The sequence below is a fragment of the Lepisosteus platostomus genome, unplaced genomic scaffold (genome assembly GCF_059453375.1).
Source record: "Lepisosteus platostomus isolate fLepPlt1 unplaced genomic scaffold, fLepPlt1.hap1 Scaffold_118_H1, whole genome shotgun sequence".
NCBI lineage: Eukaryota > Metazoa > Chordata > Actinopteri > Semionotiformes > Lepisosteidae > Lepisosteus > Lepisosteus platostomus.
Window position 1 is genome coordinate 1,661 of NW_028291499.1, and position 141,663 is coordinate 143,323.

At 45.4% G+C, this 141,663-nt stretch overlaps 3 protein-coding genes, 1 long non-coding RNA gene, 21 other non-coding genes and 2 pseudogenes across 30 annotated transcripts in view; 8 read left to right on the forward strand and 19 right to left on the reverse strand.

The window, feature by feature from the left end:
• The first annotated feature begins 2,441 nt into the window (after positions 1-2,441).
• On the forward strand, positions 2,442-2,560 carry LOC148637513 (5S ribosomal RNA). The gene has a single exon (XR_015931344.1). It is a non-coding gene; the product is annotated as a 5S ribosomal RNA (ribosomal RNA).
• A 6,004-nt stretch (positions 2,561-8,564) lies between these two features.
• trnap-cgg (transfer RNA proline (anticodon CGG)) lies at positions 8,565-8,636 on the reverse strand. Its single transcript has one exon. It is a non-coding gene; the product is annotated as a tRNA-Pro (tRNA).
• A 2,117-nt stretch (positions 8,637-10,753) lies between these two features.
• trnap-cgg (transfer RNA proline (anticodon CGG)) lies at positions 10,754-10,825 on the reverse strand. The gene has a single exon. It is a non-coding gene; the product is annotated as a tRNA-Pro (tRNA).
• A 2,114-nt stretch (positions 10,826-12,939) lies between these two features.
• On the reverse strand, positions 12,940-13,011 carry trnap-cgg (transfer RNA proline (anticodon CGG)). The gene has a single exon. It is a non-coding gene; the product is annotated as a tRNA-Pro (tRNA).
• Positions 13,012-15,127: 2,116 nt separating this feature from the next.
• On the reverse strand, positions 15,128-15,199 carry trnap-cgg (transfer RNA proline (anticodon CGG)). Its single transcript has one exon. It is a non-coding gene; the product is annotated as a tRNA-Pro (tRNA).
• Positions 15,200-17,314: 2,115 nt separating this feature from the next.
• Positions 17,315-17,386, reverse strand: trnap-agg (transfer RNA proline (anticodon AGG)). The gene has a single exon. It is a non-coding gene; the product is annotated as a tRNA-Pro (tRNA).
• Positions 17,387-32,643: 15,257 nt separating this feature from the next.
• Positions 32,644-32,725, reverse strand: trnal-uag (transfer RNA leucine (anticodon UAG)). Its single transcript has one exon. It is a non-coding gene; the product is annotated as a tRNA-Leu (tRNA).
• Positions 32,726-36,343: 3,618 nt separating this feature from the next.
• Positions 36,344-36,431, reverse strand: trnay-gua (transfer RNA tyrosine (anticodon GUA)). Its single transcript is given in 2 exon segments — positions 36,344-36,379; positions 36,395-36,431. It is a non-coding gene; the product is annotated as a tRNA-Tyr (tRNA).
• Positions 36,432-37,184: 753 nt separating this feature from the next.
• On the forward strand, positions 37,185-37,497 carry LOC148637521 (histone H4-like). Its single transcript, XM_088623426.1, has one exon. It carries the CDS (start codon positions 37,186-37,188, stop codon positions 37,495-37,497), a length of 312 nt encoding a protein of 103 aa, XP_088479552.1. The 5' UTR covers position 37,185.
• A 306-nt stretch (positions 37,498-37,803) lies between these two features.
• LOC148637522 (U7 small nuclear RNA) lies at positions 37,804-37,861 on the reverse strand. The gene has a single exon (XR_015931345.1). It is a non-coding gene; the product is annotated as a U7 small nuclear RNA (small nuclear RNA).
• A 9,918-nt stretch (positions 37,862-47,779) lies between these two features.
• Positions 47,780-47,852, reverse strand: trnaf-gaa (transfer RNA phenylalanine (anticodon GAA)). Its single transcript has one exon. It is a non-coding gene; the product is annotated as a tRNA-Phe (tRNA).
• A 1,024-nt stretch (positions 47,853-48,876) lies between these two features.
• On the forward strand, positions 48,877-48,948 carry trnad-guc (transfer RNA aspartic acid (anticodon GUC)). Its single transcript has one exon. It is a non-coding gene; the product is annotated as a tRNA-Asp (tRNA).
• A 1,388-nt stretch (positions 48,949-50,336) lies between these two features.
• On the forward strand, positions 50,337-50,408 carry trnah-gug (transfer RNA histidin (anticodon GUG)). The gene has a single exon. It is a non-coding gene; the product is annotated as a tRNA-His (tRNA).
• Positions 50,409-51,163: 755 nt separating this feature from the next.
• trnaf-gaa (transfer RNA phenylalanine (anticodon GAA)) lies at positions 51,164-51,236 on the reverse strand. Its single transcript has one exon. It is a non-coding gene; the product is annotated as a tRNA-Phe (tRNA).
• Positions 51,237-52,260: 1,024 nt separating this feature from the next.
• trnad-guc (transfer RNA aspartic acid (anticodon GUC)) lies at positions 52,261-52,332 on the forward strand. Its single transcript has one exon. It is a non-coding gene; the product is annotated as a tRNA-Asp (tRNA).
• Positions 52,333-54,364: 2,032 nt separating this feature from the next.
• trnav-aac (transfer RNA valine (anticodon AAC)) lies at positions 54,365-54,437 on the reverse strand. Its single transcript has one exon. It is a non-coding gene; the product is annotated as a tRNA-Val (tRNA).
• A 109-nt stretch (positions 54,438-54,546) lies between these two features.
• On the reverse strand, positions 54,547-54,619 carry trnaf-gaa (transfer RNA phenylalanine (anticodon GAA)). Its single transcript has one exon. It is a non-coding gene; the product is annotated as a tRNA-Phe (tRNA).
• A 10,760-nt stretch (positions 54,620-65,379) lies between these two features.
• trnad-guc (transfer RNA aspartic acid (anticodon GUC)) lies at positions 65,380-65,451 on the forward strand. The gene has a single exon. It is a non-coding gene; the product is annotated as a tRNA-Asp (tRNA).
• A 621-nt stretch (positions 65,452-66,072) lies between these two features.
• trnav-cac (transfer RNA valine (anticodon CAC)) lies at positions 66,073-66,145 on the reverse strand. Its single transcript has one exon. It is a non-coding gene; the product is annotated as a tRNA-Val (tRNA).
• A 694-nt stretch (positions 66,146-66,839) lies between these two features.
• trnah-gug (transfer RNA histidin (anticodon GUG)) lies at positions 66,840-66,911 on the forward strand. Its single transcript has one exon. It is a non-coding gene; the product is annotated as a tRNA-His (tRNA).
• A 574-nt stretch (positions 66,912-67,485) lies between these two features.
• On the reverse strand, positions 67,486-67,558 carry trnav-aac (transfer RNA valine (anticodon AAC)). Its single transcript has one exon. It is a non-coding gene; the product is annotated as a tRNA-Val (tRNA).
• Positions 67,559-67,667: 109 nt separating this feature from the next.
• Positions 67,668-67,740, reverse strand: trnaf-gaa (transfer RNA phenylalanine (anticodon GAA)). Its single transcript has one exon. It is a non-coding gene; the product is annotated as a tRNA-Phe (tRNA).
• A 1,745-nt stretch (positions 67,741-69,485) lies between these two features.
• On the reverse strand, positions 69,486-69,604 carry LOC148637535 (5S ribosomal RNA; annotated as a pseudogene).
• Positions 69,605-70,126: 522 nt separating this feature from the next.
• Positions 70,127-70,245, reverse strand: LOC148637536 (5S ribosomal RNA; annotated as a pseudogene).
• Positions 70,246-90,527: 20,282 nt separating this feature from the next.
• LOC148637537 (E3 ubiquitin-protein ligase TRIM39-like) lies at positions 90,528-101,686 on the reverse strand. Of its 6 annotated transcripts, XM_088623428.1 has the most exons (8): positions 101,051-101,686; positions 97,647-97,742; positions 97,268-97,501; positions 96,980-97,139; positions 96,054-96,113; positions 94,692-94,724; positions 94,392-94,418; positions 90,528-91,382 (listed from the first exon to the last, which is right to left on the reverse strand). In XM_088623428.1, exons 1-8 carry the CDS (start codon positions 101,639-101,641, stop codon positions 90,835-90,837), a joined length of 1,749 nt encoding a protein of 582 aa, XP_088479554.1. In that variant the 5' UTR covers positions 101,642-101,686; the 3' UTR covers positions 90,528-90,834. The 6 variants fall into 6 exon arrangements, with proteins under 6 accessions (XP_088479554.1, XP_088479559.1, XP_088479556.1 ...); XM_088623433.1 differs by lacking the exon at positions 97,268-97,501; XM_088623430.1 differs by lacking the exon at positions 96,054-96,113.
• Positions 101,687-117,200: 15,514 nt separating this feature from the next.
• On the forward strand, positions 117,201-130,679 carry LOC148637538 (E3 ubiquitin-protein ligase TRIM39-like). Its single transcript, XM_088623427.1, has 8 exons — positions 117,201-117,864; positions 120,173-120,268; positions 120,414-120,647; positions 120,774-120,933; positions 121,444-121,503; positions 122,388-122,420; positions 122,651-122,677; positions 126,344-130,679. Exons 1-8 carry the CDS (start codon positions 117,274-117,276, stop codon positions 126,889-126,891), a joined length of 1,749 nt encoding a protein of 582 aa, XP_088479553.1. The 5' UTR covers positions 117,201-117,273; the 3' UTR covers positions 126,892-130,679.
• An 8,826-nt stretch (positions 130,680-139,505) lies between these two features.
• LOC148637539 (uncharacterized) overlaps positions 139,506-141,663 on the reverse strand; it is a 2,621-nt gene continuing 463 nt past the window's right edge. The window contains exons 1-3 of the long non-coding RNA XR_015931343.1: positions 141,460-141,663; positions 139,932-140,090; positions 139,506-139,738 (exon numbers count right to left, since the gene is read on the reverse strand). The exon at positions 141,460-141,663 is cut by the window's right edge and continues 463 nt beyond it. This is a non-coding gene — a long non-coding RNA (uncharacterized LOC148637539). The remainder of the gene's footprint in view (positions 139,739-139,931; positions 140,091-141,459) is intronic.

Here is a 141,663-nt window from a genome sequence, read left to right on the forward strand (position 1 = left end):
TAAATGTCCCTGTTTGCCACAGGTCTTGCAGCATTTCACAGTGCAGGACAATGCCAGGTGTCCCACAGCACCACAGCGCTGACACACCTTTGGTTGTCCCACATAAAAAACATAGCCATTGCAGGTGCCCAGCCGGATTGTAGAGGGCAGGTGCCTTAAGCCTCCATTTACATTGTCCGGTAGCAAACGAACCTCGAATTTCCTTGCCTCCTGTTTTTATACTGTCAACATCTCTAACCTCAGTTCCATGGTGGACGGTGCAGTACTGGTTAAGCCAGGTTTGAATGTCCTCCGTCTTTGCCAGATTCGAGAACATAACAACATGCACTGTTTTCCTCTCTCTCTGTGTCAGAGGCTGCAAGTTGATCTTCTCAAGGGCAGGAACTTTCCCTCTTTTTGCCTCAAACACATCCACACATCGTTCAAACAGAGAATAGGTAGCAAAAACAACCTCAAATGCTTTCTGACCTGGGAGAGCGAAGATGAAATCCAAGTGCCGAGGTTCAAAGCCAAGTTCCTTCTGCAACACTTTTCTACTGAACTGCATGCGATCCATGAAGAGGTCATCCAAAACCTCAAAACGCACAGCATTCTTGCGGGATCCAAAAGTTGCCATTTCGTAAACTGCAAAACAAACACTGCTTCCACAAAACAAGCAAACAATCCAACTACTCCACCTACAGGATGATCAAGGTATCTCCACTGCCAGGTAAGTATAAGTTATATAAGGCCCTGCAAGCGGCCCGGACCCACAGCACAAAGTGCGCAGCCTAGCCCAGCTCCTCGCCCCGCACGCCACTGCCTCCTGCTGGGCCCACTCTTTCGCACACTCACACGCCACACTAACACTCAAAAGGGTGGGCAAAACGAGAAAACGAGCACGCCGTTTCCTACACATCTGCAGTCGCCAATGCGCATTCGCTGCATGTCCCGGGATGCAATTCGGCCTCATTTGCATAACACCAGACCCACAAATCGCTACGCAGGCTCGCATCGTGCGCCTGCCACGCACCGAACAAACACTGGAGCCTTTTCAGCAATTTCCAAAAAATGGGCCTGCTCGCCTGCCCACAAGGCTCCGTCTCTTACCCGCTCTCCAGAGCCTGCTGCCTTCTGTGCTGTTCTCTCGGCACCACTGCAGCGCACACAACACGCTCCGCCGCAGGGAAGGCTCGCTCCGTGTGCACACGTCCTTTCAATGCCAGTTCAACAAGTGCTCCGCATTAGCGGCGTCAGGGCTCCGGCGTGTCACACCTCACCTCACCTCGCACAGCCCCCTCTTCGAATGTCTGGCGCTGGGCATGCCCCACTCTCCTCCACCTTATCTTATCGCGTGTGACCACCGACAATGGCCACAATGTCGGGGAATGGCACCTGTAAAGTGTTAATTGGGGCACAGGAACAGCCCGTCTCGTCCTGGGGGCCGGCTTCAAAGACAATAAAGCAAACACAGCGTGGCGGGGGAAGAAGACGACACGACACATGCAGGTACATTCAGCTCCGGCGGGAACGAGTCATTTGTCGGTCTTTTCAAGTGCTGGGAGCCGAGTAATCCTTCGCTTGTATCGTTTCTCCCCTGTGACTAGATCTCACCCTGCGACTCTCGACTGGGCTCACCCACGGCAGCCCAGCAGGTGTGAGCCTAGCCGGCACCCGGATGGGAGATTCCCCCCGGAAAAGCTCAGGTTGCTGCTGCTCCTGCAAGAGGTGTGACTGGGACCAGTAGGGAGCGCTCACCCTGCGGTTTGTGTGGCTTTCTTATGCCCCAGCATCCTGATGGCGACCCTCCTTGGCCATTAAGAAATCCCAGGGCGTCTCTCAAAAAGAGCCGCCGGGGGTGTCACTCTGGTGTTAGTGTTCCCCTTTACCAATCAGTCGGGGTCTCCTCCTAATCCCCGTCTCATATGTAACAATCAATGACGAGGCCCCCCTGTCCCGCGATATTGTATTTGTCCCCTGGCCGCTGGCTGGCGCCGTGAGATTTAGTACTCGCGCAAGAGAGCGCGAACGCGGTCCCCTGCCCCCCACAAAGTGTGCGCTCCAGGTTCCCTCTCGGGGCTCTGCAACACAGCGGAAAGGCAGCGAGAAGGAGCCTCTTGCTCTGACGCCGCAAGGCCACAAGAGGGCGGAGGCGCAGAGCGCCCGGCCGACATGTTGGACTGGTGTGCTTTATGTGCTGAAATAAACACGCGACAGCCCAGAAATGTTTTGAGTGCTGTGCACTGGAGGTTTTTGTCTTGTGAAGACTTGCCTTGTTCTCCTCCAGTGCGGGACAAGCCAACACAAGGGAGCACATTCGCCAACATCCAGGTATGCAATGTGATTTGGAAAGCAGCTCCTTTCCAAAGAGTTGCACACGAACGATCCTTCAGTCCCGCTCGGGGGGCACGGAGCCCCAGCCACACACAGCTTCAAGTAGCGAGTCAGGCACCATAGCTTTCGCTTGTGGCCACACCACCCTGAATGTGCCCGATCTCGTCTGATCTCTGAAACTAAACAGGGATGGGCCTGGTTAGTACTTGGATGGGAGACCGCCTGGGAATACCAGGTGCTGTAAGCTTTTAAGCGCAGGAGGCGCCCTATCCCCGCTCGCTCGCTCATTCCCCTGTTCACACGTGCAGTGCGGCTTGTCCGTCTGTTTATTTGTCAGCTTTGGCGAGACACGGGTGCTTGTGTATTAGCGTGAGCGTTTTTTATTCTGATCATGAACAGTTTTACAAGTCCGCAAAGGATCGAGGAAAGGTTTATCGCCAGCTGAAAAGAGACACAGCGCTTCGGCTGTGGAGACTTGTTCGGCTGGCGTTCGGGGAGTCGCGTTTTTCAGAATTGTATTGAGATCGTTTTCCACAGAGCTCAGATGTCAAAGCACAGCAGCAGCTCTCCACAGCGATCCTCTATAGCGCCCTTTCAGCTCCGTCCTCATTGGAAGCAAGAGTGAAAAGCTGAAGTGAAATAGAGCGGGGACGAAGGCAGTGAAGAGAGAGAACGTGGGAAGAAGAGAAAAACGCAAGGGAAAAAAACCAGCGTCGTAAAAGAGGTGACGGAGCTGTCCTCTCTATAAGAAGGAGAAGAAGAAGAGGATTTGTTTGTCTTTAGTAAGACTTTGTTTTTTGTGAATTTTTGTGTTTTTTTTGGTGTTTTTTGTTTTTGATTTTTGAAGCCCTCCCCTTCAGCCTAGCTCTGTTTGGGGAGGGGAGAGACTTTTGGTTTTTTTTTTGTTGCTTTTTTGTTGCTTTCTGAGTCCTGTTTGTGTTTTAATGGAAGGAAAAAACATGGAGGCAGAGAATGTTATTGTAGTGGAGGAGGAGAGTGGTGTAGGAAAGAGAAGGATGAGGAATTCGGACCGACCCCCCCGGCGGCTTTTTGCAAGGGCGCATACTGTTGTGGTGGATGTGAGCGGCGTGGAGAAACCGTCTGCGGGTGCTATTATCGCAGCTGTGCACGGCGTCTGTGGGGAGGGCTCTCTTTTTGCCTGCCACCCCCGGACGCCAAAAGAGTTTGAACTGACTCTGGACTCAAAGGAACATGCAGACGCGGTGGCTGTGGGGCTGGATGTGCAGGGCACACCCTGCTACTGCCGCTGGCTGGAGCGGAAGGAGGTAGTGGTGTCCTTCCTCCATTTCCCGGCATATATCTCAAACGAGACTATCAAGGAGAAGCTGAGTAGCTGGGGGGTGAGAGTGATTTCGGACATCAGGATGCGCCACTACCCTGGGACCACCATTGCTGATGGCATGAGGTTTGTTCGGATTCGCTTTCCCGAGCATGTACAGATGCAGCCATTCAAAATGGGTGAGGTATTTCGCGGCATACCCCGGTGGGCGTGTCGCGGTATCACGCGGTATCACGCAGTTCACGTGTGTCACGTGACTAACTATCCGGCGTCGCCTTGTAAAACCGCCAGGGGGAGCTTAACCTCTCATGTACAGCATTTGAGCCTTTAATTTTGAACTGTGTATTACAGCATGTTAATCATCAGTCATTAAAATGTTGGTATATTTTATGAAAGCAAGATTGCTCAGTTGGACAAAAGTACACAACCTACCTTTATCAGAAATATATATGCATCAAAGCCTTTACTGAAGATATTACTAATAGTATTAATAATGGATGACCTTGGACAAGCTGTATACTCAAAGTATAATTTCTTTAGCACATTTGTACAAGCACTTGGAATCTGTCCAAGCCATACTTTGTCAGGCATTTTGTTTTACTTCAACGGGCATAAAAACTTCCTTGCTTTTAACAGGGCGTTTCATAATTTCTAACTACGAAAATGATTTAAAATGCGACACCTATCATGAAAAGAAAAAAATACACACCAGTATTCCATTTCTCCCTAAACATTGTAAGCTTCGAAGTCTTTAACTAACGTGATACCGGAGTCAACAAGCATACTTTTAGAATTTGATTAAAAGGGAATATAATATGGAATCGCGTATCTCAAGAAATTAATAACGATATAATTATATTCATGTTGCAAAAGAACTGCAACGGACATAAAAACTCCCTTGCATGGTTTCATTACGACCAGAATCGGTCTTGAGATATTTTTAACTTGATTTACAGTTTTTGAGAGGTATGTCTTAACACCGATACTACAGTGCTTAAGTACTGCTCACGTTTATGTTTCTAGGTTTATATTATGCATTTCATACGGTCAAATTACTTTTGAGCAACTAATAAGAAGCGCGAAACGGTATGCGTTTTACTTTCGTTTTGTGCTGGAACCCGTGGATTGATTAGAGATATCAAGTACATACAAGTCATTTTTTAAATGTTGTAGTTCGTCTTGAAAAAATGTTACGAGTACATCATCTATCAACAATCACACAGGTTCTGTTTCCATATTGCGGATTTTGGTTAGGTATTATCAAATCCGATGGCGCTGTTAGTTTACTGAGTCCCATGTCACATGGTCTGTGATTGAAACCTGTAAAACTGGTTTAATTCATCACAGCCAGCACTCTTCAGGTGTGAGGGTCAAGGGGACAAGGGGATCGTGAGCTGTGTCTAGGTGAATGGTTCCCTCACGAGCTTCTTTCCAGTGACCTTGCCTGGGGGCACCGCCACCTCGTTGATCTACCAATATGCTGACGACACCAGACTGACGTTGGCGGAGATCTCGGCCATTTTAGAGGTGGTGCAGGCCTACTGCGCTGCCTCGGGCGCCAAGGTAAACTTGGAGAAGTCTGAGGTCATGCCGGTGGGGAGGGCAGACCTTGCCCCGCTCTTCGGCTACCCTTTCAGGGTTGAGACGGGTCACCTGAAGGTCCTTGGCGTCTACATTAACGCTGATGAGCAGGCCACTGGGCTTCTCCTGTGGAAGGAGAAGCTCATTAAGATGAGGGCCAATTAAATCGGTGGAGACACAGGTCCCTGACCCTAAAGGGAAGGGTCCTGCTCGTTAACACACTGTGCCTGTCCCTCTTGTGGTACCCATTGTCTGTGATGCCTCTTCCTGAACGGGTAGAGAATGAGATTAGGCAACTGGTGGTTGGATTCGTGTGGGAGGGGAAGCCTCCGCGGGTCACTCATGACATCCTTATTGGGGAAATCTCCAGGGGTGGGCTGAAGCTGTGTGATGTAGGCCTGAAGCTGAAAAGCTTTAGGCTGAAAGTAGTGAAGAAGTTCCTTGACCTGGATAATGTCAGCATTTGGAAGATTGGTATGGCAAGCTACCTCGAGACTTGCGGGGGCTTGGGGCAGGAGACCCTCCTGGTGAGGCTCACTCCGGGGTTGATAAAACATCTGCCCTCCTTTTACAGGGAGGTCCTGCTGGCGAGGGGGTAGTTCATGTCCCAGCATGTCTCCTACACGCCGGAGACCCGGGCCCAGCTTCTGGAACAGGCTCTGTTCCTCAACCCCCTGCTGGTGTCTCGATGGAACAGGCAGCTCTACGGGGCTGGCATATCCAAGGTCAAGGATCTTCTTTATGAAGTAAAGGACGGATTTCTGCCCACCCAGGCTATTGTCGACGCTGTGCGAGAGGTCGACGACGAGCTGCCTGTCAGTAAGATCCGTCAGGATTACGAGCAGCTCAAACTCGGTCTCCCGGACAGTTGGCTGGAGAAGCTCCATCTACAAGACGGGGCAGCAGGCCCGGGCTGGCCGGAGCTGAGGGTGAAGTGGGGGGACCGTGGGGTGGACCTCCTGGGGTGCACCACCAGCATGTTCTACAGGCTGATGATGGCGAAACGCTTCAGAGTGCCGGTCTCAGAGGTGTTCTGGGGTAAGATCTTCCCCCAGCTCGAGCCAGGGCGTACTTGATGGTTCTGCTGGATTGTCTGTTTCGCTCTGTTCGAGGAGCTGTTCTTGACGGGGTGCCCTAGAAAGAGCTGTTCCTCTTTGGGTACCGCGGGTCTGAGGGGGGGGGGGGTTAATGCCATTTTAGTGAACCTCCTCCTCAGCCTAACGAGGACAGCTGTCTGGGAGAGGAGGAACCTCATGATGTACAATGGCCTGAAGCCAGACCTTGTCAGGCTGTACATTGCCAGGGTGAAGGGCTGCTTCTCTTTCGGCCTGGACTACTGCAGGGCTGAAAGGCAGATGGCCGACTTTCGCAGGATCTTCTTAAACAATAACATCTTTGTGGACCTGCGGGAGGAAGGCTTGTACTTCCGGCTCTGAGATGGGGGTGTCTTTGAACAAAAGACACACACGGCTCCACCCTTTTCCACCCCTGAATAGAATTGGACAGTTGAATAGCATTTAATTCACATCGAATAGCATTGGTCCCTGACTAGCATTGGTGAAGCTCAGCAGTGGGCCACTGGGCACAATTTCCCACCGTTTCCATAGTGTAGTGGTTATCACGTTAGCCTCACACGTGCAATGTCCCCAGTTCAAAACAGAGCAGCTTTTTTTGTTGCCACGCACACTGTTTGGGGATTCGCCTATGCGCTGTGATCGAACAGACCCACTCACCTCTTAGTGTGGCGGGATCTGCACAGTGCATGTCGCAGCGCTTTCTGCTTTCACTTCAATGTGCCTCCTGATGTCGAGTCGTGTGCTGTGCAGAGGCTCTGAAAGCGAGAGCAATGAAAAGGTGCACAGTGCTGTGAAAGAAAACACAGAGAAGTGAAAGGCAGTCCTTTCTCTAAGACGGGGGTAAAGTTAGCTTGAAGTTCGAAAACGATTTTGGCACGCCTGTAGTGCTTTCGGGAAATCTCTTAGAGTTACAAAAACACTTGCTTTGTGTATAAAATGCATTGTGAATGCTTTCTCAGCCTTCACTTTGTCATTTTTATGACTTTTTTTTACCACGCTCAAATATTGTTTTGTCCATATCTTCACAATGGAAGCACAGAACGTCTTCAAACCAAATGCATTTAAAAGACCACAACTTCTGGAAATTTCCACATTCTCTACATCAAACTTTCAGTGAGCTAATTTAGTTTTTCATTGATGCATAATTATGCACTAACTGGAACCCGGGGGACCGCTGTGTGCACATGTTCACAATGCGAGAAATACTGTTCAATACGGCTTAATGCGAAAAACCCGTATATTACCTTAGGAAGCAGAACAGTGCAGTCTCCAATTACCCAGACTGTAAGATGACAAGATGAGTTGATGAAAAGAGCACAAAAGTTCAGCTCGTACAATAGGCAACGAAGGTCCCAGCGTCGTCATCGCACTTGAAAGGACTGCCTTGCAGACCAAGGGCAGTGGGCAGTGCCCGGTAAGAGGGGCAGAGGCGGTAAGACATGATGCCGAGAAGCATGAACCAAGGGGGATGAGCTCAAATGGTAGAGCGCTCGCTTAGCATGCGAGAGGTAGCGGGATTGATGCCCGCATCCTCCAGGTCTGAGTTTAGAGCTCCAGGAGCCTGGTGCTCTCATTTAGCCTCTGTGACTTCTGACAGGTGCTCCTCCGTTGCGGAGAGAATGTCCTTCAATTGTCAAGCGTTGAAGGGCCACACCTCCTTCCCAACCTCAGTCTGCACTGAGTGCGTCTCCGGCATTTTCTCGTCCAATTTGTCAGCTTAGCAAGTGAAAAGTATATCCGAGTGAAAACAGTGCTGATAATACTCTCAGGAATTGTTAGAAGACGTGCTTTTGATCATCGATTGCTTAACAATCACATTCGTTCGACTTTAGCAATCAAGCTCGTAGTTTTCCTTCAAATCTTGAAAGCTCTCAGTGAGAACATCATAGGCTGCAGGACGCCCCGTAACTTGATTACTTCAACAGAAAGAAGAGCAGACAGCTCCACAAATATGCGAGGCGCATAGAGCGCAAGGCGAGCCGCACACGTTTCAGTGGCTGAGAGAGGGCAGTTTTTGCTTCTGCATTTCCCAAGTAAGGACGCATGACAACAAGCGATCGCGGTGCTCATCTACGACATAGTGGTGATGAGTTTTCAGTACGTGTTCTTCTGAACGAGCAATGAGGTTGCCGCCTCGGACAGCTGACTGCACGCTCTCATTGTGCCACGTGATGAGAATTCACCAGGCTCGTTCAGTCATTAGTCACATTCCATCGTTTGCCATAAGCAGACGCTGCGAAGTGATGTGGATATCAGTTCCCAGTCTTGTGGAAGAGGAGGAAAAGAGCACACAAGGGCTCGTCCGGGAGTTGAACCCGGGACCTCTCGCACCCGAAGCGAGAATCATACCACTAGACCAACGAGCCACAGCAGCACTTTCCATTTCAATCTGTCAGCGAGCTTGAGGATGGGGGAGAGGCGTCATTCGCTCGTCCAGTCAGACCTTCATCAATAAGTCAAGAAAGCCGCAATTACACGACTGCCTTGTAGACGAAGGGAAGTGAACTGTGCCCGGTAAGAGGGGAACAAGCGGCACTAGGTGACGCCGAGGCATAAGCCCCAGCGAGGGGGGTTGGTTTGTATGGTACAGCGCTTGCTTTGCATGTGGGAAGTAGCAGGATCAATTCCCGCATCCTCCAGGTGTGTGCTTAGAGCTTGATGTGCCAAAAGGTGTCCTTTAGCCTGTGGTCACGCCTTGCATGGAGAGCATCGTGCAGCTGTCAAGCGTTTCGCAGCCACACCCCCTTTTCATCTTCTCTCTGGCTTAAGCGTCTCCGCCACTCTCTCTTGACATTTCATGTCAGCTTGTCAGAAGTCCGAGTGACATTTTTAATGGCTGAGTGAGGGCACGATGCTGAAGCAGAGAGGCCACTTCAGCCAGAGAGACTTGTGCTAGGTGAGATCTGAAAGACGGACTCACAACAGAAACAGACCAAAAATGTATGGGTGAGATCAAAAGGCAAATGCAACATTCAGCAGAGGGCGTCTAAAGATTAGGGAACGGGCGACTGAAATCCATGTGAGGCAAACTTTCCAGTGTGTGTCCTGCAGCTGGGTTTGTTGGTGTAATTGGTAGTGCGTCAGTCTTGTCATCTGAAGGGCCTGAGTTTGATCCTCACACGGGGCAGGGCTGCTTCCTCTCTTGCTCTTTTCAAACACTTGCGGCAAATTTTTGCTCATAACCACGTCTGGAATGCGTGACCTTTACATGGGCGAGAAGCAACGCCGCATCCCTTTTCTAAAGAACATTCACATTCAGAAATAAGTCAAGAAATTTGCCATTACTTTCGCTCGCACTGCTGTCAGCCTGCCCATGTTGACCAAAGAAAGATTCACTCGGCGTCAACATGACAGAACAGCGATCACTTGAAAACAATGTTCCACACTCCGTAAGCAAGAACTTCAGTGTTTGCAGTCACCCGATATGCCGATAGTCAAAGGAGCGCAAAACACGAAGCGTCAAAAGACAAGATGAGTTGATGGAAAGAGCGTTGAATTGATGAGCACAAAAGTTCAGCTCGTACAATAGGCAACGAAGGTCCCAGCGTCGTCATCGCACTTGAAAGGACTGCCTTGCAGACCAAGGGCAGTGGGCGGTGCCCGGTAAGAGGGGCAGAGGCGGTAAGACATGATGCCAAGAAGCATGAATTGAGGGGGATGAGCTTAAATGGTAGAGCGCTCGCTTAGTATGCGAGAGGTAGCGGGATTGATGCCCGCATCCTCCAGGTCTGAGTTTAGAGCTCCAGGAGCCTGGTGCTCTCATTTAGCCTCTGTGACTTCTGACAGGTGCTCCTCAGTTGCAGAGAGAATGTCCTTCAATTGTCAAGCGTTGAAGGGCCACACCTCCTTCCCAACCTCAGTCTGCACTGAGTGCGTCTCCGGCATTTTCTCGTCCAATTTGTCAGCTTAGCAAGTGAAAAGTATATCCGAGTGAAAACAGTGCTGATAATACTCTCAGGAATAGTTAGAAGACGTGCTTTTGATCATCGATTGCTTAACAATCACATTCGTTCGACTTGAGCAATCAAGCTCGTAGTTTTCCTTCAAATCTTGAAAGCTCTCAGTGAGAACATCATAGGCTGCAGGACGCCCCGTAACTTGATTACTTCAACAGAAAGAAGAGCAGACAGCTCCACAAATATGCGAGGCGCAGAGAGCGCAAGGCGAGCCGCACACGTTTCGGTGGCTGAGAGAGGGCAGTTTTTGCTTCTGCATTTCCCAAGTAAGGACGCATGACAACAAGCGATCGCGGTGCTCATCTACGACATAGTGGTGATGAGTTTTCAGTACGTGTTCTTTTGAACGAGCAATGAAGTTGCCGCCTCGGACAGCTGACTGCACGCTCTCATTGTGCCACGTGATGAGAATTCACCAGGCTCGTTCAGTCATTAGTCACATTCCATCGTTTGCCATAAGCAGACGCTGCGAAGTGATGTGGATATCAGTTCCCAGTCTTGTGGAAGAGGAGGAAAAGAGCACACAAGGGCTCGTCCGGGAGTTGAACCCGGGACCTCTAGCACCCGAAGCGAGAATCATACCACTAGACCAACGAGCCACAGCAACACTTTCCATTTCAATCTGTCGCGAGCTTGAGGATGGGGGAGAGGCGTCATTCGCTCGTCCAGTCAGACCTTCATCAATAAGTCAAGAAAGCCGCAATTACACGACTGCCTTGTAGACGAAGGGCAGTGAACTGTGCCCGGTAAGAGGGGAACAAGCGGCACTAGGTGACGCCGAGGCATAAGCCCCAGTGAGGGGGGTTGGTTTGTATGGTACAGCGTTTGCTTTGCATGTGGGAGGTAGCAGACTCAATTCCCGCATCCTCCAGGTGTGTGCTTAGAGCTTGATGTGCCAAAAGGTGTCCTTTAGCCTGTGGTCACGCCTTGCAGGGAGAGCATCGTGCAGCTGTCAAGCGTTTCGCAGCCACGCCCCCTTTTCATCTTCTCTCTGGCTTAAGCGTCTCCGCCACTCTCTCTTGACATTTCATGTCAGCTTGTCAGAAGTCCGAGTGACAATTTTAATGGCTGAGTGAGGGCACGATGCTGAAGCAGAGAGGCCACTTCAGCCAGAGAGACTTGTGCTAGGTGAGATCTGAAAGACGGACTCACAACAGAAACAGACCAAAAATGTATGGGTGAGATCAAAAGGCAAATGCAACATTCAGCAGAGGGCGTCTAAAGATTAGGGAACGGGCTACTGAAATCCATGTGAGGCAAACTTTCCGGTGTGTGTCCTGCACCTGGGTTTGTTGTCGTAATTGGTAGTGCGTCAGTCTCGTCATCTGAAGGGCCTGAGTTTGATCCTCACACGGGGCAGGGCTGCTTCCTCTCTTGCTCTTTTCAAACACTTGCGGCAACTGTTCGCTCATAACCACGTCTGGAATGCGTGACCTTTACACGGGCGAGAAGCAACGCCGCATCCCTTTTCTAAAGAACATTTACATTCAGAAATAAGTCAAGAAATTTGCCATTACTTTCGCTCGCAATGCTGTCAGCCTGCCCATGTTGCGAAAGAAAGATTCACTCGGCGTCAACATGACAGAACAGCGATCACTTGAAAACAATGTTCCACACTCCGTAAGCAAGAACTTCAGTGTTTGCAGTCACCCGATATGCCGATAGTCAAAGGAGCGCAAAACACGAAGCGTCAAAAGACAAGATGAGTTGATGGAAAGAGCGTTGAATTGATGAGCACAAAAGTTCAGCTCGTACAATAGGCAACGAAGGTCCCAGCGTCGTCATCGCACTTGAAAGGACTGCCTTGCAGACCAAGGGCAGTGGGCGGTGCCCGGTAAGAGGGGCAGAGGCGGTAAGACATGATACCAAGAAGCATGAATTGAGGGGGATGAGCTTAAATGGTAGAGCGCTCGCTTAGCATGCCAGAGGTAGCAGGATTGATGCCCGCATCCTCCAGGTCTGAGTTTAGAGCTCCAGGAGCCTGGTGCTCTCATTTAGCCTCTGTGACTTCTGACAGGTGCTCCTCCGTTGCGGAGAGAATGTCCTTCAATTGTCAAGCGTTGAAGGGCCACACCTCCTTCCCAACCTCAGTCTGCACTGAGTGCGTCTCCGGCATTTCTCGTCCAATTTGTCAGCTTAGCAAGTGAAAAGTATATCCGAGTGAAAACAGTGCTGATAATACTCTCAGGAATTGTTAGAAGACGTGCATTTGATCATCGATTGCTTAACAATCACATTCGTTCGACTTGAGCAATCAAGCTAGTAGTTTTCCTTCAAATCTTGAAAGCTCTCAGTGAGAACATCATAGGCTGCAGGACGCCCCGTAACTTGATTACTTCAACAGAAAGAAGAGCAGACAGCTCCACAAATATGCGAGGCGCAGAGAGCGCAAGGCGAGCCGCACACGTTTCGGTGGCTGAGAGAGGGCAGTTTTTGCTTCTGCATTTCCCAAGTAAGGACGCATGACAACAAGCGATCGCGGTGCTCATCTACGACATAGTGGTGATGAGTTTTCAGTACGTGTTCTTTTGAACGAGCAATGAGGTTGCCGCCTCGGACAGCTGACTGCACGCTCTCATTGTGCCACGTGATGAGAATTCACCAGGCTCGTTCAGTCATTAGTCACATTCCATTGTTTGCCATAAGCAGACGCTGCGAAGTGATGTGGATATCAGTTCCCAGTCTTGTGGAAGAGGAGGAAAGGAGCACACAAGGGCTCGTCGGGGAGTTGAACCCGGGACCTCTCACACCCGAAGCGAGAATCATACCACTAGACCAACGAGCCACAGCAGCACTTTCCATTTCAATCTGTCGCGAGCTTGAGGATGGGGGAGAGGCGTCATTCGCTCGTCCAGTCAGACCTTCATCAATAAGTCAAGAAAGCCGCAATTACACGACTGCCTTGTAGACGAAGGGCAGTGAACTGTGCCCGGTAAGAGGGGAACAAGCGGCACTAGGTGACGCCGAGGCATAAGCCCCAGCGAGGGGGGTTGGTTTGTATGGTACAGCGTTTGCTTTTTATGTGGGAGGTAGCAGGATCAATTCCCGCATCCTCCAGGTGTGTGCTTAGAGCTTGATGTGCCAAAAGGTGTCCTTTAGCCTGTGGTCACGCCTTGCAGGGAGAGCATCGTGCAGCTGTCAAGCGTTTCGCAGCCACGCCCCCTTTTCATCTTCTCTCTGGCTTAAGCGTCTCCGCCACTCTCTCTTGACATTTCATGTCAGCTTGTCAGAAGTCCGAGTGACAATTTTAATGGCTGAGTGAGGGCACGATGCTGAAGCAGAGAGGCCACTTCAGCCAGAGAGACTTGTGCTAGGTGAGATCTGAAAGACGGACTCACAACAGAAACAGACCAAAAATGTATGGGTGAGATCAAAAGGCAAATGCAACATTCAGCAGAGGGCGTCTAAAGATTAGGGAACGGGCGACTGAAATCCATGTGAGGCAAACTTTCCGGTGTGTGTCCTGCACCTGGGTTTGTTGGCGTAATTGGTAATGCGTCAGTCTCGTCATCTGAAGGGCCTGAGTTTGATCCTGACACGGGGCAGGGCTGCTTCCTCTCTTGCTCTTTTCAAACACTTGCGGCAACTGTTCGCTCATAACCACGTCTGGAATGCGTGACCTTTACATGGGCGAGAAGCAACGCCGCATCCCTTTTCTAAAGAACATTCACATTCAGAAATAAGTCAAGAAATTTGCCATTACTTTCGCTCGCACTGCTGTCAGCCTGCCCATGTTGACCAAAGAAAGATTCACTCGGCGTCAACATGACAGAACAGCGATCACTTGAAAACAATGTTCCACACTCCGTAAGCAAGAACTTCAGTGTTTGCAGTCACCCGATATGCCGATAGTCAAAGGAGCGCAAAACACGAAGCGTCAAAAGACAAGATGAGTTGATGGAAAGAGCGTTGAATTGATGAGCACAAAAGTTCAGCTCGTACAATAGGCAACGAAGATCCCAGCGTCGTCATCGCACTTGAAAGGACTGCCTTGCAGACCAAGGGCAGTGGGCGGTGCCCGGTAAGAGGGGCAGAGGCGGTAAGACATGATGCCGAGAAGCATGAAGCGAGGAGGATGAGCTCAAATGGTAGAGCGCTCGCTTAGCATGCCAGAGGTAGCGGGATTGATGCCCGCATCCTCCAGGTCTGAGTTTAGAGCTCCAGGAGCCTGGTGCTCTCATTTAGCCTCTGTGACTTCTGACAGGTGCTCCTCCGTTGCGGAGAGAATGTCCTTCAATTGTCAAGCGTTGAAGGGCCACACCTCCTTCCCAACCTCAGTCTGCACTGAGTGCGTCTCCGGCATTTTCTCGTCCAATTTGTCAGCTTAGCAAGTGAAAAGTATATCAGAGTGAAAACAGTGCTGATAATACTCTCAGGAATTGTTAGAAGACGTGCTTTTGATCATCGATTACTTAACAATCACATTCGTTCGACTTGAGCAATCAAGCTCGTAGTTTTCCTTCAAATCTTGAAAGCTCTCAGTGAGAACATCATAGGCTGCAGGACGCCCCGTAACTTGATTACTTCAACAGAAAGAAGAGCAGACAGCTCCACAAATATGCGAGGCGCAGAGAGCGCAAGGCGAGCCGCACACGTTTCGGTGGCTGAGAGAGGGCAGTTTTTGCTTCTGCATTTCCCAAGTAAGGACGCATGACGACAAGCGATCGCGGTGCTCATCTACGACATAGTGGTGATGAGTTTTCAGTACGTGTTCTTTTGAACGAGCAATGAGGTTGCCGCCTCGGACAGCTGACTGCACGCTCTCATTGTGCCACGTGATGAGAATTCACCAGGCTCGTTCAGTCATTAGTCACATTCCATCGTTTGCCATAAGCAGACGCTGCGAAGTGATGTGGATATCAGTTCCCAGTCTTGTGGAAGAGGAGGAAAAGAGCACACAAGGGCTCGTCCGGGAGTTGAACCCGGGACCTCTCGCACCCGAAGCGAGAATCATACCACTAGACCAACGAGCCACAGCAGCACTTTCCATTTCAATCTGTCGTGAGCTTGAGGATGGGGGAGAGGCGTCATTCGCTCGTCCAGTCAGACCTTCATCAATAAGTCAAGAAAGCCGCAATTACACGACTGCCTTGTAGACGAAGGGCAGTGAACTGTGCCCGGTAAGAGGGGAACAAGCGGCACTAGGTGACGCCGAGGCATAAGCCCCAGCGAGGGGGGTTGGTTTGTATGGTACAGCATTTGCTTTTTATGTGGGAGGTAGCAGGATCAATTCCCGCATCCTCCAGGTGTGTGCTTAGAGCTTGATGTGCCAAAAGGTGTCCTTTAGCCTGTGGTCACGCCTTGCAGGGAGAGCATCGTGCAGCTGTCAAGCGTTTCGCAGCCACGCCCCCTTTTCATCTTCTCTCTGGCTTAAGCGTCTCCGCCACTCTCTCTTGACATTTCATGTCAGCTTGTCAGAAGTCCGAGTGACAATTTTAATGGCTGAGTGAGGGCACGATGCTGAAGCAGAGAGGCCACTTCAGCCAGAGAGACTTGTGCTAGGTGAGATCTGAAAGACGGACTCACAACAGAAACAGACCAAAAATGTATGGGTGAGATCAAAAGGCAAATGCAACATTCAGCAGAGGGCGTCTAAAGATTAGGGAACGGGCGACTGAAATCCATGTGAGGCAAACTTTCCGGTGTGTGTCCTGCAGCTGGGTTTGTTGGCGTAATTGGTAGTGCGTCAGTCTCGTCATCTGAAGGGCCTGAGTTTGATCCTCACACGGGGCAGGGCTGCTTCCTCTCTTGCTCTTTTCAAACACTTGCGGCAACTGTTCGCTCATAACCACGTCTGGAATGCGTGACCTTTACACGGGCGAGAAGCAACGCCGCATCCCTTTTCTAAAGAACATTCACATTCAGAAATAAGTCAAGAAATTTGCCACTACTTTCGCTCGCACTGCTGTCAGCCTGCCCATGTTGCCAAAGAAAGATTCACTCGGCGTCAACATGACAGAACAGCGATCACTTGAAAACAATGTTCCACACTCCGTAAGCAAGAACTTCAGTGTTTGCAGTCACCCGATATGCCGATAGTCAAAGGAGCGCAAAACACGAAGCGTCAAAAGACAAGATGAGTTGATGGAAAGAGCGTTGAATTGATGAGCACAAAAGTTCAGCTCGTACAATAGGCAACGAAGGTCCCAGCGTCGTCATCGCACTTGAAAGGACTGCCTTGCAGACCAAGGGCAGTGGGCGGTGCCCGGTAAGAGGGGCAGAGGCGGTAAGACATGATGCCAAGAAGCATGAATTGAGGGGGATGAGCTTAAATGGTAGAGCGCTCGCTTAGCATGCGAGAGGTAGCGGGATTGATGCCCGCATCCTCCAGGTCTGAGTTTAGAGCTCCAGGAGCCTGGTGCTCTCATTTAGCCTCTGTGACTTCTGACAGGTGCTCCTCCGTTGCGGAGAGAATGTCCTTCAATTGTCAAGCGTTGAAGGGCCACACCTCCTTCCCAACCTCAGTCTGCACTGAGTGCGTCTCTGGCATTTTCTCGTCCAATTTGTCAGCTTAGCAAGTGAAAAGTATATCCGAGTGAAAACAGTGCTGATAATACTCTCAGGAATTGTTAGAAGACGTGCTTTTGATCATCGATTGCTTAACAATCACATTCGTTCGACTTGAGCAATCAAGCTCGTAGTTTTCCTTCAAATCTTGAAAGCTCTCAGTGAGAACATCATATGCTGCAAGACGCCCCGTAACTTGATTACTTCAACAGAAAGAAGAGCAGACAGCTCCACAAATATGCGAGGCGCAGAGAGCGCAAGGCGAGCCGCACACGTTTCGGTGGCTGAGAGAGGGCAGTTTTTGCTTCTGCATTTCCCAAGTAAGGACGCATGACAACAAGCGATCGCGGTGCTCATCTACGACATAGTGGTGATGAGTTTTCAGTACGTGTTCTTTTGAAAGAGCAATGAGGTTGCCGCCTCGGACAGCTGACTGCACACTCTCATTGTGCCACATGATGAGAATTCACCAGGCTCGTTCAGTCATTAGTCACATTCCATCGTTTGTCATAAGCAGACGCTGCGAAGTGATGTGGATATCAGTTCCCAGTCTTGTGGAAGAGGAGGAAAGGTGCACACAAGGGCTCGTCCGGGAGTTGAACCCGGGACCTCTCGCACCCTAAGCGAGAATCATACCACTAGACCAACGAGCCACAGCAGCACTTTCCATTTCAATCTGTCAGTGAGCTTGAGGATGGGGGAGAGGCGTCATTCGCTCGTCCAGTCAGACCTTCATCAATAAGTCAAGAAAGCCGCAATTACACGACTGCCTTGCAGACGAAGGGCAGTGAACTGTGCCCGGTAAGAGGGGAACAAGCGGCACTAGGTGACGCCGAGGCATAAGCCCCAGCGAGGGGGGTTGGCTTGTATGGTACAGCCCTTGCTTTGCATGTGGGAGGTAGCAGGATCAATTCCCGCATCCTCCAGGTGTGTGCTTAGAGCTTGATGAGCATCGTGCAGCTGTCAAGCGTTTCGCTGCCACGCCCCCTTTTCATCTTCTCTCTGGCTTAAGCGTCTCCGCCACTCTCTCTTGACATTTCATGTCAGCTTGTCAGAAGTCCGAGTGACATTTTTAATGGCTGAGTGAGGGCACGATGCTGAAGCAGAGAGGCCACTTCAGCCAGAGAGACTTATGCTAGGTGAGATCTGAAAGACGGACTCGCAACAGAAACAGACCAAAAATGTATCGGTGAGATCAAAAGGCAAATGCAACATTCAGCAGAGGGCGTCTAAAGATTAGGGAACGGGCGACTGAAATCCATGTGAGGCAAACTTTCCGGTGTGTGTCCTGTAGCTGGGCTTGTTGGCGTAATTGGTAGTGCGTCAGTCTCGTCCTCTGAAGGGCCTGAGTTTGATCCTCACACGGGGCAGGGCTGCTTCCTCTCTTGCTCTTTTCAAACACTTGCGGCAACTGTTCGCTCATAACCACGTCTGGAATGCGTGACCTTTACACGGGCGAGAAGCAATGCCGCATCCCTTTTCTAAAGAACATTCACATTCAGAAATAAGTCAAGAAATTTGCCATATCTTTCGCTCGCACTGCTGTCAGCCTGCCCATGTTGCCAAGCAAAGATTCACTCGGCGTCACCATGACAGAACAGCGATCACTTGAAAACAATGTTCCACACTCCGTAAGCAAGAACTTCAGTGTTTGCAGTCACCCGATATGCCAATAGTCAAAGGAGCGCAAAACACGAAGCGTCAAAAGACAAGATGAGTTGATGGAAAGAGCGTTGAATTGATGAGCACAAAAGTTCAGCTCGTACAAAAGGCAACGAAGGTCTAGGCGTTGTCATCGCATTTGAAAGGACTGCCTTGCAGACTAAGGGCAGTGGGAGGTTGCTGTTTTGAGACGGAGGCATTGGGATGGTGGGCCGAGATCTATTCTTCTTAAGGATTTCTTCATCGTGAAAGATCGGTCCACAGGTCATCCAACGAACTCAGGGAATCATGTGCTACTGAAGGGAGTGAAGTGCTGAAACACATGACATGCCCCCTTGATCTCACATGCACAATTCTGCTGCAATATACACAGCTACCGTCCACACCACCCAGTGGGGCTTCAGCAGAATCTGCTACGCCACCTGTAATTACATATCCAGCTGCACACATATACATGGCCCTTCTGTCCTTTTCAGGATCTCAAAAAAAAGCATAGCGTGGTTTTCCTGCCACATGATTGACCTCATCTCCCTCAGAATGTGCCCCGCCACATTCATTGCTGAAGCAGGACGGAGGCTAACGGACATGTCAGAACAGTGAGGTTCAACGATCTCTCCAAAATATTGTGGTTGTAGTGGAAGAGATATGTTTTAAATTGTACCTTGGTATTTCAAACTCTCTCTAGAATGTTATCCATTTCTATTTTATTTTGACAGGAACTGTTAAAAGGCTAATGACACTAGATGAAAAGAGAAGAAAGAAAACACAACGTTTCAGCTGTGGAGCCTTCTTCAGGTGTGAGGGCTCCACGGCTGAAATGTTGTGTTTTCTTTCTTTTCTTTTAAGCATGGAATAGACCTATTACTTGTTCCTTTGCAGCCTACACATGGTGATGCAGCTCCCCACCTGAACTGCTAATGATACTAGATGCCTGGTAGTTTGTGGTACTTGGTTATTGTCTTATGTTTGCTCAAACTGCATATATGTTGTAGCAGCGAGGCTTATTAATAAGAAAGAATTAAGTGTTCTGAGCCTTCCCAAATGAGGCCCCATCTCTGTTCATCTCTGTGGTGCAGCCACAGAGAAACTATTCATGCAGGCTGATTTAAGGTTTCCTTTGATAAGGGACAGCTCCCAAAGGGGGATGCACTTAGCTAAGCCTGGCTATCATGATCAATGGTCATCCATTGGCGCCTATCTGTCTAGGGAGTGCCAGATGGACATCTGGACTGCATTCCTAGGTGTCAGGAGTAAATGACTCATATCTCACCTTGATCAACCAATCAGGGACTGGTAGGGCCAAGTAACCCACGTGGGACTCTGATGCCCATGGAACTTTCACCAATCAACGAGCTGAAGTTCCTCCAGGTAAAAACAAGAAACACAGAGAGCCTGTAGTAAGATTCAGGAGAATTCTGTGGACTTTTCTAAAGGGAATTCAAAGGAGAATTCCAGGGCAGGACGGCCCAGGAGCAGAAGGCTCCCAAGGGCAGGACATTCTCACAGAGCGCCTCCTGACCATCCTGAGACTCAGCCCAGACAACCACGGAACGGCCAGTGTGTCCGAGTGCCAGAACTTTCCTTTGTTCTAAGAGTCTAGAGCGGAGGTTGCCAGAGAGTAACCAGAGGATCCACCCAAGGTTAGCACCAGTAGCAGGCCTCGTGAACAGGTTGGAACTGTGGACAGCTGAATCACTATTCAGAACTAGCGCTTCATCAGGAACGAACTGGTCTTCTTCCTGACTTGCTGGGACCCACAGTCATCTTTTCTCCTGTGCGCAAACTTTGCTAGTTAAAGCCAACACTAACTAGCCGGTCAGTGAGCATCAGCAGCGCACCGTCGCAAGCCGCACAGCACAGCCTGGCACCGAGCCAGAGAGCGCGGATTGGACAGCAACAGCCTGCAACTGTTTCTTTGAGTCCGCAGGATATCTGAATCCCCAGAGATTGGATGAGTATTCAACTTCACTGCATTACTGCTCGAGAATTCAATTGTTATCCCAACCAGTTGATATCAATTTAATTCCTAAGAGTTATGTACTTGTTTTGAGTATCTAATGTAGAAGTTATAACCAAGTTCATTTACGAAACGGTCTAAATGAATGATATATTGAACGTATGTCCTTTTGATATGTGTAACACTTTGTATCTGATTGAATATATACCTTTTGTATTCTGATAACCCTCTCGATAAGATCTGTTAGGTTTATATGCATATTCTATGTATTAATAAATGTATCCTCGTGTATTAGTACCTGTGTGTGTGCGTTGTTTGAGTTATGTCGCATGGTTGGATTCTAAAGCCATCAAAAGAATCAATTTTGTGATTTACTGCTACAATTAATAATTGTCCCAGTAAATGCCCAAACCCTACAGAACTGGTGCCTTCAGAAAGCACACTACAGTGTGATTGCATATTTTTGTGTATTTTCATATGTCAATATTTAATTCACTCACATTCCTGTATGATTGGAAGGAAGGCAGATTGGATTTGGCACAGGACGCCTGCTCATATATGTTGATCTTTGTTGGGCTGGAAAAACAATGATAAAAAGTGAAAAAAGCTCTCCCCAACATTTCCCTTCTCTTGGCCATGGTTACACTGCCCTTTCTTTCCTTCTTTTGTCCTTCTACAAAGATTCCAGGGCTCTTTATCCACCATAATATCAGAAGCCAAAAATAACCATCTAATGTGTAAACAGCATTTGTAATGTTGGTAGCTGGAAGAGGTTAAGTATGTTTGCAAGACCTAGTTGATTACACCACAGACTTACCTTGTTTTTTTTTCTCTTTTAAAGGCTGTGCTGGACTGTACCACTATCATAGAAGATTTTTTTCAAGACACATCGCAGTTCCATAGTAGAATTTATCAATAGTAGAATTCCATAGGACATTATTTATCAACATCTAACATTACCCAGTGTGAGACTCTGCCAGTAAACCTCAGAGCATTGAGTTCTCCACTGGTGAAGATGGCTTTCTGAAGTCATGAAATCCACTGCTGGGATGCCTGAGAGACAGTGATTGAATCCTGTCTGGAATTAGGCTCTCTGTTAGTGTTGATCTGTGGGAATTATGTGGTAAAAAGGGAAAACTCCTTTACTTTAGTCACTTTGAAAGTTCAAATGTACAGATCTTCAGAAACCCCAGTCTGAAGGATGAAGCAGGTTCTGCTCAAGGAGTTGCCTACGTTTTGCTCCATTCAATCCAAGCAGATAGTCCAACATTTGCCTTCTCTTGGCCATGATTACACTGCCCTTTCTTTCATCTTTGTACTTCTACAAAGATTTCAGGACTCTTAATCCACCATAATATCAGAAGCCAAAATTAACCTTCTAACATGTACAAATCATTTGCGATGAAAGGAGGTGGAAGGGTTTAAGAATGTTTGTAAGACCTGGTTGATTACCACACATAGACATACTTTGTTGTCAGTTTTTTTTCTCTTTGAAAGGCTATAGGAGGGGTGTGATGGACTGTACCACTATCATAGAAGATGTTTTTCTTCTAAGGACACTTCTGTAGCGGCAAGGCATATTTAAAATACAGGAATTAAGTTTGCTGCTCCCTTGCCAGTCCCTCTCTCCCTCATCTCAGTGCAGCTGGATACAGAGAGGCCATTCCATCTGGTTCACATTTAAGGTGTTTTTCTAGCTGATAGAGTTTCCTGATAAGGAACAGCTCCCAAGGCTGAGATTCACCAGCCACCCTAATAAGTGGTCATCTCTGGCGCCTTACTGTCTGGGAGATTCCATGGGAGAGGTTCATCCCAAGTTTTACAACCCTAAGGTCAGAGGTCACTGTTACTCATCCTCCACCTCAATCAGCCAATCAGGAACTGGTAAGGCAGGGTAACCCCACGTGGGTCTCGAATGCCCGCGGAACTTTAAGCCACTGAACTACCGTAGTTCCTCCAGATAAAACAGGCAGCACGATGCCCAGAAGGTGCCCCTCCAGGACGTTCTCAGACTCAGCTCGGACAATCACGTGACGGCCAGTGTGTCCGAGTGCCAGGACTTAACTTTGTTTTAAGAGTCGAGAACGGAGGTTGCCCACGCATAACCAAAGGATCCGCCCGAGGTTAGCCCAGCAGCAAGCCCCGTGAACCACGGGTACTCCACCTTCAAAGCTCGCCTGATCAACGAGTGAACTACGGTTGGAACTGTCGACAGCTGAATCTCAGGATTCAGGACTAGCGCTACATCGGGAACAAACTAGTCTTCTTCCCATCTAAAGAGTGTGATTGGCTTGGACCCGTAGTCACTTTCCATGTGCACAAGCTCTGCTAGTTTCAGCCAACACTAACTAGCCGGTCTTCAAAGAGCATCAGCAGCGCATCGCAGCAGGAATCTCTCCCTCCTCTCCTTCTCACCAGCCGCACCGGCCACTGCCTGGCACCGAGCCAGAGAGTGCCGATTGCACACAACAACAGCCTGCCACTGCTTCTTTGTGTCTGCGGGAGATCTGAATCCACACAGATCGGATGAGTATTCAACATTCTGCATTACAGCTCGAGAATTCAATTGTTACCTCAACCACAATTGATATCAATCTAATACCTATGAGTGATGTACTTGCTTTTGAGTATCTAGTGTAGAAGTTGTAATCCCAGTTCATTTACGAAACAGTCTAAATGAATGGTATACTGAATGTATGTCCCTCTTGGTTTGGAACTCTTCATGATTTAATATATACCTTTTGTATTCTGCTAACCCACACTCTTAAGATATGTTATGTTTATATGCACATTTTATGTATTAATAAGTGTATTAGTATCTGTGTGTGAGCGTTAATGAGTTAACCCGCAAAGTCGGTTTTCTAATAGCCATCAAAGAATCATTTTGTGACTTACTGCTACAATAAATAATTGTCCCAGTAAATACACAAAACCCCTACACACGCATGGAAACCAATATTTACCTGCTACTCCAGAATGCAGCAGAGAACAGTTGGACAGAAGGTTAGTATCTGTCGATACTGCATCACAGAAGTCAGTCTCTTCCCCCTCATTATGCAGGCTGACTTGTTCACGATGAACTGTCCTCCAGTGACAGTCAGCTGCAATCACTGACTCAGACATGGTGTTGATACACTGAGGGCACTTTGGCTGATTTGGTTAACATGCTTTCCTCTTAAACAGGAGATGCTTAAATCCCAGCAGTGCTTTTCTTCCTGTCTTGTCTTACAAAATGTATCACTATGGATGATTACGTACAGCTTGATTTTGTTTAACGCAAGTTTTCATTTTCTTTCTGGAACAACTTGCTTTTCATGAAATTCATACAGCTTGTTAAAGATGAAATACAAATCTTGCCTTGTATATCGCAGGCTGGTAAGAAAAAAGCATTATTTTCTTTTTTTTAAGCTTGCAAATGGAGAAAAGGACACACGTGAGTCTCTGTTAATTAAAAGGTAAGTGGTTTGAGCCCACCCAGAAATGCACTTCTCATTATTGCAATGTAAACCTCATCTCTACTTATTCGGATTTCTTAGCAAAACCTTAACCCACTTGATATTTGCAAGAAATGTGAATGTTTTTGTTAAACAATTAAGTATGTAAGTCAATATCACTGGGAATGGCCAATAATGACCAACATTCAAGGACATCATATTCAGCCAAGGACTTTGACCTTCGAACGGCTAGCAGAAGAATTCATTTATGCTCTCGATGCATCCTTAGTTAGAATATTTAAAATTACGACACAGATTTGTTGGAGAACTTGACAAGCAAAAAAGACAGTTGGACAGCATGATTATGCTAGGACTGTACATTTGTATTTTAATACTTTTGTATATTTATCTTAATTGTAATATACATGTAACCATAAATGCTGTTCTATGTAAATACATTTTGTTGTATTTTATCATATTTTAGCTGAGGGCACAAGGGGGTCTATTATACCTTCCGAAACTTCCAAGACAACTATAACAGAGGCTCATATTTTAATATAATTTGCTTTAAAAGAAAACCACAATTTGTACGATATCATCCCTCAATATCGACGTTCAAATGAATGATTTAAAGAAGCAACAGCGATAGGAGAGTACATTGATTTTGGACCAATGTTTGAATCTGAACAATCCTTCCTCCTGGAAAGAAGAAAAAACAGGTATGTTTTGAGTCATGATGATGCTCTTCTGGATTAAAAAAAAAAAACAGTGCAAATTTGTTTCGGATGTATTTTGGATAAAATTATAACTGTCATCGAAGAGAAATTTGATCAGTTGAATGCAGTCGAATCTTTTGACATTTTATATGATGACAGGACGTACATTTAGGACTCAGTACCGATAACGCTGCTGATATTGATGGAGTAGAAATTAAGTGTATTGGCAATTTTATCTGAGGCAAGAAGTACTAGAACACCTCCTATAAAAATGTTAGGATTCAGAGCAAGAAATATTTTTCCACCTCACCCAATGGTATTGCATTAACGAGGCTGAAGCTGGCTTCTTATTCGCCAGCTTCTTCTTCTGCCTTAAATGCTGCTGCTGTGTTGTTATGCCGCCTTTCGCCTGTAGATGGCTCTTTACAGTAATTTTTAAAAGTACTAATCAGGATGGATTACTGTATTTATCCTCAGTAAATGGGAATATGTAAGTAGTGACTATCCAAATAACATTTTTGTGTGAAACACATTTCAGAAAATTGTAAACCAATTTTCAAAACTCACAATAACACAAACACAATAAGTAAATAAGACAAAGGCAAAACATAAGTTCACAGGCACTTTCTGCATATTTACCACGACCTTGCCTTCTGATCATAAAAAGTCTTAAAATCTTGCATTTTACAAGAACTTTTTAATATAAATGGGACATTTAGAACATGGCATATGAGAATATATGGTTAACCGAGGATGAGCAACGGGTGATGGCACTTCCTGCTTCTTGCTATAAACCTACCCCCTGGTTATAAAAACATCTAAAAATTCTGACACTGAGGTGTGAGAGACAATGGAACAGACTATCAAAATCCTGAACTTTAGGAAATTTTTCAAATATGACCCTGTGAACATGGCATGTCCCTCCTTCCTCATTACCAAAACATCTCAATGTTCCAACACTATGTACATTGGTAATTACAACACTTCACTGTTGCATTTCTGAGTTGTGACATTGTGAACATGGCATGTTAAAGTATATAGAAACTCTAGATCAGAACAGGCTTAATGCAATTCATAGTGATTTATCATTTTCTGACTTTCTAAATGAAAAAAAAAATTCGGTGATTATGACACTTCGGTATGACATAAAATATGCTCCAATGATAGAATAAATAATCATGGAAAAAATACCCACAGTGGACATTCATAGTTGTGATTATAGGAATGTTAAATATCAGGTGAGTAGCTGCGTCAGCATGCGTAGGCTGCAAAGGAACAAGTAAAGGGTTATTCCATGCTGAAAAGAGAAGAAAGGAAACACGACGTGTTGGCCATGGAGCCTTCTTCAGGTGTTAGAAAGACAGGGCAGTATGCACAGATAATTTTCTTTTTATCTTTGCTTACTGCAGTTTATTTTTGATGACAACATCAAAGACATTAAGGAATTCTTACGGCTAACAGCTCCACATCAACTTCCTTTTATAACTAACCTCATCAGATCTCTCAACTGCACTCTTCCAGTTTCTCACTTCAGAGAAGGATAAAAAACTCAATCATCCTCTACAGAGAAAAACCATCAACACCCCTACCACCTCCACCAATCCGAACCTTGTTGTTACTATACCCTCTGACCTTTCCCTTTCACCCCTTTGCCCCTCAGCTAACATATTTTAATATTACAACACAATTAAAATAGATTGTACAGTATTTACAGTTTAAAATTAAGGTAAATATGTCCAAATATCAAAATCCAACTGCACAGTGCTAACAAAACAATGCTTGTCAAGTTCTCAAACAAATCTGCATTGTATTTTTAAAATATTTCAGCAGAGGATGTGACGGGAGTATAAATGACGATTCAACGATCATTTTTCTTGGGTGAATATGGTTTTCTGGGGAGTTGCGATGTTGGGCATTATTGGACATTTTTGACAAGTGTTGAACAGTCACATTTCCTACAAATATTAAAATGGCTATGGTTTAGCTGAGAAATCCAATCGACCTATGTGAAAACAATGTTTACATCACAGAAGAAACCCATCCCTGGGTGGACTTGAACCACCAACCTTTCGGTTAATAGCTAAACACGCTAACTGATTGCGCCACAGAGACTGACTGGTGGAGTCTCTTCTCGAATCAAAAAAAAAAAATCTCTTACCGTTTATTTTGCCAGCCGGTAATATTTCTTCTGCACTGATAACCAAGAACTGAATTTCATGTTTCACAAGCTGTGTGAATTTCATCAAAAACAAGTTTTCCAGAAAGGAAATGAACACATGCTTTTAACGAAATCAAGCCCTTTGTGATTGCCCGAAATGATACGTTCTGTACTACAAGATAGGAAGAAATACACGGCTGGGATTCAAACCGCAGTTCTTTTCTTTAATAAAGATGCACTTTAACCAACTAGGCTACGGTGACAGGACAACCTTCACCTTTTACAGCCGCTTGGACACACCGCTCTGAGACATCTGCGTTCAGAAAGCGCTGAACCTGCTCTCAGAGCAAATTGCCTCTTTTACATACAGTAGCAGCCCCGACACTGAGAAACGAAGAGAACTGGCTTTTATCCGGCATTTTTCATGTCCAATGCGTTTGACATCTCCCAAGGGCGACAGAGTTCTTTTGCAACACTATTTCTTCTTCTTTTTTATTTCTGTACGCTTTGATAAAAAAACGAGAAATCGTGCAAGGGAAAAATGTCTTTTTTTTCATAGAGAAAACGTGCACCAGGAAATGTTGTGTTGAGAAGAGGTGATTTAACATGATACGTGACCTAATTTATCGGAGTAAATGCTCACCCACCAAGGTCTGGAGAAGTTGGAGAGTCTGGTGGATGTAATAATTATACGGTGTTGTGGAAGAAAACAGTCTTTCTTTGAATTCTCAATCAATCGGAATTCCAGTGCGAAACATAAACCCTTTGTCTGATTTAAAGAAATAATATTTTAAAAATCATAAAAAATCGGAAAACACATGTTTCTCACTTTGAAATTTTAGACGGGGCGGTATATTACTAGTAGCGACGCTGAGCACACTATGGGGGAATCCCGGTTATGTGAAATACCAGCAGTTTAATAAATAACGCATCTGATTTTGAATCATAAGATTGTAGGTTCGACTTCTACCTGGCTCGTGTAAATTTTATTCAAGCTCCTCAGTAATAGATGTCTATTATGTAATGAACCGCACCTAAAAGCAAACATTGGGTCTGTTTCCTTTGTTTTCCAGCATGAAATAGCAAATCGTTACAAAAAGTACCTGCTATGTCCAATAGCGGTTTTTTTTTTCAAATTACATTTTCAGGCTTCAGACACTTTTTAATAAAACAAAAGTGTCCGGAAACTCCCTAACTTTCAGGTTTGCTTGAACCTGTATTAAAAGAAGTTATTTGAAACTTCCGGGATTCCATTCTCTGATGTAGCTCTCTCTTAAGACGGATGTGATGTTTCGCAGATGTGAACTGTGCCTTCTCTCTTGTGTTCAAGGGTATTCGCTGTGTGAGATCCTAACTGTATGTCCAGTAGGGCTCTATTTTGTTTAGATTATCTATGTGGTGTACAGATAGAACTCAACTACATGGTGTGAATTCCGTGTTTAGGACGAGCAGAACCTGAAAAACGAAAAGCAGACCTCAATGTGATTTGAACATGCAGCCTTCTGATCTGGAGTCAGATATGCTACCTTTGCGCCACGGCTATCAGCACCTTTGAATTTCCCAAAGGAGACAAATCAACTTCACAAAAAAAAATCTCCTGTGAAGAGCGCCGCTCTTCCGAAGAGAGTCTCTTCATCCCAGACCACATTTTATTCTTCCTGCGCAGCTCTTGTGCAGGTGTTGTTCTCAATTACAGATCCAGGAACACTGATTTTTTTTCCCTATTTTTTTAACTTAAGTACCCCATGGTGCAACGGTAGCACGTCTGACTCTAAATCCCCAAGTTCATTTTCAAAGTATATCGGAGTCAACTGATACTGATCAGGTTCTGCTGCTACTGAACCCGCAGTCTTCACCTTAAAGTTCAATTCCCCAAGCCTTTTGACCTTATATGTCCATCCCTTCTCGTCAAAACTCGTATTTTCACAGAGTACCCTTCAGAAATCGCAGTATAGAATGAAAAAACTCCAGTAGATCTCGGCCGCTGTTGGTGATTTTCCTTTAAAAATAAATGAATCTCTGGAAATTTTACGGAGTGTATCACTTTCACTGAGACCGAGAAGTGTTAAGCTGTACATGAGTCTTTGTGGTTCGGTTGTTAACCAAAAGGGTGGTGGTTTGAGCCCTCCCAGGGACACTATGAGCCTTTTAATGTACACACCCGTCTCACTTTATCTCCACGGCCGGTCTTGTACCGCAATCAAATACAGAGCCCGTAGGAGGCAGTAAGCTCGCATATATAGCTCACTGTGTATATAATGAAGAAGTAGAGGTTAGTTTCTCATCTGCGCGTTACAGAGCCTTACGCAACTCGTACTGTACCAATAGCTAGGGTTTGATCCCTGCACGGGCTATTAGTTGAAAAGCCATTGTAAATGACGTGTAAGAGATTTATAGATACTGTAGATCAGTGGTTCTCAAACTGTGGTACGCGTACCGGCAGTGGTACGTGGAGTGCCACCAGGTGGTACGCCAAATGACCCTGGAACTGTGTAGTGTGCACTGAAAAATCGGGACGGGTTTTCATATTTTGTATTTTAATACGTGTCGAATACGCAGCCTACGTACTACGATACAGTGCATGCTAATACTTCAGTGGACACAAGAGATACTCTGTAATTCTATACCACTCTATAGGAATGCGTGCTACGGATGCAAGTGACCAATTGTATTTAAAAAAAGCTATTGTATCTCCAGCAAATAGGGAGAAAGGAGAATGTGCGTGATTTTGGAACAATGCCAACATTGTAAACACAGGAATGCATAGAAATACGTGCTACGAACGCAGGCAATCTTGTGAGCACACGAAAGAGTGATAACAGAAAAATATTTAAGAACTGTTCGAATTTGAGAAAAATACACCAAGCGTCTCTGTGTTTCGCTCCCATGCGCATGAAATAAAAACTTTAAATACGGAAATAAAAACAGAAACGCGGAAAAATGCAAGCTTGCGGATTGCTAAAGCAGGTAAGCTACACTATTTTTGAAGAACCTTATTTACCGTTGGCAAAAGAGCTGACACGTATTATGTGTGGAGAAAAAGCTGCTAAACAGCTCGACCTGCTGCCCCCCTCCCCCTGAAAGACACAGTCTTTCATAGAATTATTGAAATGAAGGATTATATCAAAAGTACACTGATAGAGCGCGTTAAGATGAGCAGATGTTTTTCACTGCAATTAGATGAGTCTGTAGTCGATTTGGCCAATTTGCTCGTTTACGTTAGATACGAGTTTGAGGGTATGTCCCATGAAGACTTTCTGTTCTGTAAACCGCTACCAACAGGAACTACAGGAGAGCACATATTTCAGCTTCTGAATGAATTTTTCGAAGAGAATGGCCTCGACTTGATAAAATGCGTCTGAGTTTGTACAGACAGTGCTAGAGCAATGACAAGCCGACATAACGGTGCAGTTGCACGAATTAGAGAGGTTGCTCCAGAAATTAATGTACGCATTACAACATCCACCGCGAGACCTTTGCCGTCAAGAAAATGCCTGACGATTTAATATCTGTTAGACTCTGTTGTGAATTGTATCAAGGCTCGAAAAATTAATTCACATCTCCTTTGCTCAACTAAATAGGCTCACCCCTCTCACTGAAATGGTGCTTTTTTATTAGTTGTTGTTAATGTTTTTTTTCTGTAAAATACTTTGAGAAGCCACCTTTAAAGGCGCTATATCAAATAAAGTTCATTATTATAATATTTATTTCTGGGGTTCCTATGAGATGATGACTTGTAGGTGGTACTTGGATGCTTTGGTTGGATTAGGGGTGGTACTTGGTCCAAAAAGTTTGAGAACCACTGCTGTAGATACTTTATTGATCCCATGAGGGAAATTAATAAAGCTTATCCAGCTAGCTTTTATGTTTCACACTAAATTGCGATCTTGAAACCAAAATAATTAGAAATATGGAACACAACCGTTGTTCTCCAAGAAGGAAAGCTGTTTAACACTGACGTCACTCCTTTTTATTTAACCCAGATTGTGAAGACAACTCCACCCTATCAAAGGTAATTGTTGCACAAAAGTTGGAAAGCACACTCTGAATCCATCTGTACTGTATATTTGATTTCCGCGATCCGTTCAAGGCTGCTTGGTGCTTCGCAAGCAAGTCATTTCAGGGAAGAAACTCAGTTTAGAGAACTACTGGTGCATTTTCACTCATTGAATTTGATCTTTGTACTCTCTTTTCATTCTCAGCTATAATATTTCAAAATTACAGTTCGGATTTGTTGGAAAACTTCACAGGCATTATTAAGTTAGGACTGTACAATTGTATTTTAATATCTTGGTATATTTACCTTCATTTTAATATGGATGTAACCATAAATGTTGTACTTTTGTCGTACATTTTAACTGAGGACGCACGACGACTATTATACCTTGTGATACATGCAAGACATCTGTAAACGAAGATGTAATTACAGTCAAATTGGCAATTAACAGAAAACCACAATTGTATAATATTATTTCTCTATGTCGATGATCAGTTGAAGGATTTGAAGAAACTATATATTATTCCTCGATATCGATGATCAGTTGAAGGATTTGAAGAAACAGCAGCGATAGCAGGTGATTTTGGTTTTGAACCCATCTTTACACCTCAATAATCCATTTGTCCTCGAAAAAAGAAAAGACAGGCATGTTTTGAGTCTCATAATGATCATCTTCTCGATCCAAAGAAACATATAAAGTTGATTCCTTCCGTAGTATTTGGGATTTTCTTACGAAGATCTCACGAAGTATTGCCAGGATCTATATTTAGCGTTCGGTAGTGATAACACTGCTGATATTGATTGAGTAGAAATCTATGATGTATTGACAACTTTATCTGAAGCGAGAAGTCCTAGAACGCTACCTATGAAGTGTTAGGATTCATACCAAGATATACTTTTTGTTTTCAACCCAAAATGCTGCTATTGCATTAATCATTATATGAACTATACCAGTTTTGGTAGCTTCTCTGCATGATTTTTCAAAACTGAAACTAATTACAAAATTATTTAAGATCAACCATGACAAAAAATTATAAATCAGGACTAATATTAATATCAACTGATGTTACTACAGAAAAAAAGATTTAACTGAAATATTAATAAGACTATTTGTGATTATGTCACTTCTCTGCTTCAAGGTCAATATAAGACTCTGAAAGTAGTAAAGCAAAACTGAACTCAAAATCATATTAGGAATTCTGAGCGATATCTCCATACAGGTAATCCAACAGAACGTTGAAATATTTGAATATCATCTCTCTGTATATTGCGCTGCTTTTAACCTAGAGTAAAACTATTGGATTGAAGGAATGCTAACCGCTGGGTTAAAATGTATAGTTGTTATTTGGAGAAATCTGTAAACTCGTGATCTTATATGTTTTAAAAGACAGCACAGGAAAAAACAGTGCTGATTATTTTCCGGAGACGGAGCACTGATGACCTATCTGAGCTAATCGATAAAACCCACCCAGTGGATACTCTAGCAGAACATCAAAGAACATTCACCTTTGTATCCAAAGAAACCACAGGAACAACATCAGGTAGCACAATCAATTCCCCTTTTAAATCTTTCCTGTAAGGTATGCTATGTGAATTCATGAAGTTAATCCTCTGATCTCTTTTGAGCACGAACAAAGTATTTCTGATGGAGCGCTCTGTTCAAAGATAAGCTATTACCCCTGCCAACGATTCGGCGTGAAGAATTAAAAGTTTCACAGACAAAAGCAGCTCACCACCACAGCCAATATTGAATGTACTGTACTTGCCGGTACACTATCATGTGCACTGCCTCAAAAGTGATCTTGGCAGATGTTGTTCCCTACATAAAGCTGAACATGCCAAAGAGAATTTTTGTTGAGAAAACAAAATATTTTTTCTGCCTTGATGTTTAGCCTGTCTTTTAGAAAGTCTATCTCTAAACACCTCCTGCAGCCTAACAAAAAGCACTTTTACTGGTCGTATTGCAGGTCTTAAAACACTAACATTTGGCAGCGGTGGGATTCAAACCCACGCCCCCAGAGAGACTGGAGCCTAAATCCAGCGCCTTAGACCACTCGGCCACACTACCTTCCTCCATGTCTGTCTTCCTCACATTCCTGGCTTGGACTGGGGGGCTTCAGCTCTTGTCGTCCGATGATATCATGACATGTGGAAGTGACTGCAACTTTATCTTCCGAGATGCTTTCAATAGCACAAATGCTACTTTCACCGGCACAAACATAGCAATAACGAAAGAGGTGGGTTTCATCCTTTGTGCTGTTTGTAGGGGCGCAACTCTACGTCGATCTACTGACTTGAAGAGCAAAAATCAAAATCCTCTGCTATTACTGTTGCTTTTTTCATAGTTTCTTTAAATCCTTCATTTGAACATAGATTTTGAAGGATATTGATGATAATACCACATAAATTGTGGTTTTCTTGTGATCGCCAATTTTTTTCAAATACCAGCCTTTTTTACAGTTCCTTGCGTGTTTCACAAGGTATAATAGCCCCCCTCGCATCCTCAGCTAACATATTTTAAAATTACAATAGATTATACAGCATGCATGTTTTCATTTATATTAAAATTAAAGTAAATATACCAGAATACATACAGTGCTAACCCAATAATTCTTGTCAGGTTCTCCAACAAATCTGCGTTGTTATTTTAACATGTTTCAGCTGAGGGTGCAACAGGAGTATAAATGAATTTTCCCGCCAGCCGTTCAAAGACCAAATTCCATGAGTGAACATTATTTTTTCAGAAGTTGCCGGTATTGGACTTTGCCGGTGGTAATGAATTATATCCACAACTGTTGTAGTAGTTCCTTCTTGAAATTCGACACGTGCAAAGCACTCGTAATATCATAGGTGTTAAAGTTCGCTGAGTCTATTTGAGTCATGGTGTGTATCCCTGCCTATCATTGGGAGACGGGTAGCTTTTTTACACTCAGATTCCAATCTTCAATGCTTTGTGTGAGAGCTTACATAACTTTCATTTTCTCACATTTTCTGACGACTGTTCCAAAGGGGCACCCTGTCAATTCCGAATACTTTTCAAAAATCTGCCAGCATGTTTGATTATTGTCATTTCATTTCGAAAAAGTTCAATATTGATCATAACTAAAGAAAATAATGATCACGAACAAAAAAGGGATAAAGATGCGAGTCGATCTTGAATCACAGCTGGGTGACACAGTCTTCTGTTCTGATATGGTTGTACGAGAAACAGGAGGAATCGCCAATCTCCTATAGAGCATGAGTTGAATCAGGAGTGAGACATTTCGTATACTCGTGCATATGTCAACGCCTGACCTACATCGTAAAACTAACATTAAGTTGTCAGAGACATTCATTTATATACAAACAAGAGACAGACCAAGTAATAATTCTACATTAGTTCAGGTGGGTAAACCTGAACTAACTAACTAACTAATAAGCCTATTAATAATTCTACATTAACATGTCCTACACTGATCAGACTAATTGACATGGTCTGATTCAGAGCCTGTGCAGTTCGTGCTAATTACAACAAGGACAGTTCTGAACCCTCATCACCGAACTGAGCACAAGTTCAGCTGTTCTCCAGTTTTGTAACGCATGGTTTTTCATTGCAATTGAGTTCAGAGCTGGAGCTGAACTCCAGACAGTACAGTGTTTTGGGTAAGTTGTTGAAATTCGCATGAGGCTGCAGACAACTTACCTAAAGTGTGTTCTATAGCTTTCAGGTGGAGTTCATTTATATAAAAGAATGTAAGTGGTATAAACGAAACAAGCCAGACGGCAGTCCAACCTACAGTATAATTTTCTGATGGAAGTCCTGACGCGTTATTCATTACGCCACTGACCCTGCTATTGTAGTGCTAAAATAAAACACGTTTTCTACATTTATATCTGTTTAAAAATCACTATCTAAAAAAGACAAAGGGTTTGTGTGTCGCGCTAAAATTCCGCTTCATTTCGAATGCAAATTAAAACCATTTTGTTCCAAGAAATCATAAATTTGTCACATCCTTCATACTACTAATAAGTATACGAATAAATACTCGGAAGAAGCCGCTCAGGTATTAGAGAGATTTAAAATCGGATCGGAGGATTTAGAGTCCAGACTGCAAACCAACAGCTGACACAGGTCTTTTATAGAACCGTTTTGATTTCCTCTACTTTTTCCCCGTGACGTCATTGTCCTGCTCACAGCCGAGCCCGACACACGTCTGGTTTCTGTCGCTGGGTGCATACCCTGCGGTCCATGCGGGTCCTAATACCCCAGTACAATGACGGGGACACTAAACTGTAAACAGGTGCCGTCCTTCGGCTGAGACGTAAAACCGAGGTCCTGTGATCATTCAGGAGAATGGTGGTGGTGGAGGGGAGTCCCCATTACCTGTAAAGCGCATTGAGTGGAGTATCCAGAACAGCGCTATATAAGTGTAAGCAATAATGATGATGATGATAATTATTATTATTATAATGTAAAATGCAATAAAAAAAATCAAACTTTGATTCAAAATAGATTAATGTAAAAACTGATAAAGCTAATGCTTTTTTCAGGGCTATATCTACTTTTTTTAAAAAAAGCGAAGTCTGTCGCGATTGTGAGAGTTAGAGAATGTGTTCCAGCGGGTGCCTTCATATCATGAGCGTCAGTCTCGCCCGTAGCTGCGAGAAGGTTAAAAGCGCACAAGTGATCTGTAGACGATGTTCGGGGAAGAGCTAATTCTGTTTTCAGCACAGGGAGTGAGAATGAGCTCAGCCCGGCTCCCAGCAGAATCCATTCTGGTTTGGTTACTGTTAGACTGTGCGTCTGAGGCTCTTTGGATCGCAACGTAAAAAAAACAATTGCTCACATCGTGTGACTTCCACGACAGGAAGGAAAGATATCACTTTAAAAAATCAGAACTGAAGATTTGGATCCTGGGCCTCAACTTAAAAATAAACAGAGTTTAACGACAGGAAATTGATTCCAGTTGTCAGATCACGTATACGCATACCTTAGCTTTGTGCAACAACCTGAAACTTTCAGGTACCATAAATAATATTATTGCTAAACATATGCCATTCTAATCTGCAAGCGACCAGAATATAGAATACGAATTTTTGTGCTTTGGAAGCGCTGGCCTACCTGTATCAAAATATCAGATTGTGTTTCTGCAACATTTCGTGCACAGTACGCCATTTTATCTAAAACAGTCACAACGAGGGCTTTACATGCAGTCTGGGGTATTTTCCCCTTTTATATTTTTGCCACTTTATATCGAACCTGTTATACTCCCAGAAGTGCACAGTAGCTTGTACTTAATAAAAATGTACAATTCACCGCTGGTATAAACAGATGTGTGCCGTGTTTGCCTTTGTAAGCATTTGTTTAAAAAATAAGTTCACAATATGATAAAAACACAGAAAGCACAAACTTTATAATACAACGATACAAAATCAATACCAAATCATTATGCCAATTAAGTAACTATCCTTTGAAAACAGAGAACACCTTTATATCTACAAAAAACTTGACATTTGTATGTATTTTTGAATTACAAAGCAGACAGTGTAGTCCCTTAATTCAAAGATCAGATCTTGGCCAAAACAAGACAATCAGACGTGGGCTGAATTCGGAACAGGAGCCTTTGCTTAGTCGATTATTGAGCTTTTGATCAATGTCTGAATAAAACGTTTTTAACTCTTTGATTAAATTACATGAAAAGCACCTTCCTTCAAGCCGGAATCGAACCAGCGACCTAAGGATTCCCTGTTGACTCCGCTACAGTCCTCCGCTCTACCAACTGAGCTATCGAAGGAATGCTGTGGCATTGCTTTCTGGCACATACTGCCCAATGAAGTAAAATGTGAAATGGGTGATTTAAATCCCACTTCGACATCAAGTTTCCAACTCGTTTCCTTAGTCTCATTTACCTTGAATTTAAGCCACGAACCAGGATTCTACTGTATAAACTTCCAGGGATATTACAAAATGTTTGATGGGGCATCAATCATTCCAGGCGGAAATTGATTCCTTTTTTTTCTCGAGGGATCATATTAAACATTTCATTAGTCTTGAGAGGAGGATCACCATGAGACACAAAACAAACAGTTTCTTTCTGTCTTTATTAGAAAGTAGCGTTTGTGCTACATTAATAATATTTTCGTGGAAATAAAGAAGTTGTAAATTTTAAAAATTTATATTTGAATCGAAATGTGGTTTTGAGTTAAATATTAGCGTGTTCATGTAATTAGTTTGTGTTTGTCATTAATATATATATATATTGCCATGTTACTAGAATTTGTAACTGAAGTTTACTAGTTGTGTTTTTTATAATGATTAGACATTTGAATACAATATTGTATATAATGTATACTTTGAACTACATATTGTTAAGGTGTGAATAATTGTATATTTTAAGAATACATTTCTAAAACAAATCATTGGCTTTATTTACTAGTTTCTACACCTATAAAAATCTTTCTTTGATGTATAATAGACATCAAAGAAAGATGTCTATTATACATCAAAGATGAGCAGTGTGTGTCGTGTTCACAGCTGATAACTAGAAGATGTCTGGAAGAGGCAAAGGCGGAAAGGGACTCGGGAAAGGAGGCGCTAAGCGTCACCATAAGGTTCTCCGTGACAACATCCAGGGAATCACCAAGCCCGCCATCCGCCGCCTGGCTCGCCGTGGGGGAGTGAAGCGGATCTCCGGGCTGATCTACGAGGAGACCCACGGGGTGCTGAAGGTGTTCCTGGAGAACGTCATCCGTGACGCCGTCACCTACACCGAGCAAGCCAAGAGGAAGACTGTCACCGCCATGGACGTGGTGTACGCGCTGAAGCGCCAGGGCCGGACCCTGTACGGCTTCGGAGGCTAAACAGGAGAGGAGCTTCACTACCGGACCCTGACGTATAAACCCAATTGACCCAGTGACATTTGTCACTGCTGAGGTTGCTTTATGGGTCTATTTTCTATACTGTGCTGATCAATTGGAAATCAAATTGCAAAAAAGACCCGTTCCCACACCTAAGGTCAAATATTAGGAATCAAAACTGCTTGAGTGTATGGAAGCACACAGCTTTATCAAGATTTCCAAGTGCAAGATCTTTTTATTCATAAAAGACCCTATTTATGTTGTATGAGAAATATTAATATTAATACAGAATCTTTTTTCACCAAATAAATGGGCTTCCTGACTTCTGAAAGCCTTCTAGACAAATACTAAAAGAGCAAAAATTCCATTTGGTAAATGAAATGAAAACACATTCCCTACCAAACCTTGAGTACAGGCCATTCAGGATGATAATACAAAACCATTTATAATTCAACAAATAAAACCTGTCAACTGGTAATCACCACTTATCATAATAAAATAAGTAGCAATACACAGTAGGGGACTCTTGGGTGCAAGTTAAATCCATGCAAGAAGGGGGTTTAGTGTTGTATTTCCAAATCAGATATGCAAATGAGAGATCTGGCCCAGCCAATCTCAAAGCTCCCTTGGTCTGGAATGGAGCTGCTCCCCTCTTCTAGTTATTCACACTGGAGTTAGGTTACATATTAGCACATTTCATCTAACAGTTGCTGCAGAAACAAAAATGTAAACAAATGACCTGGACTGTGACCACACCTATTAGAATGTAGTTCAACAGATAACTTGTAAACCATGTCATAAGATTTTTTTTGTTCTACAAAATATACTTTATTCCGCAAAAAAAACATCTCAAAAGGAACATCTCACACATATTAACACTCCATGTAATAAAAAACAACGGCGTAACGGAGATTGATTGTCCGTTATCAATCTTTGCAAGGGGAGGCGGATTTGCGCAATTAAGAGAGTCCCTCCAAACCTACCACTCGCTATTGTCCTTTAATCCCTGTATAGGGCCCAAAGTCCTTTCCAGCGCTCCCTCGCCGTGGGGAAGCCCCATTTGGCGACTAGGCGCTTCGTCCTCCTCCTGAGGTCCGATGGGCTCCCGCAGCGCCCGACAGCGGTTGCAGTAGAAGATGCAGTCGAGTTTCAGGGGGAAATGTGGGACATCTCGACCCCCTTCCTCGACCAGCTGACACATCCGGTTTCTCGTGATGTACTCGTACTTGCCGCCCCAGACAAAGCCGAAGATCATCCCTTGCAGCGCTCGTCTGAGTCTGGCCGGCAGCGGGTACACCACCGCCAGGTAAACCAAAGCCAGCAGGATGTCTGCTTTCAACACCATCACTTTCCCTGTGTAGGACAGCTACCGCGTTTTCCACAGACCCAGCTTCGCGTTCACCTTGGCGATCCTCTTGGTCCAGTTGTTGGTCTCGTTGTCCTGGCTCTGGAAGGAAACCCCCAGTATTTTGAGGGGCTCCGTGCAGAGCTTGAGACCCTCCGGCGCTGTCGTCCTGTGCTTCCAGGGCCCGAAGAACTTCAGTTTTCTCTTTCGGCGGTTGAGTTTCGACCCCGAGGCTCTGGAGTATTGCTCCATGACCTGCAGGGCCCTCCTCAACCCCCTGTCCGACCTCAGGATCAGCATCATGTCGTCAGCGAACTGGGAGATCTTCAGGGTTTCCCCCGCGCCTCCCGGTATCTCCAGGCCGTCGATGACAGGGTCCCGTCTCACCGTCTCTGCTAAGGGCTCTTGAAGAGCAGGTAGATGATGCCCTCCCTCATGGTGTCTCCCCCGGCGGAAGATCTCCTGCGCCACTTCCACCAGATCTGCCGCCAGGGTGTCCCAGAGTTCCTTTGGGAGTCCATCCGGCCCCGGCACCTTGCTATTCTCCATGGACAAGAGCGCCGCCTTCAGCTCCTCGGCCGCGATCGGACCCTCCAAGTCCTCCCTCACCTCCTCCGGTACTCGTGCCTTCAGCTCCTCCAGAAAAGCATCGCCTGCCTCCACCTCCGTCTGCTTTTCTGAAAAGAGCTCCGTGTAGAAAGCGGTGGCCGCTTCTACCTTGTCGCTCTCGTCCAGCACTTCCTCTCCATCTCCTCGTCTCAGGCCGTGGATCACCCTCTTTTTCTGGGCTCCTCGGACCTGATTGAGTTTGCGGAGCCTCTCCTTCAGGTCCCGTGCCCGGGCTGAATTGAAGGCTCCTCCCCCGTTAGCCGAGCTGTACTCCTCCTCTAGTTGTCTCTGGAGTCGTGTAGCTTCCTTCCTCTCCCTGGCCGCCTTCCATCTGCAGTACATTTGCGCCAGGGTTCGGGTCCTGTCCTTCACCGACTCCCACCATTCCACCATGGAGCTGTAGCCGTTTCTCAGATCGACCCAGCTTGTGTAGTCTTTACGGAACAGTGCCTTGAAGTCGTCTTCCTCCAGTATCTCCCGGTTCAGCTTCCAGTACCCACGACTGAATGCCGGCAGGTTGGTGTTAGCCATCACCGTCAAGCGCTCGTGGCTGGAATACCACTCCGGGGACACCGTCGCCGACTCCAGGGAGCAGGTCGTGTGCAGAAAGATGTAGTCCAGGCGGCTGCACACTCCCCGGGAGTTTTTCCATGTCGTTCTGGCGTCGTTAGGGCGGCACCGTCTGAAACCGTCTACCAGGGAGAACTGCTTGAGTAGCGACTCCAGCTCTGCCGAGCTAGCATCGCTCCCCTTCTCCCGGTCGACGTTGAAGTCCCCGCCAAGCACCACCTGTCTGTTGGTGGTGCAGCAGCTGGCCAGGTCAGCAAACACTTCCTTCCGGATAGAGGGTTCCGTCGGAGCATAGACGTTAATTGCTCTCAACTTCTGCCCCCTCCAGTCGATGTCTGCGACCAGGATCCGGCCCTGCACCACCGAGAAGGAGGAAACCAGCGTCATTTCTGGGTTTCCAAGGAGGATTCCCACTCCGGAAGAGTGGACCCCTCCTACGCTCCAGCATGATTCTCCCTTCGTCCATTCCCTGGAGAATGTCAGCTTGTCGCTTTCATCCTTCAGGTGGACCTCCTGTAAGAAACAAACTGAGAAAGACTTTGAGGCCAGATCATGAAAGCCTCCCCGTCTTTTCACCGGGTCTCTTAGCCCTCTCACGTTAGTTGTTAGAAAGATAAGTTTCACAATCATGATTAAACAAGTGAAAGTTGAACCTCCTCTCTTTGTGCTTACAGTGGAAAACTTGGGAGTCTACATCTGGGCACTGTTTAGCCTAGATGTAACTCCTCTCTTTGGGTGCTGGGGGGAATATGCTGGGCTCCCTCCAGGTCTCGCTGGGGACTGAAAGGTAAACATGCTGGACAGGTCCAGCCCTACCATCAGTCCCGGCTCCAGGGCGGCTTCAAAGTAATCCTCATCTTCCTCGAGGAAATTCTCCGCCACCGCTTCGGGAAGGCTTTTTTCTTTCCTTTCTCCAGGAGTTTCGGGGACCTGCAGTTGCTACTGGGCCTTGGGTGAGGGGGGCTCCACTTCCTGGGCTGCCTCTTCCTGTTGTTCCTGAGCCTCGGGGGAGGGGGGCTCCACTTCCTGGTCTGCCTCTTTCTGTTGTTCCTGGGCATCGGGGGAGGGGGTTCCGACTTCCTGGGCTGCCTCTTCCTGTTGTCCCTGGGCCTCGGGGGAGGGGGTTACCTCTTCCTGGGATGCCTCCTCCTGTTGTCCATGGGACTCGGGGGAGGGGGGTTCTGTTTCCTGGGCTGTCACTTCCTGTCATCTTTGGGCCTCGGAGGGGAGGGTTTCCTTTTCCTGGGCTGCCTCCTCCGGTTGTTCCTGGGCCTCGGGGGAAGAAAGTTCCGTTTCCTCTAGGACGAGGAAACGGTTCTCCCTTACCACTCTTTTCTTTTGTCCTTCCGAAGGTGGATCTGCCCTGCATCTCTTCTCCCGCTTTCTCTTTCCCTTCTTGCTGGGAGTTATGAGGGCCCTTCCTCCGGTCAGCCATTTTGTCCGTCGTCCTGGCGGCCATCTTGTGGCACTGGTGCGGCTGGGGGTGTGGCCTCGGCAGTTTCGGTTCTCTGCGGGGGAGGTGTTACCAGTTCCATTGGTACGTAAGGGTTGTATGTGAGGACTGTGATGGTCCTCTGGTTTGTCTTCCTCATAGGCTCAGGCCTGAAATTAGAGAAACCGGGATGCTTACCTTTTTCTCTGATCATTTTCGTTGCCTTTTCATATGAGGCGTCCGTGGCCATGTAGGCCTCCATGCATCTCTCTGCCTTGTTGTCTTGCAGGCAGTAGAGATCTCCGGCCACCAACTGCAGGATCCTTCTCAGGAAGGTAATGAAAAAGGATTTCACAGTTGGCATCGTCTCTGTTTTCTTAGTCCAGTGGAACCGGATCAGTGTCTTCTTGTCTGCCATCTGGAAAGGAGAAAAAAGAAAAAAGGAGAGAAAGAGAGAGAGCAAGGTCCTGTGGAGAGGAGGGTTTAGCTGCCCTCCTAAAGGAGCAGCAAGGGAGCCCTGGCCTTTGCCCTTGTGGGCAAAGCCCAGCTAGGTGCAGGCGCAGGAGGAGAGAGAGAGGGAGCGGATAGTGCTTCCGAGTCTCGAGGAAGAAAGTAAGCACCACGGGCAGGCCACGAGTATCTATTCCCAGCCAAGAGGCCAAGGAGGCAGAGAGAGAGAGAGGGAGAGGGAGCGTATAGCGCTTCCGAGTCTCGAGGAAGAAAGCAAGCACCGGGGGCAGGCCACGAGTACCTACTCCCAGCCAAGAGGCCAAGGAGGCGGAGCAAGAGAAAGGGGGAGGGGAGAGGAGAGAGCAGAGAGAGAGAACGTTGCTGCCGGATCCCACCCAGCTCAGCTGCTGCTTGGCCTTAACCCCCTAGTCTCAACCTAGGGCGATACCAGCTCAAGCACTCTTCAGGATCTTCGATCACCTTCTAGAACTTTGGAAAGACAGGAACTACGGGCATGCCACTTGAACTTGATCTTAGCCAAAAGCCCGATAAAATTGGATTCCAGCTCACTGGCCCTGCAAAACTTAGTTCAAGACTTTAAACTCTCAGACACATATAGATGTATATATCCCACAACAGCAGGATATACATGGTCAGGGAGGAATAGCAGCTCCAGAATTGACTATTGCTTTGTCTCAGAGAGAGTGAAAGTTTTTGGGGTCGCTCTTCAGCCTGTCTTCTTCTCAGATCATCAGGCTTTAGGGTGTAGAGTGGAACTCCAGGGCGGGACTGTCTTTGGCCCAGGCCTCTGGAAACTCAACACAAAGCTGCTAGAGAACGAGGGGGTAGTATCCCGCTACAAGGAGAAACTATCACAGTGGCTGTCCTTGCAGTGTCTGTACGGGTCAGTAGGAGAGTGGTGGGAGGAGGTGAAGGTGAGGACAAGGGCCTTTTTCATGGCTGAGGGAAGGAAGGCTGCTGCCAGACGGAGAGGAGTGCTAGCCAGGAAACAGAGGCAGCTGCAGCGTCTCTACACGAGACAGTGGCTTGGATGTGCTCGAGGATATCACCCTTTTAAAAAAGGACATCCGGAGCATAGCGGAAGAAAGTAGTCGAGGAGTGCTGTTAAGAAGCTGAGTGCAGTTCTCGGAAGAAAATGAGAAGTGTACTTGCTTCTTTTTCAGGAAAGTGGTAGGCTCCAAGTCTGTCATGGAAAGTGTAGTTGATGAGGAGGGAAGAGAGAGTACAGAGCTGAGTGCTATCCTCTCCTGCATCGAGGCCTTCTTGTCACGGACGTCCAAGGGGACTAACCGTGGGGAGCAGGAGGGCGGAAAAAGACCCATATGCGTAGCGGCGAGACGGGAAAAAGGCCCAGGCTCATTAGTGCAAAGAGTTCAGGAATGCCGTATAGAAACCTGTGCGCCCTGGTGCTAGGCGGGTCTCAGGACATCCGAACGTCAGTGCTGAGCGAGGACAGAGTGCAAGACCCTGAAATATTTAGCCCAAGGGAAAGAGAGGGACAGGAAGGACAGCAGACCAGAAACTAGGGACAGGACAGAGAATACCGCCCTCTGGCTGCAGAGGGCGTGACACTTCTACTCAAGACTGTACAACTCTACAGAGGTAAAGGATGAAGAAATTCATTTTTTTACCTCAAAGCTAGAAAATGTTTTGAGTGAAGAAGATAGGGAAGTACTTGAGGGGGATTTGACAGTAGAAGAGCTGAGAGGCTATGGAGAGCTTCAGAAGGGGAAAACTCCGGGTGCTGACAGGCTAAAGGGGTTTCTGCTTTTACTACTTGCACTAATTAAGGCAAAAAAAAAGCCAATCGATGTGAACGAACGGCACTTTACAGAGGAGTACTGCCTGACTGGATCGTTGATGAACAACAGAGGCCACTCCGACCTCTTCTCGGTTTTCTTCAATGACTTACTAAGGATCTTCTTCACATTCGACCATGCAGGGGAAGCCAGGTACACCAAAGCAAACGCATGAAAGTGCATTTCAAGCAGAGACCAGGAGGGACTTGTTTACACCGAGAGTGGGCGGAGAATGGAACAATGCGCCCAGCCCTGTTGCTGGAGCCGATTCTTGATGAGCTCTTGGGCTCACTAAGAGGCCCCCACTGGATGCTAATCTTTCTGTTGTTCTTGCAGGTCCTGCGCTGCTTTTGAGCCGACAGAGCTCGTCCTGGTCTGTCGGCACAGCCCAATTGCGAATGATCTGCTCCGTGTACAGAAGGAACGTGCGTTTGGTACAAGAGTGCATGAAGGCACCGGAAATACATTGGCAACAAATGACCGGTCGCTCAAGACCTCTGTGAAGTACAGGAGCGTGCAAAACGATGCTGTTTCCGCCCAGTCTCGAACCGGGGACTTTTCAGGTTTCAGCGTCACTTTAGGAAGGGGGTGCTGCAGAGAGGAACAGAGGGCTCCATGAAACAAAACGCTGAAACGAGAAAGGGAAGCGTCACTTTAGGAAGGGGGTGCTGCAGAGAGGAACAGAGGGCTCCATGAAACAAAACGCTGAAACCCGGGATCGAACCAGGGACCTTTAAATCTTCAGTCTAACACTCTCCACACCCACCTGCTCCAGCCTTCCTGTGTTGCGGCATGAGCGCACCAAGAGGAGCGGGAGAGTGTTGCAGGAACGTCACTCAGAAGGAAAGCCACCCAGGTGCGCCCTCTGAGCTCTGTCCAGCGCATCTTCCTCGCATGGACTCCTGCCTGCGACGGGCAGGAAACAATTAGCAAGAACAGAACGACACCCCATGGGTGTCTCATGACCGCACCTTAGGTTGTGACACGTGCAGGTGTGAGGGGTTGCCGGGCTACTTTGGAGCAGAGCTTGGGCGGAGGGGGGGCGGGAAAGCAGACAAAGAGGTGACACCTCAAGGTCTGCACGATCACAGCTCTCCGACGCCCCAGGCTTCCGCTCGATAAGCTACTGGACACACCCGCCCCTCCTCACACAGACCGTGGAAAAGCCCCCGAGTGGGAGGGCTCTCTCTTCCTCCCAGGAGCTCTTGGACACGACCCACAGACAGGGGGGGGGGGAGCTGCCGCCTGCAAACACGGCTCCAGGCAGGACTCCACTCCGCAGGAGCCGCAGAGCAGAGGAGATGGGGGCAGCTTAGCTCCTGTGCAGAGACCTGAGCTGTTGTTGCTGTGGATGCTGTCTTTTCTGTTCTCGGGGTAGGACATCAGGAAGCACATTGAAGCGCTGCGACATGCACTGTACAGATCCCGCCACTACTGGGCCCGATTTCCCCGGATCGAAACCGGGCTGAAACAGGCCTGTTTCGTTTGTTGCCACGCACACTGTTTGGGGATTCGCCTAGCGCTGTGATCGAAAAGACCCACTCACCTCTTAGTGTGGCGGGATCTGCACAGTGGATGTCGCAGCGCATCCTGCTTTCACTTCAATGCACGTCCTGATGTAACCCGGTCTCCCGCGTGACAGGTGGGGATACTCGCCACTATACTAACGAGGAAGACATCGCTCTCTGCTTAGTGTGCAAAACACTTACTTGCAGCATTGTGGGTGCTGTGGTTTAAATGCTATTGGTTTGTGAACAGAATACCCCTATCCCAGTGCATTGTGCCACATTAAATAAACGCACGAGAAAAAGAGATTCAGAACGCAAAGCTGTGTCAGTGTTCTGTGTAAAAAATCGGTTTGAACATCATGGGAGCTGTTTTTAATAAGCTGCTGAGTAAAGAATATTTTAATCTTCCTGCTGTCAGTAGTATTGTGCATATAGTTGACCCTTACCTGAATGAAAACAGGACGTAAAGAAAGGGTTTCAGAATTCAGACAAAGCTTTATTCGCGTGCTTACAGTCTGAGTAATTGGAGACTGCACTATTCTGTTGCCTATAGTCATATACGGGTTTTTCGCATGAAGCCGTATTGAACAGTATTTCTCGCGTTGTGATCTTGTGTATACAGCGGTCCCCCAGGTTCCAGTTAGTGCGTAATTACGCATCGATGAAAAACCGGAGGTTTAAAAAAAGATAATTAGCTCACTGATACTTTGATGTAGAGGCTGTGGAAACATCCACATGTCGTGGTCTTTAAAATGTATTTGGTTTGAAGGCGTTCTGTGCTTCCGTTGCGAAGATATGGAAAAAATAATATTCGTGATTGGTCAAAAAAATGTCATATAAACGAAAAAGTAAAGGCTGAGAAAGCATTCACAATGTATTTTATACACAAAGCAAGTATTCTCGCGATTCTAAGAGGTTTCGTGTAAACGCTACAGGCGTGCCAAAATCGTTTTCGAACTTCAAGCTAACTTTACTCCGGTGGACCTTTCGCGTGTGAGGCGAACGTGATAAGCACTACACTACGGAAACGGTGGTAAGACGTGCCCAGCGGCCCAGCGCTGAGCTTCGCCAATGCGATTCAGCTGCTTCCAGTGCCTTTATTGGAGTGCGCTGATGGACCGTGCTCTCTCTCCAGAGACCAGCACGCCTGTCATGGACGGAGCAGGAAAGGCGGCGCCACATTCTACAGCCCTCTCCACGCAATCGACGAAATCGGGCTACTGAAGTGGAGAAAATCGCCTCTCCAGAAAGTGCAAATATCATCTTGGAGACTATAAATCCTATTGCCGAAGGTCAGCCCTGTCTACCAGAGTAACCCTCCCACAGCGATGATCAGCTCGTCTCACACGCGAGAAGTTTCGGTTGGAAACAAGCGCCCCCTCTTCTCGCACGTTTTGCACGTTCGAGTAGTTTTAATGCGGCTCTTTCGTACACGGTGCTGATCTTTTGGAAAGCAGGAGGCAAAACCGAGTCGAACCGCCTGGGTGAAAACCAGGAACCCTAACCGCTAGACAATATGGCAGCGAACAACCATGCTGTTCCCGGCATCATGCAAGCAAACTACATAAATATGAGAAAACACGCAAGAGAGTTGTCACTCAGAGTGTCGAAGGGTCGATGTATACTGGGGCTCAGTTGAAATGCAACGTCAGGACTTTTCCGAATTATGTCACACGAAGAGAGCACAGCCCTTTCCGCCCTGCCGCGTGTGTCTCGGTAACTCGCTGTGATCGTATAGTGGTCAGTACTTTGCGTTGTGGCCGCAACAACCCCGGTTCGAATCCGGGTCACGACAGAATAGGGGCGTCTGCTTTTACTACTCGCACGAATGAAGGCAAAAAAAAGCCAATCGATGTGAACGAACGGCGCTTTACAGAGGAGTACTGCCTGACTGGATCGTTGATGAACGACAGAGGCCACTCCGACCTCTTCTCGGTTTTCTTCAATGACTTACTAAGGATCTTCTTCACATTCGCCCATGCAGGGGAAGCCAGTTACACCAAAGCAAACGCAGGAAAGTGCATTTCAAGCAGAGACCAGGAGGGACTTGTTTACACCGAGAGTGGGCGGAGAATGGAACAATGCGCCCAGCCCTGTTGCTGGAGCCGATTCTTGATGAGCTCTTGGGCTCACTAAGAGGCCCCCGATGGATGCTAATCTTTCTGTTGTTCTTGCAGGTCCTGCGCTGCTTTTGAGCCGACAGAGCTCGACCTGGTCTGTCGGCACAGCCCAATTGCAAATGATCGGCTCCGCGTACAGAAGGAACGTGCGTTTGGTACAAGAGTGCACGAAGGCACCGGAAATACATTGGGAACAAATGACCGGTCGCTCAAGACCTCTGTGAAGTACAGGAGCGTGCAAAACGAGGCTGTTGCCGCCCGGTCTCGAACCGGGGACCTTTCGCGTGTTAGGCGAACGTGATAGCCGCTACACTACGGAAACCTGTAGGGACTGCTGCTGGTGTCTCGCTTGCGTTTCGGGCTGAGAAAGGGACGCGTCACTTTAGGCAGGTGGCGCTGGAGAGAGGAACAAAGGGCGCGATGAAACAAAATGCCGAAACCCGGGATCGAACCAGGGACCTTTAGATCTTCAGTCTAACGCTCTCCCAACTGAGCTATTTCGGCAGTGCGCAAAGCCTACAGCCACCTGCTCCAGCCTTCCTGTGTTGTGGCATGAGCGCACCAAGAGTAGCGGGAGAGTGTTGCAGGAACGTCACTCAGAAGGAAAGCCACCCAGCTGCGCCCTCTGAGCTCTGTCCAGCGCATCTTCCTCGCATGGACTCCTGCCTGCGACGGGCAGGAAACAATTAGCAAGAACAGAACGACACCCCATGGGTGTCTCATGACCGCACCTTAGGTTGTGACACGTGCAGGTGTGAGGGGTTGCCGGGCTACTCTGGAGCAGAGCTTGGGCGGAGGGGGGGCGGGAAAGCAGACAAAGAGGTGACACCTCAAGGTCTGCACGATCACAGCTCTCCGCCGCCCCAGGCTTCCGCTCGATAAGCTACTGGACACACCCGCCCCTCCTCACACAGACCGTGGAAAAGCCCCCGAGTGGGAGGGCTCTCTCTTCCTCCCAGGAGCTCTTGGACATGACGCCCAGACAGGGCGCGGGGAGCCGCCGCCTGCAAACACGGCTCCAGGCAGGACTCCACTCCGCAGGAGCCGCAGAGCAGAGGAGATGAGGGCAGCTTAGCTCCTGTGCAGAGACCTGAGCTGTTGTTGCTGTGGATGCTGTCTTTTCTGCACTCGGGGTAGGAGTGAATGTTGAGTTGCCCTTAGAAATGAAGCAGAGCACTTCAACGGCACGGGTGTGTGTGTGTGTGCGCCCTGGTGATTCTGGGAGACAGATCGAACCTGGGCTAAAAGAGAGGGGGCTTAGCCCTCTTCCATTTGCTAGTTCAAAGTTATACAACCCCTTTGTATCTGCTAGGCGGCGCAGTCGTCGTGCACAAAGAACACTTTGAAAAGCGTCAAAGGCAAGTCATTCCGAGTTGGTCGTTTGTGTTTTCCGTTCAGACGCGAAATGCTGACATGATCTCTCGGCTCCTCGGTTGTCATTTCTGCTCCGTAAAGGGATCACAGCACGCGTCGGCTTCCATCATGCTGGGTCGGGACACGATGCCGGGGGTTGGAGAGAGCGATGTCTTCCTCGTTAGTATAGTGGCAAGTATCCCCGCCTGTCACGCGGGAGACCGGGGTTCGATTCCCCGACGGGGAGTAGCTTTTCTTTCACCTCCTTAGAGAAATGACTGCCTTTCACTTCTCTGTTTTCTTTCACAGCGTCGTGCACCTTTTCATTGCTCTCGCTTTCAGAGCCTCCGCACGGCAGTCGACTCGACATCAGGAAGCACATTGAAGTGAAAGCAGGAAGCGCTGCGACATGCACTGTGCAGATCCCGCCACACTAAGAGGTGAGTGGGTCTGTTCGATGCACAAAGAACGCTTTGAGAAGCGTCAAAGGCAAGTCATTCCGAGTTGGTCGTTTGTGTTTTCCGTTCAGACGCGAAATGCTGAAATGATCTCTCGGCTCCTCGGTTGTCATTTCTGCTCCGTAAAGGAATCACAGCACGCGTCGGCTTCCAGCATGCTGGGTCGGGACACGATGCCGGGGGTTGGCGAGAGCGATGTCTTCCTCGTTAGTATAGGACCTGTCACCTGTCCCCACCTGTCACGCGGGAGACTGGGGTACATCAGGACGCGCCTTGAAGTGAAAGCAGGATGCGCTGTGACATGCACTGTGCAGATCCCGCCACACTAAGAGGTGGGTCCAGTGGGTCTGTTCGATCACAGCGCTAGGCGAATCCCCAATCCCCTTTTGTGCCTGGCGACAAAAGATGTCTGTTCCCGCCCGGTTTCGAACCGGGGACCTTTCGCGTGTGAGGCGAACGTGATAACCACGACACTACGGAAACGGTGGTAAGACGTGCCCAGCGGCCCAGCGCTGAGCTTCGCCAATGCGATTTAGCTGCTTCCAGTGCCTTTATTGGAGTGAGCTGATGGACCGTGCTCTCTCTCCAGAGACCAGCACGCCTGTCATGGACGGAGCAGGAAAGGCGGCGCCACATTCTACAGCCCTCTCCACGCAATCGACGAAATCGGGCTACTGAAGTGGAGAAAATCGCCTCTCCAGAAAGTGCAAATATCATCTTGGAGACTATAAATCCTATTGCCGAAGGTCAGCCCTGTCTACCAGAGTAACCCTCCCACAGCGATGATCAGCTCGTCTCACACGCGAGAAGTTTCGGTTGGAAACAAGCGCCCCCTCTTCTCGCACGTTTTGCACGTTCGAGTAGTTTTAATGCGGCTCTTTCGTACACGGTGCTGATCTTTTGGAAAGCAGGAGGCAAAACCGAGTCGAACCGCCTGGGTGAAAACCAGGAACCCTAACCGCTAGACAATATGGCAGCGAACAACCATGCTGTTCCCGGCATCATGCAAGCAAACTACATAAATATGAGAAAACACGCAAGAGAGTTGTCACTCAGAGTGTCGAAGGGTCGATGTATACTGGGGCTCAGTTGAAATGCAACGTCAGGACTTTTCCGAATTATGTCACACGAAGAGAGCACAGCCCTTTCCACCCTGCCGCGTGTGTCTCGGTAACTCGCTGTGATCGTATAGTGGTCAGTACTTTGCGTTGTGGCCGCAACAACCCCGGTTCGAATCCGGGTCACGGCAGAATAGGGGCGTCTGCTTTTACTACTCGCACGAATGAAGGCAAAAAAAGCCAATCGACGTGAACGAACGGCGCTTTACAGAGGAGTACTGCCTGACTGGATCGTTGATGAACGACAGAGGCCACTCCGACCTCTTCTCGGTTTTCTTCAATGACTTACTAAGGATCTTCTTCACATTCGCCCATGCAGGGGAAGCCAGTTACACCAAAGCAAACGCAGGAAAGTGCATTTCAAGCAGAGACCAGGAGGGACTTGTTTACACCGAGAGTGGGCGGAGAATGGAACAATGCGCCCAGCCCTGTTGCTGGAGCCGATTCTTGATGAGCTCTTGGGCTCACTAAGAGGCCCCCGCTGGATGCTAATCTTTCTGTTGTTCTTGCAGGTCCTGCGCTGCTTTTGAGCCGACAGAGCTCGACCTGGTCTGTCGGCACAGCCCAATTGCAAATGATCGGCTCCGCGTACAGAAGGAACATGCGTTTGGTACAAGAGTGCACGAAGGCACCGGAAATACATTGGGAACAAATGACCGGTCGCTCAAGACCTCTGTGAAGTACAGGAGCGTGCAAAACGAGGCTGTTGTCGCCCGGTCTCGAACCGGGGACCTTTCGCGTGTTAGGCGAACGTGATAGCCGCTATACTACGGAAACCTGTAGGGACTGCTGCTGGTGTCTCGCTTGCGTTTCGGGCTGAGAAAGGGACGCGTCACTTTAGGCAGGTGGCGCTGGAGAGAGGAACAAAGGGCGCGATGAAACAAAATGCCGAAACCCGGGATCGAACCAGGGACCTTTAGACCTTCAGTCTAACGCTCTCCCAACTGAGCTATTTCGGCAGTGCGCAAAACCTACAGCCACCTGCTCCAGCCTTCCTGTGTTGTGGCATGAGCGCACCAAGAGTAGCGGGAGAGTGTTGCAGGAACGTCACTCAGAAGAAAAGCCACCCAGCTGCGCCCTCTGAGCTCTGTCCAGCGCATCTTCCTCGCATGGACTCCTTCCTGCGACGGGCAGGAAACAATTAGCAAGAACAGAACGACACCCCATGGGTGTCTCATGACCGCACCTTAGGTTGTGACACGTGCAGGTGTGAGGGGTTGCCGGGCTACTTTGGAGCAGAGCTTGGGCGGAGGGGGGGCGGGAAAGCAGACAAAGAGGTGACACCTCAAGGTCTGCACGATCACAGCTCTCCGCCGCCCCAGGCTTCCGCTCGATAAGCTACTGGACACACCCGCCCCTCCTCACACAGACCGTGGAAAAGCCCCCGAGTGGGAGGGCTCTCTCTTCCTCCCAGGAGCTCTTGGACACGACGCCCAGACAGGGCGCGGGGAGCCGCCGCCTGCAAACACGGCTCCAGGCAGGACTCCACTCCGCAGGAGCCGCAGAGCAGAGGAGATGAGGGCAGCTTAGCTCCTGTGCAGAGACCTGAGCTGTTGTTGCTGTGGATGCTGTCTTTTCTGCACTCGGGGTAGGAGTGAATGTTGAGTTGCCCTTAGAAATGAAGCAGAGCACTTCAACGGCACGGGTGTGTGTGTGTGTGCGCCCTGGTGATTCTGGGAGACAGATCGAACCTGGGCTAAAAGAGAGGGGGCTTAGCCCTCTTCCATTTGCTAGTTCAAAGTTGTACAACCCCTTTGTATCTGCTAGGCGGCGCAGTCGTCGTGCACAAAGAACACTTTGAAAAGCGTCAAAGGCAAGTCATTCCGAGTTGGTCGTTTGTGTTTTCCGTTCAGACGCGAAATGCTGACATGATCTCTCGGCTCCTCGGTTGTCATTTCTGCTCCGTAAAGGGATCACAGCACGCGTCGGCTTCCATCATGCTGGGTCGGGACACGATGCCGGGGGTTGGAGAGAGCGATGTCTTCCTCGTTAGTATAGTGGCAAGTATCCCCGCCTGTCACGCGGGAGACCGGGGTTCGATTCCCCGACGGGGAGTAGCTTTTCTTTCACCTCCTTAGAGAAATGAATGCCTTTCACTTCTCTGTTTTCTTTCACAGCGTCGTGCACCTTTTCATTGCTCTCGCTTTCAGAGCCTCCGCACGGCAGTCGACTCGACATCAGGAAGCACATTGAAGTGAAAGCAGGAAGCGCTGCGACATGCACTGTGCAGATCCCGCCACACTAAGAGGTGAGTGGGTCTGTTCGATGCACAAAGAACGCTTTGAGAAGCGTCAAAGGCAAGTCATTCCGAGTTGGTCGTTTGTGTTTTCCGTTCAGACGCGAAATGCTGAAATGATCTCTCGGCTCCTCGGTTGTCATTTCTGCTCCGTAAAGGAATCACAGCACGCGTCGGCTTCCAGCATGCTGGGTCGGGACACGATGCCGGGGGTTGGCGAGAGCGATGTCTTCCTCGTTAGTATAGGACCTGTCACCTGTCCCCACCTGTCACGCGGGAGACTGGGGTACATCAGGACGCGCCTTGAAGTGAAAGCAGGATGCGCTGTGACATGCACTGTGCAGATCCCGCCACACTAAGAGGTGGGTCCAGTGGGTCTGTTCGATCACAGCGCTAGGCGAATCCCCAATCCCCTTTTGTGCCTGGCGACAAAAGATGTCTGTTCCCGCCCGGTTTCGAACCGGGGACCTTTCGCGTGTGAGGCGAACGTGATAACCACGACACTACGGAAACGGTGGTAAGACGTGCCCAGCGGCCCAGCGCTGAGCTTCGCCAATGCGATTTAGCTGCTTCCAGTGCCTTTATTGGAGTGAGCTGATGGACCGTGCTCTCTCTCCAGAGACCAGCACGCCTGTCATGGACGGAGCAGGAAAGGCGGCGCCACATTCTACAGCCCTCTCCACGCAATCGACGAAATCGGGCTACTGAAGTGGAGAAAATCGCCTCTCCAGAAAGTGCAAATATAATCTTGGAGACTATAAATCCTATTGCCGAAGGTCAGCCCTGTCTACCAGAGTAACCCTCCCACAGCGATGATCAGCTCGTCTCACACGCGAGAAGTTTCGGTTGGAAACAAGCGCCCCCTCTTCTCGCACGTTTTGCACGTTCGAGTAGTTTTAATGCGGCTCTTTCGTACACGGTGCTGATCTTTTGGAAAGCAGGAGGCAAAACCGAGTCGAACCGCCTGGGTGAAAACCAGGAACCCTAACCGCTAGACAATATGGCAGCGAACAACCATGCTGTTCCCGGCATCATGCAAGCAAACTACATAAATATGAGAAAACACGCAAGAGAGTTGTCACTCAGAGTGTCGAAGGGTCGATGTATACTGGGGCTCAGTTGAAATGCAACGTCAGGACTTTTCCGAATTATGTCACACGAAGAGAGCACAGCCCTTTCCGCCCTGCCGCGTGTGTCTCGGTAACTCGCTGTGATCGTATAGTGGTCAGTACTTTGCGTTGTGGCTGCAACAACCCCGGTTCGAATCCGGGTCACGGCAGAATAGGGGCGTCTACTTTTACTACTCGCACGAATGAAGGCAAAAAAAGCCAATCGACGTGAACGAACGGCGCTTTACAGAGGAGTACTGCCTGACTGGATCGTTGATGAACGACAGAGGCCACTCCGACCTCTTCTCGGTTTTCTTCAATGACTTACTAAGGATCTTCTTCACATTCGCCCATGCAGGGGAAGCCAGTTACACCAAAGCAAACGCAGGAAAGTGCATTTCAAGCAGAGACCAGGAGGGATTTGTTTACACCGAGAGTGGGCGGAGAATGGAACAATGCGCCCAGCCCTGTTGCTGGAGCCGATTCTTGATGAGCTCTTGGGCTCACTAAGAGGCCCCCGCTGGATGCTAATCTTTCTGTTGTTCTTGCAGGTCCTGCGCTGCTTTTGAGCCGACAGAGCTCGACCTGGTCTGTCGGTACAGCCCAATTGCAAATGATCGCTCCGCGTACAGAAGGAACGTGCGTTTGGTACAAGAGTGCACGAAGGCACCGGAAATACATTGGGAACAAATGACCGGTCGCTCAAGACCTCTGTGAAGTACAGGAGCGTGCAAAACGAGGCTGTTTCCGCCCGGTCTCGAACCGGGGACCTTTCACGTGTTAGGCGAACGTGATAGCCGCTACACTACGGAAACCTGTAGGGACTGCTGCTGGTGTCTCGCTTGCGTTTCGGGCTGAGAAAGGGACGCGTCACTTTAGGCAGGTGGCGCTGGAGAGAGGAACAAAGGGCGCAATGAAACAAAATGCCGAAACCCGGGATCGAACCAGGGACCTTTAGATCTTCAGTCTAACGCTCTCCCAACTGAGCTATTTCGGCAGTGCACAAAGCCCACAGCCACCTGCTCCAGCCTTCCTGTGTTGTGGCATGAGCGCACCAAGAGTAGCGGGAGAGTGTTGCAGGAACGTCACTCAGAAGGAAAGCCACCCAGCTGCGCCCTCTGAGCTCTGTCCAGCGCATCTTCCTCGCATGGACTCCTGCCTGCGACGGGCAGGAAACAATTAGCAAGAACAGAACGACACCCCATGGGTGTCTCATGACCGCACCTTAGGTTGTGACACGTGCAGGTGTGAGGGGTTGCCGGGCTACTTTGGAGCAGAGCTTGGGCGGAGGGGGGGCGGGAAAGCAGACAAAGAGGTGACACCTCAAGGTCTGCACGATCACAGCTCTCCGCCGCCCCAGGCTTCCGCTCGATAAGCTACTGGACACACCCGCCCCTCCTCACACAGACCGTGGAAAAGCCCCCGAGTGGGAGGGCTCGCTCTTCCTCCCAGGAGCTCTTGGACACGACGCCCAGACAGGGCGCGGGGAGCCGCCGCCTGCAAACACGGCTCCAGGCAGGACTCCACTCCGCAGGAGCCGCAGAGCAGAGGAGATGAGGGCAGCTTAGCTTCTGTGCAGAGACCTGAGCTGTTGTTGCTGTGGATGCTGTCTTTTCTGCACTCGGGGTAGGAGTGAATGTTGAGTTGCCCTTAGAAATGAAGCAGAGCACTTCAACGGCACGGGTGTGTGTGTGTGTGCTCCCTGGTGATTCAAAGTTGTACAACCCATTTGTATCTGCTAGGCGGCGCAGTCGTCGTGCACAAAGAATGCTTTGAAAAGCGTCAAAGGCAAGTCATTCCGAGTTGGTCGTTTGCGTTTTCCGTTCAGACGCGAAATGCTGAAATGATCTCTCGGCTCCTCGGTTGTCATTTCTGCTCCGTAAAGGGATCACAGCACGCGTCGGCTTCCAGCATGCTGGGTCGGGACACGATGCCGGGGGTTGGAGAGAGCGATGTCTTCCTCCTTAGAATAGTGGCAAGTATCTCTCTTCCTCCCAGGAGCTCTTGGACACGGCGCACAGACAGGGCGCGGGGAGCCGCCGCCTGCAAACACGGCTCCAGGCAGGACTCCACTCCGCAGGAGCCGCAGAGCAGAGGAGATGAGGGCAGCTTAGCTCCTGTGCAGAGACCTGAGCTGTTGTTGCTGTGGATGCTGTCTTTTCTGCACTCGGGGTAGGAGTGAATGTTGAGTTGCCCTTAGAAATGAAGCATAGCACTTCAACGGCACGGGTGTGTGTGTGCGTGCGCCCTGGTGATTCCGGGAGACAGATCGAACCTGGGCTAAAAGAGAGGGGGCTTAGCCCTCTTCCATTTGCTAGTTCAAAGTTGTACAACCCATTTGTATCTTTGGTACAAGAGTGCATGAAGGCATTACTGCTCCCAACCAGTTGATATCAATTTAATTCGTAAGGGTTATGTACTCGTTTTGAGTATCTAATGTAGAAGTTGTAACAAGTTCAATTACGAAACGGTCTAAATGAATGATATACCGAACTTATGTCCTCTTGATATGTGTAACTCTTTGTAACTGAATGAATTTATATCTTTTGTATTCTGATAACCCTTACGATAAGATCTGTTAGGTTTGCATGCATATTTTATATCTTAATAAATGTATCCTCGTGTATTAGTACCTGTGTGTGCTTTGTTTGAGTTATATCGCATGGTTGGATTCTAATACCATTAAAAGAATCAATTTTGTGATTTATTGCTACAATTAATAATTGTCCCAGTAAATGCCCAAACCCCTACAGAACTGGTGCCTCGTGAGAGCACACTACAACAGTGTGTGATCTCCTCTCCCAGCCTGAGGAGCAGACAGCGAGCCTGTCTCTCAATAATACTAATAATACAGTGTGTGATTCCCTGCCCCAGCCAGAGGAACAGACAGTGAGCCTGTCTCTCAATAATAATAATACAGTGTGTGATCTCCTTTCCCAGCCTGGGAAACAGTGAGTCAGCCTCTCAATAATTATAATACAGTTTGATCTACTGTCCCAGTCTGAGGAACACACAGTGAGCCTGTCTCTCAATAATAATAATACAGTGTGTGACCTCCTGTCCCAGCTTGGGGGACAGTGAACCAGACTCTCAATAATAATAATACAGTGTGATCTACTGTCTCAGCCTGAGGAACAGTGAATTTATTTGTCAATAATAATAATACAGTGATCTCCTGTCCCAGCATGAGGAACAGTGAGCTTGTTTCTCAATAATAATAATACAGTATGATCTCCTGTCCCAGCCTGAGGAACAGACAGTGAACCTGTCTCTCAATAATAATACAGTGTGTCATCTCCTGTCCCGTGCCTGAGGAACAGTGAGCTTGTCTCTCAATATTAATAATACAGTCTGATCTCCTGTCCCAGCCTGAGGAACAGTGAGCCTGTCTCTAAATAATAATAATACAGTGTATGATCACCTGTTCCAGCCTGGGGAACAGACAGTAAGCCTCTCTCAATAATAATAATACAGTGTGTGATCTCCTTTCCCAACTTGAGGAACAGACAGGAGTGAGCCAGTTTCTCAATAATAATAAAGCAGATTATGATCTGCTGTCCCAGCCTAAGGAACAGTCAGGAAAGAGAAGGTCTTTCTATAATAATAATAATACAGTTTGTGATCTCCTGTCCCAGCCTGAGGAACAGACAGTGAGCATGTCTCTCAATAATAATAATACAGAGTGTGATCTCCTATCCCAGCCTGGGGAACACTGAGGCTGTCTCTCAATACTAATAATACAGTGTGTGATATCCTACCCTAACCTGAGGAACAGACAGTGAGCTTGTCTCTCAATATTAATAATACAGTCTGATCTCCTGTCCCAGCCTGAGGAACAGTGAGCCTGTCTCTAAATAATAATAATACAGTGTGTGATCACCTGTTCCAGCCTGGGGAACAGACAGTAAGCCTTTCTCAATAATAATAATACAGTATGTGATCTCCTGTCTTAGCCTGAGGAACAGACAGTGATCCTGTCTCTCAATAATAATAATCCAGTGTGGGATGTCCTGTCCCAGTCTGAGGAACAAACAGTGAGCATGTCTCTCAATAATAATAATATAGTGTGGGATCTCCTGTCCCAGCCTGGGGAACAGTGAGCCAGACTCTCAATAATAATACTAATATACTGTGATCTACTCTTCCAGCCTTAGGAACAGACAGTGAGCCTGTCTCTCAATAATAATAATACAGTGTTGGATCTCCTGTCCCAGCCTGGGGAACAGTGAGCCAGACTCTCAATAATAATAATAATAATAATACAGTGTGATCTTCTCTCCCAGCCTGGGGAAAAGACCGTGAGCCTATCTCACAATAATAATAATACAGTGTGTGATCTCCTGTCCCAGCCTGAGGAACAGACATTGAGCCTGTCTCAATAATAATACAGTGTGTGACCACCTGTCCCAGACTGAGGAAAAGACAGTGAGTTGTCTCTAAATAATAATAATACAGTGTGGGATCTCCTGTCCCAGCCTGGGGAACAGTGAGCCAGACTCTCAATAATAATAATAATAATACAGTGTGATCTACTGTCCCAGCCTGAGGAACAAACAGTGAGCATGTCTCTCAATAATAATAATATAGTGTGGGATCTCCTGTCCCAGCCTGGGGAACAGTGAGCCAGACTCTCAATAATAATACTAATATACTGTGATCTACTCTTCCAGCCTGAGGAACAGACAGTGAGCCTGTCTCAATAATAATACAGTGTGTGACCACCTGTCCCAGACTGAGGAAAAGACAGTGAGTTTGTCTCTAAATAATAATATTACAGTGTGGGATCTCCTGTCTCAGCCTGGGGAACAGTGAACCAGACTCTCAATAATAATAATAATAATAATACAGTGTGATCTACTGTCCCAGCCTGAGGAACAGACAGTGAGTTTGTCTCTCAATAATAATACAGTGTTATCTCCTGTCCCAGCCTGGGGAACAGACAGTGAGCCTGTCTCTCAATAATAATAATACAGTGTGTGAGCTCCTGACCCAGCCTGGGGAACATACAGTGAGCCTGTCTCTCTATAATAATAATTCAGTGTGGGATCTCCTGTCCAACTCTGAGGAACAGACAGTGAGCCTGTCTCTCAATAATAATAATACAGTTTGTGATCTCCTGTCCCAGCCTGAGGAACAGTGAGCCTGTCAATCAATAATAATACAGTATGTGATGTCCTGTCTCAGCTTGAGGAACAGAGAGTAAGCCTGTCTCTCAATAATAATAATTCAGTGTGGGATCTCCTGTCCCAGCCTGAGGAACAAACAGTGAGCCTGTCTTGAAATAATAATAATACAGTTTGGGATATCCTGTCACAGCCTGGGGAACAGTGAGCCAGACTCTCAATAATATTAATAATAATAATAATACAGTGTGATCTACTGTCCCAGCCTGAGGTACAGACAGTGAGCCTGTCTCTCAATAATAATATAGTGTGTGACCACCTGTCCCAGACTGAGGAAAAGACAGTGAGTCTGTCTCTCAATAATTATAATACAGTGTGTGACCTCCTGTCCCAGACTGAGGAAAAGACAGTGAGTCTGTCTCTCAATAATAATAATACAGTGTGGGATCTCCTGTCCCAGCCTCGGGAACAGTGAGCCAGACTCTCAATAATAATAATACAGTGTGATCTCCTGTCCCAGCCTGAGGGACAGTGAGCAGTCCTAATAGTTACCGCTTTCCTCATTTAGCTCAGCAGCTTTTATTTCGCCTGAAGCGCAAGCAACTTGTGAGAACAGGTTGGGTTTGCTGTGCTCAAACGGCTCGGCATCTTTGTGGCATAGCGCCGCAACGGTGTGTTTTCCTTCCTTCTCTTTTCAGCCCGGAAGAAACATTTTACTTGTTCCTTTTGTAGCCCATGCATGCCGACGCCTGTGTTGTGTTGTGGATTTTCTCCTTCTTGAATTAGTACTCCTCCTCCCTCTCTCTACCTACCTCTACCTCTCCCGCTCTCTACCTCTCCCTTTTCCCCTCCCTACCTCTCTCTCTCCCTCTCTCTACCTCTCCCTCTCTCCCTAACCCCCTCTCTCTCCACTTCTCTCCCTCTCCCTCGCCCTCCACCTCTCTCCCTCTCTCTACCTCTCTACCGCTCTACCTCTCTCTACCTCTCCCTACCCCTCTCTGCTCTCTCTCTCTCTCACTCTGGAGTTTATTTTCCAGACAGAAATCCAGCTCCGTCCCTCCTGTGTAAGATTGATGATGCAGGATGAGAGCCCCTAACCGAGAGCACTGCAGCGGCAGGTTCTGTGGTCTGTTTCAAATCCGCCCGCGATGAGACACCGAGGAGAAATGAAGAGCCCCAGTCGCGCTAGAAAATCACCCAGGAAAGAGACTTTCAATGTAGGAAAAAAAAGTCGTTAGTAACAGACATAATACGTTTATTTTGTTTTTTTAATCGCTGCAATGTGTGACTAAGCTCATACGACTAAGAGTTGCCCCCGTTGTCTAGATCTGGTAACCTGCTCGTCGCTGGTGGGCCAGATCGTGTCCCCCGTCACTATACTGGTGCATAAGGACCCACACAGACCACAGGGTGAGCACCCCCTGCTGGCCCCACAGAGAGGGAGAGGTAGAGCACCACAACCCAGACTCAACCACATCACAGCACAGATCAAACAGCAATATCTCACACACTGGGACACACACACACAAACACAACATAAACTGGAATGCTACAGAACCTTAAACAGACAATACACACTAGCTGAATATTTGACCAAAATAAAAAATAACAAACAGAAACAGACCCTGACGAAGTACAGGCTCAGTGACCACAACCTGGCCATAGAAACTGGGCGACACAGGCAGACCTGGCTGCCCAGAGAGGACAAGCTGTGCTCCCACTGCCAGCGGGGAGAAATAGAGACAGAGGTGCACTTCCTACTGCACTGTGACAGATACTCTGGGATTAGAGAAACATTCTTCCCGAAATTCAGAAATCTAATCCCAGAGTTCCCACACCTGCCAAAACCACAACAGGTCCCAATCCTACTGGGAGAGGGAGGAGGGAACTCAGTTGATCTGGCAGCCCAGTATGTGATCTCCTGTCACAGCCTGAGGAACAGTGAGTCTGTCTCCCAATAATGCTCCAGCCGCCTACAGTATATGTCAATATTTTATAATATGTCTTTGTTGTAAATGTCTGTAACATGTCTGTAGATTTTATTTTACTTCTATTTCTTGTTTTGTTCCATGTTAATTTTATTATTTTTATTTCCTTTGGCAACACTGATTGTACCCATCGGTCATGCTAATAAAGCACCTTGAATTGAAATAGAGGTAGGGAGAGAGGTAGGGAGGGGAAAAGGGAGAGGTAGGGAGAGAGGTAGAGAGAGGGAGAGGTAGAGGTAGGGAGAGAGAGGAGGAGTACAAATTCAAGCAGAAGCCTGTCGTATGGCCCTGACATCAATCCCTCAACTCTCTGCATAAAGCAGTGTCTTATGGCCATGACATCCCACCCCCACCACTCTCAGTGGAAAGCACTGTCGTAACCTACCTCCTCCGCTCTCTGCGAAAAGCAGTATCTTCAGGCCCTGACATCCCACCCCCGCCACTCTCTGCGTAAAGAAGAATCGTCAGGCCCTGACATCCCACCCCTGCCACTCTCTACGTAAAGAAGTGTCGTATGGCACTGACACCCACCCTTTCACTCTCTGCGTTAAGCTGTGTTGTCAGGCGCTGACATCCCACCCCCACCACTTTCTGTGTAAAGCAGTGTCATATGGCCCTGACATCCCAATCCCGCCACTCTCTGTGTAAAGCAGTGTCATATGGCCCTGACATCCCACCCCCACCACTCTCTGTGTAAAACACTGTCATAAGGACCTGACATCACACCCCCACCACTCTCTGCGGAAAGCACAGTCATATAGCCCTGACACCCACCCCTCCACTCTTTGAATAAAGCAGTGTCGTCTAGCCCTGACATCCCACCCCCGCCACTCTCTACGTAAAGAAGTGTCGTATGGCCCTGACATCCCACCCCCACCACTAACTGCGTAAAGTAGTATCGTCAGGCCCTGACATCACACTCCCGCCACTGTCTCCGTAAAGAAGTGTCGTATGGCGCTGACGCCCACCCCTCCACTCTCTGCGTTAAGCTGTGTTGTCAGGCCCTGACATCCCACACCCGCAACTCTCTGTGTAAAGCAGTGTCATATGGCCCTGACACCAATCCCTCCACTCTCTGTAAAAACCAGTGTCTTATGGCCCTGAAACCCTCCCCTCCACTCTCTACATAAAGCAGTGTCTTCAAGCCCTAACATCCCTTCCCCGCCACTCTCTGTGTAAAGCACTGTCATATACCCCTGACACCCACCCCTCCACTCTCTGCTTAAAGCAGTGTCGTTAAGCCCTGACATCCCACCCCCGCCACTCTCTACGTAAAGAAGTGTCGTATGGCCCTGACACCCACCCCTCCACACTCTGCGTTAAGCTGTGTTGTCAGGCCCTGACATCCCACCCCCGCCACTCTCTGTGTAAAGCACTGTTGTATGGCCCTGACATCACACCCCCACCACTCTCTGTGTAAAGAAATGTCGTATGGCCCTGACATCACACCCCCACCACTCTCTGCAGAAAGCAGTGTCGTCTAGCCCTGACATCCCACCCCCACCACTAACTGCATAAAGTAGTATCGTCAGGCCCTGACATCCCACCCCTGCCACTCCCTGCGTAAAGAAGTGTCGTCAGGCTCTGACATCCCACCTCATCCGCTCTATGCATAAAGCAGTGTCGTACAACCCTGACATCCCTCCCCCGCCACTCTCTGTGTAAAGCACTGTCGTATGGCCCTGACATCACACCCCCACCACTCTCTGCGTAAAGCACTGTCGTATAACCCTGAGACCCACCCCTCCACACTCTGCATAAAGCAGTGTCGTCAAGCCCTGACATCCCACCCCCGCCACTCTCTGCGTTAAGCTGTGTTGTCAGGCCCTGACATCCCACCCTCGCCACTCACTGTGTAAAGTAGTGTCGTATAGCCCTGAGACCCACCCCTCCACTCTCAGCATAATGCAGTCTCGTCAGCCCCTGACATCCCACCCTTATCACTCTCTGCGTAAAGCAGTATCGTCAGGCTGAAATCCCACCCCTGCCACTCTCTGCGTAAAGAAGTGTCGTATGGCCCTGACACCCACCCCTCCACTCTCAGCATTAAGCAGTGTTGTCAGGCCCTGACATCCTTTCCCCTCCACTCTCTGCGTAAAGCACTGTCGTATGGCCCTGAAATCCTGCCTCCTCTCCTCTCTGCGTAAACCACTGTCGTCAGCCTCTGACATCCCACCCTTGCCACTCTCTGGGTAAAGAATTGTCGTATGGCCCTGACACCCACCCCTCCACTCTCTGCATAAAGCAGTGTCTTACGGCCCTGACATCCCACCCCCTCCATTCTCTGCATAATGCAGTGTCGTCAGACCCTGACATCCCACCCTTGCCACTCTCTGGGTAAAGAATTGTCGTATGGCCCTGACACCCACCCCTCCACTCTCTGCATAAAGCAGTGTCTTACTGCCCTGACACCCACCCCTCCACTCTCTGCATAAAGCGGTGTCTTACTGGCCTGACATCCACACCCCTCCATTCTCTGCATAATGCAGTGTCGTCAGACCCTGACATCCCACCCTTGCCACTCTCTGGGTAAAGAATTGTCGTATGGCCCTGACACCCACCCCTCCACTCTCTGCATAAAGCAGTGTCTTACGGCCCTGACATCCCACCCCCTCCACTCTCTGCATAAAGTGGTGTCTTACTGCCCTGACATCCAACCCCTGCCACTCTCAGCGTAAAGCAGTATCGTCAGGCCCTAACATCCCACCCCTGCTAATTTCTGCGTAAAGCAGTATCGTCAGGACCTGACATTCCACCCCTGCCACTCTCTGCGTAAAGAAGTGTCGTATGGACCTGACACCCACCCCTCCACTCTCTGCATAAAGCAGTGTAGTCAAGCCCTGACATCCCACCCCCGCCACTCTCTGCGTAACGCGGTATCGTCAGGCCTTGACATCCCACCCCCGCCACTCTCTGCATAAAGCAGTGTCTTACGGCCCTGACATCCCAACCCCTCCACTTTCTGCATAAAGTGGTGTCTTACTGCCCTGACATCCAACCCCTGCCACTCTCAGCGTAAAGCAGTATCGTCAGGCCCTAACATCCCACCCCTGCTAATTTCTGCATAAAGGAGTATCGTCAGGCCCTGACATTCCACCCCTGCCACTCTCTGCGTAAAGAAGTGTCGTTTGGACCTGACACCCACCCCTCCACTCTCTGCATAAAGCAGTCGTCAAGCCCTGACATCCCACCCCCGCCACTCTCTACATAAAGAAGTGTCGTATAGCCCTGAGACCCACCCCTCCACTCTCAGCATAATGCAGTCTCGTCAGGCCCTGACATCCCCCCCTTATCACTCTCTGCGTAAAGCAGTATCGTCAGGCCCTGACATCCCACCCCTCAACTCTCTGCATAGAGCAGTGTCGTAAAGCCCTGAAATCCGAATCCCGCCACTCTCTAAGTAATGCAGTACAGTCAGCCCATGACATCCCACCCCCGCCACTCTATGTGTAAAGCAGTCGTATGGCCCTGATATCCCCCCTCCTACGCGCTCTGCGTAAAGCACTGTCGACAGCCTCTGACATCCCACCCTCACCACTCTCTGCGAAAAGCAGTATCTTCTGGCCCTGACATCTCACCCCCACCACTCTCTGTGTAAAGCAGTCGTATGGTCCTGACATCCCACCCCTGCCACTCTCTGCATAATGCAGTCTCGTCAGGCCCTGACATCCCACCCCCCACCACTCTTTGCGTAAAGCAGTATCATCAGGCCCTGACATAATACCCCCACCATTCTCTGCGTAAAGAAGTGTTGTATGGCGCCGACATCCCACCTCCTCTTCTCTCTGCGTAAACAGTGTCGTATGGCCCTGACATCCAACCCCGCCACTCTCTGCGTAAAGCAGTATCGTCAGGCCCTGACATCCCACCCCTGCCACTCTCTGCGTAAAGAAGTGTCGTATGGCCCTGACATCCACCCCTCCACTCTCTGCATAAAGAAGTGTCATATGGCCCTGATACCCACCCTCCAGCTCTCCGCCACCCCAGGCTTCCGCTCGATAAGCTACTGGACACACCCACCCCTCCTCACACAGACCGTGAAAAAGCCCCCGAGTGGGAGGGCTCTCTCTTCCTCCCAGGAGCTCTTGGACACGACACACAGACAGGGCGCGGGGAGCCGCCGCCTGCAAACACAGCTCCAGGCAGGACTCCACTCCGCAGGAGCCACAGAGCAGAGGAGATGAGGGCAGCTTAGCTCCTGTGCAGAGACCTGAGCTGTTGTTGCTGTGGATGCTGTCTTTTCTGCACTCGGGGTAGGAGTGAATGTTGAGTTGCCCTTAGAAATGAAGCAGAGCACTTCAACGGCACGGGTGTGTGTGTGTGTGCGCCCTGGTGATTCTGGGAGACAGATCGAACCTGGGCTAAGAGAGGGGGCTTAGCCCTCTTCCATTTGCTAGTTCAAAGTTGTACAACCCCTTTGTATCTGCTAGGCGGCGCAGTCGTCGTGCACAAAGAACACTTTGAAAAGCGTCAAAGGCAAGTCATTCCGAGTTGGTCGTTTGTGTTTTCCGTTCAGACGCGAAATGCTGACATGATCTCTCGGCTCCTCGGTTGTCATTTCTGCTCCGTAAAGGGATCACAGCACGCGTCGGCTTCCAGCATGCTGGGTCGGGACACGATGCCGGGGGTCGGAGAGAGCGATGTCTTCCTCGTTAGTATAGTGGCAAGTATCCCCGCCTGTCACGCGGGAGACCGGGGTTCGATTCCCCGACGGGGAGTAGCTTTTCTTTCACCTCCTTAGAGAAATGACTGCCTTTCACTTCTCTGTTTTCTTTCACAGCGTCGTGCACCTTTTCATTGCTCTCGCTTTCAGAGCCTCCGCACGGCAGTCGACTCAACATCAGGAAGCACATTGAAGTGAAAGCAGGAAGCGCTGCGACATGCACTGTGCAGATCCCGCCACACTAAGAGGTGAGTGGGTCTGTTCGATGCACAAAGAACGCTTTGAGAAGCGTCAAAGGCAAGTCATTCCGAGTTGGTCGTTTGTGTTTTCCGTTCAGACGCGAAATGCTGAAATGATCTCTCGGCTCCTCGGTTGTCATTTCTGCTCCGTAAAGGAATCACAGCACGCGTCGGCTTCCAGCACGGTGGGTCGGGACACGATGCCGGGGGTCGGAGAGAGCGATGTCTTCCTCGTTAGTATAGGACCTGTCACCTGTCCCCACCTGTCACGCGGGAGACTGGGGTGCATCAGGACGCGCCTTGAAGTGAAAGCAGGATGCGCTGTGACATGCACTGTGCAGATCCTGCCACACTAAGAGGTGGGTCCAGTGGGTCTGTTCGATCACAGCGCTAGGCGAATCCCCAATCCCCTTTTGTGCCTGGCGACAAAAGATGTCTGTTTCCGCCCGGTTTCGAACCGGGGACCTTTCGCGTGTGAGGCGAACGTGATAACCACTACACTACGGAAACGGTGGTAAGACGTGCCCAGCGGCCCAGCCCTGAGCTTCGCCAATGCGATTCAGCTGCTTCCAGTGCCTTTATTGGAGTGCGCTGATGGACCGTGCTCTCTCTCCAGAGACCAGCACGCCTGTCATGGACGGAGCAGGAAAGGCGGCGCCACATTCTACAGCCCTCTCCACGCAATCGACGAAATCGGGCTACTGAAGTGGAGAAAATCGCCTCTCCAGAAAGTGCAAATATCATCTTGGAGACTATAAATCCTATTGCCGAAGGTCAGCCCTGTCTACCAGAGTAACCCTCCCACAGCGATGATCAGCTCGTCTCACACGCGAGAAGTTTCGGTTGGAAACAAGCGCCCCCTCTTCTCGCACGTTTTGCACGTTCGAGTAGTTTTAATGCGGCTCTTTCGTACACGGTGCTGATCTTTTGGAAAGCAGGAGGCAAAACCGAGTCGAACCGCCTGGGTGAAAACCAGGAACCCTAACCGCTAGACTATATGGCAGCGAACAACCATGCTGTTCCCGGCATCATGCAAGCAAACTACATAAATATGAGAAAACACGCAAGAGAGTTGTCACTCAGAGTGTCGAAGGGTCGATGTATACTGGGGCTCAGTTGAAATGCAACGTCAGGACTTTTCCGAATTATGTCACACGAAGAGAGCACAGCCCTTTCCGCCCTGCCGCGTGTGTCTCGGTAACTCGCTGTGATCGTATAGTGGTCAGTACTTTGCGTTGTGGCCGCAACAACCCCGGTTCGAATCCGGGTCACGGCAGAATAGGGGCGTCTGCTTTTACTACTCGCACGAATGAAGGCAAAAAAAAGCCAATCGATGTGAACGAACGGCGCTTTACAGAGGAGTACTGCCTGACTGGATCGTTGATGAACGACAGAGGCCACTCCGACCTCTTCTCGGTTTTCTTCAATGACTTACTAAGGATCTTCTTCACATTCGCCCATGCAGGGGAAGCCAGTTACACCAAAGCAAACGCAGGAAAGTGCATTTCAAGCAGAGACCAGGAGGGACTTGTTTACACCGAGAGTGGGCGGAGAATGGAACAATGCGCCCAGCCCTGTTGCTGGAGCCGATTCTTGATGAGCTCTTGGGCTCACTAAGAGGCCCCCGCTGGATGCTAATCTTTCTGTTGTTCTTGCAGGTCCTGCGCTGCTTTTGAGCCGACAGAGCTCGACCTGGTCTGTCGGCACAGCCCAATTGCAAATGATCGGCTCCGCTTACAGAAGGAACGTGCGTTTGGTACAAGAGTGCACGAAGGCACCGGAAATACATTGGGAACAAATGACCGGTCGCTCAAGACCTCTGTGAAGTACAGGAGCGTGCAAAACGAGGCTGTTTCCGCCCGGTCTCGAACCGGGGACCTTTCGCGTGTTAGGCGAACGTGATAGCCGCTACACTACGGAAACCTGTAGGGACTGCTGCTGGTGTCTCGCTTGCGTTTCGGGCTGAGAAAGGGACGCGTCACTTTAGGCAGGTGGCGCTGGAGAGAGGAACAAAGGGCGCGATGAAACAAAATGCCGAAACCCGGGATCGAACCAGGGACCTTTAGATCTTCACTCTAACGCTCTCCCAACTGAGCTATTTCGGCAGTGCGCAAAGCCCACAGCCACCTGCTCCAGCCTTCCTGTGTTGTGGCATGAGCGCACCAAGAGTAGCGGGAGAGTGTTGCAGGAACGTCACTCAGAAGGAAAGCCACCCAGCTGCGCCCTCTGAGCTCTGTCCAGCGCATCTTCCTCGCATGGACTCCTGCCTGCGACGGGCAGGAAACAATTAGCAAGAACAGAACGACACCCCATGGGTGTCTCATGACCGCACCTTAGGTTGTGACACGTGCAGGTGTGAGGGGTTGCCGGGCTACTTTGGAGCAGAGCTTGGGCGGAGGGGGGGCGGGAAAGCAGACAAAGAGGTGACACCTCAAGGTCTGCACGATCACAGCTCTCCGCCGCCCCAGGCTTCCGCTCGATAAGCTACTGGACACACCCGCCCCTCCTCACACAGACCGTGGAAAAGCCCCCGAGTGGGAGGGCTCTCTCTTCCTCCCAGGAGCTCTTGGACACTAGGCACAGACAGGGCGCGGGGAGCCGCCGCCTGCAAACATGGCTCCAGGCAGGACTCCACTCCGCAGGAGCCGCAGAGCAGAGGAGATGAGGGCAGCTTAGCTCCTGTGCAGAGACCTGAGCTGTTGTTGCTGTGGATGCTGTCTTTTCTGTTCTCGGGGTAGGACATCAGGAAGCACATTGAAGCGCTGCGACATGCACTGTACAGATCCCGCCACTACTGGGCCCGATTTCTCCGGATCGAAACCGGGCGGAAACAGGCCCGTTTCGTTTGTTGCCACGCACACTGTTTGGGGATTCGCCTAGCGCTGTGATCGAACAGACCCACTCACCTCTTAGTGTGGCGGGATCTGCACAGTGGATGTCGCAGCGCATCCTGCTTTCACTTCAATGCATGTCCTGATGTACCCTGGTCTCCCGCGTGACAGGTGGGGATACTTGCCACTATACTAACGAGGAAGACATCGCTCTCTGCTTAGTGTGCAAAACACTTACTTGCAGCATTGTGGGTGCTGTGGTTTAAATGATATTGGTTTGTGAACAGAATACCCCTATCCCAGTACATTGTGCCACATTAAATAAACACACGAGAAAAAGAGATTCAGAACGCAAAGCTGTGTCAGTGTTCTGTGTAAAAAATCTGTTTGAACATCATGGGAGCTGTTTTTAATAAGCTGCTGAGTAAAGAATATTTTAATCTTCCTGCTGTCAGTAGTATTGTGCATATAGTTGACTCTTACCTGAATGAAAACAGGACGTAAAGGAAGGGTTTCAGAATTCAGACAAAGCTTTATTCCCGTGCTTACAGTCTGAGTAATTGGAGACTGCGCTATTCTGTTGCCTATGGTCATATACGGGTTTTTCACATGAAGCCGTATTGAACAGTATTTCTCGCGTTGTGAACTTGTGTATACAGCGGTCCCCCGGGTTCCAGTTAGTACGTAATTACGCATCGATGAAAAACCGGAGGTTTAAAAAAAGATAATTAGCTCACTGATACTTTGATGTAGAGGCTGTGGAAATATCCACGTCGTGGTCTTTAAAATGCATTTGGTTTGAAGGCGTTCTGTGCTTCCGTTGCGAAGATATGGACAAAAGAATATTCGCGCTTGGTCCAAAAAATGTAATATAAACGAAAAAGTAAAGGCTGAGAAAGCATTCACAATGTATTTTATGCACAAAGCAAGTATTCTCGCGATTCTAAGAGGTTTCGTGTAAACGCTACAGGCGTGGCAAAATCGTTTTCAAACTTCAAGCTAACTTTACCCCGATTAAAAGCTTACAGCACCTGGTATTCCGAGGCAGTCTCCCATCCAAGTACTAACCAGGCAAATCCCTGTTTAGCTTCCGAGAACAGACGAGATCAGGCGTGCTCAAGGGGGTGTGGCCGTAAGCGAGAGCAAGGCTCGCTGGCACCCTTCTTAGAGAGGACAGCTCCGTCACCTCTTTTACGACATTGCTTTTTTTCCCTTGCGTTTTTCTCTTCTTCCCACGTTCTCTCTCTTCACTGCCTTCGTCCCCGCTCTATTTCACTTCAGCCTTTCACTCTTGCTTCCTTCCAATGAGGACGGAGCTGCGGGAGAAAGGGCGCTATAGAGGATCGCTGTGGAGAGCTGCTGCTGTGCTTTGACATCTGAGCTCTGTGGAAAACGATCTCAATACAATTCTGAAAAACGCGACTCCCCGAACGCCAGCCGAGCAAGTCTCCACAGCCGAAGCGCTGTGTCTCTTTTCAGCTGGCGATAAACCTTTCCTCGATCCTTTGCGGACTTGTAAAACTGTTCATGATCAGAATAAAAAAAAAGCTCACGCTAATACACAAGCACCCGTGTCTCGCCAGAGCTGACAAATAAACAGACGGACAAGCCGCACTGCACTTGTGAACAGGGGAGTGAGCGGGGATAGGGCGCCTCCTGCGCTTAACAGCACCTGGTATTCCCAGGCGGTTTCCCATCCAAGTACTAACCAGGCCCATCCCTGTTCAGCTTCCAAGATCAGACAAGATCAGGCGTGCTCAAGGGGGTGTGGCCGTAAGCTAGAGCAAAGCTCGCTGGCACCCCACTTATAGAGAGGACAGCTCCGTCACCTCTTTTACGACGCTGCTTTTTTTCCCCTGCGTTTTTCTCTTCTTCCCACGTTCTCTCTTCACTGCCTTCGTCCCCGCTCAATTTCACTTCAGCCTTTCACTCTTGCTTCCTTCCAATGAGGACGGAGCTGCGGGAGAAAGGGCGCTATAGAGGATCGCTGTGGAGAGCTGCTGCTGTGCTTTGACATCTGAGCTCTGTGGGAAACGATTTCAATACAATTCTGAAAAACGCGACTCCCAGAACGCCAGCCGAACAAGTCTTGAAGTGGAAATCTAATAAGTCAATTGATTCTTAAAATGTAGAGAGCTTTGCAAGAAATATATTGGTGCTTTAAGATAATATATTTCAAGGATGTAAATGCTGTGCTACAGTACGTGCAGAATTTTAGAAAACAGTGCATCAACAAAGTACACTGTTTAGGTTACTTTAGAAGATAATGTACCAAAACAATATATGCTTTCTGGGTCGTTAGAATTAGCAGAAAGTAACTGATTAGCTTTGAATAACAAATCTAGTGCTTCTTCCCTCGCTTTTTGATGTAATCTGTTTTCTCTTAGGGAAAGGGGATCTTTTAGAAAGGACAAAGCGCTGAGCTTTTTTACAGCGCAACATCTTTTAAAAACCCTGTACTTCTTGTAACATATTGAGTCTCTGGTTGCACTTTGCGAAGTGGCAGCAGGGCTTGCAATATTGAAATAAAGACCTTACTCAGGTGAGAACTCTCTCTTGTGGCTTCCTTGATAGTTCCATGACAATTTGGGGGCTCGTCCGGGATCAGAAACCTGAACGCGAACGGCTGCTGAAACTCCATCTGGACCCTGACAATTTTAGCAAAATTGGACGAACCTCAGAGGATAAATTGTTTATCCTTCCAGAGACGCGTCTGGAGAATTGGCAGCTGTCTGACGCCAGTAAGTGATCCTTAAAAATTAATAGTTTGAGAAGCAAGCCACAGGGGTGTTCTCACGCGGGTTTGATGAGTCTGGGACTCATATAAAGAACTTATCTTAACACAGACGTGTGGTTTTTGCTCTGCGGAGTAGTTGATGTGATAAGGTTCAAAGTAAGGCACCGATCGGTAAAAATGGGAAATTAAAATTCAAAGATGAAAATGGGACCGAGCAGTCCAGCAAAAGTACATGTACGACAAATTCAGAGAAACAATTATAACCTGGGTTAGAGTAAAAAAAATGTTTTATGTTCATGAACTGTAAAGCTAGGGTAATAGGTGTAAGGGAACTTGCACATAATTTATATATGATAATTAGGGGCCCATAACTATGAAGGATCTTTGTAAGTGAATCAGAATGGACAGAGGAAAGTTGAATTAGGAAAAAGAAGTTTTCTGAAGAAGGGGAAACTTAGAAGAGAAGGAGAAGAACGGAAAGAAAGTGAATTGGAAAACTTATGTAATGGAAAGAGGAATCACAGAAATAATGGGAAGCTTCAAAAAAGACTAGTCTTGAAACTAAAGAACAGCAAGCTGCAGCTAAAGTCATGGCCATGTCTTCTAAAAAGAAAAAGTCTCCACCGAAACTAGAAAGCGGTCCGGAGCCAAAGCCTTTTCACTTGTTCGTGAAATGCCAATGTGCACTTTTACAGGTCCAGAAGGAACTCCAGCATATGTACATTGACATTGGTCTCCTAGTGAATTATTTGCATTAGTTAAGTCTTTTCCTAAATTGCCTGATGACCGTAAAGAATTTCGAAGAAAGGCAAGCCTTGTTCTTGATTGTCTTAAGCCTAATTACAGTGACATAACCTTGTTGCTAGATTATATTGTTCCTAAAGGTTTACAACGTCCTCTAAAAAGGAGGAAGTAGATTGGCGGATATGTAACCCAAATGATGAAGAAGTATCCATCTAAATTAAACCACACGGACATGGAGAGGAAAAGTTAGGCGGCCGCTTCTAAAAAGAGGTAAGGACTCCTCTTTTCTAAAAAGTCCCTTGTTCTCTCCATGTTGCTGTGGTGCTGAAGCAAGTACAACAGAAAAATGAGTTAATGGTGTATGTGTTTTTAGATGCCTGTTTTGTGAAGGTGGGGTAGAAAAAAAGGGATTGCTGAAGGAATAGCGTCTCGCCCTGCCCGTGCGAAACAATCCAGGTGTTGCATCCTGGTACACGACTGCAGTACGGCTGAAGGTAGTAACTAGAACTGTACTCGCAGAAGAGCCGAAAATGGTAACTCGATTCAACTGTGTGTTTAAAGCCAGGATTTGGAACCTGGTCCGTGTTCCCGAATTGTGATAGTTCGTCAGTTTGTCTCGACTGGGGGGTTCCGCGGGGCGCGTGGGAGACATGTAAATGGTTTGGTGTGAAGAAAAAAAAAAGTTTGATTAATCCAAAGTGAAACTTAAAAGAAATATGTCAGACGGAATATAGGCTTAACAGGAATGTAGAAAAGTGTATGAACATTTGGATAAAAATAAACAATATTTAGAGGAATATTTGAGAATTCAACAGAATATCATAGATGAGACGCAAAAATCTCTGATGGAAAAGCTAAAAGCAATGGCTGAACGAAACGAAGTTGTATATGCAGAAAAAGAAACAGCAAAAGAAGAAATAGAACGCCTTAAGAGAGAATCTGGGAGAAGGGTGGGAATTAGTGTGGAGATTTTTGAAAGAGCATTACCCACCGAAAACTGATTAGACAACATGTCAGCAGAAGGAAGTGAGGATGTTTCAGATTTTACAGAAAGGTTTATAGCTTTATGGATAGTATACTCGGGGTTAGCCGATGAGAAGGAAGTGAATGAAGATACTTCCACAGTAATAAAACAAATTTACTTGAGTGGGTTGATCTTGCTGATGATAAAACCTGATGTTGCCAAGAATGTACAACTATGCTTTCCTGATATTACGGACAGCGGAGACAGATTTGATTTAATAACTCGTGAAGCATGCATGCAGAAGTGCGAGCGCTGCAAATGGGGTAAAAAGACTCCCAAGGAGGAGAAAAGGGAGCCGCCAGTTTGTTGAAATTATTGTGCGACTTTAATGTTATACCGAGATATTAAACCCCAAAGACAAAACTACTAATAAGCTGGTGTACAGTTACTAAAAAAAAGGTGTTTTTTGGAGAAATTGTAAGAAAGAGGCTTGATTTCACAATTAAAGAACATGTCAGAAGCTGAAACGAGAGCCGTGCGTGAACTAACAGTTTTAATCTAGTAAACCCCTCTGTAGCCTTCCTAAATTTATCTCAGGATTTAAATAAAAGTGAAATAATCTTACAGTGTGCAGTAACTGGGGGACACAGGAGCACAGCTGTCCTGTTTTTAGACTAAAACAGCATAAAGATGTGATATAAAGTTTTCTAACGGGTAACAGGAGGCTACAGGAGAAGGGGTGCAAGGGTTGTGTTTAAAGCAAATATAAGCTGTCACAGTCTGCTTGGGAAAAGATGTACAGTTTCAACTACTGATGTGGGTGGGGGACACCCCAGACCTATTTTAGGCCCAGACCGCAGCATTTTATAAGGAATTACTGCATGAAATAGCATTTATGTAAACTAACTCAATAGAGTTATGTGATATTGTGATTGTTTTACCTAATTAGGGAATCCATAAGGCCGGGCTTCTCCAAGTATTGGATCTAAAGAGGAAAAAAAGGAGTATAAAACCAACTACATGATAAAGCCAGGGTGAATGCCTTCTCAGAACGAGCTTGTCCAGTGACGTATTGGTTTAAGGGGGGTAGTGCAGTCTAAAGACAAAATTGCCTTGACCCCTGCAGCAGAAACCGTTTTTGATGTTTTGAAACAAGCTTTCTTGCAGACACTGGCCCTGGACTGTATTCCCTCAGACTGATCATCTGTATGTGATCTGTCTGTAAGTGAAAGAAATGGATTGTGAGCCGTTGTGCTGGTGCAGGAGCATGGAGATAGGTATTGTCTGGTGGGTTTATTATTATTCAGGACCCCTTGATGCGGTGGCCAAGGGGCCGTGTTTATGTGTTGTGCAGGCTACCTGCCTGGCTGTATAAACTGTGAATAATCTGGTGTAGAACTAGCAGACCGAATGAAAATATTTAATTGAAACTTGTAAATATGCTAAATGGAAAATTGTAGCAATTTATATAGACTGTATATATACATTTGGTGTATGCCACAATTTTGGATGGCAGTGAAGGAATAGGGATTTCCCCAACATGGAAGGGACTCCAATCAAGAATGCTGGGTTTGTCTCTGAACTGTTAGAAGCTTTGCAGCTACTGACTGAAGTAGCTGTGGTAAAGTATAAATCACATAATAAAGAAATGTTTCCAGTAACTCGAGGGAACAACTTTGCAGATGTAGCTGTCAGGTGCACAGTCCTGGTAGAACAGGAGTCTGAGACCCCTGTGAGACCTCTGTTGGTGAAAAGGGGACAGCTACAGGATATTCAGGCTGAGGCCTCTAAAGCAGAGAAAAGGACATGGTTAGAAAAGAGTGTGGTGCTGCCAGCACACTGGACGCTCTGCATGCCCTCACAGCCTAATGCCCTTTGTAGCTCGACTAATGCACTGTGTCGGACACCTGGGTGTGAGTCAAATGGTGTGCTGGTTACCCAAACCTGGGTGGGGACCGTGTTTGAAGCAGTAGCCACTTATGTGGCATCTCAATGTGATGCTTATCAAAGGAACTCAACTACAGTTCAGGTGCAGGTGCTACAGCTCAAAAGGCCTGCTCCTGAGAAACCTTTCATGCAGTAGTAAATGTTTACAACCTTGGCTGCTAATCTGTTTTCCCAGTGGGTTGCTGTCACTGCCTCTGTGTCTACCAAACACTTGATGATGGAGATAAGCCCTTGGTGGGCACTGCCCTACCGCATGTATTATGATCAAGGGACAGGCTGTGGCTGGATTATTCGGGGTGAGATGGACTGAGATCACCCTCAGTCTGCTAGAACAGTGGAATGAAGGAACAGAAAAGATTGACTAGACATCAGACTGAAGGAACACCATGGGATGCGGGCTGGATCAAACAGAACTGTGTAATAGAGCCTGTTTGATATCATCACAGGCCAATCAACGAAACTTCCTAGAGGGATGAATTTGGCTAATGGATTGTTGAATTTGCTAATTCTCTATTGTAGTATTGTAGGTTGTTAATTGAAGTGGTGCACGGGGCTGGTGAACAGGTGCTGGACACTTGGAGACCTCCAGTAGAGGGAAGACACGACCTGATAACTGGCGAGTGGGTGTGGGTGAGGAAGATATACCCTGCCAGATGTTGCAACCCTGCTGGGAAGGACCATATCAAGTGCAACTGACTACCGACTCTGCCATCTGAGTGACAGGATGAGATCGCTGGATCTACGCATTGCGCTGACACCGAACCACTGCACCAGAGACTGAGTGAACATTATTATATTGTCACTGTTTCTGTGTTTGTTGAGCTTCCTGAGGGGGGGTGACAGTGTACCTGTTAAGTGTAAGGAGTTTTACTTTAATAAATGGGGATATGGAATCAATACTTTATCAGTCAGCCACAAATAATAATCAGAGCTCCTGTTGGGATTGTATTGCTATAAAAGATGCTCATGGGAGTAATCCCCTTTGATAGAGGTGATTATTTAGGTTTATTGGCATGGGTAAATAGCCCTGCTTTTAGTCTGAGTGTAACTCAGATGTATTAGAATGGAAATAACTGTATGCTCCTCGCTATAATCACAGTTTTAGGCCATTCTCTATTAGGGTGATAGACAGCTGTTTAGGTGAGCAAAGACTAAACAGTACTTGTATTCTAGACAATTATTAGCAAATTAGTGACTTAGCAAAGCACATCTATGATGAAGAAAAATATATATCATAATTATAATCCAGATGATTGGGGCATTGGTGCATGGCTACAGTCTGTGCTAGGAACCTGGAGAGGGTCTCTGGTTCAATACATATTTGTGTGTCTGGTATTATTCGTTATAATCATACTGTTAATATCCTGCTTGAAAAACATGTGGACTAAAGCTGCTGCTTCTGTGCTAATTGTACGCCCTGAAGGGATCATGAAGGTCAAAAAATGATTTAATGGGAAAGGTTCTCTTATCTAGTGGCAGAACCTGATGGGTAGAACAATATAGTTTTAAGGGGGGGTTACCCTTGGGAGTGATTCCCCTAGATGCACATTATTATTATGATTTGTTTGTTCATAATAAGATGTTTTGCAGGAACGGGCCAATGAGAAATTTTACAACTTCAGCTAGAATTGTTCTGCAAAATGGCACAGCTGAGGCAGTGCAACAATGTGTAGATTTTTCTAAGAGTTTCTTCTGGTGAAAGACTTCAGGAAAAAGAAGTGGTGTTCACTCAGGTGGAGGGGGCCGTACCACGGCTGCTGACCACTGCGACTGCTGTGAAAGTCACGGAAAGGGTGCCCTGAATTCATGCTTCCCACTGTAAAAAGGTCACAAACGAACTGAGCAACGCGCAGGAGTGATGTCTCCACAGGGATAGATGGGGATCACATGCTTGGGACTGATGTGCCCAGCCTTTTTCCTTTTTATGTGGAAGCCTGTCACCACCCAGAAAGAGGAAGAATCTAAATGCGAAGCCTCTTTGTATACAAACTGGCTGAATGAAACTGATAATGAGGGGGATATGAGTAATTTGTGGTATAAACTTATAAATCATACTGTAAAGTTAAAGAAATTTAATGCATCTTGTTATGTATGTGCTTTAATGCCTCATTCTACAGCCTCACCCATTTCTCTCCTGGTTAGAATCACTGTTTGGGCCAGGGGGAATGTTTTTCTTTAAGTTACTAACACCGATTATAGTAGCTGTGATACTTGTCTTCCTGTTTTTGTGTTGCTGTACGACATATATTATTCCAATGCTTTGAAATATGGTAATGAATATGTTTGCGCATCAGTATGTTCTGATAAGAACGCAAGAATCCGAGGTATGGGAGCCTCCTGGGAGTCCATATTGTAACACCCTCGCCTGGTGGTGAGGAGGAAGCGCCCCCAGGCGCTCGTAGTACCGCTGGGCATGCTGGGAGTGGTAGCCGGGGAGAGTCTGAGGGTCAGCACGATGACCAGCGGCTGACCCTACCTGTGTAAATAATGTCCTGTAAAAGTATAGTGTGTTGTTAGGTAATTACCACCTTAACGATGTGTACGTGTTCCGTCAGTCTCCTCATGTGCGTGTAGATCCTGTGTTTGGTTTTGTGTGGTTGTTAACGAATAAAGCTAATGCTTGTTTGTTAATCGCGTCTCCACTCGTCCTTTGTTCTGAAAAGAACCTGTAAATGCTACAATATTCTTTACTCAGCAGCTTATTAAAAACAGCTCCCGTGATGTTCAAACTGATTTTTTACACAGAACCTGACACAGCTTTGCGTTCTGAATCTCTTTTTCTCGTGCGTTTATTTAATGTTGCACAATGCACTGGGATAGGGGTATTCTGTTCACAAACCAATAGCATTTAAACCACAGCACCCACAATGCTGCAAGTAAGTGTTTTGCACACTAAGCAGAGAGCGATGTCTTCCTCGTTAGTATAGTGGCGAGTATCCCCACCTGTCACGCGGGAGACCGGGGTACATCAGGACGGCCACAACGCAAAGTACTGACCCCTATACGATCACGGCGAGTTACCAATACACACGTGGCAGGGCGGAAAAGGCTGTGCTCTCTTCGTGTGACATAATTCGGAAAAGTCCTGACGTTGCATTTCAACTGAGCCCCAGTATACATCGACCCTTCGACATTCTGAGTGACAACTCTCTTGCGTGTTTTCTCATATTTATGTAGTTTGCTTGCATGATGCCCAGAACAGCGGGGTGGCGCCCTCCCATTCGCTCTAGCAGTTAAGATTCCTGGTTTTTACGTGTCAGTTTTGCCTCCTGCTTTCCAAAAGATCAGCACCGTGTACGAAGGAGCCGCATTAAAACTACTCGAACGTGCAAAACGTGCGAGAAGAGGGGGCGCTTGTTTCCAACCGAAACTTCTCGCGTGTGAGACGAGCTGATCATCGCTGTGGGAGGGTTACTCTGGTAGACAGGGCTGACCTTCGGCAATAGGATTTATAGTCTCCAAGATGATATTTGCACTTTCTGGAGAGGCGATTTTCTCCACTTCAGTAGCCCGATTTCGTCGATTGCGTAGAGAGGGCTTTAGAATGTGGCGCCGCCTTTCCTGCTCCGTCCATGATAGGCGTGCTGGTCTCTGGAGAGAGAGAGCACGGTCCATCAGCGCACTCCAATAAAGGCACTGGAAGCAGTTGAATCGCATTGGCGAAGCTCAGCACTAGGCCGCTACTGTTTCCGTAGTGTAGTGGTTATCACATTCGCCTCACACGCGAAAAGTCCCTGGTTTGAAACCGGGCGGAAACAGGCTTCTTTTGTCGCCACGCACAAAAGGGGATTGGGGATTCGCCTAGCGCTGTGATCGAACAGACCCACTCACCTCTTAGTGTGGGGAGATCTGCACAGTGCATGTCGCAGCGCATCCTGCTTTCACTTCAATGCGCGTCCTGATGTACCCAGTCTCCCGCGTGACAGGTGGGGACAGGTGACAGGTCCTATACTAACGAGGAAGACATCGCTCTCTCCGACCCCCGGCATCGTGTCCCCGACACACCGTGCTGGAAGCCGACACGTGCTGTGATTCCTTTACGGAGCAGAAATGACAACCGAGGAGCCGAGAGATCATTCCAGCATTTCGCGTCTGAACGGAAAACACAAACGACCAACACCGGGGTAAAGTTAGCTTGAAGTTCGAAAACGATTTTGGCACGCCTGTAGCGGTTTCACGAAATCTCTTAGAGTTACAAAAACACTTGCTTTGTGTATAAAATACATTGTGGATGATTTCTCAGCCTTTACTTTTTCGTTTTTATGACATTTTTTTTGACCAAGCACGAATATTCTTTTGTCCATATCTCCGCAATGGAAGCACAGAACGCCTTCAAACCAAAAGCATTTTAAAGACCACGATTTGTGGATATTTCCACAGCCTTTACATCAAACTATCGGTGAGCTAATTATCTTTTTTTAAACCTCCGTTTTTTCATCGATGCGTAATTACGCACGAACTGGAACCCGGGGGACCGCTGTGTGCACACGTTCACAAAGCGAGAAATACTGTTCAATACGGCTTCATGCGAAAAACTCGTATATGACCATAGGAAGCAAAACAGCGCGGTCTCCAATTACCCAGACTGTAAGAACGGGAATAAAGCTTTGTTTGATTTCTGAAACCCTTCCTTTACGTCCTGTTTTCATTCAGGTAAGGGTCAACTATATTCACAATACTACTGACAGCAGGAAGATTAAAATATTCTTTACTCAGCAGCTTATTAAAAACAGCTCCCATGATGTTCATACCGACTTTTTACACAGAACACTGACACAGCTTTGCGTTCTGAATCTCTTTTTCTCTTGCTTTTATTTAATGTGGCACAATGCACTGGGATAGGGGTATTCTGTTCACAAACCAATAGCATTTAAACCACAGCACCCACAATGCTGCAGGTAAGTGTTTTGCACACTAAGCAGGTCATCTGACTATTCCCAGCTTTGTTTTGGGTTATGGAACCTTTCTTTTTTTATGATTTTCTGAAGATAACACTACAGGTAACACACTGGGGTAGGTGGGTCTTCTTCATGGCTCAATAGCATTTCAAATACAGCACCCACACTGCTGAAACCAAGTGTTTTACACACCAGACAGGCCCCCTAACTTTATATAAACTTGCTGTGGCTGTGGCCCCTTTCTTTATTTTGTAATGATTTTCTGAAGATAACACTACAGGTAATATAGTGCCATAGGTGGGTCATCTTCATGGCTAAATAGCATTTCAAATACAGCACCCACACTGCTGAAACCAAGTGTTTTACACACCAGACAGGCCCCCGAACCTCGTACAACCTTGCTGTGGCTGTGGCCCCTTTCTTTAATTTTTTATGATTTTTTGAAGATAACACTACAGGTAATACACTGGGATAGGTGGGTCATCTTCATGACTCAATAGCATTTCAAATACAGCACCCACACTGCTGAAACCAAGTGTTTTACACACCAGACAGGCCCCCTAATTTTATATAACCTTGCTGTGGCTGTGGCCCCTTTCTGTATTTTGTAATGATTTTCTGAAGATAACACTACAGGTAATATAGTGCCATAGGAGGGTCATCTTCATGGCTCAATAGCATTTCAAATACAGCACCCACACTGCTGAAACCAAGTGTTTTACACACCAGACAGCCCCTCGAACCTTGTACAACCTTGCTGTGGCTGTGGCCCCTTTCTTTATTTTGTAATGATTTTCTGAAGATAACACTACGTTCACAAAGCGAGAAATACTGTTCAATACGGCTTCATGCGAAAAACCCGTATATGACTATAGGAAGCAAAACAGCGCGGTCTCCCATTACCCAGACTGTAAGAACGGGAATAAAGCTTTGTTTGATTTCTGAAACCCTTCCTTTACGTCCTGTTTTCATTCAGGTAAGGGTCAACTATATTCGCAATACTACTGACAGCAGGAAGATTAAAATATTCTTTACTCAGCAGCTTATTAAAAACAGCTCCCATGATGTTCATACCGACTTTTTACACAGAACACTGACACAGCTTTGCGTTCTGAATCTCTTTTTCTCTTGCTTTTATTTAATGTGGCACAATGCACTGGGATAGGGGTATTCTGTTCACAAACCAATAGCATTTAAACCACAGCACCCACAATGCTGCAGGTAAGTGTTTTGCACACTAAGCAGGTCATCTGACTATTCCCAGCTTTGTTTTGGGTTATGGAACCTTTCTTTTTTTATGATTTTCTGAAGATAACACTACAGGTAACACACTGGGGTAGGTGGGTCTTCTTCATGGCTCAATAGCATTTCAAATACAGCACCCACACTGCTGAAACCAAGTGTTTTACACACCAGACAGGCCCCCTAACTTTATATAAACTTGCTGTGGCTGTGGCCCCTTTCTTTATTTTGTAATGATTTTCTGAAGATAACACTACAGGTAATATAGTGCCATAGGTGGGTCATCTTCATGGCTAAATAGCATTTCAAATACAGCACCCACACTGCTGAAACCAAGTGTTTTACACACCAGACAGGCCCCCGAACCTCGTACAACCTTGCTGTGGCTGTGGCCCCTTTCTTTAATTTTTTATGATTTTTTGAAGATAACACTACAGGTAATACACTGGGATAGGTGGGTCATCTTCATGACTCAATAGCATTTCAAATACAGCACCCACACTGCTGAAACCAAGTGTTTTACACACCAGACAGGCCCCCTAATTTTATATAACCTTGCTGTGGCTGTGGCCCCTTTCTGTATTTTGTAATGATTTTCTGAAGATAACACTACAGGTAATATAGTGCCATAGGAGGGTCATCTTCATGGCTCAATAGCATTTCAAATACAGCACCCACACTGCTGAAACCAAGTGTTTTACACACCAGACAGCCCCTCGAACCTTGTACAACCTTGCTGTGGCTGTGGCCCCTTTCTTTATTTTGTAATGATTTTCTGAAGATAACACTACGTTCACAAAGCGAGAAATACTGTACAATACGGCTTCATGCGAAAAACCCGTATATGACTATAGGAAGCAAAACAGCGCGGTCTCCCATTACCCAGACTGTAAGAACGGGAATAAAGCTTTGTTTGATTTCTGAAACCCTTCCTTTACGTCCTGTTTTCATTCAGGTAAGGGTCAACTATATTCGCAATACTACTGACAGCAGGAAGATTAAAATATTCTTTACTCAGCAGCTTATTAAAAACAGCTCCCATGATGTTCATACCGACTTTTTACACAGAACACTGACACAGCTTTGCGTTCTGAATCTCTTTTTCTCTTGCTTTTATTTAATGTGGCACAATGCACTGGGATAGGGGTATTCTGTTCACAAACCAATAGCATTTAAACCACAGCACCCACAATGCTGCAGGTAAGTGTTTTGCACACTAAGCAGGTCATCTGACTATTCCCAGCTTTGTTTTGGGTTATGGAACCTTTCTTTTTTTATGATTTTCTGAAGATAACACTACAGGTAACACACTGGGGTAGGTGGGTCTTCTTCATGGCTCAATAGCATTTCAAATACAGCACCCACACTGCTGAAACCAAGTGTTTTACACACCAGACAGGCCCCCTAACTTTATATAACCTTGCTGTGGCTGTGGCCCCTTTCTTTATTTTGTAATGATTTTCTGAAGATAACACTACAGGTAATATAGTGCCATAGGTGGGTCATCTTCATGGCTAAATAGCATTTCAAATACAGCACCCACACTGCTGAAACCAAGTGTTTTACACACCAGACAGGCCCCCGAACCTCGTACAACCTTGCTGTGGCTGTGGCCCCTTTCTTTAATTTTTTATGATTTTTTGAAGATAACACTACAGGTAATACACTGGGATAGGTGGGTCATCTTCATGACTCAATAGCATTTCAAATACAGCACCCACACTGCTGAAACCAAGTGTTTTACACACCAGACAGGCCCCCTAATTTTATATAACCTTGCTGTGGCTGTGGCCCCTTTCTGTATTTTGTAATGATTTTCTGAAGATAACACTACAGGTAATATAGTGCCATAGGAGGGTCATCTTCATGGCTCAATAGCATTTCAAATACAGCACCCACACTGCTGAAACCAAGTGTTTTACACACCAGACAGCCCCCCGAACCTTGTACAACCTTGCTGTGGCTGTGGCCCCTTTCTTTATTTTGTAATGATTTTCTGAAGATAACACTACAGGTAATAATATAGTGCCATAGGTGGGTCGACTTCATGGCTCAATAGCATTTCAAATACAGCAGCCACACTGCTGAAACCAAGTGTTTTACACACCAGACAGGCCCCCGAACCTCATACAACCTTGCTGTGGCTGTGGCCCCTTTCTTTATTTTTTTATGATTTTCTGAAGATAACACTACAGGTAACACAGTGCGATAGGTGGGTAGTCTTCATGGCTCAATAGCATTTCAAATACAACAACCACACTGCTGAAACCAAGTGTTTTACACACCACACAGGTCCCCTAACCTTATACAACCTTTCTGTGGTTGTGGCCCCTTTATTTATTTTTTTAATAAGAATTTTAGTTTTTCAATATGGCACCATAGAGAGGCGGTACATGGGGATTGGGGGGTGCTATTCATGAGTCAATAGCTCTTCAAGCACAACAGCCACAGTGCTGCAACCAGGTGTTTTACACCAGATATTTCCCCTAACCTTATACAACCTCGCTTTGAGTTGTGGAACATTTCTTTATTTTTTAATGTTTTTTTTGACTGTAATCAAGTGTTGTGCTCACTAGGCAGGCCTCCTGACCTTTCACAGTCATGCTTTGTTGTGTGCAACTTTAATTATCTTTTTAGGATTTTTTGAACATGGCAACTTCCACCGAGACGGATGGGGGGTGTGGGGGTGCTCTTCAATAGTTATTTTTATCTATACACACAAACGGATGTAACCAAGACACTCAGAACCTGTCACGCAGGGGCTGACTGCTGAGGATAGGGATCCAATGCGGTGCCCTTGGTAGGGTTGGCGCGAGACGCAGGCGTAGTCGGAGTAAACAGGCAGGGGCCTGAGTCCAGGAAGGCGTAGTACAGGCATAGGCACAGAATCGACAGGTGAAGGCATAGTCGAGGGACTGGCAGGGGTCGGAGTCCGGGAAGGCGTAGAAGTTGCGTCGGTAGGCAGAGGCGTAAACGAAGAGACAGGCTGGGGTCAGGATCCGAGAAAGTGTAAAACAGGCGAAGGTACAAAATCGAGTGGCTAAAGCGGTAGTCGGAAAAGCGGGGTCGAGGTCCAGGGGAGAAGTCATAGTAAGGCAAAGGCGTAGTTAGTAGGTAAGCTCCGGGAGAGAATCTCAATCGTGAGCAATGACCGGGGGGCAGATGAGGGTTTAAGCAGAGGACTGATTGACACGTGCACGTTTGGTACGGGGAGAGCTCGTAGGAATGCGGGAGCGCTTGCCTGCGTGAGGGAGATTCGTGGCAAAACCAACAGAATCAACCTGAACTCACAGAAAAACAAGAATGCCCCCGAGACACCTGCACCCCCCCCGGACCACTCTGGTATCAACACCCCCAAACCCATCCATACCAGCTAACAAGACTCAGAATCGGTGCAACCCTCCAACCTGGACCAAGAGCAGGATGGGACAAGAACCTGCACCACACTACGCACCCCTCATCCAGACCAGCAGGACAGCCAGACCACAGACAGCACCATCATGTAACCCCCCTGTTCATTCCAACAGAAAAGCCGAACTGACCCCCACCAGCATGGCGACGCTGCAGCTCTGGTCACACCAGCAGGCCCAATGGGCTCAGAGCTGGGGGACATACAGATGCAGCCATTCAAAATGCGTGGGCGATACCGCATTATTTTCCAGTACGCTGTACGCAGTCTACCGCAAGTTACCGGTAAATACCACTAGTTACCGTAAATTCTCCTATAATATGACAAGCAAAATAATAGTATCCGGAATTTCGGCAAGGTGGAGCTAATAAAGCTCAACCTCTCATGTTTGAGCTGTGGCCATCAAAGTCTTTAACGAAGATATTACTAATAGTATTAATAATGAATGACCTTGGACAAGCTGTAAGTGTAAACTCAAAGTATTGCCCTGATCAACATTCTTTTTTTCAATGACCGTCTTTGTAAAAGTAACACCACAGCATTTCACAATCACACATTTGTTAGGTGTTAGCATAAACTATTAGCAATCAATAATATTAAATTTAGCACTGTAATAAGCTGTTGCACTTTCCCCCGCATCTTGTAAAAATATATTTTCATTGTTCAAATATACATTAAGTCTGACTATCATATAATAAGTTAAATACAAAACTAAAGAAAAAATAGGGTTAAATATAAGTCAAAATATTTTGCTAACAATGTTAACTGTTTATGAATAATAAAATGTATTAACTAAGGAGTAGGATGGCACAGTTGTTAGTATGTTTTTTGTTTTGTTTCTTTTTCATAAATACAACAGTAGTACCTGATGTCTCAGTGGCTTTCAAAATTAAATTATGCATGCAAACCTGTGAACTAGAAAGATAACTAAGATATCCATCCGTTTATAATGGTGGCGAAGTGGTTAGCATTGCTATCTTGTAGCACTGGGGTCCTAGGTTCAATTCCTGCCATCCTGTGTGTGTGGGGTTTACATGTTCTCTCTGGGTTACATGGTTTTTCTCCATATGTGTGATATGACTCCCTCTCGCACTCCAAAACATACTGGTAAGTTAATTGGTTTATGGGAAAACTGGCCCTGGTGTGTGTGTGTTTGTGTCTGTCTGTCCTGTGATGGACTGGCGCTATGTCCAGGATGTTTTCTGCCTTGTGTCTGTTGCTTACTGGGATAGGCTCCAAATCCTCTGTACTGGATAAAGAGATTAGAAATGGATGGAAGTAAAGGCACTGTGTGGATGGAACTATACACAGTGTTAGAAACCCACTATGAAATGGCAGCATCTCACTGAGAATAAAATATTTTATAGTGCTGGCTTAAGGAAACAGCCTTTCCACCTCCCTTGCACATCAGTATCCATACCTAGTTATTTAAACAAATTGCCTCTAATTATAAACATCTTAATATGCTGGCTCTGTGGATCCGCATCAGCTATGTTTGCCCATTCCTTCAATTCATTTGCATCCAACACACAGTTCAATGCCAGCAACTACACATAATCTAAAATACAATCCTTATTTCAGTATCTATGTAAACATAAAGTCTGTTAACTTCATCATCTTCATCAAAAGTATGCCTATTCCCATTAGGAAGTGTTCTTGTTATAAGTGTATTCCTCAGCTTTCCCCAAATTATCTTCTTCTTGCCAACATCTCTAGTCTTTTATCTTGCAATAACTCAGCCAACACTTAAATCTCCAAAAGCTGCTTGTGTTCATTTCTTTAAATCACAAATATCATGTGTAAATACTGGCCATGTAATACTCTGCATTGTGGAATAATAGTTTATTTTAAAGGGAACTAGAGAAACTAAGAACTAGAGAAATCAAGAAAGGCTTTTTTTCTAGAATTAATAAATGCACATCCTGTTCACTGGGGAAATTAAATCCACACTGAGCAATCTTCAATATGTTCAGAATATGACAGCAAGAATCCTATCAGGGATGCATTACACCTGTTTTCAAGTCCTTGCACTGGTTACCTATCAGATTTCGAGTCAACTTCAAAATCCTTATCCTCCTTATATCCTGTCCTACAACTGTTATTATTGATCACCGAATTATAGTACTTGACATGACTTCATTCAGCCTTTCCTGAACGTCTATGACAGGCAGAGAGAGTGCTGTTTCTGGTGCGATCTTTTGCAGCTGACATTTCACTGTTTTAAACGAACAAGAAATTAGATTGCTCATAAATCAGTTATTCTATATAAACACAGTGTAATTGCCCTCCGAAAATCCTCTTTTTCTTGTTCGTTTTAGAGACCTTGATCGAAACTGATTTTAGATGTCAGAAAGGATTTATTTACTCTGTATTTCCTACATTGCTTTGTCGAGATTTTAACTTTATATCTAACTTTATATCTAGGCTCAGATTTCAACTATAAATCGTACAGTAATTAATAGCAGTAAATACTGATGTTTTGCGCCCTCTTACCACAAAAATATATGTTTTGTCGTTGGGATTAACTTTATTTCGTACGCGTAGCTACTACCATTCAGACACGGGACAGTTAAAGATGGCGGCAAATCAGACACCCGGGGGGGGGCGTCTTCTTGCCTCCATAACTAAAATGCCAAATAGGAGTGGCTTAAGCGACATACACAGTCGTGTAACTGACAGTTTGAGGTAGCCTATCGTGTAAATTTCGCTTTGTTGCTGATAGGTTAAGCTTTCGAAACTCTGCCCCAAAGTCATGTGACTGATTTTTCGCCCTGTTTCGTTTGTTAAACGCAATGATCACAAGCACCACCATGGTAACTGGGATGTGTAGTTTTTAATTCCGTTTGAATAATAACTGTACGTACGTCTTCATATTTGGCCAGGGCTTTAAAGAGAAGGCGCGCCAAAAAATTTCGATGCCGTCGTCTCCGCTTTAAAGGTACCCCCGTGCTGGAAGAATTTGACCTCGGAACGTTTGCCCAGCGTAGTTATAGTGGACATAAAAACAAGAGTTCTCTGGCATTATATCCTAAAAGACACAGACCGGCGCCAGACCGGTAAATGCTTGATGAACTAGGGATTGGACAGTTTCCAAGTGCTTGTACAATCGATGGAAATGTTCAAATAAATGTGCAAAAGAAACAAACAAAATAATCATTTATTTCTTTATCATATTGGCTAGCTAATGTCCTCTCTTTGCTAGTTAGTGGCTATGTTTCTGCGTTGGGTAGCAACGGGTGACTGTTCTCAGGCGGAAGATGTAAACAGCTTAATTTTCGTGTTAAATAATTTTTAAAAATTAAAATTCATTCTATACAGCAATCACATGTTTGGGTACTGTTTCATAAAACTTTCATGCTAAAAATGTTAAGGGAGAAATGGAAGACTGGTGTGTATTTTTTCTTTAAACTATCAAGACCAGCCATACACAGTACAGTTTATGTACATACAGTAATGTTTATGTTCCTAAATTAATATCGTTTATGACCTTCAGATGCATTATGCTCCTCTTCTTTTTATGCTCAGCTACTAAAATTTCCCTTTAGTGGTAAAATTCCATATAAATATTCAAAACTAAGCGGATTGAAACGTGCACAGTAAAGACATTAAATGATTAAATCTTTTCACTACCAACCAATGCACCACGAGTGCCCCTGTCAGTCATTTTGGCCAACCAATCACTTACCGCGGTGCCCTCCGGTGCCCTGCAGGTAGGTTACTGTACCGTGGGTTTTTACCGCTCATTTTGAATGGCTGCATCTGTACCAGATTCACACTCACCTTTTTTCTATACATACATTGTCATTGATCTCTGCAGTACTAAACACATCATACTGAATTAAAGGTCCGGAAATATATGTTTCTTGTCTTCTTACACAGCTCGACAATAACAAAGCAGATTTACACTCACCTGTTTTTATACAAACGGGATGTTTACAGTGTTAATTACAGTCCAGATTCAGAGCGGAGTTTTACAAACCGATATTTTACACAGAAGATTGACACTGCTTTGCGTTGTGAATCTCTTTCTCTATTGGTTTTATTGAATGTGGCACTATTAGACAGGCAATGCACTGGGATAGGGGGATGCTGTTCATGAGCCAATAGCATTTAAACACCCACACTGCTGCAACTAAGTGTGTTGGGTAGCGCACACACAAATCTTCATTTACAGAGCTCCTGTAGCCTTTTTTCAGTGTTGGCCAGTACTCAAGGAAGAGACATTTACAACCCATTCGACAAGGGTTAAACACACACAAGGGCAATAAAATGTATGACATTACATGGACAGATCTGAATGAAATTTCAGGCTATCGAAAAAAGTAAATAATTAAATAGCCCATAGCCCAGGACAGAAGACAAGACTGACAAGTAGCCCAAGTTTCTGTCCGTGAAGAAAAAAACTTGACGCTGCCACCAAACAGATGTAAAATCTTGGGTTCAGTTTAGTGTTTTGGGCTTTCATATGAAAGTAAACAGAGCTTTCACTGGGCTATTATATCAATTTATTGGGAACTAAACATCTTACAAACTACAACTCCCATAAACACCCTTAGCCACTGTAGGAAAACCGTAGCCGTGGGATGCCAAATATGTAATGTTAGTGGCTCTCTGAAGGCACCAGTTCTGTAGGGTTTGGGCATTTACTGAGACAATTATTAATTGTAGCAGTAAATCACAAAGTTGATTCTTTTGATGGGTTTAGAATCCAACCATGCGACATAACTCAAACAACGCGCACACACAGGTACTAATACACGAGGATACATTTATTAATACATAGAATATGCATATAAACCTAACAGATCTTATCGAGAGAGTTATCAGAATACAAAAGGTATATATTCAATCAGTTACAAAGAGTTACATATATCAAGAGGACATACGTTCAGTATATCATTCATTAAGACCGTTTCATAAATTAACTTGGTTACAACTTCTACATTAGATACTCAAACAAGTACATAACTCTTAGGAATTAAATTGATATCAACTGGTTTGGATAACAATTGAATTCTCGAGCTGTAATGCATTGAAGTTGAATACTCATCCAATCTCTGGGGATTCAGATCTCCTGCGGGCACAAAGAAACAATTGCAGGCTTGTTGCTGTCCAATCCGCGCTCTCTGGCTCCGTGCCAGGCTGTGCTGTGCGGCTTGCGACGGTGCGCTGCTGATGCTCACTGTTGGCTTTAACTAGCAAATTTTGTGCACAGGAGAAAAGATGACTGTGGGTCCCAGCAAGTCAGGAAGAGGACCGGTTCGTTCCTGATGAAGAACTAGTTCTGAATAGTGATTCAGCTGTCCACAGTTCCGACCTGTTCACGAGGCCTGCTGCTGATTACTCTCTGGCAACCTCCACTCTAGACTCTTAGAACAAAGGAAAGTTCTGGCACTCAGACACACTGGCCGTTCCGTGGTTGTCCGGGCTGAGTCTCAGGATGGTCAGGAGGGGCGCTGCGAGAATGTCCTGCCCTTGGGAGCCTTCTGCTCCTGGGCCGTCCTGCCCTGGAATTCTCCTTTGAATTCCCTTTAGAACAGTCCACAGAATCCTCTCCAGAATCTTACTGAATCTCTCTGAAACTCCCCTTCTGAATCTTGTTGAATCTGAATCTCCCAGGCTCTCTGTGTTGCCTGTTTTTACCTGGAGGAACTTCAGCTCATTGATTGGCTGAAAGTTCCATGGGCATCAGAGTCCCACATGGGTTACTCAGCCCTACCAGTCCCTGATTGGTTGATCAAGGTGAGATATGAGTCACTTAGTCCTGACACTTAGTAATGCAGTCCAGATGTCCAACTGGCACTCCCTAGACAGATAGGCGCCAATGGATGACCATTGATCATGATAGCCAGGCTTAGCTAAGTGCATCCCCCTTTGGGAGCTGTCCCTTATCAGAGGAAACCTTAAATCACCCTGCACTAATGGTCTCTCTGTGGCTCCAAATGGGGCCTCATTTGGGAAGCTCAGAACACTTAATTCTTTCTTATTAATAAGCCTCGCCGCTACACCACTTTCTGATGGCATCACAGTGCCTATTCTGCCTGGCTGATGACGTCAGCTGGACTCCCAGTTCAGGCAGCTTTACAGTCACCGGCACGTGCAGGAGAGACTCACACAGGATTTCATTTTTAATTCATTTCAGTTTATTTTCTCAAAATTCGAAAAAAAAAAACAACACGAGAGGGTTTCCAGAGATATTTACAAGTCAGGAGTACAGCAGGCTGGTAGCGAGGAATATCTCCCTCTCTCGTATATGTTATTTTCCTGTTTTAATCTTTTACTGTAATATAACATGTTTAAACATGACACAACATCGACATCATCTAAAATTACTATTAGATTTTTGACATCATCTCACTACCCGCCGTTAAACCCATCTCCCAGTATGAGCAGTGGGACAGAGAGCTGGGAGAGAGTCAGCCTGTGTTCATGAGTCAGTGACTGGTTTAATCTCCACACTGACAGCAGGCAGCAGCTCAAGGTCTTTGTTACGATCCACAGTCCTGAAGACAGGATAGATCTTCTCTCCCTGAGTGAAGACCATGTCAGTGAAAGTATAGAGATGAGCTCTGGACTCCACTGTGTAAAAGGAGACATTCCTCTCCTCAATATCCACACACACCCCCAGCTTTCTGGGCTGCAGACTGTGGGGAAGATGAGTCACAGGGTCAGTGAGAGCAGATAAAACAGAGAGGTAAGAGCTCAGACACCAGTAACCCTGCTGGGGAGAGAAGCTGAACCCCCCTTGCCTCTCTGCAGACTCTCTGGTCACTCCTATTGTCCACCAGTCGTTCACCTCCACCTCCCAGTAGTGTCTCCCTGAGGTGAAGGCCTCCCTGCTCACGACACAGGACCAGTGATCAAATCTGTGAGGATTGTCAGAGAGACTCTTCCCCTGTCCCTGTCTCACTCTCTTCCCATCCTCAGACAGGCTGAGAACACAGTGAGCTGTATCAGGGTCCAGAGTCACAGCAGCTGGGGAATAAAACAGCAAATATCACAACAGGCTCCTGCCGATTACATTCCAACTTAACTCCATTATACTGTGAAATGTCTTTATTTAGGAGTGCTGGGTCTTCAAAGGAGAAGTCTAAGATACCTCAATCGTATATATATATGGTACTACAAAATATCGATGGCAACTAAAGAGAAAAGTGTAGCAGCTGGAGGGGACGTGGAAAGAGTACTGGAGATGCGCCTGTCTGTTAAAACGGTTTATTTCAAATCCCAGTTTAGCAGCTCGTTCATCTTCTCTAAGACCATTTTCCTGATGACGCAGAATAAAACAGTGCTGAATTCAAAGACGACTGTATAATGCCCGTTTTTACACAAAAACAATATAATAACAAAACCAAAATCTTGCTTAAATATAAGAAAACCTTCACACTTACTTTGAAAATGTGAAGAAATGTCCAAAGTATTCAATTTAAACCAGAAATAACACATCCAGAAACCCAGAGTGAAACAGAGGCGCAGCATTCAAGATGGCATTCAGGTGGGAGGTAAAGTTTAGAGGCTGAGGAGTTGTTTTGAGTTTTTCATGACCTGAATGTTATTTTTTTGCTTTTTTTGACTACAGAAAAATAAGGACATTGTTGCAACAGTGAAGAGTATCTGTAAAAGGACCCTGCCGGACCAGGAGGGCATGATATCGGCCATCAACACTGTTCACAGGCTCGGGAGAGCTAACATGTCTGGGCAAGTGCGCCCTAGAATGATTATAATACAGTTCACCAAGAGGACGGTGAGGGATATGCTGTGGCCAGCGGCGAGGGGGAATGAGTATTTGAATGAGAACAAACTGAGATTTGCAGAGGACCTGTCCGCCCCAGACAGGAGCACCAGGAATCAGCTGTGGCCCAAGGTTGAAGCTGCCAGAAGAGAGGGGAGGAGAGCCTACTTTGTGGGAGCGAGGGCCTCTGTGGACAGGAAGGAGATTCGCTCCCAGTGACTGCTCAGGTAATGATTATGTTTGGTTTAATTTGTTATAGCAGTATATACTAATGTTTATTTAGTGTTAGTTTGGAATGTTGTAGTTATGTATTAAGGACTGTTATAGTTCTGGTTCTTGAAAAACTCAATAATTTAGACAATTTAAGAGTAAGTTATCTGCTTTTGTGTATGTATTTTTCATGAATGCCAGAGGTACTCGAAGTGTTTAAAAAGAAAAGTGTTTTTATTTGTTTTCTAAAAAAGTGAGTGCTGATTTTTATTTTATACAGGAAACGCATGCATGTTGAAACACTATTTAAATTCTATATATAATTGAGAAATAATAAAGCAAGGGAAACATGATATATGTAAAAAATACAATTTGATCACATAATTTACTTCATTACCTCTGGTGGTTAAATGTTTTTTTCTGTTGTGTTTTTTTTCTCTTGTACCTGTTTCTGATCCTCTGGTTGTAGTTGTATTTGTAAATTCTATTCGTTTAATAAAAAAAAAACTTTTGTGACTGTGGCGCTCATACTGACTTCAGACTGTTCGCGCATAGCTGTCTGCCTCTCTGATAGGAGACACCAGCTGTCAATCAGTGAGCTCTGACCACTGAGAGACGGGGGGCGGGGCTTATACATGTTCATTGTGAATGGGGGTTTTGATCAATTCAATTCAAGAGGCTTTATTCGCATGACCAATGAACACTGACTTAATACTCTCCTGATATTTAATACTTAAATACAAACTCTTAATAATTAATAAAAACTCTCCTTCTATTGTCTGCTGGTCAGTCCAGTGAAGATCAAAAAGATTCTTCTCAGTTCTTATGTTTTTACTCCTGGAGAATAGAAAGGCTGTAAAAAAGAGCCTATCCAATATAAATAATAGACATATATTGGGCACGGCCTGGAACAATAGGTATCTACATGTGCTATAATTTGAATAATCATTTTTGAAGAAATGAAATGTGTTTTTTCGGGGTGGCGGATATTTCTTCCTAGAGTGTGTACTGAGTAAAATATATATAAATCTGATGTTTCAGACTTGATGTCAAGATGGTTCCTTGAATTCAGACCCTGAACCAGGCCTGGACTTGCTATACTGTCCAAGATATTGCAAGATGTTCAGGCCACAAACACTCCAGGTGGAAATGACCTTTGAGGAGCTGGGGGTTAAAGAGGTTCAACATCCTGACTGTATCATGATTTTAAACACAAAAAGCAACAACATGAGCTGTTTAGCAATAACGTTTATCTGCCTGATAATGTTTATTATTCCCTCAGCCTGAACGTACTCTATATAGAAGCCCATCCTGCCTGTACTGTGTTTGTATGAACATCCTGATAACACAGTCAGAGGAAATAGGGAAACAGACGAAGAAAAGGTGATTTTATAAATATAAACTCTCATTTGTTTCTTCTTGCTGACCCATCAGCCTGGTTGACATGTGAAGAGAAGCAGCCATTTCTCAGACAAAAGAGAGGCCTACAGGCCCCAGAGGAGCCCCTGTACCAGAGTCCCACTGCTGCCTCTCACAAGAGGCTGTGTGTCTGTGAAACTTCAGGGGAAGAATACTGTCATTATACCATCCTTTTTTCCACAACCTTTAACAGTGTTTCTCCTTAGGATTTGAACAGCTTGTTATTATGAGACTGGCTCTGCTCCTGAATTCTCCTGATATTCCACAGTTTTTCCAGTCACTGGTTCTGCCACATTCAGTCTGTAGACCCTCATTCAGGAGTTAGCAGAGACCAGAGCACGTGGCCTTCGGGGAAAATGAGTTTTCTATACTGTCAGTCCTGGAGAGACTCATACTGGCCATTAGATTGAAACACAGGACGGAGATAGAAATTCCCACCATGAAACTTTGATTGATCTTCACAGCCCACATGTAGGATGTTACAGAAACATGAGATTGAAATACATCTCCTTCTGTTTACAGATCATATCACACCAAAGAGACCTTCTGGACTCAAGACCTCAATAACCTCAGACACTAGGGCTTAAAACAACACCTCTGTCTTCAAGAAGAGACAGACCTACCTGCAGCACTGCACAACCACTGCCATTCTGAAACACAGATATACAGACACTGTTAATCACAGTCTCACACTGGAACACAGAGACACAGATACTGTTAATCACAGTCACACACTGGGACACAGAGATACAGACACTGTTAATCACAGTCACACACTGGGACACAGAGATACAGACACTGTTAATCACAGACACACACTGGGACACAAAGATACAGACACTGTAATCACAGTCGCTCACTGGTAATAACACGTCAGTAAAGTCAGTACTGTCTGTCAGCAGAGTTTCACACAGTGTACATACGTGATTTAGGGATAGGAGCTCGCTTCACAGGATCTGCAGAGAGAGAGAGAGAGAGAGTAGATCTTTATTGTACTAAAGACTGTTATTGCTTCATACCTGTTATTATACCAGAGTTTATACTACAGTCTGCAGTCAGTTCATTTCAGGATCCCCGGTCTCCACTCCAGTGTGGATCAGAGTCAGTGAGGGTGAGCAGCAGTGGCTGTAAGACTGGAGTCTCACTCAATAAGACTGAGCAGCACAAGGCAATAAGACACACAGACACATCACAGGACACCCTGGAGTCCGGTGCTTGAGCCATTGAGAAAGATAAGAAACACAGTCTGTCCACAGCAGTGAGCAGTGATTTCATAAAGAACCAGCAGTGATACTGAGAACTGATCAATGCTCAGTCAAATGCTTCTCATTGTCGTGTGATCTCTCACAGCATGAGTGACCTTTACCAACAGTGACCAGTAACATTGTCTGAGTGACCTGTTCCCACAGTAACCAGTATCACTGACTGAGTGACCTGTACCCACAGTGACCAGTATCACTGACTGAGATACAGAGATGTCCTGCTCACTGGACACACTGCCTGATCTCTGGACATCAGCTAGACAGTGAGAGGTGTCAATAATCCTGTCCAAGCTACTAGCCAGCAGACTGAGGACCATCCTGCCCCACATCATCAATAGCGACCAGACGTGTGGGGTGGAACAGCGATCCGTCAGCTGGAACCTCCAGCTCACGAAGCATAACGGAGGCATGTAGGATGAAGCTATTTAACTAGGTAGCCTGGTGGGGATTCTCCACGGAAAAGTGCACTGGACAGGACAGAGAGCTCTGTACAGGGACTGAAGAAAGCTCAGAAAACCTGTTCCTTAGTGCTCCTGTTGAGAAATGGACAATCGCAGTTTCAGAGCCAGGACTGCAGCCAGTGGTAACACCCAGGAGGCTTGGAGGGGCTCTTATTGTGTGAACCAGCCTCACTGACCACTTGCGAAATGGAAAGTTTGATAATGAACAATCACTCTCTTAGAGACGATTTAAATTCTGTTGAAGTGTTGTTGTTATAATTGTATTTTTTGTAAGAAGTGTGCTGTACACATTGTTGTAATAAAGTGCATTTTCTTAAAAAATGACCCCCACTGGATTTTCTGTCTCTGTCCATCTGTGTGTTTCTTACACAGTGTGACTCTGATCCACACAGAGTGACTGTCTGCAAGCTTGACTTTCTGAATTCAGACGTGTATCAGCAAGTATCAGAGTGTGAACCAGTGTGTGTGTCAGAGTGTGTATCAGTTTATGTATCACTGTTCCTGCTGTGTGTTTGAGCTCCAGGTATATTTCAAGGGGGAGCTGTTGTGAAAACAGACTCACAGTGTAAAAGCTCTGCTCTGGACCCGGGTTCTGGAGTCAGCAGACTGTAGACATCAGTCACTGGGGAGACACACAGAGAAATGTTTCATCAGGGCTGCAGTAACAGATTAACAGGAATAACAGAGCTATTCTGCTTCACTTGGGCTGTAGATCCTATTGTAACAGGACCGATCTACTGGACTGAGACTGTGGCCCCTATTCTCACGATTATAGTCCTCTTTCCTTAAGGGTGCTCCAGCCCTTTCACTTTAGACTTAATTGTGTGCACCTGATCCCTTTTCCCAGCCCACCTTAAAAGCCAGGCGCTGATGCTCATCCTGGCTCTGTATCTGGTTTCCGCACCGTGCGAGTCCGGGACCTGGAAGGGCCTGGTCCCGTTAAGGTTTTAATCTTTGTTCCTGTTCCCTGTCCGCCGGTTCTGACCCGGTTTCTGGTTTTAATTCTTTGTTTGGATGGATCACCTGCCAATGGTCTTATTCTTGTGTTTTGGATTGCCTCTATGGATTGTTTTTTGGATTGTTTGCCTCGGCCACACCTTCCCCGTGCACCAGCGCACTTTGGACACGCCCCCCTGTTTTCAGCCCCGTATCCCTGCATGACTTTTTCCTAGTGTTTCCTACTTCTTCGGATTGTGTCGTCTGCATAAGGTCCGGAAAGAACTGTTCGTTACACCTATGGTTCTACTATACAGGGACTGTCGCTCCTATTAAAACATTCCTGTTAAACTACATACAGCACAATATAACAATACAGTTACTGTCATAAAGATTTGTGAGACTAAAACTTTAAAGATATTTCACCTAGAATTTGAATCATTGACTGGTAAGCTGCTCTGATAAATACAATCACTGAACAGAAAATCCATTAACAATATAAGAGAAATTCATAGTCTATCCAGAAAGACATCAGTGTGTTTCACCACCAACCTGTCATGGAAATCTTTATTGATTCCTTCTTGCAGATGTCCTCCAGTCGTTCTTTCAGTCCAGAGACAGCTCTCCTCACTGCCTCAGGAGAGAAATCTGGACGGACAGGGATGCTGGGTGAGTGTCCATCTCCAGGAGGGACACAGACAGACTGGAAATTCTGAAGAGAAGAGAAGAGAAAGAGGAGTTTCCAGTCAAACACAACACACAATCCTTGGGAGAAGCCAGGAGCAGCTCTGTGTGAGAGACACCCTTCTGTACTGCAGAATCACAGAGCAATGATGTTACCTGGAGGAAATGGATGTGATCCTCTGTGTGTGAGAGCTGGTTCAGCTCAGCATCTCTCCTCTTCAGCTCAGTGATCTCCTTCTCCAGTCGCTCTAGAAGTCCTTCAGCCTGACTCACAGCAGCCCTCTCTTGAGCTCTGATCAGCTCTGTAACCTCAGAGCGTGTTCTTTCAATGGAGCGGATCAGCTCAGTAAAGATCCTGTCAGTGTGCTGTACCGCTGTGTGTGCAGAGCTCTGAGGGAGGAGACACACAGTAGATTATTACACAGGAAAACTCTCAAACTACATTATGCAGTATGTTGTGTTTCCAAAGGGTACTGTCCAGTGTTCAGCTTTGGAAATGTGTGTCAATGCGTCCACTTCTCTGGTCAATACCCACTCCGAGTGACTCCACAGCCTGTGTCAGCTCCTGAAGCTCCTTCTCTCTCTTCTGGAGTCTCTGCTGGGTTTGTGTCTGTGTCACCCCTAGCTGATTCTGTGGAGAAACAGAGACATTCAGGGCATTTCTGCTGTAAGAGAATCACATCACAGAGATGCCCCTTAGAGTCACCCATGACAATTGACACTCTGTATCTCTGATGTCTTATCCACACGAGCTTTGTTTCCTGGTCCTGTCTGACACACTCCTGTTTCGTGTCTAATCTACACCGGCAGCATGTGCAGCGCAGCAGACCACGAGTCTCCACCTCCTGCTCGACTTTTACTCCTCGCACCTGGGTCTGCACATCTGTATGTGAAGTGAAAACACAGAAATTATATCTGAAACGCAATCTAGAGACTTCGCTTTTCATTCTTACAGCTCAATACTGTGTCCTAACTGCTCTCTGCTCCTCACAACAAGGGATTTCAGCAGTGCTGATGAGCCCAGTGGCTGCAAGTTTCAGGATGGCCCCGGGGCCAAGATGTATACCGTGTCCCGTGTTGAAGATATAAAGTCCAGCTTTAAATTGTTTCTGCCAAGGGCTATTGAAAGGACAGCCCTATATGTGACAAACCTGGAGGGGAGACTTGTGGATAGCGATAGCTGGAGGGAGGTGGACTGAATAGACTCTCAAGCATACGTGGGTCTGTTGATTCTGTCTGGCGTATACAGATCAAGGAATGAGGCCACCACCACCTTTTGGCATGCCGAGTCTGGTTGGGCCATATTTTAGGCTAATGTGTCAATCCTTTCATATTCTCTCAGGAGCCATTTGCTTTGACAAGCGGGACACAAGACCTGCCCGATGTCAACAAGACGAATTCGCTGCACTGGAGATGTCTGGGACAAGCGCCTGCCACTAATCTACAGTCTCGGCCCGGAAGTCACTGTGGATGAGCACCTGGTCCCCCTGAGAGGTCGCTGTTGTCATGACCACCAGTCATCAGAGATCGATCCACAAACCACAGACCAGTTCCAGCAGCAGACTAATCACAACAAGCACCACCGTCGCTGCATGTGTTAAACCATCACCACCCGCTGTACCGTTCTGCACTCAGCTCTATTTAAACCCTCTAAACTGGCTATTCACTGCGCGCTATTGACTTCTCTCCTAGCGAGCTCCTACCTCGCTCCTTTTCTGGAAACCTCTCTTGTACGACTACTTTCAGCTTTTTGAACTTACCTTTGCTCTTGACCATGAACTCGCCTGTCGATTCAGATTGGACACCTGTGTTGTTTCTGCCTCTACTCTCTCTCGTCATCATAGGATTCTACTAATTCATCACTTGAACTTGTTACAACTGTCCTTCCCAACAATACATGCCGAGTAAACCAGGCAAATATGGCATAAAGATCTGGGCTACCTCCCCAGCAGCTGCCCCCGACGGAAGAACAGACAGCTCTGTGTCCCAAGGGATGTAAAAACCAGCATCGTATACCACAAAAACAAGCCATCATTACCACCCGCTGCACTCATGTGCGTGAACACACACACACACAAACACACACAAATGGGACTGTTCATTTTATCTGAAAGGCTAGTTGAATTTGTGATGTTTGCAAAATAAAGTGTCATTTGAACACAATTTTTTACTCACTCTTTTCTTTGTAAATAAAATCATAAGCTCAGTTTTGACTGGAAACATAACAGAAGTGTAGCGGCGAGGCTTAATAATAAGGCAGAATTAAGTGTTTCTGAGCTTCCCAAATGAGGCCCCATTTCTCTGTTCATCTCTGTGGTGCAGCCACAGAGAAACCATTCATGCAAGATGTTTTCTTTTGATAAGGACAGCTCCCAAAGGGGGATGCACTTAGCTAAGCCTGGCTATCATGATCAATGGTTATCCATTGGCGCCTATCTGTCTAGGGAGTGCGAGTTGGACATCTGGACTGCATTACTAAGTGTCAGGACTAAGTGACTCATATCTCACCTTGATCAACCAATCAGGGACTGGTAGGGCCGAGTAACCCACGTGGGACTCTGATGCCCATGGAACTTTCAGCCAATCAATGAGCTGAAGTTCCTCCAGGTAAAAACAGGCAACACAGAGAGCCTGGGAGATTCAGATTCAGATTCAGATTCAGATTCAGATTCAACAATTCTAAAGGGAATTCAAAGGAGAATCCCAAGGGCAGGACATTCTCGCAGCGCGCCTCCTGACCATCCTGAGACTCAGCCCGGACAACCACGGAACGGCCAGTGTGTCCGAGTGCCAGAACTTTCCTTTGTTCTAAGAGTCTAGAGTTGAGGTTGCCAGAGAGTAACCAGCAGCAGGCCTCTTGAACAGGTCGGAACTGTGGACAGCTGAATTACTATTCAGAACTAGCTCTTCATCAGGAACGAACCGGTCCTCTTCCTGACTTGCTGGGACCCACAGTCATCTTTTCTCCTGTGCACAAACTTTGCTAGTTAAAGCCAACGGTGAGCATCAGCAGCGCACCGTCGCAAGCCGCACAGCACAGCCTGGCACGGAGCCAGAGAGCGCGGATTGGACAGCAACAGCCTGCAACTGTTTCTTTGTGCCCGCAGGAGATCTGAATCCCCAAAGATTGGATGAGTATTCAACTTCAATGCATTACAGCTCGAGAATTCAATTGTTATCCCAACCAGTTGATATCAATTTAATTCCTAAGAGTTATGTACTTGTTTGAGTATCTAATGTAGAAGTTGTAACCAAGTTCACTTTACGAAACGGTCTTAATGAATGATATACTGAACGTATGTCCTCTTGATATGTGTAACACTTTGTAACTGATTGAATATATACCTTTTGTATTCTGATAACCCTCTCGCTAAGATCTGTTGTTTATATGCATATTCTATGTATTAATAAATGTATCCTCGTGTATTAGTACCTGTGTGTGCGCGTTGTTTGAGTTATGTCGCATGGTTGGATTCTAAAGCCATCAAAAGAATCAACTTTGTGATTTACTGCTACAATTAATAATTGTCACAGTAAATGCCCAAACCCTACAGAACTGGTGCCTTCAGAGAGCCACTATGATTACATATTTGGCGTCCCTGAACCGGTTTTCTCTACAGAAGTAAATATGTGGCAACTTGCAAAATTTGAAATGGTTTCAAAACTAGTATCTTGGCTAAATACATACCAGTCTTTGATAATCACTTAACATGTTTGGAGGAGGAGGAGATAATGAACAACAGACAGAAGAACAGGAGACAGTTCAGAGACACAACCAGTGTGGATCACAGCTGAGTACATGAGCAGGACTCACCAGTGGAGAGATATAGCATTACAGAAACAGTAAATACAGTCCAGAGATCAGTTAGAGCCCGAGATATCCTAAATATCAATTTTACATCTTGTACTAGAAAATAAATACAGACTGAAAGTCCTCACCTGTTTCTCAGTCCTTACTGCTGCAGCTGAGACAGTATCATGGTCTCTGTGTTCATCCATTACACAAGCATAACAAACACACTTCTGGTCAGTACGGCAATAGAACTCCAGCAGTTTGTGATGAGTGGAGCAGATCTTCTCCCGTGGTTGCCCTGTGGCATCAGCCAGCTTGTGTCTCTTCAATGGAACAGCTTCATAGTGAGGCTGGAGGTGAGTCTGACAGTAAGAGGCCAGACACACCAGACAGGATTTCACAGCTCCCCTCTTTCTCCCAGTGCAGACATTACACAGTAAATTTCCAGGGCCAGCAGGACTGCGAGCAGGAGGAGGACCACTGAGTTCTTTCTCCTTCAGTTTCTCCACCACTTCAGCCAGGATGGTGTTTCTGTGAAGATCAGGTCTTGGGGTGAAGGTCTGTCTACACTGGGGGCACCTGTAGATCCCAGTCTGATATTCCTGATCCCAGCAGTTATTAATACAGCCCATACAGTAACTGTGTCCACAGAGCAGAGTCACTGGATCCTTCAGCAAATCCAGACACACTGAGCAACTGAACTGGTCCTGAGAAACTGAAATATTGCCTTCTGCCATTTTTCTGACAAGTAAAAACTGCACAGAGAGGAGCAGTAGAGACGGAGCTGCTATGAGGCTGTTTCAAGTGAAACGAAACTGATCTCCGAGTTTCACTTTCTGGATCTGCACAGAGCTGCGGGGCTGTGAGTGCTAGGGGGTATCGTTGTTAGGGGTGTGATTAAGATTATTAGGGGGAGTGGTTTAGAAACAGCTGTGATTTCTTTGGTGGTTGTTGTTTAAAAGAAGGAGGTGGTGTTGTAGGGGAGGTGACTTTTGGTGTCATTTTGGACTCAGGCTGACAGAGAGAAGTTTTTTTATGATTTTTTAAGATGTCAGTAGCTGCTCATGTACAGAGATTAATGTGAAGTCAATCTAGTGGTTTGTGTTCCCAATAATTAAAACAATAAAATACTAACTCACTCACACAGCATGAGAAGATCAGACCCTGATGGGGACAGACAAGAGGAGGCCAGCTGGCCCATCCAGCTGTTTTAACAAACCCCTGATCTCTGTGTGAGATTGACAACATCCTGTGTGTCTGATTATTATTAGAAGCTAATTAATCTAACTATCCCATCTCATGTTACTCTAAAATGTTGTGGAACCTTTTTCACACTCCCACCACTGTTTGTGTAAAGTAGTAATCCTGTGCTGTGATGGAAACCCACTTTCTTGTCAACACCTCTGAGAAGTTAATCAGTCTGGATACAGTAAGTCCCTCCTGAATCTCCTACAGCTGAGATTCACTGGTGTTCAGTGTGACATTTTCAGAGCTTGTCTGGTCACAACCAACTGGAATCTCAAGGCTGAACTTCTGGAGGAAAGCCAGGATTTTGTCCTTAAGTCTTTTACAACAAAGGCATCCAAAAACACAAGCAAGCTCCCTCTTTTAAGAAGAAAAATACAATAAAATTGAATCTTTAATACAAACACCAAACTGCAGGATTACTCACTTTGTCCTTTTTAAGAGTCCAAGACAAGCCATCACGAAAACCAGACTTTCAAATCTCAGACAAAAGACCCCTGACTCCAGATGCAGGCACTTAAAACGTGCAGTATTTCTTCCTAATACAGTAAAGGTCGTGTGGTGTATTGCGGTTTGCATTTAGCTGGCCAAAGATGATCAATAAGTGGCACTTGTGCTGCATTAGATGTTAGTGAAACGATTTTGTCATTTAATCTGTATCTCTACTGTGCATATGGAATATTAATGTGGAATTTACAACTTAAGGGAAATTTTAGTGGATGAAAATAAAAAGTATAACATAATATATACCTAATGTAATGCAAATTTCAGCAACAAGTAATCATGAAACAATTTAACTTTACATTTTTATTATAAAAATCAATTTCATACATACTGTACTGTAGTGGCTCTTAAGCCATACAGTCTCATATGTAATATATAGACAGCATGGTGGACTGTGACGACATAGACAACATGGTGGACTGTGTCACTGACTACGACACAGACAGCATGGTGGACTGTGTCACTGACTACATTAACTTCTGCGTAGACAACACCATCCCCACCAAAGACGTACACTGCTTTTCCAATACCAAACCCTGGATCACCAGCAACCTGAAGGCTCTTCTGAATGACAAGAAGAGAGCCTTTAGGAGGGGGCGTCAAGGAAAAGGTCAAGCGTGTACAGAGGGAACTAAAGCAGAAGTTAAGAGAGAGCAAGGATGCCTACAGGAGGAAGGTAGAGGACAAGCTGCAAAGGAACAGGGTGAGAGACATATGGAGCAGCATGAGAGAGATCACTGGCTTCAAACAGGCTGGGGGTGCAATGGAGGGGAACCTGGAGATGGCCAACAAGCCCTCTGTGGCTCAACACCCATCCCCCCACAGCCACACGCTCCCTAACCCTTCACAGCTGCGACTGCCCAACACCTCCTCCATCCCCCCACAATCATGGCTGCCTACAGCTACGACCCCCAACAGCTACTCACCCCCCAATCCCCCACAGCTGCCATTCCCCAACACCTCCACCATTAACACCTGCAGCACTGACAGTGCTATGAGCACCATCCCCCAGGCCAGGCTGACCATCACAGCTGACCAGGTAAAGAAGGAGCTGAAGAGGCTGCACCAGGGTAAGGCCACAGGACCAGACAAAGTCTGTCCCAGAGTTCTGAGGGCCTGTGCTGATCAGCTCAGCGGAGTGCTCCAGCGACTGTTCAACCTGAGCCTGCACTTGGAGAGAGTCCCTGTGCTCTGGAAGACATCATGCCTGGTCCCGGTACCAAAGAAAGGGCGCCCCTCTGTTCTCAATGACTACAGACCAGTTGCACTGATTTGTCTCATGAAGACACTGGAGGTCTTATCCCACCTGAGACCCCTGGTTAGCTCATCACTGGACACCCTACAGTTCGCCTACCAGCCCAGTGTTGGTGTGGAGGATGCGATCATCTACATGCTGCAAAGGGCCTACTCACACATGGACAGGGCTGGCAACACTGTAAAGATCATGTTTTTTTACTTCTCCAGTGCCTTCAATACCATCCAGCCCTTACTTCTAAGGAGGAAGCTGGAGGAGATGCAAGTTGATGCCTCCATGACCTCGTGGATCACTGACTACCTGACAGGCAGACCACATTCTGTGAGACTTCAGAACTGTGTGTCTGAACAGGTAGTGAGTAACACAGGGGCTCCTCAGGGGACGGTTCTTTCTCCATTCCTCTTCACCCTCTATACTTCAGACTTTAAGTACAACTCAAAGTCATGCCACCTGCAGAAGTTCTCAGATGACTTTGCAATTGTGGGATGTATCAAGGGTGGGCAAGAGGAGGAGTACAGAGGACGGGTCAGCAGCTTTGTGGAGTGGTGTGGGGAGAACCAGTTGGAACTGAATGTAACAAAGACAAAGGAACTGGTGGTAGATTTCAGGAGGAAAAGGGTCAAACCTACTCCTGTCTACATCCATGGGAGTGGCATGGAGATGGTGGACTCGTACAAGTACCTGGGAGTGCACATCGATGATAGACTGGAATGGTCTAAGAATGTCGAGGCCATCTACAAGAAGGGTCAGAGCCGACTTTACTTCTTGAGGAGGCTCAGGTCCTTCAATGTATGTAGTAAGATGCTACATATGTTCTATCAGTCGGTGGTAGCGAGCACCATTTTCTATGCAGTGGTATGCTGGGGCCCTGGGATTAGAGCAGTGGATTCTAAAAGGGTGAACAAGCTCATCAGGAGAGCAAGCTCTGTCATTGGGTCTGACCTGGACCCCCTTGGAGGTAGTGGCTGAGAGGAGAATGGTGTCCAAACTAGAGGCCATCATAGACAAAGTCTCCCATCCCCTCTATGACAGGCTTGTAGAAATGAAGAGCACGTTCAGCAATAGAATGATTCATCCCCGGTGCGACAGGGAGCGCTACATGAGGTCATTCTTGCCTTCTGCCATAAGACTGTACAACTCACCCACTGTGTGTCTGGACAGAGGCAACATTAACAGTCACCTGTTTCTGGAATGAACACATCTACTGCTACATCTGTTCTTTTTCTTTTCCCTGTTTACAACTGTTTTTTGTGCAATATATGCCAGGGACCCGTGCAATACATTTATATTTATATTTATATCTATATTTATATTCATATGTGTTTTACGATTTTTCTGCTTACTGTTCTGTTCTAGTTTGTTCTTTGTGTGTCCGGACTGTGAGTAACTCTTTTAGTGCACCCCTCACTGTACTGATTGTATTGTATTATTATTATTGTATCATTCGTTACACTGTGGCTGTGTTGTCTGTGTAAAGCTGCTGTTGCACTGCAATTTCCCTCACGGGATCAATAAAGTATCTATCTATCTATATACCTCCTGTTCATGCAGTAGATGTTAGAAGTAGTTAAATATAAAAAATACAAATTATACACAGTATTATACCATCTTCATAAATATTTTATGCATCAAAGTCTTTAACTCTGTAACTTGCGGTGTTTATTTTGGAAAAGTGTTGATGTGCTTGTTCTAACTGTATAAAATATATATACTTTACAAAAAGGTATATTTTTTTATTATTTTTGAAGGATACATAATAAAAATACTTGCTGTTATTGTTGTAAAAAAAGGTGCAATGCTGATTTAATACCACACTATAGGGAATATTATTCCACAGAGGCGGAGCGGTGGCTCTGTGTCTCAGGATCTGTGCCTGTGGCTGGAATGTTGCCGGTTCAAATTCTGTGGCTGGCAGAGAAATCCTACTTTGATGGGCCCCTGAGCAAGGCCCTTAACCCCAACTGCTCCAGGGGCGCTGTATAAATGGCTGACCCTGTGCTCTGACCCCCAGCTTCTCTCCCTGTCTGTGTGTCTCATGGAGAGCAAGCTGGGGTCTGTGAAAAGACAAATTCCTAATGCAAGAAATTGTATATGGCCAGTAAAGTGATCCTATCTTACCTTATTAGTTTGAAATGAGGTCCTGTTGTGGTTTTGTTCAGCTGAGCAGTTTGAGATGTTTGCGAGCTGTGTGCAGTTCTCTGGTTCAGGTGCTGGAGAGGTTTACGGGGAGAACGTGACCGGAGTAGGAGAGGATGTGGAGTAGTACAGGTGGCTGTTCAATAATAAACTACAAAAATATATACTGTATATATATGTCTCCATCCAGTTCCCATCCATACCTGCAGAGTGTTTAACCTCCATCGCACGAGCCCTAAAGTTACATTAGTTTGAAATTTCCCCTTTAAAAAATTGGAAGATAAAAATATAATTTATGGATATTTTGGAAAAAAATTGTATTTTTTTATTGTCCTTAGAGTGGTAATGGACATAAAAAAGCTGATAGACAGTAATGTAGAACCTTACACACTAGTGGCAGTTTAGCATAGCAGTTAAGACTACTAGTCTTCCTTCTGGGCAAAGTAGTTCAGATCCTGGTCAGAGTGATCTTTTTGGCTGTAATTTTTACATTGTCTATATTTTGTATTAATTCAAATTTCAGCAATGAGAAATCAGCAATTAACTTTGGTTATGAAAAATATTTCACTGTATTTCACTACTGTACTGTAGTGGCTTTAAAACCATACAGTATCATGCTGTATTACAGTTATATACTGTATATATAATTTACATACAATCACACTGCCATTCATTGCCGTGTGCACTAATGTTTCGGTATATCTGTGTATCTGACTTCAGGGGATTGGCGTGTGGAACAGCTGGAGATGAGACCCAGCTGGGGTTTTGATTATACTATGTATGAGTCCCTGAGGCAAACCATCCAAGTTTTGAAATTATAAAAAAATAAACCTTTGTTGAGTTTGCACGAGAGAAAAAAGGTATATTTTGAGAAATCATGTACCGCTTGCAAATTAGCTGATTTTGAAGTTAATTTTGCTTAAAGAGTTTAAAATCTGTCTGACTGTACTGTAGCTTTCATTTTCATAGCTTTCACGCAGATTCTAAGCTGATCACGATGAATGAAAATCACCCTCTTTTCGTGCATAATAAGTTGTTTATCTAAACCTGTTTTCTATAGTCATACAATGTTTAAGGCAGGGACACGTTATTGTTTCTTATTTTTTATTTTCTTTAAAGTACAATAGAATGTTAACTTTTTATGTTTTTGAGAGACTTTATAATGCTTTTACAGATGTATAAAAAATGTAGCATAATGCGTGCTGTGGTGATAAAAGTTATTGAGCACAGAACATCTTTCCTCCTTTCTAAAGAATTTCATAAATAGTTTATTCTTATTTGAGGAAAAACAGAAAATACAGAAAGAGTTTCTCAGATTTAAGAGAGGTTGAACCCAACGAGTTTGTGTTATTCTGCTTTATATGTTCAGGTGTTTCGCAAACATACAGTATCTTTTGAATAGTAATCGTCTCATTATAAACTCGCTTACAGGTGGATCTGCTTCATTCAAACTGAGGTTTCTAAAAATGCAACCAGGTACTAGATGTTTAAATAACAGTTGTGAAAAGTTTCTCAAATTGTCTCAAAACTTTAAAATGTCTGTAGTTTAAAGTCTCTGTGTTATTTGGTCAGAAAGTGATTGACATCTGATACATTGTGTCTCATAAATAGACATTTCAATAAGAAAGTGAAGGTTATGAAAACTGGAGAAAGAAAATTACCCTGAACAAAATACAAGAAGTTCAAATTATTATTTGTAATCAATAAATTAATATTGTTTATAATGATCAAATATATTATTATACAATAGTTCATTTTCAGTGGTCATATTAATACCACTTTGTTATTCTCTATTATAATTATAATATATATAATTTCATTTTATGACTTGTTGTAAAGGATTGTGTTAAATTGCCCCACTGGGGTTAATACTGTATTTGAATTTAATTGAATTAAACCAGTTGAACTGATTTTAGCTCCCACTGTTAACAGTATTCACACTTGCTCATTCATGTTTATAATAATATCATTTAACATTGAACACACATATTTAAAAGTAATAAAAAGTCAATACAGGTTACTATTTAATTTTTTTATTTTTTTAAAAAAGGAGTCATTCGTTAAAAGAAAACTTCTTCTGCCCTGTGTGGGAATAAACACAGACCTTCAGGGTCTGAGAGACATGAACCAATCCCACTGTACCAACACACCACTCAGAAACATACCTGAAATGGACAGATCAAAATGTTTCCAAAGTATTCACGAGTGAATGTGTCAGATTGATTTCCAAAGAAAGTGGACTACTGTAATACTACCAGCTATATAAATATATGATATTGAAGGAAAGGGTTAAGAGCACACTGTAGCTCTTAGCTATCTGGGAAAAGAAACTGCCTGAGGAGTAACAGGAGCAATAGTTAAGGCTATGTGGCACTGAAATTGCGCCAGACTTAAAAATAATGTTCAAGGACTAGTAGCGAGTGGATATCTGGAGTTGTAAATAAGCTGTCTTTGTCCTGCGATATCTTTGCTTTGCACTTATCTGCACAAATACAGATCCAGCCATTCAAAATGTGCAGAGTACGCTGCGTTAAGACGTGGTGGGCGTGGCGCATCATACCGCATGTGAATTGTATTATGATAATAGTATCCGGATGCACCTTGTGAAGCAGCCCGGTCGAGCTAATAAAGCTTAACCTCTCATGTACAGGATTAATAATAATAATAATAATTGCTTACACTTATATAGCGCTTTTCTGGACACTCCACTCAAAGCGCTTTACAGGTAATGGGGTCTCCCCTCCACCACCACCAATGTGCAGCATCCACCTGGATGATGCGACGGCAGCCATAGTGCGCCAGAACGCTCACCACACATCAGCTATTAGTGGGGAGGAGAGCAGAGAGTAATGAAGCCAATTCATAGATGGGGATTATTAGGAGGCCATGATTGGTTAAGGCCAATGGGAAATTTGGCCAGGACGCCGGGGTTACACCCCTACTCTTTTCGAGAAACGCCCTGGGATTTTTAATGACCACAGAGAGTCAGGACCTCGGTTTAACGTCTCATCCGAAGGACAGCACCTGTTTACAGTATAGTGTCCCCATCACTATACTGGGGCATTAGGACCCACATGGACCACAGGGTGAGCGCCCCCTGCTGGCCCCACTAACACCTCTTCCAGCAGCAACCTTAGTTTTTCCCAGGAGGTCTCCCATCCAGGTACTGACCAGGCTCACACCTGCTTAGCTTCAGTGGGTTGCCAGTTGTGAGTTGCAGGGTGATATGGCTGCTGGATTCCAACCGTCATGAGAAACACACAGCACTCCTGCGCCCGCGCGTCAGCAGCACTGGTCAGCGGCTCTCCTCGTCCCTGCCTGACCACTACTCCTCCCGTCCTGCCCCTCGCCGTGCACCCCAGCTGCAGCGCCAGGCGGTCGCGCTACAATATTGCAGGTTGTTCAAGCCGGCTGACCAGCGCGGTGACTTCACCGCCCTTCCCTGTGAATAGCAGGGACCGCAGCCTGCAGGCAGGACGGGAGATCTTCCTTTAGTTCAACTGGCTGAGTCCCTGTTGAGTGACGCCAGTGACCCGGGTTCGAGTCCCCGAAGGTGGGGGGCTTACCTGAGGCGGCAGCAGTGAGGGCGAATCCCCACGTGAACCTGAGAGCACTACAAAATTAATATGGAATTGTATAACTAAGCAGCTAAAGTATCACAAGTGGACGTTTTGGAAACATTTTCACATTCGTTTCTTTTTAAAAAAAAACTTCTGTCCTCCTTGTAGTGGTAATGAGCACTGTAATGTAGCAAGCTGCACCCAGGCGGTTCAAAGCGCGATCAGAGCCGAATGCATAAAAATAATCCACTATTATAGCTTATTGTAAACATGATGTGTCTCTTTCAAGTTTACACCTGAATTGAGAAAATCTATATTTTGTCTTACTCCAAATGTCATCAGCCAACAATTAAACTTGGAATAATAATAAAAAAACTACTATATAGTAAACCACAAGGGATTGAACCCAGTCTTTCAGCGTCAACAGGGAACCAGCTGCCTGGGGTGAAGGAGACCTCAGTCAAAGTACCTGATTTGGTCTGGGAGGTTGTTTCTGGAAAAATTTGATTCCGGCGACTGTACTGAATTCCGGCGAATTATACGTGATGGTTTTGTGTTTCAGGATTTCTTCACGGAAATCTTTAAGATAAATGAGGGGGGAAGGGTTATTATTTACAATTGCTAGTAATCGGAGAACAGCTTGTTAACATGATGTGCAAATTATTTTTTTAAAATAAAATAAATAAGATACAATGAGGTGCCCTGCCTAACGTAAACATTGCATGACTTTAAAAGCTGTAAAAAAATGGTTTAGATAGTTAAAAACCACTTTTTATGCGTTACAAATGGGTGATTTTTCTTCCTCGTGATCAGTTTAGAATGTCTGTGTACACTGTAAGATTTTTACTTTTTAATTAAATGTTTAAAATACTAGAAATTTCATAAACGAAACACTTTCATACAGAAAAAAAATCACATTCTCCTCTCTTCCTGTTGTGTCGGACAGATCGGCTGGACTGTTTTTCCCCAATCAGAGGCTGTGAGAATAGAGTCCCGCCCACTGCGCTCCGTCAGAGGGGGGCGGCACCGAGAGCGAGAGGAGGAGCAGCACAACACGAGCTTTCTGTAGCGTGGAGTGTAAACGGCACCAATCGCTTCTGCGTTTATCACCTAGTTCTTAAAATTAAACAACGTATCGTAAATTATCTTTGTCTTCTAAGTCCCTTAATTAAGCATAGCTTTCTCATCATTTAGATTTCTTTTTCATACTATCGTTAAACAAAGGAGGAGTGTATTGTAGTTCCTAATGGCATCACACGTGGAAAGATTATAGATTTTAATCATTTTTAATTTTATTAATTTTAGCGAAGTACCATCTATACAAATGCCACAAAACTATTCTCGATTTCTGAATGTTATGTCACACTTAGTTAATGATTTTAAATACATCTAAATAAGAAAGTCAGGTGTGAATATAAACTATTAGTAATCAATAATGTTAAAATTAGCACTAATAAATTGTCGCACTTTTCCTGCATCTTGTAAAAATATTAATTTCCAAACCATTGTTCAAAGGTATGTTAAATCAGACTATGAGACAATATGTAAAATGTGAAATTAATGTGAAATTAACAAAAAATTAGGGTATGATATAATTTAAAATATTTTCTAACAATCAACAATTAATAATAGTCTTACCTGTTTAGAAAAATTAAATGTATTATCTAAGGAATAGGATGGCACAGTGGTTTGCATGCTTTCTGTATGTTTTTTCATAAATACAACAGGAGCATCAGATGTCTCCGTGGCTCCATGGAAATCATTGAACTAGAAAGATATCCATCCATTTCTAATGGTGATGCAGTGGTTAGCATTGCTGAGGCCCTAGGTTCAATTCCTGAGGTATTGTATGTCTGGAGTTTGCATGTTCTCTCTGGGTTCATGTGGGTTTTCTCCAGGTAATCTAATTTCCTCTTGCAGTCCAAAGCATACTGTTAGGTTCATTGGCTTATGTGAATACTGACACTTGTGTGAGTGTGTGTTTGTGTATGTTTGTATGCCCTGTGATGGACTGACACTATGTCAAGGGCGTATTCTGCCTTGCATCTGCTTCTTGCTGGGATAGACTCCAGCTACTCTGTAAAAAGATTAGAAAATGCATGGAATTAAAGGCACTGTGTACCTACTGCATACACAGTGTTAGAAACCCACTTTGAGATGCATGTGAGCTGAGGATAAATTATTTTATAGTGCTGGTTTAAGGAAACAGCCTTTCCACCTCTCTGGGACATCAGTATCCATAACTAGTCTGTATTTAAACAAATATCTTCAGATGCTGGCTCCGTGGATCAGCATCTGCTATGTTTGCCCATTCCTTCAATTTATGTGCATCCAACACACAGTTCAATGGTAGCAACTACACAAAATCTAAAATATTATCCTCATTTCAGTATCTACTTAAACATTCAACAGTAGATATTCAGTGAGTCTGTTCACTTCATCTTCCTCTGCAGCACACAACATCTCATATCTATTTGTCAAAAGTCTCTTAGAAGTGTTCGTGTCGTCTGTGTATTCCTCAACTTTCCCAAAATGATCTTTTTCCTACCTACATCTCTAGACTTAACATGCTCCATTAAAACTTACTTTTAGCCTGTGCCTTTTCTTCTACTACATGTTCTGATGGTGCCAGACAATCTTTGTCTAATTGTACTACCATTTCTTGTGGCCTGCAGATAACACTTTTTTAAGTCAGTCAGTTATTCTAGCTTTTTAGAAAAACTTTGAAAAACTGAAAACCCCATTGTAATTTTCATCCCTATCCCAGCTTCTCTTCTTTCCTCATTTCACCTTTACACTTACTACAGGATGTTTCAGGTCCACATTTCAGCTTCTATGTGTTTTTCTCACTGTTCAAGTTTCTCTTACTTTCTTAACTTTCTTCTACCACTAGTAGAACTTTTGTCCATACATCCTCCCTTGCTTCTTTTTCAATCTTTCTAGCCTCCTCTTTCAGTGTCTGTGATCTGGCATCTCCTATTCTCACCATACCTTGAAGATCTGTATACAGTACCTGATATTCATTTCTAATTACCGGTATGCCATTATTTTGCATACGTTGTTTTTTTGTTGTTGTTGTTGTTATTGTAAAAACACGCTGTTACTAACACTGATTTAGTTTCTTTTAAAGGGTACTGGTGAAATAAGAAAAGCTTTTTTCTAGAATTAATGACTGCACACCCTGTTCACTGGGGTAATTAAATCCACACTGAGAAATCTCCAATATTTTCAGAATTTGACAGCCAGAATCCTGATGGGGTTGCATTACAGCTGCCTTCAAGTCGTGGCACTGGCTTCCTATCAGTTTTCGAGTCAACTTCAAAATCCTCATCCACATTCAGTCCCTATCTGGTTTATTATCTGTCTGCTCCCCACCTTGCAACCTCTGTCTGTCTGACTCTGGTCTTCTAGCTGTCCTCAAGAGCATCTACTTTCTATGGGTGACAGGACCTTCTCTAGCTGCACCCGAGAGCTCTGGATTCGTATCCCAAGTGATATCAGAGGCACCTACTCTGAGTGCATTTAAATCTAACTTCAAAACCTTTATTTTCAGGTTATTTAGTGTCTGTATCTATTTCATTTTCTAAATTTGGTAGCACTTCGAACTGCTTGTCTTTCTTATATGTATTTACTTTGTAATCTGTGGTCCTTATAACTGTTTTTACACCTACTCTATTGCTTTGAGATGCTTGGATATGTGCTATATAAAATAAAGTGTTTTATTATTTTTATAGAGAGACATGATCAGATTTTCCCTGGATCAGAAAAAAAAATCTAAAGTATACTAGTTTGTCACTCTTCTCATCCCCTCTTTGCTAAATGGCTTTGCATACTAAAATGAACAATGTAACTGTACCTACAGTATGTTCTGTGCTTTCCCTATCCTGTTAGATATATAATTACCCGGATTCTTTTCCTTCTTGAAATAAATATTTATAAATACCTGTTTTCACTAACATCTTGCACCAACTCTGCAACCTGACAGCTGCTGAGTCCTAAGTTCATCCTGCTACTGACACTGAATTAAAAATCTTTATATTTCTATATATACAGTATATTATATTTTGAAAAACGCATGCAGAGGCAGGTACATGATAAAGCTAGTTTGCCAACACAAATTAAAATGAGCGAGATTCTGTCACAATATTGTTTGCGGACCCTTGTAAATTGACCTTTTATCAAGGCCCTAAAGCCAGTGTTTGAGATACTGTACAGAAGGTGTTTCTAAGCTCCTCTCAGACATTTTGGTCAGTGCAATTACCTGAGAAAAACAGACTACATGCACAGGTAATGAACTATTTAAAAAATATTAACAGAGGTAGTTAATTATGGTAGGAAAAAATGTCAACGTATGGTGGACTGCTTTTTTAAATCATGTATGTGATGCTGTATTTATTTGGTTTATTTATTGGTGAACAGAAAAACAGCCAGCAAAACTCAGAGCAACATCCTGCACAGCTTCTCTCCTGGAAGTGTCCTGTGAGCCACTGAGCTCTCCTCCTTCTCCTTTCCTAAACACACAGGGGATACAGCACCTCAACACCATCAAAGACAGACCATTAACATGACCAGTGGGAGGTCCTGTGCAGTAAATACAGTTGTCAGCTGATAGATAACTGTAAGGGACATTGTAAAAGTGATTCACTGGTGGCTAAGGGGAATACTCTAGCCGAAGAAAGGCAGCCTTAAGGCCTGGAGAACAGGACAGAGAAGGTGAGGCCTACGTCAGGATGGTGCATGCTGGCAAATGGCTGCAAGAATTACAGGAGGCTGCTCGGGCCTGTGAGACGATGGGCTCTGTCAGGACACAGGGCAGCCCATGAGGCTGCTGGGCAGCCCAGACTTAACCAAAGGAACTTTGAGTTGAATTACTGATTGTCTGTGGCAGTAAGTACAGCTCTTGACTGAGACCGGGTGCTGGAGGCCTGGGGACACAACCAGAAGGAGGACATGATCTGCTCTGTAGCGAGTGGGTTTGGGTCAAGAGGTTTCCTTCAAGCACCATGCAGCCCCGTTGGGAAGGACTGTTCCAGGTGCTGCTGACCACTGGATCAGCCGTCAGGCTGGAGGGGAAAGACCGCTGGATCCACGTCACTCACTGTCAGCGAGCTTCTCCAAGAGAAGCAGATTTGACCAGCTACAACTTTTGTATTCTGCCATTTTGCTGTTTGATGTAAGAGAAGCGGGTCCAACAGGGGACCCAGAAAAACATAGGGATCAGGGAGAAAAGCTATTTCTGTCAGTAAGGAATAATCAGAGCTTGTGCTGGGTATGTATTGCCATACCACGTTACACGTTACAAGGAGGGCTGCCCTTGGGGGTCATTCCTTTTAATATGAACGACCATCTAGGTAGACTAGATTGGACACATAGAACTACTCTGAACATATATGCCAATGTAAAGGGAGGTAACTTAACGCAGCCTGATGGAGAAACAGCTAAAGTGCAGGAATGGAATCCCACAAATTTTGAGGGCTGGTACGCACCTCGTTATAATCACAGCAAACGTCCACCTGCCTTGCGCCTTGCCTGAACATACAGGGGCTGGTTATGTTTTAACAGGACACATACTGTAACTGCTGTTCACTGCTACAGGCACACAGTTCTCTTCCTTCTTTCACTTTACCTGCACAGACCTGTTCTTTCAGCACAAACTCACCCAGCCTGCATAGCAACATTCCCACTGAGCTGAGTCTGTGTCTGAGCAGTGAACAAGAGCAGGAGAGCAGGTGGGAAAAGAGTTTGAAACTTGTTTTCTTTTACTGTCTCTTTAATTGTTTTTTATTCATTTTGGTCAGAGAGTTGTTGATCATTTCAGTTATATGAAAGTTGTGTTTAATCTTCAGTTGCCTGAAGTTAATCTGTGCCATTGATGCCCTTTATGTTACTATGGACCTCATGTGACTCTTCTGACAGCTCCTGACCCTGTGCTAACAAGATCTGCAAACACAGCTCAGTACAATCAATACAGCAGCCCCTCAAACTTTCTGTTCACCCGCCATCACACTGACAGGACAGTGGACAGGGACACTCAGAGCTGTGGTCTGAGCTCTTTTCAAGAGACAGTACAGTGAGCAGGACAGGGACACTCAGAGCTGTGGTCTGAGCTCTTTTCCAGAGACAGTACAGTGAGCAGGTCAGGGACACTCAGAGCTGTGGTCTGAGCTCTTTTCCAGAGACAGTGCAGTGAGCAGGACAGGGACACTCAGAGCTTTAGTCTGAGCTCTTTTCCATATCTTAGTTTTTAAAATTAATCAAGCAACGTAAATAATTTCTTTTAACTTCACGTCTATTAATTATCCTAAAGCAGAGTTTCCATAAAAGTTAGTTTTATTTTGAAACACTCGTTAAACAAAGCAGGAGCTTATTGTTCTTAATGACATCACATGTGAAAAGATTATAAAAAAAGAAACTCACTATGAGATGGCAGCAGTTACTCACTGAGGATAAATTTTAAAGAGATGGCTTAAGGCAACAGCCTTTCCACCTCTCTGGGACATCAGTATCCACAGCTAGTTTGTTGTTTAAACAATCTACCTCTGAATATGAACATCTTGAGATGCTGGCTCCATGGATCAGGATCAGATACTGTATGTTTGCTTACTGCTTCTGGTTCTGTGCATCCAACACAGTTCAATGCTAACAACTACACAACATCTAAAATACTTTTACATTCTATACGTTTCCATTAAAATACAATTCAAATATGTTTATCTCATTTCAGCAAACACCGAACAGTGTTCATAATGTTCTTTTATAACACAGCTTTCTGTGATTTTTTGTATACCTAAGCTTTAACAGGTGGTCCTGCATTCCTCCTCTGCACTATGTCTGGTCATGATTTGCTTTTTTCTGTTTGCTCATTTCAAAGAAACACCTGCTGCATTTCTAAAACTCCTGAGCTCTTTAATTGTGTAGAGATGAGCTTGTGATTCTCTGCAGCGCTCTGCAGGTCTGTGCGGCTCACACAGGGGGTCACTGCGCAGGTGAAGCACGAAGCCCTGGACGTACCCTGCTGGCCCACACGCTGCAGGGCAGAGCCAGGCAGCAGGCTGGGCTCACTGGCCTGGAGAGAGAGACACAACAGGCTGGACTGTTCGCAGTAAGAGCTCACACCCGGACAGTGAAATCGTCTGCACCATGTGGAGCTGTGACACCCCTCTGCCAAAACACAGCTGGAGGAGATCCTGGAGCCAAATAACTCCCAATGATTAAATAGCTGGATGGGCCAGCTGGCCTCCTCTTGTCTGTCACCATCATGCTCTGATCTTCTCATGGTGTGTGAGTGAGTTAGTATTTTATTGTTTTGATTATTGGGAACACAAACCACTGGATTGACTTCACACGAGCAGTTACTAACATCCAGGTTTATTAAAAAAACTTCCCTCTGTCAGGCTGACACAAAATGACACAGTGATTCACATCCCCCACAGCAACACACCTTCTTTGAAACAACAACCACCAAAGAAATCACAGCTGTTTCTAAACCACTGCCTCTAAAATCCTTAATCACACCCCTAACAATCACACCCCCTAACACTCACACCCCTGCAGCTCTGTGCAGATCCAGGAAGTGAAACTCAGAGATCAGTTTCATTTCACTTGAAACAGCCTCACTGCAGCTCCGTCTCTACTGCTCCTCTCTGTGCAGTTTTTACTTGTCAGAAAAATGGCAGAAGGTACTTTTCCATTTTCCCAGGACCAGTTCAGCTGCTCAGTGTGTCTGGATTTGCTGAAGGATCCAGTGGCTCTGCTCTGTGGACACAGTTACTGTATGGGCTGTATTAATAACTGCTGGGATCAGGAAGATCAGACTGGGAACTACAGCTGCCCCCAGTGCAGACAGACCTTCACTCCAAGGCCTGATCTTCACAGAAACACCATCCTGGCTGAAGTGGTGGAGAAACTGAAGGAGACAGGGCTCAGTGCACCTCCTCCTGCTCACAGTCCTGCTGGCCCTGGAGATGTGCTGTGTGATGTCTGCACTGGGAAACAGAGGGGAGCTGTGAAGTCCTGTCTGGTGTGTTTGGCCTCTTACTGTCAGACTCACCTCCAGCCTCACTATGAAGCTGCTCCATTGAAGAAACACAAGCTGGTTGATGCCACAGGACAACTGCAGGAGAAGATCTGCTCCACTCATGAAAAACTGCTGGAGTTCTATTGCCGTACTGACCAGAAGTGTGTTTCTTATCTTTGTGTAATGGATGAACACAGAGGCCATGATACTGTCTCAGCTGCAGCAGGAAGGACAGAGAAACAGGTGAGGAATTTCAGTCTGTATTGAGTGTCTAGCACAAGATGTAAAATGGATATTTAGGATATTTGGGGCTCTAACTGATCTCCTGACTGTATTTACTGTATCCATAATGCTGTATCTCTCCACTGCTGAGTCCTGCTCATGTACTCAGCTGTGATCCACACTGTTGTGTCTCTGAAGTGTCTCCTGTTCTTCTGTCTGTTGTTCATTATCTCCTCCTCCTCAACTTCACTGTTTCCCTCTTTACTGTCCTCATGTAGCACCAATGAACCTGTACAACTGCACAGCACACTCAACACCTCTGTAACAGACTGCACCCTCATTAATGAAGTCATGCTTTATTTTCACCTCAATAGTATTATTATTAATAATAAACTTTATTTTATATAGCATCTTTAAAAGTGGCAAAGCAATTTACAGCACAACAAATGCACAGAGAAAGGAGGTATGGTATCTTTAAAATGGCTTCTCAAAACACTTTACAGAACACCGAAGGCAGAAGGTAGAAAGGGGTTTGATAAAACAGCAGAAAAGCAAAGGGGCAGAAACAGACCCAGTTAAATTAAAGCTCTTAATGAATAGAAGATTGTGAGTCTGGATTTGAAAGAGCTCAGGGAATGTGACTCTATGATATCCATAGGGATAGAATTCCAGAGCTCTGGGCTGCAGCAGAGCAGCCCTGTCACCCAGAGTGCTGGCTTGGGGGACAGACAGGAGACCAAAATTAGAAGAGTGAAGGTTGTGAGATGGGGAGTAGGATGATAGTAACTCTGACAGGTACAGAGGTGTCAAACCATGCAGAGGCTTTTAGGGGAGCATGAGGACTTTGAAATCAACATGAAACCTGATAGGAAGTCAGTGCAGGGACTCCAGGACAGGAGTAATGTGATCACTTGCATTAGACCTGGTCAGAATTCTGGCTGCCAAATTCTGGAGGCTGTAGGATGCAGCCTGGTGCTATTTCTGAGGTAGAAGAATGATGTTTAGGCAATCTGTTGCACATGTCAAGCCTGGATTAGATATCACCCCCAAATTCTTCAATTTTGACTGTGACTCCTTAACAGGTACAATTTCAGAGCTAAAATCAGAGAGAGACAAAGTGAAAGTGATCAGTGAGGTAAGACTGGAACCATTGAAGAGCAGTGTCAGAAACTCCAAACACAGTCTCAAGACAAGAAAGTGTGATGTTATGGCTGACAGTGTCGAAAGCAGAACTGAGTTCAGTAAGAATGAGGACAGAAAGAGAACAAGAATCAGGAGCCATTAGAAGATCTTTAGTGACTATGACAAGGGCACTTTCTGTGCTTTGAAGTCAGGGCACTTTCTGTGCTGTGAAGTTGTCTGAAACCAGATTGGAGTTAAAAGAGGATTATTATCTGAAATCTAACAGCACATTCTAAACATTTTGCTTGAAAAGGTAATTAAAGAGTATGAAAGTTGGATAGAGGGTGAAAGTTGTTCAGGTTGTCCAGAGCCATGATTCTTTTTCTCACACAGGGTTTCTCACAAGCAGCAGTTGTGAAGGCCACTGGTACGATATCAGTGCTCAAGGATTCATTTATCATATTGAGGACTATGGGGCAGAAAGCAGAGAAACAGGATTGAAATAAAGTGCTGGGAAGGGGATCTAATAGGCAGGTGGTTTATCTCAGACACAAAAACCAGTTGTAAACTGTGGTGTAATACCTTCACATGCGCTATTAAATACAAGACTCACGCTGGGCTCAGCTGGAGTCAGATCTGACACAGAACATGTTCCCTTTTCTCCTCTGAAATGATCTGAATTTTCCCAGAAGCAGACAGGATGTGAGATGTGGTCAAACACATGGTCTTACTGGTCCAGAACCTCTTCCAGCAGTCAAGCACGTCAGCCACAGGGTCTCCACTGACTGCAGGGGAAACTAGTAGCAACCGGGCTCATCAGTAGTGCTTAAATCCTCTGTTTGGAGATGCCAAGACCGGTCATATTGAGATGAATGAAATCTGAAATCTCTAGATTATGTTTTATATATAATTAGAATCACAATTATCTCATTTTTACATTTCACTTTACATACAGATGTGCAGACCCAGGTGTGAGGTGTAAAACTTGAGCAGGAGGTGGAGACTCATGCTCTGCTGCGCTGCACACGCTGCCGGTGTAGATTAGACAAGAAACAGGAGCGTGTCAGATAGGACCAGGAAACACATCTCATGTGGATAAGACATCAGGGATACAGAGTGTGAATTTTCCAGGGTGACTCTAAGGAGTGTCTCTGTGATGTGATTCTCTTACAGCAGAAATGTCCTGAGTGTCTCTGTTTCTCCACAGAAGCAGCTGGGGGCGACACAGACACAAACCCAGCAGAGACTCCAGGAGAGAAAGAAGGAGCTGCAGAAGCTGAGACAGGCTGTGAAGTCACTCAGAGTGGGTATTGACCAGAGGAGTGGACACACTGACACACATTGCCCCAGCTGGACATTGGACATTACCCTTTGGAAACATAGTATACAACATAATGTAGTTTGAGAGTTTTCCTGTGTAATAATCCAGTGTGTGTCTCCTCCCTCAGAGCTCTGCACACACAGCAGTACAGGACACTGACAGGATCTTTACTGAACTGATCCACTCCATTGAGAGAACAAGATCTGAGGTCACAGAGCTGATCAGAGCTCAAAAGAGGGCTGCAGTGAGTCAGGCTGAAGGACTTCTAGAGCGACTGGAGAAGGAGATCACTGAGCTGAAGAGGAGAGATGCTGAGCTGAACCAGCTCTCACACACAGAGGATCACATCCATTTCCTCCAGGTAACATCACTGCTCTGTGACTCTGCAGTACAGAAGGGTGTCTCTCACACAGAGCTGCTTCTGGCTTCTCCCCAGGAATGTATGTTGTGTTTGACTGGAAACTCCTCTTTCTCTCCCCTGCTGCAGAATTTCCAATCTGTCTGTGTCCCTCCTGGAGCTGGAGACTCACCCAGCATCCCTGTCAGTCCACACTTCTCTCCTGAGGCAGTGAGGAGTGCTGTCTCTGGACTGAAAGAGCGACTGGAGGATCTTTGCAATAAGGAATCAATAAAGATTTCCATGACAGGTTGGTGGAGAAACACACGTATGTCTTTCTGAATAGCTTATAAATTTCCTTTTTTTCTCTTATATTGTTTATAGATTTTTTGTGCAGTGACTGCATTTATCAGAGCAGCTTATCAGTCAGTTTCTAGGTGAAACATCTTAAAAGCTCTAGTCTCACAAATCTTTATGACAGTAACAGTATTGTTATATTGTGCTATATAACTATATATTAGTGCCATATATTATATAGCTTAACAAGAACATTTTAATAGGAGCTACAGGCTTAGTATAGTAGACCAGTCTGTTACAATAGTAGCCACAGTTTCAGTACAGTAGATTCAGTCCTGTTACAATAGGATCTACAGCCCCAGTACAGTAGAACAGTCTGTTACAATAGGAGCCACAGTTTCAGTACAGTAGATCAGTCCTGCTACAATAGGAACTACAGTCCCAGTACAGTAGAACAGCTCTGTTATTCCTGTTACTCTGTTACTGTAGCCCTGATGAGACATTTCTCTGTGTGTCTCCCCAGTGACTGATGTCTACAGTCTGCTGACTCCAGAGCCCGGGTCCAGAGCAGAGCTTTTACACTGTGAGTCTGTTTTCACAACAGCTCCCCCCTGAAATATACCTGGAGCTCAAACACACAGCAGGAACAGTGATACATAAACTGATACACACTCTGACACACACTCTGATTCACACTCTGATACTTGCTGATACACGTCTGAATTCAGAAAGTCAAGCTTGCAGACAGTCACTGTGTGTGGATCAGAGACACACTGTATAAGAAACATTCAGATGCACACAGACAGAAAATCCAGTGGGCGTCATTTTTGTAAGAAAATGCACTTTATTACACCAATGTGTCCTGCACTCAGTCAGTGTTACTGGTCACTGTGGGTACAGGTCACTCAGTCAGTGATACTGGTCACTGTGGGTACAGGTTACTTAGTCAGTGATACTGGTCACTGTGGGTACAGGTCACTCAGTCAGTGATACTGGTCACTGTGGGTACAGGTCACTTAGTCAGTGATACTGGTCACTGTGGGTACAGGTCACTCAGTCAGTGATACTGGACACTGTGGGTACAGGTCACTCAGTCAGTGATACTGGACACTATGGGTACAGGACAATGATGGCTGAGCAATGATCAGTTCTCAGTATCACCGCTGGTTCTTTATGAAATTACTGCTCGCTGTTGTGGACAGACTGTGTTTCTTTCTTATCTCTCTCAGTGGCTCAGGCACCAGACTCCAGGGTGTCCTGTGATGTGTCTGTGTGTCTTATTGCCTTGTGCTGCTCAGTCTTACTGCCACTGCTGCTCACACTCACTGACACTCTGATTCACACTGCAGTGGAGACTGGGGATCCTGAAATGTACTGACTGCAGACTGTAGTATAAACTCTGCTATAATAACAGGTAAGAAGCAAGAATGGTCTTTAATACAATAAAGATCTACTTCTCCTCTGCAGATCCTGTGAAGCGAGTTCCTCTACCTAAATCACGTATGTACACTGTGTGAAACTCTGCTGACTGACAGCAGTGACTGTACTGACATCTTATTACCAGTGTGTGACTCTGATTAACAGTGTCTGTGTCTCTGTGCTCCAGTGTGTATTTGTGATTAACAGTGTCCGTTTCTCTGTGTTCAAGTGTGTCTGTGATTAACAGTGTCTGTGTCTCTGTGTTCCAGTGTGTGACTGTGATTAACAGTGTCTGTATCTCTGTGTTTCAGAATGGCAGTGGCTGTGCAGTGCTGCAGGTAGGTCTGTCTCTTCTTGATGACAGAGATGCTGTTTTAAGCCCTAGTGTCTGGGGTTATTGAGGTCTTGAGACCAGAAGGTCTTTTTAATGTGAGATGGTTGTTCATGGTCTGTAAACAGAAGGAGATGTATTTCACTCTCATGTTTCTGTAACATCCTACATGTGGGCTGTGAAGATCAATCAAAGTTTCTTGGTGGAATTTCTATCTCCATGCAGCGTTTCAGTCTAAAGGCTAGAGTCTGTCCTGGTGTAACAGGAGCCAGAGTGTGAAGTGTAGCTCAGGACCCTGGCAGACGGTATAATCCAGAAGTAAGTGGAGAAGGACATCGGGGAGGAGACGAAGAGGATCAGGGCAGGTTCACAGACAGGGGGGTGTGACAATGGCAAGCAGTTTTAGGGAAGTCCAAAAGGGGGAATCTGGGGCCCAGTCCAAAGTCCAAAACTGGGGGATCCATCCAGGGCGAAACAAACACAGTTAAAATCCGTAACGGGATCCAGAACAGGGACAGGGAACCAGGAAGATAAAAACAGGATACCGAGGCCAGGCGCTCCGATGGTCAGGATGTCATAATGAAGCCTATGCCGTCAGGTCTCTCCTGGACCTGCTGGTAAGCGGGCTTCCGGGGGTCCATCTCCCATTGCTGAGCCTGGAGTAGCGAGAACACCAGGCTTAAATAATGAGACAACACAGGGGGCAGGTGCACATAATCAACTAAAATATGAAAGGGTCGGAGCTCCCTTAAGAGGAGGGATCCAGATCGTGACACCTGGAGGGACTGACAGTGTAGAAAACGCATTTTCTCTGAAGGCCACCTTCAAAGGACACCTCAGCAAAATCATGTGTCCTTTTATATTAGGAGAGAGGGCATCTTCTTAATTTGTTTTGAGAGTGAAGGACTTGTGTCTCAGGTGGAAGGTGACTGGAAGGTGACTGGTACTGATTTACGTGAAGATGGGAAACTTGGTGTAAAGGGTTAATCTGAGTTCAGTACACCAGGTTGTCTCTGTTGTTGATTATTGTATCTGAGAGACATGGAGTAGCTGAGAGGAATTCTCCTGTTCTGGACTGTTCATGCTTCTATTAAAGAGTAACAGCAGGAAATCTGGGAGCCAGGAGAGGATCACTCTGATGTGCACATTTTAACATGATGTGTTTACTGAGAGCTGTAATTTGAGGTTCATGGTTTGGTGTCACTACACCTGTCTGGTTACAGACAGGTCTGGGGCAGATGCCTGTAGCCTCTCAGTCAGGGGGTATTTATCTGGGAATGAGGGGCTCTTCCCAGGACAGGGGCCATATCTGTGTGTCCTGACAGAGCTCTCAGGTCCAGTCAGTAAGAGTCTCTGTGGCCTGTTTCTCTTCCAGAGTCTGAGGCTCTTGACCATCAGGTGTCTTATTAGTCCTGGTAAGAGAGGGGTGCTAGGGGTGTTTATCTGTCAGTAAGGAATCTGTTTCCTGGGCTGGAGAATACATCTGAGAGCTGTGAGCTCTGCTGAGACAGGCTGCAGTGATGTGGGTTCAGTAAGAGACTCAGTGTAGTGTTTGACTCAGAATAGATCAGTGATTTCAACATCAGTTCATCGTAATCACTACTGTCAGCAATGATTGTAGTTTTTACCTCAGATTTGAGATGGTCTTCACAGGGCAGGAGGAGGAAATTTAGCTTCTGTGTTTCAGTGTCTTCTTAGTGTGACACGGTGACTGTGTGTCTAAGAATAAAAGTTAAGGAAATTTTGTTTGAATTGAGGAACTATTTGTAGGTCAAGAGTAATAAATTCTTGGTTAGTAGTTCAAGCAGGTAGCTGTGTCAGCATGCGTAGGCTGCAAAGTTACAAGTAAAGGTTTATTCCTGCTGAAAAGAGAAGAAACAGAACCTTTCAGCTGTGGAGACTTATTCTGGTGTCCTTCAGTTGTTTTTGGTTTCCTACTAAAATAAGAATGTCTTATGTTATTGTTGGTCACTTGCAAAATCTTCAAACGCTTTTAAACTACAGTATGCAGACATCAAATACACTTGAATTGGGAATTACACAGTAAAATGCAGGGGAGGTGTAATTTGAAGGGAGAAGAAACAGTATTTCTGTGTATTTTATGCTGATGAATGTGAAGAGATAGAGGAATGACAGACAAAAAAAAAAATAATTCAGGACAGCACACAGCCCGTTATACAGTTTGTCCATTGTTGGCTTGCTGTTTACTGGGACCAACAGTAACAGTGACAGGAAGCCAACAGGAGGTATAAGTCATCGTAAATGTATTCTGTTCAGTGTTTAAAGAGTGAGCAAACACCCTGTACAGGACATGTTTCTGCAGTTTCACATCAAGAAGAACAGACGTTTGGAAAGCTGTGTCAATTCAACTTGTAACAGAAATGGTAAAAACGACACACATTTAACCCGGGAACACTCACTGACACAGTGCTGTACTTCATGTGTACAAAAGACAGAACACATGCTCCTTTAGATTATTGTTTTCCAGAAAGAGGAGTGTGATGATATTCTTCTGTGTCCTGTTCTACACAGAACAAATGTGAAATATCAGTGGAAGATGTTGTCGTGTCGGCTTCAGAGCTGCAGTGCCCAGAAGAGTGCGTCCTCTCTCATCACTGAACTAAAGGCGCTCTGAGTCCAGAAATGAATTCAGGTGTTTTTATAAATTCATGTAGGTGGCTGTGTCAGCCTCTCTAGGCTCCAGGAGTAAAAAAAATAAGAGCTGATTAGAATATCTTTGATCTTCACTAGATTGACAGGCAGACAAGCAAAGGGACGTATTACTCAATATTAAGTATTAAAAGTTCATACTGAAGTATTAAGTATGAGGAGAGTATTAAGTCAGTGTTCATTAGTCATGTGAATAAAGCTTCTTGAATTGAATTGATTAAAACCCCCATTCAGTCTGAACATGTATAAGCCCCGCCCCCGTCTCTCAGTGGACAGAGCTCACTGATTGACAGCTGGTGTCTCCTATCAGAGAGGCTGACAGCTGAGCGCGAGCAGTCTGAAGTCAGTATGAGCGCCTCTGTTTCTCTCGTCTTTCTCTCCGGGTTTCTGGATGTGTTATTTCTGGTTTAAATTGAATACTTTGGATATTTCTTGGCATTTTCAAAGTAAGTTTGAAGTCCTTTATTTCAGCAAACTATTGCTTTTGACTTTAGATTTTTCTGACCATTATACAGTCTTTGAATTCAGCACTTTTATTCTGTGTCATCAGGAAAATGGTTTTAGAGAAGAACGAGCTGCTGAATTGGGATTTGAAATAAACCATTTTAAAAGACAGGTCGTCCAGTTTCTTACAATATACAGGTCATTGTGGTGGGTTTTGAAGTTTTTGAAAGCGAGTGGTCGGGCTGTAGTTTCTCTTGCAGTCCAGTCAGTCCTGTGTTTATTAATAATGTTGTTTAAAAAAAATAAAGTTTAATCGCTATGAAAACAAATGTTTAATGTTTGTATTTAGAGGATATTGGGGATCACTTCCATGTGTAATACTTAGTGAAACAATGACAGAATATGTCGTTTCTCTGGAAGGGAAAATATATAATGAGTAATTTACTTGTTTTTCTCACGCAGTGTGTTTGGGGGACAAAGACATTTCACAGCATAATGGAGTTGAACTGGAATGTAATCGGCAGGAGCCTGTAGTGATGTTTGCTGTTTTATTCCCCAGCTGCTGTGACTCTGGACCCTGATACAGCTCACTGTGAGCTCAGCCTGTCTGGGGATGGGAAGAGAGTGAGATGGGTAGAGGAGGAACAGGATCTCTCTGACAATCCTCACAGATTCAATGATTGGGAATGTGTTGTGAGCAGGGAGGCCTTCACCTCAGGGAGACACTACTGGGAGGTGGAATTGAATCACAGCTGGAGAATAGGAGTGACCAGAGAGTCTGCAGAGAGGAAAGGAGAGTTCAGCTTCTCTCCCCAGCAGGGTTACTGGTGTCTGGACTACTACCCTGATTTCTCTGCTCTCACTGATCCTGAGACCCCTCTCCCCCTTAGTCTGCGGCCCAGGAAGCTGGGGGTGTGTGTGGATATTGAGCAGAGAAATGTCTCCTTTTACACAGTGGAGTCCAGAGCTCATCTCTACACTTTCACTGACATGGTCTTCACTCAGGGGGAGAAGATCTATCCTGTCTTCTGTACTGGGGATTCAGATAAAGACCTTGAGCTGCTGCCTGCTGTCAGTATGGAGATTAAACCCGTCCCTGACTCATGAACACAGGCTGACTCTCTCCCAGCTCTCTGTCCCACTGCTCATACTGTGAGACGCGTTTAATGGCGGGTAGTGAGATGATGTCATAAATATAATAGTAATTTTAGAAATGACGATGTTGTGTTGTGTTTAAACGTGTTAAATTACAGTAAAAGTTTTAAATAGGGAAAATAACATGTACGAGAGAGGGAGATATAACTCGAAACATGGTTTCATTATGACCAAAATCGGTCTTGAGATATTTTTAACTTGATTTACAGTATTTGAGAAGTATGTCTTAACACCGATACTACAGTATGTAAATACTGCTCACGTATATGTTTCTAGGTTTATATTATGCATTTCATATGGTCAAATTACTTTTGAGCAACAAATAAGACACACGAAACGGTATGCACAGGGCGTTTTAGTTTTGTTTTGTGCTGGGACTCTGCTTTTAACAATGTCGCCGTGGATTGATTAGAGATATCAAGTACATACAGGTCATTTTTTAAATGTAGTAGTTCGTCTTGTAAAAATGTTACGAGTACATCATCTATCAACAATTACACAGGTTCTGTTTCCATATTGCGGATTTTGGTTACGTAATATTATTTTCTAAATTTCACGTTGTGAATATATGATTTGGGCAAACAGAGCCGCAAAGAAGTAAATTATGGGTTGTTGTTTTTTTTGCAGTTTTATCTAGAACAAGCAATGCTTAAACCTTTGTCTGATTCTTGTGAAACTATCCACACGACAGTTACAGTACCTAGGAGTTGACTTCAGTGATGTCACTGATGGGATGTTTCTAAAAATCCATCCTCTGTAAAACGTCTTCTCTAGTTGTCCTGCATATGTATTCGCTAATGAAGCTGTGTGTTCTGAGCCTGGATCTCTACATTTCTGTATGAACCAGCTTAGAGGGCTAAAGACAGCTTGTGTTTAAATTGAGTGTAAGGTAATTTATGCTTCTAAAGTCATGGTCAGCATTTATTATTGTACTGTGCTGTAAACTTGTTCTGTGCCTAGTCACATTATTTTATAGCATTTTTATAGTGTTATCAAATCTGGTGGCACTGTGTGTTAGTTTCCTGACTCCCATGTCACATGGTCTGTGATTGAATGCCATGGAACTATGACTTTATTTTTTAACAAACATTTCTTTGAAAAAATGAAACGTTTCCCTTGGTCAGAGATTAAATAAAACCTCACTCGCACCAAACAAATTTATATTTCTAAATATCACAACATGATCGAATTTAAGTCTTTTTAATAACAATGAATAGTCACCAATGCGTTATAAAATAAACATTTATATTGATTTTAATCGCGTTTTGATTTAAATCGTAAACGCGTGTTTAAATATATGTGTTTAAAGGCGATATACTGTATAAAAGCGCTGATTCTTATGGAGTGTGTTCCGCCGGGGATTCAAAAAATTTATTTTTTTTAATCGCGTATCTAAGGAAAATTGCAGTATAACTTTGTTCATGCACAAACAGTGGCATGTTACATTATAATTTGGGTGTCTCCTCTTGCCAGAAAGCTCTAAATTGCATTTTGAGTGCGGTTTTTGACTTTTTCTAAATTGCAACCCATAAATAAAGCTGATAAAGCTTAGACTAACTGTATTCTAAACTGTATTACAACAGCACATTGGACAATGCAACGTAAATTGCAAAAATGCACTTGGATTCTGTCCAAGCCCTCCTACGAAAATTATTTAAACTGCGACACTGATCATTCATCTCTAAATAAACTTTATTTTATATAGCGTTTTAAGCAAATAGGTAATTAGATTGCTCATAAACCTAATCACTTTTTCTACATAAACACAGCGTGATTGCTCTCTGAAAATGCTTTTCCTTTATATTTAGGCTCAGATTTCAACTATAGATTGTATTATTATAAACTTTCTTGGAAAAATGTCTTTTATGTAAACCATGTTTGCTATTAATTCATTTAGGGCTAAAATACGTTCATTGTCTTCCAATTGAGTCGAGTTGACATTGGAAGCTTGCCACTCCCGGACTGTTAAACCAACGCATTAGCATGTTAAAGCGATTCCATTGAGGAGCCCAGCTACCAGTTAACACTGTACTTCCTACTTTGAAAATACCTGTGAAACCGGTTTAATTCGTCACAGCCAGCACTCCGGCAGAGAGGGGGTTGTACTCATAAAGTAGAAGCAGGCGAGATTTCCAGCGAAAGACACCTCCCCCCCTCCCTCAAAAACCCAGTAAGCAGTAATGCTTTATGTTGAAAATTGAGGTGGATTTTGTTTATGATAAAGAGGATAAACTGGGATGGGAGGAGGGTTTGGTTTTGCATAAGGGGCGGGATTAGGATAATTGGAGGAATTTGCGAGAGTATAATGGTTTGATATATTTGATTTTGTATTGTGGTCGTTATCTATGTTTTTGGTTGGTATTATGTTTATATGGTTGTTTTTATTGGTTGGTTGTTCTTGTGGTTATTAATAATACGATCTTTAGTTGAAATCTGAGCCTAAATAAAAAGAAAAAGCAAGTGATTAGGTTTATGAGCAATCTAATTACTTATTCGTTTAAAACGCTATATAAAATAGTGTTTATTATTAATTTGCTGGACAGAGTGGTGAACTTTATTATGCATAAGACAAAGATAACGATCCTGATCAGTTTAGAAATCTGTGTACGCTGTAAGGTTTTTACTTCTTAAACTTTTAAAATACACGTTTCGAATAGAAAGAAATCCTCTTCCTGGTACAGTCGCATGAAGAGAGAGGCGAAACAGCCCTACACAGCCCTGTCGCAGTACACGAATATAATCATATCGTTATTAAATTCTTTAGATATGCAATTCCATATTATATTAGCAGAAAAGCTTAAAACTACCACTTTTTCACACGCTATTTCACATTAGTTAAATTTAATTTATTTAAATATTATATATTTATATCTCTGACCAAGGGAAACTCATTTTTTCAAAGAAATGTTTGTTTGTTGATTGTTATCAAAAATGACTTAAAATCGATCATGTTGTAATATTTTGAAATATAAAAGTCAATTGATTGTCCATAATATCGCTATTCTATTTTTTCAAAGAAATGTTTGTTAAAAGAAAAGTCCAGCACCAGCTGGATTTGAACACACAACCCATGAGTTGCTAGTCAGGCACGTAGACCAGTAGGCTACAGGGGAAGTCACATGAAGAGGGAGGCGAAACAGCCCTACACAGCCCTGTCGCAGTACATGAATATAATCATATCGTTATTAAATTCTTTAGATACGCGATTCCATATTATATTCCCTATTAATCAAATTCTAAAAGTATGCTTGTTGACTCCGGTATCTCTTTAGTTAAAGACTTCGATGCTTAAAATGTTTAGGGAGAAATGTAATACTGGTGTGTATTTTTTACTTTAAAGTACCAAGACCAGCCATATACAGTACTGTATGTTTATGTTCCAAAATTAATATCGTTTATGGCCTTCACACGCGTTACAGTATGCTCCTATCCTTTTTATGCTCAGCTACTAAGATTTCCCTTCAGTGGTAAAATTCAATATCTACAATGGGCACAGTAAAGACGTTTACTGTACTGTAAATCTTTCTACGACAGACCAACGGACCACGAGTGCCCCTGTCGGTCAACCAATCACGTACCGCGGTACCCCGCGTCATCTTGCGTCATGATGTGCGACGCCGGAGCCAATTACCTCCGGTACGTGTCTGTACTGCTCACTTTGAATGGCTGCATCTGTATCTCTGGAAACCCTACTGTGTTTTGTTTTCTAATTTTTGAGAAAATAAACTTTTAAAATGAAATCCCGTGTGAGTCTCTCGTGTGCGCAGCGGTGACTGTGAAGCTGCCAGAATGGTGAGGGACCTGCTGACGTCACCACAGCCAGGAGGAATAGGGACTGTGACACAGCTGTCAGGAAGTGGCTCAGGGTGTTTATAGGTGTTGTAGTTTGTAGGCAGTGCTGCATCTCTGAGCAGCTACAGCCAGTCTAATACCTGGCTCCCTTTAAGACAGGGTTTACATCAGCATATTCTTTATTGTGTGTTTTATGTTCTTATTGGGGTTATTTTCCTGTGGGAGATGGAGATAGACTGCAGCGGTAGTTTACTGCCCTGCTTCAGTATTTCATGTACTCAGCAGGATGAGCATCATTATCTGACAGATTATTTCTGTAACTTTGGGATGTGTATATATTTCCTTTCGTGTGTTTTCCTCTCTCTACCTTGGAACAAAACACGCAACAATTCTTTACTTGGTCACCACCTTTTCTCATCCTAGTCATGCTTAATCCAAACTGCAAAACTTCAAGTTTAGGTCTCTTAGTACTGCCATTTGCACAAAAAAAAATTGATTACAAACATTTAAAAACGTACTTGCAAGATCATAATAATACACCGTTATATGAAAGCTAACTCTCTCTGGGCAGGACACTGCGAGGGGTACTGCCCACCAGAACTTCACAGGGATAAAGTCACGTAGCTGATTCACAGCTGGATACAATTCTACCTTGCTTCATGAAACTCAAAATCCAGACATTTGTCAACATATTTACTACAATGTCCATCTCAGTGATCTCAGTGTGTTAATGTCACTGTGCTACCCGTGCTCACTCAATCTTCACACTCCCAGGGTAATAAAACACGTGTTTTGCCAGACAGCGCACTTTCTTTCACTTCCATCTCTCTGCCCACCCCCACGCCCTGACGATGGTGATAAAACTCTTTCACAACTCTGCTCAACACAAACTCTGCTCAACAGAGCTGCTGGAAGAGGATGGCGGGTTTCTATTCAATTAAATAAAGCTACAGGACAGATTTTAAATCCTTAAAGCAATAATTGGTTGTCAGCTACTTTGTGAGCAGTACACGACTTTCCATGTAAGAAATAAAAACCAAAGGGATCGCTCTGAGGTTAAATTCCAAGCTGAAAAGACGAGACTTGACGTGTCTGCTCTGTAACTCTTCACTTTCCAGCTTGTCATTCATTATTTATTATTAATGTCATAAATAATATCTTCCATATCTCAATAAAATTGGAACATTCTTACAAGTGTAAGAAGACACGATACACAATGTGTCTCCTCTATAACTCTTATGTTTACAGAAAAATTCCCCCTGAGCCACACATTGTCCAACATTGCTCTTCTTGTGTCTAATAACCCTGTTACAAAAGGGAACAGAGCACATGTCCTTGTCTAAAGTTAAACTTGTTCATAGCTGAACAGCACACACGATGCCTGGTGGAGTTTAGCGTTCATTTCCTTCTTCGAATTAAACAGTGCTCCATTAAATCATGTACAGTATATCACCTTCTGCAACGCTTCTAGTTTAGCAGGATTTGTGTGATAAGCACGTTGATTAATGAGGGTGACATTACCCACTTTAGGACACAGGTTTGAGCCGGAGTGTCTGTTAATAAAACAGAGTGTGTTTTATTAAAGGTGTAACCCGTTTGTCTTCAGTTATGTTTGGTTTCAGCATGTTGATAAGCTGTTCTCCGGTTACTGGCAATTGCAGAAATTACCCTTCCTCCCTCCTTTGTTTAACCTAAAGAAACGCGTGAAGAAATCCTTCATCAGAAAACCATCACGCATTACAATTCATCCAGAACACACACTCAAGCCAGAGCCAGTTTTACCAGCAGCAGCCTCCTAGAGTAAATCTTTGGACTGCGCAATAATGTGCAGTGCAATATACAGCACGGTTTAAAGGTTTAAATTCTAAATTTTAATTGTTGGTTGATTACTGGCTGTTGACATTTGGATTAAGACAAAATACAGATTTTCTCAAACCTGAAAGAGACGTGTTCATAATAAGCTACTGCATAATAGTGGACTATTTTTGTGTGTTCGGCTATATGAGAAACACACCGAAAGTAATGCTCTGATCGCGCTTTGAGTGCAGCTCGCTACATTACAGTGCTCATTACTACTACAGGGACAAAAAAAGTTTAAAAAAACAAAACGAATGTCAAACTTTACCAAAATGTCCACCTGTGATATTTTATCTGCTTACTTACAGGTTCCATACTAATATTGTAGCGCATTCGCCTGGAGTAGCGTGATGCTACATTAAGAGACGCTGGCTTGGCAGCATCTTTCAAAATAAAAGTCCCCTAAAACCTGCCTGAGAAAAAATAATCCTGGACCAGGTAAAGTCACATTTATAGCACAACACTTTGTCCATCCTCAAAACTAGGTGGAATGTGATAAAGAGACCCACAGGTAATAGGAAATAGCTGTTCTTCATAAGTTTTTTTTAATTCTTGCAATCGTTTTTATATTGCTTCCTCCTTGCAAATGGACACAGAGCTGTGCTTTTCTAGACAGGAAAAAGTCTAATTTCTGACAAAAAAATCGTGCCTCTCCAAAAGTAGCTCAAATCTCTTCTACAGACCCACAGCTAATAGAAAATCACAATGGTTTCCTCAGATAAGTGTCTTTGCTAAAGTTGCTTGGGTTTATAAGAAAACTTGCCGTTCCCAGACTGGGACCATGCAGTGACCCCTCCCTTTACAGCTAAACAAACATTTGTGCCTCTCCAGAAATACCTCAGATCTACTCTAGAGATGTATAGCTAATAGAAAATCATCTTGGTTTGCCAGATAGGTGTCTTTGCTGAAGTTTCTGGGGTTGTTAAAGTTAGCTGTGTCACTTTCGTAAACTCCTCCTCTTAAGGACGCTCCAGCCCTTCCTTGTTTTTTACTCATCTCCTGTCACTTCGCTTAATGTTGCTATACTCCTCATACGCTACTGTGGTAGCTGAAGGATATTTATTTTGATTGAAATTCAGCTGTTGACATACACTTCCATGTCACTTAGTGTAGCTTGCATCATATTACTCTGACTTCCGCACTGGTTCACCGCTTCCGGGGCATTTATATTTTGTTTCCTGATGGGACACACCTGTTTCCTGTTGTTTTTCGGAATTAGCCCTTTCCCTACGCGGGTCAGCTGGTTTCTCCTGCTTAGGTCTAAGTCGAGTATGTCGAGCAGTTCATCCTGAAATACCTGTCCTGGATGACCCTTCCTCTGGTCAGCTTACTCACACTACCTTTTCAAATTAAAAGTGACCGCTCCATAGTGCTGCTCAGAGCATGACTAAATATTTTCAATGGGGACACTATGGAAAGCTATCTCAAAAGGACTGCACCTGACCATGAATTAAGGTGTACTTTAGTTAGGGCCAGTTAAAGACATGTTATGATGCAAACTAGTGAAAAAGCAGTCTAGTCAAAAGCACAATGTTGGCATATACAGTATATCTTCAGTGTCGTAGTTAATTCCACGGGATTCGAAGACCTGTCCGCTAATATTTATGACACCTGCATTTTCATGGGTAGTAGATACAGTAACACACTTGTCACCCAGTCTATTTCCAATCTCGAAAGTCAAGTGTCACAGCTGAGCACTAGCAGTGTCCCCACTGTTACAGGTGCTGAGGACTCAGATATTGATTTTGGATGCATAGAGAATTAAAATTATTCAATTTCTTCACTGTTTAAAAAAAATACATTAAGGCAATGGCGGATATAAACAGACAGGAGAACAAAGGGCCCAATGCCTATTTTGGTTCGAAACCTTTTTTTGTAAAAAGAAATTCTGTCATCAATCCCAATATGGACAGAAATACTAATAGGCAGATTTCAGCAATACCAAAAAATGGATGGACTACATCAACTTCTGAGGTAAAGTTCAAAATGAATGTATGGAAAGGTTAGGAACTTTTTACAAAGCACATAAAAGGGAATGTTGTGATAAGATAAGACTGAATTTGTCTAGAATAAGTAAGTCTCCTGCCCTTGTGAAAGAGGAGGAATGGAACAAGAAAAGAAAATTCCTCAACATCTCAGGCATTCATTCCAAAAAACCCCTATCAAGATAATCACACATTTTTAGTCTAAATGATAAATGCAAAATTGATGGTCATCCAAATTATCACAACAAGCTACTTATCATTAAACAGTGGTCTGGAAGCAACGATTTAGCTCTTGTCCACAAACTATTGTGATTCTGATTCCCAGAGCACATTCCACTGAGAACTGCAGTTGGAATTGGAAGGTGTTGGTAAAGTGCAATGTACTATTAAATCAACAATATGCCATGAAGGAAAGTCTATAAACAGAGGTGAACATTATTGGGTGGTACTTTTGTGCACTGGACAGAAATTTAGAATTAAAGTAAATGATGAAAACATCACAACACAGCCAACACATAGCATAAACTAAACTAATGTTGTGTTTGTTTTCTGGAAATAAAGGAGGCATCAGACAGAGACATATGTTGGTCAAACTATGTACTCACAGTTGAGAATGTCAATACTCATGAAACATAAAAAAACCTGGAGCCACTGAACAGTTACATATCAACTCCACTGCATAGTAAAGAGGCACTGAACGAGTCTTTGAATAGCTTGCAATCAGTGACGAAGAAACGGGCAGCGTTACCTGTAACAATACACAAGACTTTCAAGAGCCTTCTGGGATCTAAAGCTATTCAGATTTTCAAAAATACCCATATTTGCCGAACCATGTAAAATTGAAATAGAATCTAATATACAGTAAGAGAATTTCTTGTGAAACATCTATCGTCCAAAATTGGACTCCCAAGCCGTGGACTCCCGGAGGTTTTCTTGCAGTTAAATGAGGTTTTTCCTCCCCTCTGTGCTGTGCAGAATTGTTGTGTCCAGAGGATAATAGGCCAGATAACTAAAGCAGCACTTGAATGTTGTCTGAGTAGTTCTACACTCGAAATAATAAAAACTGATCTGATTTAAGAGAAAATACCATAGTGTAGTGTTTTGATACAGAACACCTGCAAGGTATCTTTACTTCCCAGTCTATCGGAACGCATGGGGGGGATCAGTTATCAACTGGTACTTGGGCACCATGTAACCCATCGTTTCCACATTACATCAACTCAAAAAGGCTGCATACCATGTCTGTGGCAGAGCCACCTTCCCAGAAAAGATACATCACCATTGAAGGTCTATTCAATCTTTTGGCTGTTTCAATACACTCTAATAAATTTAATATAGCAAAATTCCTAAGTTTTATAATATGTCTTACATTTACACCCCAAACAATTATCCCATAGACAGTAGGGAAAAAGTGTGAAATTTACACTTTATTTCAAACCAGAAAGGTGAAGTGTTAACAATGCCCACATTGCAATAACATGCCCTTCGAGACAAATCTAGTATCCGCTGCTAAAAGGCCCCTATAAACCCCAGGACCATTGGCAAAGGATGCTCATCTGGCAAAACCATGGTTATATACCATTAGCTGGGGGGTCTGTAGAAGAGATCTGAGTCACTTTTGGAGAGGCACAAATTTTGGTTTGGTCGGGAGGGGAATGAGACCAATCCCTGCACCATCACTGCACGGTCCCAGTCTGGGAACAGCAAGTAGTCTTATAAACCCCAGTAGCTTTAGCAAAGACGCTTATCTGAAAAAACCATGGCTATTTTCTATTAGCTGAGGGTCCGTAGAATAGATCTGAGGTATTTTTGAAGAGGCACAGATGTTTGTTTGGTCGGGAGCGGGGTGAGACCACTCCCTGTCCATGGCTGCACAGTCCCAGTCTGAGGATGGGAGGTGCTCTATAAACCCCAGCAACTTCAGCAAAGACATTTATCTGAGAAAACCATGGTGATTTTCTATTAGCTGTGGCTCTGTAGAATAAGTTTGAACTATTTTTTTTCTACCAAGTGCTACCAAGCCACCGTCTCTTAGTGAAGCTTGCATCATGTTACTCGTTCAGACAGGGTTACGAGAGGGAACTACCTGCCTCCATTATTCTCCTCCTATTCTTCTTTAAAATAGCCGTGGGTGAACATACCAGGCTCATATCACTGCTGCAGTACCGAAATACAATATGAGGTATTAATAAATATGTATATATAAACAACAGGATCAAAGAAGCTTAAAAAAAGCTGGAAGTGATATTAGAAAGCGTTGTTCACACTGATGAAGTAGACTCCTATTTAATACAGTCTCGTTTTAATAAATTCCCCTGTTTCTCTGGTAAATCCAGGTTTTATTGCTCATTTCAATGAGTTTTAACTCTTTACATTTCATTAGTGTGAAAGACGCGACCCTGTACTGGATAAAGCGCATAGAAACTGGACGGACCTTTGTTAATGACTGAAGACACTCAGTTTAAAGAGTTAATTAAACCAGTTTAAACTGGAACTGGGTACAACCCGGATCAAGACAAGAACTGAGAGATTCAGGACTCTCTCCCTCTGGTATCCTTTTATATATCTCTGTCCTGTTTCCTAAAAAAAAACCCACTAATACCCCGTGTAGGAAAGAAGGCTCGCTCGTCACTCCTGTTCTGTCCCAGTGTCGCAGTAACTGGGACTGAAGCAGACGGAGAGGAGATGCGCACTTCCAGAACTTTCCTTCCCGCTCGGTTATTCCAGCTGAGCCCCAGATGGACTTTTTCCCTCCTGAGGAAAGAGCATCTTCCCACACAAACAACCAATTTCTCTCGGAAACACTGGCAGCCCACAACACCCACAGCACAGGGAGCGTTTTTACCAGCTGTGCCGCCACACGGGCAGCAGGACTCCCCTCATCTGCAGAAACACCAGGGAAGAGCCTCCGCCATCCCTCCCAGCCCACAGGAGATTCCCGCTGGAAGGACCTGGCGGGGGATTCCGAGTCATTCCTGGAATTTCCAGGAAAGACGCAGTTCCTCACCTGGGAATAAAACAGCACTGAGAGGAGCTAGAGCGCTCTGGCCGGGATTTTCCAACTCAGAGCGTCGCCTAGCAACCGGCGCTCTCTCCTCGAGCCTGACGGCCAGTGTCTGGTCTCGCGCTGGGCTGTGGGAGCAGGATTTGGCACCAGTTTTCCTCTTTTATTCTTACGTAAAAGTCAATATCCCTCCCTTATCTGTCTGGATATAAGAAAGGTTATAAACCAGAGACACGCTGGGTAAGTACAGATCCCGGGACAGTGTGTGTGAGAGTAGGGGTGTGGACCCCAGTATCCTGGTCAGTACAGATCCCGGGACACTGTGTGTGAGAGTAGGGGTGTGGACCCCAGTGTCCTGACTGCTGGTCAGTACAGATCCCGGGACACTGTGTGTGAGAGTAGGGGTGTGGACCCCAGTGTCCTGACTGTTGGTCAGTACAGATCCAGGATGCTGTGTGTGAGAGTAGGGGTGTCGACTGAAGTGCTGTGACTTCGGTATTCTGATGACATAATAATCATCGATTCATTTCTGTCTTTAGGTATCCCCATTACCTGTAAAGCACTTTGAGTGAAGTGTCAAGAACAGCGTTATGTAAGAGTAAGGAATTATTATTTAATTTATCCATCAGTCTATGTAGCAGTGTTACTTTTCCACCAGGTGGCGCCAAACCAGCATCACAGAGCAGACGGGAAACAACTCGCTCAGATCAACTGGAAAAAAGGAGAAATGGCATCTGAGAGCTCAGCGCTCAGCCCTGGTGAGTTTTCTCTTGTTCTAACTGTCAGAGTATCGGAAAGGGAGTCACAGGGGGTCTCTTCTCTGTCGCAGAGCACAGCAACAGCTGGAAAAGTTTATTTCTGTCTGCTTAGAGTTTGTTGTGCCTGTCAAACGCACGGGGTCTGAACTAGGAGACAGATGGGAACTGATTTACTTTTAGTTTCTACTGTCATAAAACTATAAAACCTGATGTGTGTGGATTTGACGGAATATTTCACTGGCTTTTAATCAGAAGTTGTAAAACTTGATTCTTCACTTCATATGTACAAACACTGTTTCCTGATGGTCTTCAGTGGTGTGAACCCCGCTTGTTCTCTGAAGCTGTTCAGTGATGTGAACCCTGACTGCCAACTGTGTTTAGTGATATGAACACCTGACTGTTCTCTGACGGTGTTCAATGCTGTGAGCCCCTGTCTGTTTTCTGATGGTGTTCAGTGATGTGAAACCTGACTGAGTGTTCCCTGACAGTGTTCAATGGTGTGAACCCTGGCTTTTTGCTGATGGTCTTCAGTGATGTGAATGTTGACTGTTCGGTGATGGTGTTTAGTGATATGAACCCCAGTGGTTCACTGTTGGTGTTCAGGGGTGTGAAGCCTGGCTGTTTGCTGATGGTGTTGTGTTTACATGAGTGTTAATGACAGCAGCAGACATGATCAGTCATGGTTGTTACCTGGGTGTTTCTCAGAGGCAGTCTTCACTGTACTGTTTACAACAACTGAGAGCTTTTTCCCAAAACATTAGAAGAGAAGACTGGACATCTGGGTATTTCTTCAGAGTAGTCAGGGTATCAACTTTATAAACACTTACTTTCTTCCTCGAGACTATCCGCTATCCGCTCTCTCTCTCTGCCTCCTTGGCCTCTTGGCTGGGAGAAGGAAAGTAAGAGGCCAAGGAGGCAGAGAGAGAGGGAGCGGATAGCGCTTCCCAGTCTCGAGGAAGAAAGCAAGCACCGCGGGCAGGCCACGAGTACCTACTCCCAGCCAAGAGGCCAAGGATAGCGGAGCAAGAGAAAGGGGGAGGGGAGAGGAGAGAGCAGAGAGAGAACGTTGCTGCCGGATCCCACCCAGCTCAGCTGCTGCTTGGCCTTAACCCCCTAGGCTCAACCTAGAGCGATACCAGCTCAAGCTTTCTTCAGGATCTTCGATCGCCTTATAGACCTTTGGAAAGACAAGAACTGCGGGCATACTGCAGGCGGTGATGCAGCCTGTTCCCCAGAGGGGCTGCTGGGTAGGAGCTCACACACGTGTGGTGGTGTTTCCCCTGTAGCAGATCTCCTTACTTCCACTCCTGCCCTGGTTGGTGTCCGAGACCCTGTGAGCAGTGAAACCACCTAACCACCTCCCTCCTGTCCAACTGGGCTCCAGTGGTCTGGTGCTTTAGAACCTGTGTGGCACAGAGGAATGGGACAAGTTTGGGACTGAGCCAACAAAGCAGTCAGAGAGTAAACTAGCCCCCCTGGCAATGAGCTGTTAAAACATGAACAGCAGATGGAAACGCTGAAGGATGCTAATACGTAGTATTAATACTTATAATTCATGTTAATAAACAGGGGCTCAAACCGAGTGGTGTCTTTTACCTGAAGCAGAAGTTCCTTGTCAGGGAAGTTTTAGGAGCTGCAGTAACATGTTCACACTCCTATGCCACCAGAGGCTGTGGAGGTAAACGAATGTGAAAGTGTGAGCCCAGCTCTTCAGGAGTGAACACCAGACTCCAGACACGGAGAAGCGAGAGATTCCTGTAAGTACAGAAAGTAGAACTTTACAAAAACAGAAAAAACAAGCAGGATGGATGAAGTCACTGGGCTGTCAGAATGCTGGGGTTTTCTTGGTAACAATCAAGTAGTGAGATTTAGATTAAAACTAACTGATCAGAATGTGTTGCAGTGTCTCTGCATAGTCCTGCCTGAGACTGTCCTCAGAGCCCAGACCTGTAGAGACACTTCTGGAGACAAATGGTTGTTTTTTGTGAATTTCTGGAAGCTGGTCTGCTTTGATGATATTTAGTTTGTAATTGAGTTCTAATCTAAACTAATTTCTCATCTGCGTTTCTAATGAAGGTGAAGGTTGGGTGTTTTTCATCTCTGAGATAGGAGGGGTCATCGCAGTAAAATTAAAAAAGGTGTTAAAAATTTAAATCTGCATTTTACGATGGGGGAAGAAGATGAGAATTTTTATCAGCAACTTCAGTTGACATTTTACCAAGTTAGTCAAATGCTGAGGTTAAAATAGCTTTTATCTTTCAAGTTCTCTCAGTGCTTATTGGAATTCATTCTCTCTCTGTCCCATTTCCATTGGCTCAGACGAGAGCTGTTTTTTGACATGAACAGACACGTTGGGTGTCAGACTGGTTAAGTGAGATTCGTTATGTACAGTGGATATAAAAGGTCTACACACCCTTCTGAAATATTATTATGCAGGTTTATGTGATGTAAAGCCAGAAATCAAGATAAATCATGTAAAGGCCTGGACTTTGCGATTTTATGCCACTCTTCCTTGCAAAAAAAGTTCAAGCTCCTTCAAATTGCCAGGAGATCTCCTGTGCACAGCCCTCTTTAGATCATTCCAGAGGTTTTCTATGGGATAGAGGTCTGGGCTCTGACTAGGCCATTCCAAGACTTTGATCTTTTTCTGAAGCCATTCCTTGGTTGACTTGGATGTGTGTTTGGGGTCGTTATCATGTTGGAAGGTGAAATTCCACTTCATCTACAGCTTTCTGACAGAGGCCAGCAGGTTTTGTGCCAAAATATCTTGATATTTGGAGCTAGTCATTATCACATCTATCTTGACTAGAGCCCCTGTCCCAGCTGAAGAGAAGCAGCCCCAGAGCATGATGCTGCCACCACCATGCTTCACAGTAGGTTTGGTGTTCTTTGGATGATGGGCTGTGTTGTCTTTGTACCAAACGCATCTTTTAGAATTAAGGCCAGAAAGTTAAACCTTTGTCTCATCAGACCATAAGACATTTTCCTACATGGTTTGGGGTGATTAGATGGGCTTGGATGTTCTTTTTTGTGAATAATGGCTTCTGTCTTGCCACCCCACCCCATAGCCCAGACGTGTGCATAATACATGAGACCATTGTCACATGCAAAGAGTGACCAGTACCTGCCAGAAATTCCTGCAGCTCCTTTAATGTTGCTGTAGGCATCTTGATAGCCTCCCTGATAAGTTTTCTCCTTGTCCTATCATCAACTTTGGAGGGTTATCCTCATCTTGTCCCTGTGTCTCCACTTATTGATGATAGTCTTCACAGTGCTGCATGGTACATCCAATGCCTATGATATTCTTTTATACTTTATTCAACTTTAT

Bases quoted from the DNA above. Each gene is read 5' to 3' on its own strand.
- LOC148637521 (XM_088623426.1), top strand. From the start codon at position 37,186: ATGTCTGGAAGAGGCAAAGGCGGAAAGGGACTCGGGAAAGGAGGCGCT.
- LOC148637537 (XM_088623428.1), bottom strand. From the start codon at position 101,641: ATGGCAGAAGGCAATATTTCAGTTTCTCAGGACCAGTTCAGTTGCTCA. The intron at 97,743-101,050 runs GTGAGGACTTTC...GTTTCTCCACAG, and splicing joins CAGTAAGGACTGAGAAACAG to AATCAGCTAGGGGTGACACA. The intron at 94,419-94,691 runs GTATGTACACTG...TCTGTGTTTCAG, and splicing joins AGCTCCTATCCCTAAATCAC to AATGGCAGTGGTTGTGCAGT.
- LOC148637538 (XM_088623427.1), top strand. From the start codon at position 117,274: ATGGCAGAAGGTACTTTTCCATTTTCCCAGGACCAGTTCAGCTGCTCA. The intron at 120,269-120,413 runs GTGGGTATTGAC...CTCCTCCCTCAG, and splicing joins AGGCTGTGAAGTCACTCAGA to AGCTCTGCACACACAGCAGT. The intron at 122,678-126,343 runs GTAGGTCTGTCT...TTTATTCCCCAG, and splicing joins GTGGCTGTGCAGTGCTGCAG to CTGCTGTGACTCTGGACCCT.